General features: G+C 46.0%; 2 protein-coding genes and 1 long non-coding RNA gene across 8 annotated transcripts; all 3 read left to right on the top strand.

The window, feature by feature from the left end:
- Positions 1-59,987: 59,987 nt before the first annotated feature.
- On the top strand, positions 59,988-60,803 carry LOC102935481 (vomeronasal type-1 receptor A14). Its single transcript, XM_007067150.3, has one exon. The coding sequence runs from the start codon at positions 59,988-59,990 to the stop codon at positions 60,801-60,803; it is 816 nt and encodes a 271-aa protein (XP_007067212.2).
- A 15,100-nt stretch (positions 60,804-75,903) lies between these two features.
- DDRGK1 (DDRGK domain containing 1) lies at positions 75,904-125,193 on the top strand. 6 transcript variants are annotated; one of them, XM_043544914.1, is made up of 11 exons: positions 76,028-76,164; positions 77,202-77,322; positions 86,420-86,575; positions 89,193-89,228; positions 100,004-100,110; positions 102,327-102,428; positions 112,423-112,545; positions 115,232-115,270; positions 119,684-119,740; positions 121,094-121,142; positions 123,330-125,193. In XM_043544914.1, exons 3-11 carry the CDS (start codon positions 86,497-86,499, stop codon positions 123,500-123,502), a joined length of 765 nt encoding a protein of 254 aa, XP_043400849.1. In that variant the 5' UTR covers positions 76,028-76,164; positions 77,202-77,322; positions 86,420-86,496; the 3' UTR covers positions 123,503-125,193. The 6 variants fall into 6 exon arrangements, 5 of the variants coding, with proteins under 5 accessions (XP_037754276.1, XP_043400848.1, XP_043400847.1 ...); XR_006290276.1 differs by lacking the exons at positions 77,202-77,322; positions 89,193-89,228 and having other exon boundaries at positions 75,976-76,164; positions 123,330-123,554; positions 124,926-125,193; XM_043544912.1 differs by lacking the exon at positions 77,202-77,322 and having other exon boundaries at positions 75,986-76,164.
- A 12,281-nt stretch (positions 125,194-137,474) lies between these two features.
- On the top strand, positions 137,475-143,420 carry LOC114021161. The gene is made up of 3 exons (XR_006290275.1): positions 137,475-137,809; positions 139,223-139,390; positions 142,669-143,420. It is a non-coding gene; the product is annotated as an uncharacterized LOC114021161 (long non-coding RNA).
- The last annotated feature ends 251 nt before the right edge of the window (positions 143,421-143,671 follow it).

Genomic DNA, 143,671 nt, shown 5'->3' with positions numbered 1-143,671 from the left:
ATTGGGCTGGCCGCTGGAGCAGCACGCAGCTGCGTAGGGCACCAGGAAATTTGGGGCAATTTGGTGCCCCAAATTTCCTGGTGCCCTACGCAGCTGCGTAGTTTGCATGTGGGTAAGGACAGCCCTGTGTATTACCTCCATTCAGCTTAATCATGTTAACTCTGGATCCTAATAATGGACTTTTTTTTCAATGTCAGCTTCAACTGCTTCACTACCAAGCATGTTTGCAGCAGCATCCAGCTGCGATGACACTGCGGGTGGTATTTAGGATAATGGGCGGAGCCTGAGTACCAGCCCTTTTCTTCCCCCAGCCTGACCCTAATAATATACCTCTCAATTTCATATTGCTGCGTGTTCCCCTTGTACCTAGCATGGAGGCTGTAGCTTTAACAGCGCTAGGAGCCATTCTGCACAATAACACTTGCATGCTAAATGCACAATGTGGGGTGATGATATGGGGACTGAGCTTTCTAGTTAGAGAAGGCACCTTGCCATCCTGAGCCACTGCGGCGCTGAGCCAAGCTTGTGACATGATCAGCGGATATCACAAAGCCGACAGTTACGGTGCATGCATTAGCCCCAGATATGCCTCCATCCCAAACGTGCCGGCTGTCCTGTCGCTGCTCATTGCTGCCCAAGGGTGCTGCCAGATCAGCTGGATGCCGAAGTTAAAGAAAACTTTTGAGCCCCTGAGCAGTGTCTGCAGCCACTCCAGCTCCTCCTGTTAACTGCTGCAAGCAAAGCCGGGTTAGGAAGGTGCCAGGATGGGAGACTGCTAAGGAGACGGGGGGCTGCAGGCAACGGTGCTGGTGGCTCCGTAGGGGTTGCTCTTCCCTCTGATTTCATAATGAAGCAATGCCCTGGCATGGTGCTGCAAAGCCGCATGCTGTCGGAGGCCTTGCCTTTTGTATGAGATGTAAAAGCAGAGGTCCCGAGCGCTTCGTGATCAAAGATCCTTTTTTTATTTTTTTGCAAGCATATTAGCCCTTTCTGCTCCCCACGCTTTGTCGGAGGTCATCTCAGTCTGCTTACTTAAAATCCTCCCTTCGCTTTCATTTCATAAAGCATTCTGTATTTCTTACAGTCAGTTGTTCTCTAGTTTGCTGTGCATTGTCGTGACCCACCCCAGAGGTGGGCGCATTCTGGCAGGGGTGAAGTTAGTTCTGTACGCCTATCATTGGTAAAGTGCTTTGGATGCTTTTAAGATCCAGGTACTTTGGAAGCGTAAGTCATTGTGTAAGGGCGGGCAGCCTGGAGCTGGCCAGCCCTCTATGATTAACCCTGCCTGCCACACCTGGAATGGGGTGTGGGGTTTAATTAGGAGAACCAGCTGAGTATGGAGAAGCTGATTATGCTATAAAGAGCAGCAGGGAGAAACAAGTGGTGGGAAGTTGGAGTGAGAGACTTCAGCAGAGATGCACCAAGGCAGAGAATGGGTGCTGGGAGTGGGTAGGCTTCAGCAGGGAACCATGAGGAACCAGGTAGGAATTTAGAATGACCACAGAGACTGCTAGGAGTTCAGCAAGGGAACCTGAGTCTTCAGAGAAAAGATTGCAAGCAGAAAAGGCCTGGGAGACCCCCAAAGGAAAGACTGGGTGTATGGACTCTCTGAAGAGGTGAGAAATGGGTGGGGGGAGTTGATTTTTGTTATGTTAATAAATCCAGCCCCTAGGAGGCTGAAGCAGAGAAGAGTTTGTTTTGGGAGTCTGATTTGAGAGAACCCTGAAAAGGGGGGAAACTGAGGCAGGGCAGCTGCAGTGTAGCCTCAGGACATAAAGCCATGTTTGGGAGGCAGCTGGCCCATGGACACATTGTTGTTACAAAGATCACCTGTCACTTCATAGCTCCTTATTCTGCTGTCTTTCTGTGTGTGTTTTTAACTATGGTACCCTAAGATCTGAAACACTCATGTGTTACGGCTTGTAGGAGGGAATGCTTTCTTGTATCCTCCTGGGTTTGCATTTCCCTTAGTCTGAACTCCTTCAGAGTGCAGTAAGGTAATGAAGCAGATCATATCCTGCGGATTGGGAATGACAGACTGGAGCAGCTGACCTGAAACCAAAATATTTATTGGCCACAGGTTAAGCAAGCAAACAAACAACCCCACAAGCCCGCTGATGTTGGATATATTGTGTCTTGCACAAATGAAAGTGTGTACCCCTGAATTATAGAAATGCTTATGTCATTACAAGAGTGGTTCTCTTGCAGCAAAAATAGCTGTGACCCCTTCAGAGGACCTGAGCTCATCCCCTCGTGTGCCAAGGAGAGGACTTGCCAGGCTGCCTAATTGTCGTGTTAAAGGGAATTCTTAACAAGGAAGGTTTCAGAGTAGCAGCCATGTTAGTCTGTATCCACAAAAAGAAAAGGAGGACTTCTGGCACCTTAGAGACTAACCAATTTATTTGAGCATAAGCTTTCGTGAGCTACAGCTCACTTCATCGGATGCATTCAGTGGAAAATACAGTGGGGAGATTTATATACACAGAACATGAAACAATGGGTGTTACCATACACACTGTAATGAGAGTGATCAGGTAAGGTGAGCTATTACCAGCAGGAGAGCAGGGAGGGGATGTGGGGGGGAACTTTTTGTAGTGATAATCAAGGTGGGCCATTTCCAGCAGTTGACAAGAACATCTGAGGAACAGCCGTTCTTGTCAACTACCACTGAAGGCCTCCTTGTGCAGGGGAGCTGCTCCAGCCACCAGAGGCTGCAGGCAGCGGAGGGAGCAGGCAGAGAGCAGGAGCACAGGTTTCTGTGGGGCTATGACTAGTCCAATCAGCCCCACGGAGATGGTCTCACAAACTCTCTGCTCCTGCCTGCTCCCTGTGCTGCATCATCTGTTCTTTGTCTTTCAGCGTCTTTGGAGCAGGGACTGTCTTCCTTGATATGTCTGTACAGCACCTAGCACATTGCGGGCTTTGCCACAACATGGATAACGATGGTATGCTGAAAGCCAGGGAAATGCGCACACACAAAGTAATTTGGTTGGCCAGTTGTTTTTTGGTAAGTTAAGAATTGCAGCATCAGCACTGATTACCTGTCAGTCTAGTACGATCTCCTGTCTTTGAGCCTGGCCCATTCTTGATAGTGCAACACCCAGCTGTCCTAAACCATGACCCCATATGTGCGGATACCATGGTTAGCAATGAGGACAGAACCTGGGATCTTCAGGGGCAAAAACACAGGCCTCCACTCCTTGAGCTCAAGGAGAATTCCTTGAACCATGGGTAAGCAGCAGGCTGTTGCATCACGGGGCCAGCCACTAGAGGGCAACATGATTACACATACTATGCCAGCGTATTTCACACACCGTACATGCACCTCTCTGTATGAGACTTTGCAATCCATTGCCCTCCACTACCATGCACCCCAGATCATGTGCGGTAATCCTCTGCCCCGCTAAAGATCCCAGCTTCCCAGCATCCTCTTTCTCCACTCTTGCACAGACAACCCTTTCCCAGACTACCCTCTCCCAGCACAAACTACTCTGCCAAGTGCCCACAACTTCAGTAAAGGGGTGGGGGCAGAGTTCAGGTTGCGGTGGGCGGTCTGTGGGGTTACGTATGTGTGGTCATAGAATCCTAGAATATCAGGGTTGGAAGGGACCTCAGGAGGTCATCTAGTCCAACCCCTTGCTCAAAGCAGGACCAATCCCCAATCAAATCATCCCAGCCAAGGCTTTGTCAAGCCTGACCTTAAAAACTTCCAAGGAAGGAGATTCTACCACCTCCCTAGGTAACGCATTCCAGTGTTTCACCACCCTCCTAGTGAAAAAGTTTTTCCTTTTCTGTCATGCTAAGGCAGATGGAGGAGCAGAGGATATGTACTGCTGGGTGCATTATCTTTTCATTTCCTTGCCTTTGTGTCAGGTATGTTGTGTGTGTGTGTGTGTGTGTGTGTGTGTGTGTGGCAACCCTTAAGGCCTCACTGCAAAGGTGTTTTTGTGCATTAGTGGTTGGGTGTTCCATTTTTCTTGTCACTAGGCAGGTGCCCTGTGATCTGATGCTCTCAGAAGCTTTCCACTCCGAAGCATGATGTTAATGGCCCGGTAGCACCACTGTGATGAATCACAATGCTCATCTGAGCACGCAGGACTATTATCTGGTGGTTAATGGAGTTGAGCCACCATGCTCTGTATGAGTGGAGACAGCTTTAATAACATGTTTCTAATTCTGTTCCTCTGCCTTATCAAATGCAATCTGTCCAGGAGGGGCCACCTAGGAGGCTGGCAGGGCTGATAAAGGCACCCCTGCTGAGTTCATTACCCATCTGTCCACCTACAGCATTGTCATGTGAGTGTGATGGGGAGAGAGACTGAGGCTGTTCTCAGCTCTTAACCGATTTAAATGTCAGATTGAAGTGTGATTAAATCAACCCACTGGAGGTGAAGAGAGAAATGGTTCACCGGCTTCTCTTTGGTTCGTAATCTGTGTGTGTGTGTCTTTAAATATGATGCAGTGTTCAGAGGGGAACTTCAGGGCTCTCTCCTCACACAAGCAACCCCTCACTGGCAGCTGAGCTGGGACCTTTAGTGTCTGCTTCACAGGAATGGAATTATGCCAGGCTAAGCTGCAGCCTGTTTCATAGGCTTAGTCTAAGCTAGAAAAGGTTTGCTGGTCTTTTTTGTTCACAGTGTACATTCAGACCAGTTAGGTAAAACATAAAATACTCTACTTCTTAGAATCCAGAATCTTAACACAGAAGAACTAAAAACAGAGAGAGACAAAGCAGGCTGCTCCCTAAGGCAGCAAGTTATAACTCCCACTACCTTGCTCTGGGCTGGCTCTTTGCAGACTGACTGTTGAAGACACAGCATGCATACTTGCCTAGCCTGCAAGCAGAACTAGGAAACCCCCTTGGCTTAAAGTGATAGCTTGTAATTTTTAATACACCACACTTTATACCAGCAAACCCTCCTAATAGAGACACATCGTATACCAGCAAAAAAAAAAAGTGCTTCTGCCAATTTAACTTGTGCCAGATGGTTCTCCGGGTAGCCAGGACTGTGAGTCACTTTGTTACCCCTGCCTCCAGTGTGAGGGAGTCCTATCTGTGGTAGCTGAGTGTCAGTACCTTGCTACCAGCAGCCTTTCAGGCACTCTCCTCTGGGCTATGCCAGCCCTGACTTTGACTTGCAAGTTAACAATTGGTGAGCCCCAGTCCCTGAGCCCCTTTGAATCGTTCCCCTGCAATATCCAGCCCCTGACACTGGCTACTCAGAGAAATACCAGATCCTCTGAACCCATAGATGCAGCGTACCCTGGTTTACTGGTTTAACCTTAAATCCTTGCTCCTGTATCACACGCACGACTTGTGAGCACTTATGATAAAACAAAAGGAGGTTTTATTTTAGAAGGGATTGAGGTTCCACTAGAAACAGAAGAGGGTGATGGAAACAAATGGTTGCAATATAAAACACGAACCAGGACCTACACTTACCTGCACATCTACCACTGTGATATATGCTATCATGTGCCAGCAATGCCCCTCTGCCATGTACGTTGGTCAAACCGGACAGTCTCTATGTAAAAGAATAAATGGACACAAAACATAACATTCAAAAACAGATAGGAGAACACTTCAACCACTCTGGCCACTCAGTAAAAGACTTAAGGGTGGCAATTCTGCAACAGAAAAGCTTCAAAAACAGACTCCAATGAGAAACTGCTGAGCTTGAATTAATATGCAAACTAGATACCATTAACTTGGGTTTGAATAGAGACTGGGAGTGGCTGGGTCATTACACGTATTGAATCTATTTCCCCATGTTCAGTATCCTCACACCTTCTTGTCAACTGTCTAAATGGGCCATCTTGATTATCACTACAAAAGTTTTTTTTTTCTCCTGCTGATAATAGCTCATCTTAATTAATTAGCCTCTTTCAGTTTGTATGGTAACTTCCACTTTGTGTGTGTGTGTGTGTGTGTGTATGTGTGTGTGTATATATATATATATATATATATATATAAAAATCTCTCCAAGCAATTGTTCCAGGCTCTCTGCAAACTCAGGTCAACCTTCTGCTATTGGGTACACTCTGTTCCCGTTTTCAGGGTTCTCCTTGGCACCATAACAGCTATGACCTTTTTTTTTTTTTTTATTTTTGCTTTATATGAAAGCTGATATTCTGAAGAACAAGTCTGCAACTTGAGAGAAGTGCCAATGCATCATCCCACTGTGTACCAGTACAATCTGAACCCTGCTCAGCTGCCTACCTCCCTGTCATGGGGGTGTCTGACTTGATTAGTTCATATTTGTCAGGCATTACTATACATTATTAATAACTGCAGCCAGCTCCCTCAGCATGTAGTCTCATCAGCACTGACGAGCTAAACAGGGCCAGGACTGGTTACTATTTGGATGATGAGTCTTCACAAAAGCCAGGCTCTGCAGGAAGTGATGCTGGTGATTTAGGAGCTCATGACCTTTCATCCAAGTCAGAATGGAGCCAACCTCCCACCCTGCTGTCAAGGGATACCGGGCTACTGGTGATGCTATCTTTTGAATGAACCATTCATCTGATTGCCAGACCCCCCCTGTGATCACTTCAGATGATGCGCTGTATGCATGTAACGCTGATGCCCCTGAGTGGGTCTATAGCCACTGGAATCGAACCTGGGACCTCTGGATCTCAGTGCATGAGCCCTGTGACACATTGTACCTCAGAATGGCAACCTATAACACCCGTATACATCCATATATGGTTGTGATATGTCATTCAAAGCATGCCATATAAGGTATCATATGAAAGGTCATTTATACCTCTTTGGACAGAACAGGTTTCAGTGGATATCATTAGTGTGTATAAAGTTATGAGATTTTATCATTAGTGTGTATAAAGTTATGAGATTTTTGCTGTATAGCTGTTACTGAAATATGTAAGTGTGCTAGTGACATACAAAGGACCCCCGCCCAGGAGGGTGCTCCATGACCATTAATCAGCAGCGGAGTTGTAATCAAGCCATTTACAATTCAGTGACAGTTGCCCAAGTCTGCACAATGGGAGTTTACTCCATCACTGTGGCTCAGCAAAGTTCAGCGGGACACGTCTGGACAAGTGTCTCCCAGGCCCATGGATAGAAAGTATAAAATAAGGGACAGTTGCAGCATGCCTTTGCCTTTCTCCTCCCCCACCTACACTGGAAGCAACTGGAATGCTGAGAAGACGAAGGGCACCTGAGGTGACTGGCCCAGGCTTAAGGGGAAGCCTGTGGGTTGAGAACTGTAACATCCACTGGGGTGAGGAAAGTGCTGCTCTAAATACTGCCCAATGTAATAAGGTTTGAGATTTAGATTGGGTGGTTTTTTTATTTTATTTGGTAACTTCCTCTAATCTTTTATGCCTGCCGCTTATTATCACTTAAAATCTAGCTTTCTGTAGCTAATAAATCTAGTTTTATACTTTACCTAAAACAGTGTGGTGTGCTTGGGGAAACCTCTCCTCAGGTACAAAAGCTGCTGCCTGCCCTCTCCATGTTGGTTAACTAGTCAAGGTCACGCACCCCCATGCCAGGGAGTAGGCAGCTGAGCAGGGTTCGGATTGTACTGGTGCACAGTGGGATGGTGCATTGGCACTTCTCTCAAGTTGCAGACTGGTTCTTCAGAATATCAGCTTTCATATAAAGCAAAAAAAAAAAAGGCCGTAGCTGTTATGGTGCCAAGGAGAACCCTGAAAATGGGAACAGCATGTACCCAATAGCAGAAGGTTGACCTGAGTTTGCAGAGAGCCTGGAACAATTGCTTGGAGAAGTGTGAGCTGCCCCTTTCATCTCAGTGAGGGACGGGGCGGATTGGGTCATAAACTTAAGCTGGTCGGGCATTTGACCAGGGCAGGAAGGTACAGCTCAGGAGTGCAAGGCTGGGGAGCTGGGGGAAATTGGCTGAAGCCTCTCTATTGATAGTTCCTGAGTGGCTGGGAGAAGCATTCGCGTAACTCAGCTGAGTGTGTCCCTGACTGTGGATGTCTGTGTAAGTGCAGGACCTGCCAGAGGTTTGCAGCTTGTTACAGTGTGAGAGGGAGCCCAGGCTGGTGGGACAGAGGGCTCAGGGGTGCCTCAGTTCTAGGTTACACCCCAAGGACCCTGTCACAAGCCTTACTAGCTGAGCTAAAAGACCCAGTCTCTCAGCCAAGGCTGTAGTAGGCTTGTCAGTCTCTAGGTGGCGGGGACAGAGCATCACACACGTAGGCATGGCTTATGTCCACAAGCAGGTGCGTTTTTCCAGGTGTCCTGAGCAAATTTCAGTTTAGGTAATTTTGCAATCTGTCCACCTAATTTTCCCTTGCATGTTTAACCACCTCCTGTATGCTCCACTGCCTATCCTCAGCTGTTACTGTGTGTTGCTGTTCCACACCAGAGATGGCTGCACTGCAGGGCTCGGAGAGAAGTGTTGTCTGTATAGCTTGGCAGATCGCTTTGGGGAGCAAGGCGTGTGATATTTACATGAGATCATTGCTCCTCTCTGCTGGTGAACATCACATTTCTCACAGCCCTGGCTTGGGGGAGGCCTGACAGCTCGCCTGGCTGAAATATTGGCGAAATGTGAAGTGGGGGTTTAAGCACCGCATTGAAACATGCTGCAAAAAATCCTTCATAGGGGGAGAGTTTCTAAAAACTGCTTTAAAAATTAATCTAAATACGTCTCTCATCCAAGTGAGCCAGAGTCGTGGTGGCAGGTCTGGAGGCCTCCATCACCGGCTGTCCAGCTATCCTGGCTGTCGCAGCAGTGTGCTGTGATATAAAGGGATGTTACTGAGCAGAGCGATGAACGAAGCCAGCCCCGTGTTGCTCTTTGGTACAAGGGCCAGGCGCTGGGGTGCCCGTGAGCGACTGGTCATGTGCAGCTATCCCAGGAGCTTTGGGGGCAGTGGTGGCTGGCCCGGGTCATAGCTCTCAAGCTCAAGGAATGAAAGGGCTTGAAAGGTCTGAGCACAAAATGCCTGGGGACACTGAGAAGTTCCCGTTTGTGGGGAAGGTTTGACTTCTACCCTGGGGGTGTGGAAAGAAGAGACCTGGTCTGGGGTTGAGAATCTTGGGGTCGAAGGCTGAGCAGGACACTAGGTAGTATTAGAAGCTTCATTGATTTCTTATCTCCTTTTGGGCAATAGGGCAAATCCTCCCTCAGGGCAGCTGTTCCGTACAGCAACAGACCCTGAGTGCATTTCACTGGGGCGAGGCGGCGGGAGAGTGCAGAATTGGATCGGGGTGACCCAAGTACTGGATCCCAGGGCAGAAGTTCCACAGCCACTGAGCTGTGCTGTGTTGCATCCCTGTCTTGAGTGTGGGACTTGGGGAATAGGTCAGGGGAGAAGCTGGGACATCATCCCCCACTGAGCACTCCCCTCCCTGCACCCTCGAATAGGCACTAGAGCCGGAGAGGCTACGGCAGCCTGGAGGGCACCTCAGCTACCTTGCGGTGTGGGGATGAGGAGCCCTGACCCATGTGAGCATCCTCAGCATGATTCCTGCTGGCTCAGTGTGGGCACCAGACCAGGATCTTACCCAATAAAAGCTTTAGTTGTCTCGGTATTTTGCTGCCGGTTCTGCCCCTGTGGTTGAGCCCCTCCTGGACTACATGGGACATAATGGAGAGGAAGGATAGGCCTATGCTGAGGGTGTCAGCTGAAGAACATAAGAACGGCCATACTGGATCAGACCAATGGTCCATCTAGCCCAGTTTTCTGACTTCCCACAGCGGCCAGTGCCAGGTGCTTCAGAGGGAACGACCAGAACAAAGCAATTTCAAATGATCCATCCCCTGTCATCCAGTCCCAGCTTCTGGCAGTCAGAGGTTCAGGGACACCCAGAACAAGGGGTTGCATCCCTGACCATCTTGGCTAGTAGCTATTGACAGACCTATTCTCCATGAACTTAGGATTTGGGAGTCCCTGCTCTGCCACAGACTGCCTGTGTGACTTTGGGTTAGTCTCTCCGTGCTGCTGTAAACCAGGGACTGTAGCACTACCATGAGTAGGCCTTCGTATGTCTTCACTTAGCTCCACCCAGGTGGGAGCAGCCATGTTGGAAAGCACAACACAGGCTACTAGGTCCTCACTGGTCCTGAGCTCCCCTGTCTCTGTTACTAGGGCTTCTGGGGCACATCTCATGGGTCTTTGTGGGACAGTAAGCTGAGCTGCTCTGTGATTCTTTCCCACTGAATTGTGGGAGAAGGTGTCAGTTCTCCAGGGCGCCAAGAAGGACAATCGGCACTTGAGTAGTTTAACCTGGGTCCCCACTGCAAAGTGTCTAGATTACCAGCCTATAGGTTACCAGTACCACCTGGGCTTCAGCCTATACCCTACCTAGCCTGGGTTGAAACCACCTCCATACACAGGTGAGAGGATATTGTGTGTGGATGAGAAGGGGGTTTGGGGTAAAACCCATGTTTACTCAAGACGCACACACAGATACTACAATAATGATGGCCATCTAAAGACCTGACTCATTCTATTCTAGTTATGGGACACTGAATTGGGTCCTCACGCCAAGCTCTGGTCAAACCTGGTGCAAAATTTCACATTCAAGCTGGCCCCGCAATAAAGTCGAACTTCCAAGTTTGACGCTGGGTATCTCCTTTTCAGAGACTGTAGGTGTTTCACTGGCAGGCTTGCTAGATGCTGCTTTGCGAATTTACTCTGAATTTCTACTCCAAGGAAAACATATTGTGGTAGATAATGTACTCGGTGACATGCCAGATGTCAAAACAACCCAGGATAGTGTTGCTGAAAGCCTCCACTGCTACGAAAGGCAAGTACAGGGATCACTGTTCACTTATTCGCAATCAAAGTTTGGTGGCACACCATTGTAATTGAAAGGCTTGTGAGCATTCAAAATACAGGGGGGGTGAAAGATCTCCCCTGACGTTTTGGGGTACTGTTTAACGGGAGAGGACTCCCCATTCCTGTCTGCTTTCTCCTTGAAGGTTCTGTTTTAAACAAGGTGATGTGGAGCGTTGTCATGAGCCCTGCCTACCTTCGTGAGAGCCTGGAATGGTAGCTTGGGAAGTCACTCCTTTCACCAATGCTGTGTGATGTAAAAGATGCCAGGTGGACAGTTGTGGTAGCAGAAGATTATCTGTATCAGACCATTGTGTCTGAGCACCTCACAATCTTTAATGTATTTCTCCTCGCAGCACCTCTGGGAGGGAGGGAAATGGTATTATCCCCATTACACAGATGGGGAAACTGAGGCACAGATCAACTGAAGTTTTGTCTTCACTAAACAGAAAAAAGGGTGTTCTTAATTTGCGTTAGCTAACTGTGGTTTTACCTTGGTGTGCTAACTGGTGCAAAAACAACAAACTGCCTTGTCATCACTGAAGTTTAACCTCAAGGCGGGTTTTTTTGGTTTATTTTTTGGATTTTTTTTTTTAAGTGAAGACAAGGGCTTATCTACACCTCGAAATTTACCAAATTAGCTATGCTGGAATAATTTCCCATGTAAATTCTTAGTGGAATGGCGGGGGTGTTATACCGAAATAACTATTGTGGAATTTTGTTTGCAGCGTCACTGTAGCCGTGTTGGTCCCAGGACATGAGAGACAAGGTGGGTGAGGGATATCTTTTATTGGACCAACTTCTGATTGGACGGGACAAGCTTTCAAGCTCCACAGAGCTCTTCTTGAGGTCTGGGAAATGGAACCAGAGGGTCACAATACAAGGAGGGACTGGTTGTTATGCATAAGGGGTTAACACATGTTGCAAGAAACCACTTAAAATGAAATGGGCAATTAACACCTCTTCAGTCATAAGTAGGGTTGCCAGGCACTGCTGACTGGGCCATTAAAAGTCCAGTTGGCAGCGCAGCGGGGTAAGGCAGCCTCCCTGCCTGCCCTGGCTTCGCACGGCTCCCGGAAGCAGCTGGCATGTCCGGCCCCTTGGCATAGGAGCAGCCTCGGAGGCTCAAAGCACTGACCCCACCCCAAGCGCCGGCTCCGCAGTTCCCATTTGCCGGGAACCACGGACATTGGGAGATGCAGGCGGGGTCCCTGCAAGTGCAGGCAGCGCAAAGAGCGCCCCCGGTCCCTCCATCTAGGAGCCGGACAGGCCGTCTGCTTCCAGGAGTCGCACAGAGCAAGGGCAGGCAGGGAGCCTGCCTTAGCCTCGCTGTGCTGCCACTGGGAGCTGCCTGAGGTAATCACTGCCCAGCTGGAGCCCAAACCCCCTCCTGCATCCCAAACCCCAGCCCTGAGCCCCCTCCCACACCCCAAACCTCTCGTCCCTGGCCCCACTCCAGAGCCTGCATCCCCAGCCGCAGCCTGCACCCTATTGTAATTCAAGCTAGATAATCAAAGCTACATGTCTACACTGCTGCAATTGCACCTCTGACTGCAGTGTAGACGTGATTCACAATGGGGGCGGGGAATGAAATTCTAAACCAGTATCCCATTCAGGAGCTTTAGGAGCTCTAGGCATCATTGTTCAGCACAACATCACTTAGCACAAAAGGACACTAATGTTCTTGCCACCCGAGTAGGGTAGGCTACTATCGTTCTCCCCATTTTGTGGATGGGAAAATTAGCACTGAGAGATTAGGTGACTTGCCCAACAGACCATCTGTGTCAGCCAGGATTAACTCTGGCATTACTGGCTTCCCCTCCTGAGCTCAGACCTCACCTCTCTAGCATGGAGCTTGCTCTCTGCTGCAAGATTTTTAGATGTTAAGGCCAAAAGGGATCATTAGGATCATTGAGTCTGACCTAACATAGGCTAGAGAACTCCACCCAGACTGACTTGTATAAAATCCCACCAGGGCTATCCAAGAGCATTCCAAGCAGCATTAGCGTTTGCAGTCCCAGGTGCATGAGAACTGCCAAACAGAGAGCACCAAGGGGCAGTAATCATCCCTGTACTATTAGCTCGGCTCTAGCTCTCTTCTAGTGGCTGAAAGGGAATTGTATTCCATGTAATATATGCTCAAATCCAACGTGAATGTTGCCCACCTATATTATTAACCAACTTTTAATTTATATAGCGTAATGTATAGGAAACCACGTTAAAATTATAAGCTATCACTTTAAATTCTCTGGGATTTTTCCTGGCCCTGTTTACAGGCTAAGGCGCTTTGTAGGGAAGCGTGCAATCTGGGTCTAGCAGCAGTCAGACTGTGAAGAGCCAGTCTCGAGTAAGGTGAGGTGAGCTGTGCCCCTTTGCCTTAGGGAGCAGCCTGCTTTGTCTCACTCTGGTTTTGGTAATTGTGTGGATTTTAAGAAATAAAGAAGTGTTCCGCTGCAACCTTCCAGAAACCTAAAACCAGGAGACTGGACTAGATCTACTGAGATCCCTTCCAGTCCTATAACTCTCTGAAATTTGGTTCCTTTAACAAGCCTGGCTATTAACAAATCAAACAGCAGCACAAATGCACATCTTCTAAGGGGCTTTGTTCTCCTACTTCCTGAGTCCCTTTGTACCAAGTGGTGCTACCTTCTTTCTGAGGAAAAGGAAATAAAACACATGTGATTTAAAAAATACAAACAACCTTAGCAGTCTCTTCGGCCTTTCTAAACTGAAATGCTTTGTTGGTACAGCTATACCAGCTTATTCCAGTTCCCCGAGCGAAATAAGCTATCCCAGCAAAAGGACTTGCTCATCATTTGACACTATAATATTACTATTTGTATGTCTGTAGCACCTATGGGCCTGGTGCAAGAGCAGGGCCCCTGTATAGACACAGAAGAAAAACACAGTCCATGCCTCAGAGTTGACAATCTAATACAGCAGCACTTTGGATCTCCAGCTTGGCTGAGGCCTCTTGGCGCTGTACAAAGAGGGTGAAATCCTGTTGCCAATGAAATCAGTAGTTCCCTCTAATTTCACTATGGTCGGGATTTCACCCCTGTATCTTGCAAGAGGATGGTTGATTCTTCCTCAGGGTTCTTCAGATTTGGCTTGTTCCCTTTGGTGTGGGTACAGTGATTCCCCCACGTGATGCCTCTTCTGGATCATTGGAGGGAGTGGACCGACGATTCATCCCATGGGTCCAGGACTCCTGTGTGACCAGCAAGTGTCTCCGGTGGCACCTCGGTACGTGTTGTTTCCCGAAAAGCACCTCAGGAGATCTCGGCGGGTCAGTTTCACTTTTGACGCTCGCTGGGACCCATATCCATTGCAAGAGCCTTGAATTCTCCACCACACACCGAGGCCCTTGGCAGGGTGGTCATGGTGAGACATCCTGCCTTGCCTTGGCTTCCATGAGCCTCGTTGACATCCTGCCTTGCCTTGGCTTCCATGGTTCTCCTCTTATCTCTCTGGCTGTTCTTTCAGCATCTCTTCTTCTTCCCCACTTTGGAGCCTCTTGGGGTCTTGCCCCCATATTTGTGTGGGCCAGCAGTCAGACAGCATCCGTTGGCGGGGTTAATTCAGAGGGAAGCACGCCACCTCCTAAGTCATCAGCACTGCCTGCCCGCAGCAGCTGACTTCCCTTGGGAGTCTCCTACTCCAGTCTTGACGAGGTTTGCTCCTCTTTAGCTGTGTAAGATCACAGGCAGGGTAGCGCAGCTAGGGACTGTGAGTGTGGGGGTGGGGGAATTGGTGCAGCAGGGCAGGGAGTTGAGGGGGCCTGACTGGGAAATAAACAGCTCTCTTCCCCTCTGCTGCTCTGACTTTTAAAACCTCTTCTGTGCGTAGCCTTCAGCACGTGTCACTCTTCGCCCACAGAGCCCCAAAGATAAAAGCAAGTCGTCCAGATCATATTGAAAAGCCATTTCTCTGCTTTCAGAGACTGATAAATTAAAAGCTCCTTGGCCTCGGAGTGCAAGGGAGTTTCCCCCCACAATAGCTCAGATCACATTAAAGCATTGACAAGCAGCCACTTTGTGCTTCACTTAAAAATTAGCCAGGAGCAAAAATGTTACTTAGGGTGGAGGAGGAAACTGCCTTTAATTGGAACTTGCTCCATGCTGAACTGCTGTTGACAATTAGTTTTCAATTAGCAGTTCTCTAGGTTTGGGTTCAGCTCTAAAAGACAGTCTGTGAAGCGAAAATCAAAACTTTTGGCCTATCTCGGAGACATTCAACTGGATTCAATTTTCCCATTATTGAATTTAAAAATAACAGTGCTTTGTTTTTCACTAGCATTCTTCCCACTAGGACTGTGAAGCTTTTCACAACCCTCAGCCAATGTAAGCCTCACAAATACCTCTTTGAGATAGGTAAAGAATATAGATAAACATTCGGATTACTTAACCTGCACCGGTAGTGAACCCACTTCTGAGGTAGAAAGTGCGGCTTTTCAACCACTCACAGCAACACTGCACAACTGTTTAGGATAGGAAGTGAAGGAATGACTGAAACTGCAGGAGGAACGTAATGAGGCCAAATCTGTGTGGACTCAGGCCATGTCTACACTACAGCGGCTGCAGCATCACCATTATGGCATTGCTGCTGTAGTGCTATAAGTTTCCACCACCCCCCCCCCGCCCCCACTTGACAGAAGGGTTTTTTCTGTCGATGTAGGTAACCCACCTCTCCAAGAGGCAGTAGCTAGGTCGGTGAAAGAGTCTTTCCATCAACCTTGCTGATTCCACAGTGCGGGTTAGGATAGAGTTTCCATTGGTCCTTCAATCTCCATCCAGGTAGATTTTTGAAATACGAACAAATGTCCCTGATTTTTTCCTTGCTCGTCCTTTTTCCAGTGTTGATTTTTGTAGAACGGCAATTCCCGACGTGCCCTAATAGCGACGTGCATGTTTACTGGTTTGCCACCCCTACGTCTGTGCCGCCTTCAGAGCTGGGCGGCTGGAGGGGGTGGCAGCTGCTGGTTGGCCACCCAGCTCTGAAGGCAGCGCCGCTGCCAGGAGCAGCGCAGAAGTAAGGGTGGCCTGGTGTTGACTACTGAGTTGCAGAAAGGGATCCCGCTGGTACAAGGCAAAATACGTGCCTGAAGTTGGAATCAACCACTGCTGAGAAAGATACGTTCTACAGAGAAATATGCATGAGCACAGCAGGAAGAAGCGCAGTAGGAAAGGACTGACTGCAAGTGAAAAGGTCCATTTAAATTTGATATACATTTATTTTTGAGGCCATTACACTTGTTGTTCATAAATATTAGATATTCAGAGTAGAAAGAATCTGTCCCCTCTCCAACTCTCCCTCCCGCCGGCAGTGTCCTCTACTTGGGAACGTGATATATGGTAACCCTAGGTTAGGTCAACCTGTGTCACATGGGGATGAAATTTTTTAGAGCCCTGAGTGACATAACTAGGTTGACATAAGTTTTAGGTGGAGACAAGACCTCAGTTATACATTAATCATAATATTATAAGATTGGAAGGGACCTTGAGAGGTCTTCTAGTCTAGTCCCCTGCACTCATGGCAAGACTAAATATTATCGAGACCATCCCTGACAGGTATTTGTCTAACCTGCTCTTAAAAAATCTCCAATGATGGAGATTCCACAACCTCCCTAGGTAATTTATTCCAGTTCTTAACTACCATGACAGTTAGGAAGTTTTTTCCTAATGTCCAACCTAAGCCACCCTTGTTCTTGTCCTATCCTCAGAGGTTAAAGAGAACAATTTTTTCCCCTCTTCCTTGTAGCAATCTTTTATGTACTTGAAAACTTATGTCCCCTCTGTCTTCTCTTCTTCAGACTAAACAAACCCAATTTTTTCAGACTTCCCCCATAGGTCATGTTTTCTAGACCTTTAATCATTTTTGTTGTTCTTCTCTGGACTCTCCAGTTCATCCACATCTTTCCTGAAATGTGATGCCCAGAACTGGACACAATACTCCAGTTAAGGCCTAATCAGTGGGGAGTAGAGAGGAAGAATTACTTCTCATGTCTTGCTTACAACACTGCTGCTAATACATCCCAGAATGATGTTCACTTTTTTTTTTTTTTTTTTTTTTTTTTTGCAACAGTGTTACACTGTTGGGTCATATTTAGCTTGTGATCCACTATGTCCCCTAGATCCCTTTCCGCAGTACTCCTTCCTAGGCAGTCATTTCCCATTGTGTATATGTGCAACTGATTGTTACTTCCTAAATGAAGTACTGTGCATTTATTCTTCTTGAATTTCATTCTATTTACTTCAGACCATTTCTCCAATTTGTCCAAAACATTTGGAATTATAATCCTATCCTCCAGAGCACTTGCAACCCCTCATAGCTTGGTATCATCCACAAACTTTATAAGTGTACTCTGTGTGCCATTATCTAAATCATTGATGAAGATATTGAATGGAACTGGATCCAGACCTGATCCCCGCAGGACCCCACTTGATATGTCCTTCAGCTTGACTGAACCACTGATAACTACTCTCTGGGAATGGTTTTCCAACCACTTATGCACCCACCTTATAGTAGCTCCATCTAGGTTGTATTTCCCTAGTTTGTTTATGAGACGGTCATGTGAGACAGTATCAAAAGCCTTACTAAAGTCAAGATATACCACATCTACCTCTTCCTCCTCTCATCCGCAAGGCTTGTTAGCCTGTCAAAGAAAGCTATTAGGTTGGTTTGACACAATTTGTTCTTGACAAATCCATGCTGACTGTTACTAATCACCGTATTATCTTCTAAGTTTTTGAAAATTGATTGCTTAATTATTTGCTCCATTATCTTTCTGGGTACTGAAATTAAGATCACTGGTCTGTAATTTCCTGGGATGTCCTTATTCCCCTTTTTATAGATGGGCACTGTATTTGCCCTTTTCCAGTGCTCTGGGATCTCTCCCATCTTCCATGACTTTTCAAAGATAATCACTCATGGCTCAGATATTTCCTTAGTCAGCTCCTTGAGTATTCTAGGATGTATTGTGAATGTAATTGTCTAATCTAAATATTAGAGTGGGGATTTGTCCAGGACTCTGTGATTAGCACTTTCATCTCTTGTAGAAAGGAGAACGCAATTTTTTTAAAGAGTCGTTGATCTCTCTGTGCCTCAATTTCCCCATCTCTATGTAACCCATGCCTGCTGGATGTGGTGCTCTGTCCCCCTCTAGTGGCACCTAGACCAGCTAGAGATTAATGAGTCTGCTACATCCTTAACTAAGAGCCACATGGCTTTTAGCTCATGCAGTAGAGACTCACACACTAAGCTTCAGAAGTCCCAGGTTCGAGGCCGCCCACCGATGACTGAGGTCTGTTGATGTTGCATATACATTTTGGAAACTAATAATTACCTACTTCACATGGTTTTGTGAGGCTTAAATAATATATGGAAATCTCTTTGGCAGGCAGATAGGTGGAAGATGATATAGAAGAGCACAAAATTGTTGTCCTTCACTACAATGTTAATGCTACAGGAGCACAGTTTGAGGGGTTACCACTAGCCAGGCAGTGGCTGATAAGGCTTTTCACATAAGGTAAGTCACTGTAGCACCATTAACTTCAAAGGAGTGATGCCGATGGAGCTGGGCCTGTAACCTTCCTGTTGAAGGAGATCCAAGCAGCCACTGGCTTCCTTTTGAAATCTCGCTCACATTTATTATCAAAGAGAAATGGAAGCAAAGCCCAATTTCTTGGCTGAATCCCCCGTTCAGAGACGCTGATTGGTGAGATGTAGCTGAGCCTTTCTTAATCTCATCTGCAGCACCGAGAGGGAACAGACCAGTTCTTTCGCAGCCGGCAGAGGCCTTTCATAAAACAAGCGGGAGCTTCTCTTTCATCAGGCTAGATCTGACTGCTGAAAGCGAAAGCCGTTTAAGAAGACAGTTTGCCTCCAATCTTTCCTCCTTTCCTGTCCCCCATCAACTCACCCACACAATACAAGCAGGTGCCTATTTTTAGTTTATAACTGTGTGAGCCAACAGCACCCCTCTTGCAACGCAATGGACTTCAGCGGAGATGAATTTGGCCCCGGCGCGACAACGCATGTCCCGTGCCGAGACCAAAGCTGTGCGGCTGAGCGGTGCCGGTGCAAGCTGTCGGTGTAGCACAGGGCTCGAGCGATAACCGGATTATTGCAGATCAAGTTATCAGGCAGGGACAGTCAGACCCACTGGCTTTTTGCTTAAAGTGTTTTTTCTTCTCTCCACCATCCCAGCCTGCTGCCAGCCCTCACCCGCATCACTGCTGGTAATCCTGATGGAAGTGAGTGGACTTGGCCCAGTGGCAGGCTTTCCTCTGTCCAGCGTGTCAGCTCTGGTTTCTGCAGCGTCAAGGACTGTCAGACTCGGGCTCAATTTACTGCAGGGCTCAAAGGTCAGAAACTCTTGCCGTAGGGGCCACCTGAGATGATGCTTCCTCCCAAGGAAGGCTTGTGGAGAAGGGGGCAGGATTCCTACACATCCCTCCCTCTACTGCCAGAGGGACCCCTATAGCCACAGAGCTGGGGGCCAGATTTGCCCTTCTGTGGACAGGACACTTGGACTGGGACTCAGGAGACCTGCGTTCCTTTCCCAGTGTTGCCAATAACCTTCTGTGTGCTCAGGACCCAAGCCCTGATCCAAACTTTTGCACTTTAGACTCCTCTCTATATTGGCAATGGCCCAAACCGGCAGCCCTCAGTCGCAACATTCCCACACTTTGATAGGCGTTCAACCCCAAATCCGTACTCTTCTGCCTATGTTATCTCGAGTTTTCAGGAAAAAACAATGTGGTGCATGAAACGACCCCCAGACAGGGGGTAGTACTTTGGCAGTAATAGAATCATGTATTTATGTGCCGCACCTTTTATCCAGAATACTGTGAGGATGGGAATGCTTTGTGTAACCCACACACCTTCTGGGTGTGGTGTTCAGGCCCATCTAGTGGCACCAAGACCACTGAGGGAGAGGGAGGTAAAATGAGTCGGCTCTACAGCGTTAGCTAACAGCCAGTTGGCTTTTAGCTCCCGTGGTAGAGGCTCCTGCACTAAGCTCCACAGATCCCGGATTCGATCCCGCCCGCCGACAACCAGGGTCTGTTGGCGTTCCACTTGCACTTATAAAATACCTTTCATTCAAGCTCCCCTGAGCACCTTGCATGTATTAGTAAAGCTGGCTTCCAAAAACCCCTTACCAGATCGGAAATATCACCACCACCTTCTTTAGAGATGGGGGGGGGGGCGGAAACGGAGGCAGAAAGCTTAAGGTCACATGGCTGAGTGTTGGAGGTAGAAAGAGAATGAGGGAGTGGTCGGGGGAGGGGGCGGGCATAGTCTGTGATCAAGTAACTAAAGACACATCATAATGCATATGCGCCGGGGGGCAAAGGCAGGTTGCAATTTGTGCAGGAAATGGCCCATCTTGATTATCATACACATTGTGAAGAGATTGGTCACTTTGGATGGGCTATTACCAGCAGGAGAGTGAGTTTGTGTGTGGGGGCGCGGAGGGTGAGATAACCTGGATTTGTGCTGGAAATGGCCCAACTTGATGATCACTTTAGATAAGCTATTACCAGCAGGAGAGTGGGGTGGGAGGAGGTATTGTTTCATGGTCTCTGTGTATATAATGTCTTCTGCAGCTTCCACAGTATGCATCCGATGAAGTGAGCTGTAGCTCACGAAAGCTTATGCTCAAATAAATTGGTTAGTCTCTAAGCTGCCACAAGTCCTCCTTTTCTTTTTGCGAATACAGACTAACACGGCTGTTACTCTGAAACCAATCTTAATTCTGGCATTTTGAATGCTTGACTCTGTAACCTTAAAGGGTTTGGCAGGTTTTGAATGTCATTTTCTAATTAAAAAACCAGAAAACTGAAATTCCATTAAGTAGAACCATATTGACGCGCCCCCACCGCCCCATGGATCGTTACCAGGGTTCAGACCTATAGCTCCACAGCACAGACCTCTGCCACTTAAGCTAACAGAATAACTGGTAGCAACAGCAGGCTGTTAACATCTGCGTGGAGCAGGGAAACAGATACGCACTTTACCAGTGGGTCTCTCAGATATTTGCTGGCAGCAGGGGAATGCTGAGACTCGGGTGTTCTCCTGGGTCCCTTCCAGATTCTGGAGGGACTGTGCTGTAGTGGGTGGCAGGCCCTTTCCCCCCAGCTTGTGACAATCCCATTCTCCTCCCCTTTCCAGTCACTACCCCCTGTGTTCTCTATTCCTGTCCAACCTCTGGAGCCTGCATCACTTCCCCTCTCCCCACCTTGCTCCTATTCTCTGGCTGTCCTCATCTCCCCACTTCCTCCCACCTCTACACTTCCTCCCACCTCTCTCCTCCATGGGCAGCTGGAGCACTTATGGCACAGGAGAGACATGGAACTGCTCTAAGTTGTGATGCCCAGTTCCACACCAGCCCCCGCAGCAACCAGGAGAAGCAATTGCATGGAAAGTCCTCGTCCACTCCTTGCAGCCTTGAGGTGGAGCATGCTCAGTGCAGATAGAATCTTCAGCGACTTAAGCTTCTAAACTCTGACAAGTCTCTCCTGAGCATGTGTGAACTGTGATTTTTTTTTTTCCTCCCCAGAGGCTCACACCTTGGCAAAACTGGGGAGAATTTTCACAGAAAAACCAAAAGGCACCTCCCTGACACTGGGGGCATGAGCTTCTCAATGAAATCATAGAGATGTAAGAGCTTCTCCGTGAAATATTGTCGGAAATTTTTTTCCGTGGGCGAAACAGTATATTTTCCCCTAATCTTGATCTCAGGAAAAAGCTGAATCTTAAAACTTAAAACTTAAAAAAAAGAAAAAAAAATCACTGGGGCAGATTGCATGGAAAATTTTAGATCAAACAGGTAAAATCTGGCAAAGTTGATAAGCAGCTAAAACCAGGGTCTTCTAAGGGAAAGCATTGGGCACCCTTAACTATGGGCATTGATACCAGCTCTGCCTATCGGTATGGTAGAACGTAGGAGCCCTCATCAAGGATAAGACGAGAAACACAAAAGCCTCCAAATGCTCACAGTCTAGCGTCAGGCAGGAAGCCAGCGTGGGATGAACCAGATAAATGGGACGGGGGAGGGAGAGAGGGGTGTTGCAAGGTGGTGTCAGATTGCTACATGCCACCTTGCCACTGTGCCTTCAGCTTAGCAGCGATGCCTCTCGAGTAGTTCAGTCTCTAACCCATCCACTTGGGCTCTTTGCTGATACTGCCACCAAAGATACAAATCAGGGTGGTGGTTTTTGCAACATGGACATTAGTCTAATGTAAAATGGGCCAAGACCCATTTCATATAAGCAGAGGCAATGCATCAGGGGGTATACGGGGTCACATGTCCCTCCCCCCCACCCCAGATTTGGTGCTTAGTTTGTGCTGAGCATGCTCTGCCCTCACTCAGTCCCTCCTCCCCCCACTGTCGGCCGGCACGGGTCGTCTCTGCACATCAGCCACAGAATAGGCATCTGATGCGGAGAGCTGCTGATCCTTGATGGCTCTGGGCTTAATCCAAGACTGTGACCTAAAGGCCAAAGGCCCCGTATGCCATTAGCTTGAGCCAACCAGCTTCCCAGTGCTGCAGAGTTGTTCCCACTTTGTCAATGATTCAAGGATGGGAAGGAACCTATCATTTTGGCAACTTTCACTTGTGTCTGTGAGGCCACAGGGCAGAAAGGGGATTTTCCATAGGGGGGGAAGGGATTTTTTTTTTTTTTTGGTATTGATTGTGGCTCCCTCCAACCATTGTGGGAGCCCAAGGGGAAACATGTCGTTAGCTTTCCTCCACCTGAACCTTTTGAAGTTTGTCTAAAAGGCAGCTGCAGTTGGACTAAGCCTATTGGATTTGGAGCAGGATACATGGAAAACCTACGGCCTGGGTTATACTGGAAGTCAAACTAGAAGATCAAAGGGGCATTCCGGCCTATGAATTTAGTCCAGAGCCTCTGCTACTCACGGCTAATGAGTCAGAGCATGTGACTTGGAATCAGGTCTCCTGGGGCCTGATTCCAGACCTTCCCACTGTCCCAGGTTTCACAGGACTGTTTGGTTTTGGACTGTCCCCCAGAACCCTCTGTACCAGCTGAAGTGACCATCTCCCTCCTTCGGGACTACCCAGCTGGAAGCAGTTTGCCCAGGGTCCCCTGTTTGATGGAGCCCCCAAACTGAGTGGTGGTGTGATCTGGCGCACAGGGTCGCAGTGCCACTCGGATTTGTCCGGCCCTGCTCCCCCGTCTCCAAACCTATGTGGCGCTGCATCCTGCGCCAGCCAAGTGAAATGGTGGGAGGTACGTGACTCTCCTTTGTCCCACACCTCACACGGGTGCGAGCAATTACGCAAAGAGGCGGTCGAATGCGATTGGATCAGAGCGGTAGCACTGGCATCCACGTTGCAGTGGTGTAAATGATTGCACAAGGTGCAGGGTAAAGCAGAGCCTGGCTCCCGGTTTCTGTCCCAACCAGCGCCACTGACTTGCGTGTGACATTGAGACAATTGCTCAGCCTCTCTGTGCCTCAGTTTCCTCAAAAGGGCTAAGGCTTAACTAGCTCGCAGGTGTTGCATGGCTTAATTAATACCTGCAAAGCCCTGGCATGAAACGTGCTTTAAGATCAAAGAGGAATGATCTGGTTGGCTTTGATCTACTTCGTGCTTTGACCACAGATGTGAAATGTGGCTGGGTGCTTCTGAAACTGAAATTCCTGCCCGTGACCTTGAGAGCCTCGCTGAGTGCTCTGCCTTTTAGGCGCTAACCTGCTTTCCCCGCACCACCCCCCCCCCCCGCCCCCAGTAAGTAGGCTTGATTGGATGCAGCTGTCATGGACCCTCTCGCTTTCCTGAGAGTTTTCAGTGCAGGTGATGCTTTTCTCCAACCGGAAAAAAATAAATCTGATTTGGATTTAGTTTCAATCTCCTGACACAATGGAAGGTGGGAATGAGACGACTGCTAGTTTAAGGGCCTTTGAGAGAGTTATTTATAGCCAAAGAGCACAGTGTAGGTGAGAGACACACATTTGGGAAACTAGGGCCCTGATCCTGCAAAAACCTAGACAGACGCTAATGTAACCGTTGTGCCTACTAGGGAGATCTCTCTTTAAGAGACCCATTGGAGAGAGGTAGGAGTGAGTTGTGTCTGGGTCACTGTTGCTAGGCAGATTTAGCACTCCACATCCCGAAGCTTCTGGAATTGGGTGTGGTAGTTTTGGGTCTGCTCCACTAGGTTCCCTGTGGCTGGGGTCCGACCCCATGAGGGTCAGCAGTCAGGGCAGCTGCTTTGCAGAAGGCCATGTGCTCTGTGTGGGCTGGGAGACGCTGAGCCCAGGAGCGGGAAGCAGGCTGGTGTCCCTAACGCTGAAGCATTTTGCAGTGATACTGTTAACCCTGTAGCCAGGAAACCTGGGCAATGCTAATTATAGCCAGGGGAAATCGGGAGAGGAAAATAACTTCTTCTGATTTAATTGTATGCTTTGAATGAGGTTTTGATTTTACCCAAACTGTTCAAGTTACATTGTCTCAGCTAGTCTGAGTCACCGACTCTTCTTTAACTGCAGTAATGGGGAACGAGTCATTTCTAGTTTGCTAGTCTCGGTTTTGTATTTTCTTGTAACAGGGTTTTCTTTAAATCGGTACACAGAACGGAGTGGTGGGTTAATCAGTTCACTGGCTGGCTGGCAGTGATTTCGGCACAGGAAGAGTCTGTCTGGATTCCAGCTGAAGAGCCCTACAAGCAAGGGGAGGTTGGGGGTTTTTAGGCACTGGAGGAGGGCAGTGAAGTGAACTCTAGCCCACCCAAAGGTTACACTAACTTTCACTTATGTGACTAGTTCTCTTGAAGTCAATGGCTCTCTCGTGTGTGTAAAGTGAAGCATATGCCTAAGTGTTTGCACAATCATAGCTTCAAAGACAACTATATTTCACTGTACCTAAATCTCACACCTACACACAAATCTCGTACCTATATATCGTAGGCAGAGCCCTGCGTGTCTCACACATGTGAAGTAACTAGAAATAAAACCCAAAAGAACATAAAAAACGACATACAATGAAAAACTGACCCCACAGCAGCGGCTCCTGTCCCACGGAGGTGGGCCTGGCTCCCTACTCCAGGTGTTGTGGTCACAGCACCACTCACTCAAATTTGCCCCTGCCACCTCTCCGTCATCAAGATGGCGGGGCAGCTGGGTCAGACCCAAGAGGCACTGTGACCCTGTGTGCTAGGTCGCAATGCCCGGAGCAGGGAGCCAGTCCCAGTCCTGTGGGACCGGAGCTGCCATTGTGGGGTGAGTGTGGGGCAGGCTCGCTCTGCAACAACTCCCCCCGGACCTCCACCAGGGGCAGGACCCAATCCTCCCCTCTCAGAGCCTCCCCTCTCCTCTGGGAGCAGGACCTGATTTCCCCATGTCCATAGGGCCTCCCACCCCTGGGGTCAGGACCTGATCCTCCCACGCAGGGCCTCCCACCCCGCAGGGGAGGGGGGGTTAGTGGAAGGAGTTGGGGATCAGCAGTATTGCCAAGTGCAAATGTTCAAAACTCATGAGTCAGGCTCATCAAAAATCATCAGATTATGTAAAAATGATAGTTTTGGGGTTCTTTTTATTTGCCTTCTGCTTTTGAGCCTTCAGGGTGCACTGGGGTCACATTTTTGAAGCTTTCTGCACAGCCACAAGGGCTAGAAACTTTTTTTTTCTCTTCAAGAATGAAGGGTGAAAGCATCCCATCTCCACTTGCCTCCAGGAGCCGGGGCTTTAAGGAAAACAAGAATTATCATGAGACTCATGACAAAGTCATGAAAGTTGTCAACACTGGGAGGGGGAGTATGTAAGAATGGATAAAGGGGGGATTCCTGGCACTAAACTGGGGATCTGGGATGCTGGGGCTCAATGGTAGAGGGGAAATACTTAACAAGTGTTTCAATACCATGGAATAATGCCTAATAAAATGATGCAGTATAGATAAACTGGGACTTCGACATTGGTTTTTATTGATATTTGAGGTATTGAATGAATGCAAATGTACTAAAAAGATATAAAACAAACTTTTAATGGATAATAACAAGAAATCCCTGAAAAACAAAACAAAAAATTATTTAAAAAAATTAAAGAATTTCACGGGTGCAATCCTCATAGCCGAGCCTGCAGCCGCCTCCATCAATGGTCTTACTGGCATTATTTAACTTGCTGGAGCTGCCCAAGTGCTAGGCACTTTCCAAACACAAAGGAAAGCACAGTGCCCACCTGGCCCAGGGTTAAGGGCTTGTCTGCCCTGTGTGTTTGTACCACGGGATAACGAACACCTGTGAGCTCTCCTTCTGCAAAAACACAGTGATAACAAGGTACTTTACTGCGAGCAGGCTAGGCAAGGTTAACCACAGGAGGAGGGAGATACCATGGACCTTGCCTAGCTACTTTGTGGTAAAAACTACCGGTGCCGTGTCTCCAGCAGGATTTTATAGTGAGATAACTACCCTGCGTTTGTTATCTTGCTGTATAAAACCACCTTTATAAGCAGTGAAGAGAGAACCTAAAAAAGATAAAGCCAGACAGAAAGCAAGTGCGAAAGGGATCTATCATGCAAGCGAATGGATCCGTGTGCTTGCTGTAAGTGTGGCTGTTTCTAATTTGGCTTGGTTAGAAGTTTTTCAGAAACTCAGAAGCATAAGCAGGGCATAGCTTGGTCCAGTGCTTGAATGAGGGACCTTCCAGGACAACCTAGACGGTGCAGGGCAGATCAATTTATATGTAACTAGAGAGTATGTCTCTGTGATTGTGTGGGGAAGGGCTTTGCAGGTGAATCTGGACCGGCATCATGTCCACCAGTTAAACACCCCACGGCAGCTTCCCAAGTAGAGGTGCTGGGTGAGATGTGAAAGGAAAGAGAGGTAGCTGGGGTTTGATTCGGACTTCAGCTCAGTGTCTGAAGTTGAGCTGGCCAGAAGCTTTACACTGAAAACACACTTTGGTTGAAAACAGCATATTTTCTAACCTAATCCTTTGGTGCAAAGTCATTCCTTTGGGGCTTAAAGATTTTGTTTGTTTGTTTTTTCAATCAGAATGTGACGTTTTTAACCCAAAACATTTTGCTTCTTGATTTTCAAAAACCAACCGTTTTGTATCAGTTTGTCCTAGGGAGAAAAAAAAAAGTGGGAATTTAAATAAAATCACTCAAAATTTTCCAAGAAAAACAATTAATATTTTTTGACCAGCTCTAGTCTGAAGTAGCCCTGTACATGCTATTCATTCCAACTGTCTTGGTGACAGGACAAGGAATCCATGCAATAGTAGATCCTCTGGTACCACTTCTACCCTCCCCATGGGCTTCCCCATCAATGCCCGTCTGTTCATTGCATGCTTCCTGTGCGTGGAGCTGGGTTCTGTGCCATGCAGGGATGCAGGACTCTTGCATACCACTCCCGTTATAAAAAGGTCTGCAGCCACAGAACTGGGTGTTGGATTTGCCTCTCTAGAAGCCAGCAGACCTGGGTTTTAACCCCAGCTCTCCCACTGACCTCGATTTCCCCATCTGCGGAATGGAGATAATGACACTTGCCCTCTTTTGTGAAGCATTTTGAGCTCTGTGGATGAAAAGCTTCATCTCAAGGGCTCAGTACGGTTATTACTTCAAAAACCCTGCCATGTTTAAATAGCAGAGCCCACGTGCATAGTAATGAGAGGAAACTGCCCTAGCAAATAGTCCCAGCTCTTAGTTGATGATAAGAGTAAGATGCTGTTCTTTGCTAGCCACCATATGAAACCCAGACAAAGGGGAACTGTACAGATATAAGTGCTCATGAAAACTGCTCCTTAAATGAGTTCTGGTAGCAAAGGGCATAGTAGCCTGCAGCCCACAATGTCTCCCAAGGATGTTAATCTTCTCATTACAGTCTGATTCAAACTCTCTAACTTTTTTATTGTTTTATTATTTTGGTCCCTAAAGGTCAATCGGAATTGCTGCCAGTTTGGTGGGCAATTTATTTTATGGGCTACAATAACATTTAAATGGACCATAAAGACAAAACAAGAGGCTCAGTGTCTGAACATGTCTGGAGGCCATTTGTGTCTTTGGTAAGAAAGGCTTTGCTGTTCCAGCCCCCTCCAGTCTCCTCACTTTAATATGTTATCAGCCAGCCTAGCAGGAGATAAAGTGCAGCTTTGTCTTTGAAGTGTTTGAGGGGGCTGGGGGGGGGATGATGGTTGGTTGGTTTGCTGCCCTCTGGAAAGGAATTACTTTGTTCAGTCAGCCTTCGAGAATGTGCCATTAAGCTTACATACGGTTAGAAATGTTAATACTTAATATTGACCTTGCTATTCCTTGTACTTTTCATTTCTCACTGTACTACAGGTGCAGGGAGTTCTGGGGGTCAGAGCGGGGGTCTGGGCATTAGCACTGCCGCGGGCTATTCCCAGTGGTGCCAGGTTTGGAGACTCACCGTCGAGTAGTACCTTGCTCTGTGAATAAAGCCATCCGACGCGGTGGAGCCATTTGTGGACTAAAGTGTTACTCTCCAGGAGTAAGGGCGACAGAATCTGGCCTCGAACCTTAATTTACCCGTTGTGAAATTGGCGTTGTCTTGATCCACCCCACAGTGGTGGTGCAAGGCGGAGGTAGCACTAGTAATGAGCTTTATTATTGCTGCGGATTGATAGTGATTGCACTGAAGGCACCATTCAAGGAGTGCTCTAGCGATTAGCGCAGGGGTTCTCAAACTCTTTTTTGCTGGCCTCCCCTTTGAAACTATTTCAGGCTGTGATGACCCCCCCCGCCCCTTCTATGCCAACCTTATTTCTCCGCTGCTGGTGGTGGTGGTGCTGTCTTCAGCTCTGGGCACCCAGCCAGCAGCCACCACTCTCCAGCCAGCCCGCTCTGAAGGCAGCGCAGAAGTGAGGGTGGCAATACCACATCCCCCCCCTTGCAATCCCCTTTTGGGGACCCCCATTTGCAAAACGCTGGATTAGAGTGTTATCCTGGGACTTTGGCTATGTGGATTCATTTCTCTGCCCCTGGGTGACCTTGGGTAAGTCACTTAAGCCCAGATCCTCAAAGGTATCTAGGTGCCCAACTCCCAGGGATCTGGGACTTAGCTTCTCTGTGCTTCGCTGGGGGCTGCCGGCACGCCCCAGGCTCACAGGGTATTGTGCAGTCAAGAGTGGCACTGCGGGCCGTGTTAGTTCCCGACACAGACAGGAGCCTGTGTGCTGCTTTTTGCACTTTGGGCATCATTTTAAAACGGCCACACAGCAAAACCAATCCCAGGGGAACTCGCTCAGGGGGACTTCCCCACCCATCCCCCATCAATAACTGCCCTGTCGGGCCCCACCCTCTTCAGTCACGTGGGCAGAAAATGGCCCTGCAGCAGGTGGGGAAAGTCAGCAGTCCTGGACCATTCTGAGCCAAGCGCAGAAGCTTGTTCTACAGCTGAGGGCACCTCACACAGAAGGCTCCGCGGCCCAGGTGCTGAATTTCAGCTTTCCCCGGTGGTGCTTCACCCCCACCTCTTCCCCCCCGCCACTCCTCCCTCTCCCCCAAAGCTCCGCCCCACCCCTTCCTGCCCCCACTCTGCCCTTGCCCCCGAGCACGCCTTGCCCTCGCTCCGCCTTCCTGCTCCCCGCTCTTCCCTGTCCCCCCAGTGCCTCCTGCCCACCGCCGAACAGCTGATCAGTAGCTGGTGGGAAGAGCGGGAGGAGCTGATTGGAGGGGTCCACCAATCAGCTGATTGGCGGGTGCCTGCTGATGGGTGCTGAGCACCCACTATTTATTTCTGTGGGTGCTTCAGCCCCGGAGCACCCACAGAGTCGGCGCCTAGGCTTGCAGCACACCCCTCTCTGTTAACTCCAGCACCTCTGCTGAGCGCTGACTGCAGCTGCAGGGCAATGAATGCTTGGGTAACCCAGGCTAATGGTTTGTTTCCCTCTAGTGACTAGACCACACAGAGAGATTTCCAGACTCCTGGGCCTGGTCCTTTAGCTCAAACAAAATTCATGCTCTTAGGTCCCACATTCAGTCCCAGCAGCTGATCCATCCAGGAGTGTAATTATGTAACCCACTGCTTAGTGTGTGCCATGCACCCTCTATGACCCACAAAAGGTCTGTAGAGAGCTAGCCTTTCAGCTCGGGAGGCCACTGGATTAATATCCCTTGGATTGCCCAAGATGGCGGCTGCTATAATTACATATGTGAAGTGCTCTGAGATTGTTGCTATTTACACAGTGTCGTAAGTGTGTGTGGTGTCTATAGGCTAAAAATGTGTCTGATCTATGCTAGATCAGACAAGTGAGGGCAAATAAGGAAAGGGGGCTGTGGGAGGAGAAGCGTCCAGTGGAGGGCAACAAAAATGATTAGGGGACTAGAACACATGACTTATGAGGAGAGGCTGAGGGAACTGGGATTGTTTAGTCTGCAGAAGAGAAGACTGAGGGGGGATTTGATAGCTGCTTTCAACTACCTGAAAGGGGGTTCCAAAGAGGATGGATCTAGACTGTTCTCAGTGGTAGCAGATGACAGAATGAGGAGTAATGGTCTCCAGTTGCAGTGGAGGAGGTTTAGGTTGGATATTAGGAAAAACTTTTTCACTTGGAGGGTGGTGAAGCACTGGAATGCGTTACCTAGGGAGGTGGTGGGATCTCCTTCCTTTGAGGTTTTTAAGGTCAGGCTTGACAAAGCCCTGGCTGGGATAATTTAGTTGGGGATTGGTCCTGCTTTGAGCAGGGGGTTAGACTAGATGACCTCCTGAGGTCCCTTCCAACCCTGATATTCTATGATTACAAGGGTGTAAGATCATGAGATGTGTTTAATGTACAAATGCATCCAGTTATCTCCTATCAGGATATTTTCATTATGATCAATATAATATTGGTTACCTTTGTTTAACATTCTAGGGTTGGTATCCAGAATGAGTGGGTGAAGGTGACAGGGATAAGAAGCTTGCAAAGCCAAATGTAAGTATTAGAACTGGTCCACAGTTACAATTAAATATTGTTCTCTTTGGAGCCAGGACAGCTCCATGGTTAAAGGAGCTGTGAGGTGTGGGGTCTGTTCCTGGCCTGGCCATTAACTCACTGTGTGGTTTGCACGTTGATTGACTCAATTTGTGCATCTGCAAGAATATTGCAGTTCCTCTGTACAAAGTCAGGCCAGGGCTGCTCCTGTATCTCTGAGATTTCTGCTGCCCTGACTTTGCTGCCAGTAAAAGTTTGTTTTTAATGTGCCTTAAGCTCGAGATAATGGCAAACAACGGAGCAAAAGTTCTAGCACCAGTCAATGAGCTCTAATCTGTCAACCTGTGGGCGGACTAGACAATTTAATGATGGCTGCTAATGCATCACTACACAACAGCGAAGGTTGTTTCATCAGATCCGTGTTAGGCTCCCTGATTTTAAGGAACTGAGACCCAGAATTTGCTCTGAGCTGAAACTAACGCTGCTCACGTCATGGTTTCCTTTACAGGACACGTTTGTGTGTGTGGGCACTCGGCCATTGACTGACAGTGACAGTGTTTATTCAAGCATCCTTCACCCAGGAGCACAGGGCACTAGGCAAACTCTCTTTTTGTTCAAACAGTAGCAACGGGTGTTGTTTTTACAGCACCCAAAAGTGGACAACATATAGCCCACGCCGGGGTCTGCCTCCCACTTTAGTGGCTAGCCTGCATAAGAGGGCTGAGTCTGTTAACTGCTTCCCCGCAACAAGTTTAGTCCTTTAGCTCAAAGGATAAAGGCTGGTGCTCAGGTTTCAGCCCTGTTGTTGGCCCAAAAGCGTAAGTTACTTAGGCGTTTTACTGAAATAAATAGAAATACCTGGTCCCTGCTTCCCAGAGCTGCCAATCTCCCCTAAGATGTGATGAGTGAGGGTAATAAATGGGAGGGGAGGTTTTGATGGTGAGGCAGGTTTTCCACCTCTTTTGGACACTTCCCAGGAGCAGTGGCCAAGCTTTGGGCATGGCAGGAGGACTGGGAGATACACTATGGTCACCCCCAGCCTCGTGCCAGGGCTTTACCCCCACACTGTTGGGCCACCTTTTCCCTCATTCTGAAAGATGTTCTGACTTAGATCAGATATGGAGAGAGCCAGTCCAAATTGCCACCTGTCTCTCCCCTCTGGGGTAACCCCTGAAACCCAAACCTGTGGTACCTGCTATTGCCTTCCTCCAGTCTCAATGGCCTCCTCCCCCTTTCCTCTAAGGCCAGGTCTACAGACCTATATCAGTATTACTACCTTGGCTCAGGGGTGCGAAAAATCCACACCCCTGGGAGACGTCGTTACCTTCGCTGTAAGCATTACAGCGGGACGGCGCTGTAGCCGAAGACAACAAGCCTTAAAAGTCCAGCTTAGCCAGCCAGGACAGATCTAACCTTGGAGCACTTTGCTCGGTCCAGCATGGCAAATTAAAAACAAGTTCCAACAAACAGGGACCTTTAACCCCATTTCAGAGACTGTCAGACTAGTCTAAGTAGGTTGCAGAGCTTCTAGACAAGGGATTGTCTCTTACTATGGATACCTACAATGCCTGGCACAGGCTCCTGATCTCAGTTGGGGCCTATAGGTGCTACTGGGGTACAAATAATAATTACTACACCCACTCCCCCAACAAGCTTCAGTCTCAAAAATCAAAGGACGCTAACAACTGTATCCACCTCTCCAGGGGAGCCAGACCTCTGCCAAGCTTCTGACTTAGAATTTGCATTTTACAAGGGCAAATCTCCCTGCTCTGTGCAAGTAACAGGCCTAAATAGGTCACCCTGTTCTCCACTTGCTTTTAGAGCTGTGGCTGTTCAAGTCACTTCACTTCAGCAGCAGCAGCTTCTCATCAGGATGCCATCGCGACTGGCCTTCCGTGAAGCTTTCCCTGATCTTCCTTCTTCCATGGGCGATCTTCTGATCAGAAAAGCTCTTGGGAGAGAAATCAAAGAAGGCAGATGAATTCTGTCTTATTGAAGTGTGGAATGATTTGGATTCAGGTCAGACCGCGTTCTCTATCACACACCCAGCCCCAGAGTGTGAGCTGGGATGGCTTGTGTTCTGAATAGGGGCCAGAGACAGGTTGGAAAATGACAACTTGTTTTATTCAGAGGGAGAGATTAGTTTGACTGGGAGAAAACTGGAGACGCTCTAATCAAGATGAGGGCACCACTCAGATATATTGCTATAAAATAATGCTCAGCTTCTCCTTGACTGGGCTGTTAAAGTGACCTCATGGAATGGGAAACTGAGGCAGGCCACAGCAGAGCCACACTCAGCTGCAAGGAGGGTGCTCAGGAGGTGAGAAGGCCTTTTAAAGGCTTGTGTAATTTAGGTTTGGGCCAGGCAGCTCCAATTAGGTTGAAAGTTTGGAGCCTCATTAATCTGGCAGGTTGAGTTGCATGCAATGATTTTGCAGAGACAAAGGATTGTTAAATTGTATCCCAGGTTGAAATGAGCAATGAGCAAATCAGCGATTTGGTCCGGGCTAACACCCAAAAGTTTGCATGCTGACTCGACCCATCTGAGCCTCTGGTGTCTGCAGATCTCTCTTAAATAACATTTAGTGCAGCATTTCTGCTTGCAATCCCAGCCAGAAACAAGCAGCACAGAAAAGCATACAGTCGCATTCAATCCCTGCAGAAGGCCCATCCAGAGATGTGCTTGCTTTTGTCATGGGCAAATTCCAGACTTCTTTGCACCTCTCAGGTAAGGCTCTAATGTACTGGCTTTTTGTAAGTGATGTTGCCATCTAGTGGCCAGCCTACAGAGAGGCTGGGGCATTTATAGTTTTCCTTTTGTGCAATAGCAATCAGCCATTGACCTCAATGGAGCTGTATCTACGCACGCTGATTGAGGAGCTGACCCTTAGAGCTGAAGGATTTAGGTTCCAAGCCTCGCTCTGTGGGTGAAAAGAACAGGAGTACTTGTGGCATCTTAGAGGGTAACAAATTTATGAGAGCATAAGCTTTTATGGGCTACAGCCCACTTCATCGATGCATAGAATGGAACATATAGTAAGAAGATATATATATATATACACATACAGAGAACATGAAAAGGTGGAATAAGAGGCTAATTAATTAAGATGAGCAATTATCAGCAGGAGAAAAAAAACCTTTGTAGTGATAATCAAGATGGCCCATTTAGACAGTTGACAAGAAGGTGGGAGGATACTTAACATGGGGAAATAGATTCAATACGTGTAATGACCCAGCCACTCCCAGTCTCTATTCACACCCAAGTTAATGGTATCTAGTTTGCATATTAATTCAAGCTCAGCAGTTTCTCGTTGGTGTCTGTTTTTGAAGCTTTTCTGTTGCAAAATTGCCACCTTTAAATCTGTTACTGAGTGGCCGGAGAGGTTGAAGTGTTCTCCTACCGGTTTTTGAGTGTTATGATTCCTGATGTCAGATTTGTGTCCATTTATTCTTTTGCATAGAGACTGGTCAAACCGGAGAATGTACGTGGCAGAGGGGCATTGCTGGCATTGTGTGGGAGACTTTTTTTTTCTGTTGGTTGCAGCGCAAATGCTTTGATGATCAGTTTGACCCTAAACATGTGAGCTAGACTGGTAGGTAAGGCAAAGGATTCTCTGACCCACTTCAGAGCACTGGTCCATATGTAAGTATGGTGTTACCAGCAGGGAACCAGTATGTAGAATTGATTAAGAGACCTGGAAGGTTTTGACAAAAGGGAAGGAGCTGAGATTTCCATTGGTGGACACCTCTTACCTGACCTCAGATACGCTGATGACAATGATGCTCCTTTGCTACAACCACCAATGAAATGCAATGAAATGAAATGCAACAAATGCAATGCAAATGAAATGCAACTAAAAAATAGTGAGTGAGGAAATGGACTATCCGTGACCATGGCAAAAATGAACCACATGCATGTTGACACAGAAGACAAAGACAGGATGCAAGCAGACTCCATGATTAACAGGCAAGTTGTAGATGAATTCAATTATCTGAGATCATACATATCCACCCAAGGAGGCTCTTCCACAGAAATTGGAAGAAGACTAGGGATGGCTCGATCAGCCATAGACTCCCTTAGGAAAGTCTGGGAAAACTGTGGCATCTCAAAATGTACAAAAGTTCAACTGGTACAAGGCTCATTATTTTTCCACAGTGACGTATGGATGCGACGTGTGGGAAATCCATGCTGCTGATAAGAAAATGGAAGCCTTTGAGACGTGGTGCTGGTGAGGACTCTTGCATATCTCCTGACGGAAAATAAGATGAATACCTACGTGTGATGGGGTGAGCTCCCCACACTAGCCCTGCAAGAGCTGAGTTGGGCCAGGTCGGCCCAATCAGCTAATTAGGCTGCAAACTGGGGAGCTTTAGGCTGGAGGCAACTGGTTGGAGAGAGACTTACCTCTGCAGGAACAGACAGGGCCTATAAAGCCAGGTAGTGGGCTACAGACTGGAGTGTTGCTGAGAAAGGGCAGTCATACCCTGGGAGGAGTGTTTTGGGGCTGCTTGGAAAGGCTGCAGGAAGGCAGGCAGCAGTTACTCCTTGGGAAGAGGGTTCTTGGAGCTGGTACGAACCAGAGAGTACAAAGCAGTCCAGGAAAGGAGCAGTGAGGGCAGAGAGAGGAAGCCCAGAGCTGCTGAGCTGAGGGTCCATGGACTAGAATCCAGAGTAGAGCGCAGGCCCGGGTTCCCCTACCAGACACTGAGGGAGTAGCACCAGGGCAGCAAATGGGCAGACTGCCTAGGACAGTTGATGGACTGAACCCTGGAAGGGGGAACACTGAGTGACCTAGCCAGAGGTCTAAGTCACAAAAAGGATGCTGTGGCTCCTGGAGAAAGAGGAGCTGCAGACCAGAGTCAGAGCGATGGCATGCAAACAGTGGATGGGGGCATTAGTCTTGAAAACTTTTATCCCAAAGTGACCAGGAGGAGGCCCCAGCGCAGTGGTGAGTGGAGCACCCACGACACTACGTTAGAAATATTTTTGGAGAAGCAGACCCTGCTGTTGGAAATCAACAGGCATAAACTCATGTACTTTGGTCACATCAGGCATGGAGATGGAAATAACCTTGAGAAAGTGAACATGGCAGAAATGGTGGTGGGTCATTGTAGCAGGGGACAAGCAGCAAGGAGACGGATAGATGGTGTGCAGCAGATCACTGGGAGGTCAGCTGAGGAATGCTGGAAGCTAGCAATGGATGGAGAAGGGTTCTGAAAACTATGCTATGATGTCACCAAAATTCAGACATGAATAAATGGACTTTACTTACTTACTTGGCTCAAAGGCCCAGGATGGAGATGTTGCAGTGAAATGATCTGCCCTTAATCTTTTCTGTGCTCTACAGTGTGACCCTGTCTTGTGTTGGCCATTTGACATAATGAAACATTTTGATTACTTTCTAAAATTCTGAGATTTTGGCTTCTCGTCCTGATTTGGGACAAAAACCAAATTTCAGAAATCTCGGGATCATAGAATATCAGGGTTGGAAGGGACCTCAGGAGGACATCTCGTTCAACCCCCTGCTCAAAGCAGGACCAATCCCCAATTTTTGCCCCAGATCCCTAAATGGCCCCCTCAAGGATTGAGCTCACAACCCTGGGTTTAGCAGGCTAATGCTCAAACCACTGAGCTATCCCTCCCCACAGGATGGAAATTCTGTTTTTTGGTGAGCCGAAATTGAAACCTTCAAGTCAATATATCGCTGGTGTAAGGTGCCAGACAGGACAAGTGCATCTCAGGCAACGACGGGGCAAACTCTGGCCACATCCCAGCCTGCCTTATCCTAACCTGGATGGATAAGCCACTGAGGGAAGTTCAGTCCCCCGGGCTCCCTCAGTCCTTGGACTCTCTACTGAGATTACCAGCGAGCAAAGGGGACTAATGAGTATCGGCTGTGCTGAACCTCTCTCTTCTTCCTAACTGAAGGCACCTCTGCTGGAAGGTGCTCTGTCTTCTTGTGATTAAACAATTCCGAAAGTGCACAGCACCACCTGACTGTATCTACCTCATTTGTAGTGGGCTGGGTGTGGGAGGATCCATTTTAAAAGCCCATTTTCAGAGCGGCTGGCATGGTCACTGTTCCCTGAAATTGACATCTGAGGTATGTCTACATCGCAATTTAAGCCCAGGGTTAATCGTACACAAGTAAGCAGATCCTGGGCTTGTTAACCTAGGCTTGAGTGTCTACACTTATTTGTAACCCCAGGTTAAGAATTGTTGAACTTTAGATCCCAACTTGGGGCTCCAGTGGCTACACTGTGTTATGCAGGCCTGAGTCCAACCACCGATATCCCAGTCTTCCCAATGCCTTTCCAAAATGAGGCCGCTCTAGCTCTTTATTTGTGGTGCCATGTGGGAAAACTTGGCTGTCCACCGAACTTGACTGTCCAGAGGACAAAGAAAGCCACAAACTAATTCCCACAGCATCCTAATTAGGCAGGTGTTGTTATCCCTTCTGTAAAATGGAGACACTGAAGCACATAGTCCACTAGATTCAATTTGCAGGGCACTTTTTAAGACGTTCACGGGTGATGAATGTTTACAGGTGCTGGAAGGGAAAACTGGCAGGCAGAGGAACAAGAGGCAGAAAAAGATCTTGGATGTGGTATCCTGGGTGGATCAAAAACTATTTATCCCCAGCGGGATTAGCAGACAGCTGTAGAATGGGCTACCATGGTTGCAAATCTCCAGGAATGGAGATGCCACATAAGAAGAAATCTCCCAGTCCTACAATCAGTCCACTAGATGTTGCTGCCCCTGGACCCCTCAGGCTGGATTTTTAAAGGTATGTAGGTGCCTAAAGATGCAGACAGGCACCTAGTGGGATTTTGCAAAGCATCTCTGTTTCCCATCTGTAAAATGGGGTAATAACCCTTTCTTTCCTTCACTCTCTCTTGTCTGTTACAACCATAAGCTCCGTGTTTGTTTGTGTGATGTTTGTACAGCATCTAGCACATTTGTGGGCCCCTGATCGTAATTGGAGTTTATAGGTACTACTGCAAAAAATATAATAATAGTTAATCCTAAGTATACTGCAACTTTAATACTGGAAAAAGAAAAGGAGTACTTGTGGCACCTTAGAGACTAACCAGTTTATTTGAGCATGAGCTTTCGTGAGCTACAGCTATGCGTCCGATGAAGTGAGCTGTAGCTCACGAAAGCTCATGCTCAAATAAACTGGTTAGTCTCTAAGGTGCCACAAGTACTCCTTTTCTTTTTACGAATACAGACTAACACGGCTGTTACTCTGAAACCTTTAATACTGGAAATGGCCATAAGATGGCAGCAGATTCAAAGCTTGGGAATTCATAGAATATCAGGATTGGAAGGGACCTCAGGAGGTCATCTAGTCCAACCCCCTGCTCAAAGCAGGACCAATCCCCAATTTTTGCCCCAGATCCCTAAACGGTCCCCTCAAAGATTGAACTCACAACCCTGGGTTTAGCAGGCCAATGCTCAAACCACTGAGCTATTCCTCCCCACAATTGGGGGCCTCCATACTGTGCACAGATGGAGGAAGAGCTTGTCGCCATGTCTCTGGGGTAAGTTGCAGCACACCCTCCAGTGAGGCACTGTAACTGCCCCGTGCAGGCCCTGCTAGCTCAAACTAACACGTACCGAGTTTAAGTTAACATAGTTACGTGAATGCAAGTGAAGAACTTTTTCGTGTGGGCTAGCAGGGTCTGCAGAGGGCAGTTACAACCCAACACTTTGGAGCATGCTGCAATTCACACCCCTATCGTCCATGTTGACAAGCCCTAAGCTGCATGTGGCTGCTGAGATTCATTAAGGACAGAGGTCCTCACTGACATCAGCTGGGGTTGTAGGTGCTCCGCATTTCTGAATATCAGGCCCCAAGACCACCTCCCGCCCTCCCTGCCCCCAACCACCACCACCCATCTTTCTACTGCCCCAACCTGTAAAGCTACTTTTCTGCTATCGGAATCACAGCAGTAAAAATCAAGTGTGACTCTGAAAAGCGATTGCATAAAAATGGGGCCTTCGTAGCTCTAGTGATCCGCTCTGGTTGTGCAGTGATAGTCCGAGTTGCTGTCGTTGATACAGGCGGCAGCTATGGGAAGATCATGGACTATCCACACCTAGGAGGGCAGAGAATAGCGTTGCAATTGTGGTTTCGCTTTAGGGCCCAATCCTGGAAAGTGCTGAGCACTTCGGAGAGGTGCTGAGCTTCCCCCACTTAGGCGTTGAGGTCGCTCAGCCTTTTGCAAGAGTGAGTGGTAGAGAGGTGGTGTGGCCTAGTGAATAGCGCTCTGGACTGGGACTCAGGCTATATGGGATTCTGGTTCCAGCTCTGCCACTAGCCTTCTGGATGACCCTGAGTAAGTGGTGATGCTGCTCTGTGCCTCAGTTTCCCCCTCTGTAAAATGGGGATAATGATACTAATTTCCTTTGTAAAGTGCTTTGACATCTGCTGAGGAAAAGCACTGTGTAAGAGCTAGGTATTATCAATCCTTTTTATTAGCATGGCTCCAATGACCTGCCCTCCACTATACCATGTCATGCCTGAGTCTAACCTCCAGTAGGACTGGGGATAAGTGGTCGGGGAAAATAATTTCCATGGCACATTTCAGAGGCTACACAAATACATAGTAACAGACCATCTCTTCCCCCCCCCCCCCGCAAAAAAAAAAAGTTTTAGTCTAAATAGTCAAGACAGACAAAGGCTAGGAGGGGAAACAGAGAGGGATAGAGAGATGGCGCGACTTGCCCAGGTTCATATTGCAGGGGCAGGGGAAGAGAATCCAGCTGTCCTGGGTTCCAGTTCAATGGCCTGTCCACTGGACCAGACTTCTTCCTGTGTCTTCATCGTGCTGTCTGATTAGCCCTATCTCCCTTTATTAAAATAGATTTTGGCCTCAACTACAATCCACCTTTTCAAAGTAATTCTCCCACCATTGGTCTTGCACTGGGGGATGGGGTGTGTGAACCCACACAGGCTAGCAGGGGGTTAAGGAGCAGCTGTGGTCACAGGGGGCCACCCAGAGGCAGAGATTCAAAAGGCATGGCACCATAGGCATTGACTTCCCTGCTTTCCCCTAGGTGCTCGACCCCCAACCCCGGTGAGCCTCCGGCCCCACCCCGACTCCACCCCTGCCCTGCCTCTTCCTGCCCATGCCCCGCCCCCATTCCAACCCCTTCCCCAAAGTCCCTGCCCCAACTCCGCCCCCTCCCTGCCCCTATTCCAACTCCTTCCACAAATCCCCACCCCGGCCCCACCTCTTCCCCTGCGTGTGCCGTGTTCCTGCTCCTCCCTCTCCCTCCCAGCGTGTCACCAAACAGATGTTTGGTGGTGGCCGGGGGGGAGCGCTGGGAGGTAGGCAAAGGAGTGGGGACGCGGCGTGCTCGGGATGGGAGGAGGAGGAGGAAGAAGTGGGGTGGAGGGTGAGGGGAGCTTGGCTGCCATTGGGTGCAGAGCACCCACTAATTTTTCCCCATGGGTGCTCCAGGCCCGGAGCACCCACGGAGTCGGCGCCTATGCATGGCACAGATCAGTCAGTGCAAGAGAGTCGACTAGCACTGGTAGCTCCTGCAAGAATCCAGTGGGAGTCCCGCTCCGCCTTGATGCAGACCCCAACTCGGAGCCGCACGCCACTGCAGATGACTCATGAGCAGGGAAGGGAATCTCCTGACCCCTTCCAGGGGGATTCATTGCAGCGTATCACACAGTCACTCAGTGCCCGCTTGTCTGCTGGCTGGGAGCATCCGGGTAGGGAGCTACAGCAGCAGAGCATTTTAAGTGCGTCACCCTTCCCCAGAAGAGAGCAGCGAGATGTCCTCTAGGCAGGCTAGAGTGGCTGCAGAGGAGCGGCCAATCAAGAGGGGCTGCTAGAGCAACCAATAAGGGGCCAGAAGGGCCAGATAAAAAGCAAGCAGCAGAGCAGAGTCTTCAGTTGCTGTAAAAAGAAAAGGAGGACTTGTGGCACCTTAGAGACTAACCAATTTATTTGCTCATAAGCTTTCGTGAGCTACAGCTAACTTCATCGGACTCGTCCGATGAAGTGAGCTGTAGCTCACGAAAGCTTGCGCTCAAATAAATTGGTTAGTCTCTAAGGTGCCACAAGTCCTCCTTTTCTTTTTGTGGATACAGACTAACAGGGCCGCTACTCTGAAACCGTTCAGCTGCTGTGTGGAGCTCGACCAGAGAGGATCGGGTGCCTGGGTGGCTGATGAGCAGCAGGACCGCGGACAGCTCACTGTAGAGAGCTCATCAGACAGAACTGAACCCAGAGAAGGCTGCCAAAGACCAGGTGCCTGGCTGGCTGGGTAGAATAGCAGCAGGACCATGAAAAGGTCAGGGCATGTAGGCTGAGCCCAGGGGACTGAGCACAGAATCTGGCCAGACCAGATGAGGGTACCAAGATGGGCCCTGCTGGTCTGGTTGCAGACTGAGCCCAGGGAGGGCTGTTGAAAAGGATACCACCTGTGGGTACCAAGATGGGCCCTGGCTGCGTGGTTGAAGAAGACAGTGCCTCTGGGAAGAAGCCTAAGAGCTACGGCCCCATACCAGAACCGTGATATGAACTCAAGACTGTATACCCCAGATGCAGGGACAGCGTATGCGGCTTGGCTGGATGGGTAAGTCACTGAAGACCTGCCGAGAGAACCATCGTCCGCGGGGCGCTCACGAGAGGCAAGTGCCACCCCATTGAAAGAACTAAAACCAAAAGCAGGCTCACACCCAACCAACCAGGGGGGCTGCCTGCAAGAAGTGGGAGCCACCCCATGAAAAATACTGTGATTGCAGGCATATTAGCCAAAGAAAGGGGGTCCTCATAAGAGACAAGTGCCGACCCCCTTACACAAGCAAATAAAAGGGAAAACACCCATCTAAAAGTCTAAAACTTAATCTGTTAGGGCACGGTCTTTAAGATGTTTTTCCTCACCAATTACTCTTAGTCCAGCATGGCTGACTGTCTGTCAATCAGAACCTCTCACAGAATTATCAGAGGCCTGTTTCCCTTGTCTTCTGAGGTGAAAGATAATTTAGGGGTTCATTGCCCCTCTCTGGATAGTCCAGTACACTTTTGAAAAGCATCTCTCAAAGTTTGACTCTGTTTCAAGAAGCAGGAAAGCTTCCTGGGAGCACAGCCTCCCTCTAACATTGATAGTTGAGTCATTACCTCCTCCCAGAGTTAGCTTGATGGCTTTGCTTCCCTTTTATGTAAACATACCTTCATTGGCTATGCCTGATGACGAGGTTGATTAGACAAGCAGTCTCCATGGGTCACAACTGAGAATACCAAATTCAGGACAAACTGCTGAGAAATAGGGCAGATACACCCCAAAACTGGTGGTTATTCTCCCATAAAATATACCAGACTAGCAACAAAAGTAAACTTCTGTTTCACCACACTGGCTAACAAGAAGACAGAAAAGCAGTCTCCTTAGGGATTCCAGTCCTTGTATCACCACCAAAAGCAGTAGACTTAATGATAAGTGGTTATTTAAAACCAATTTCATCAAACAAAGGGCTCTTCTGATCCCAAAGGAGCAGCCGCGTACCCAGGTCAATATATAACTTAGATCTTACCCAATAATTATGCTGTTGCCAATCCTTTAGTATCTAATATCTAAAGGTTTATTTATAAAAAGAAAGAAAGGTGAGATTTAAAATTGGTTAAAGGGATCAAATACAAACAATAAATGCCAGGTTCTTGGATTAGAGTTGTAGCAGTGATGGAATAAACTCTGGGCTTGTTAAGTCTCTGGTTTCTTCCAAATCGTTGCAAGGTCTTCAGTCCCTTGGTTAGAATGCTCCCATTAGTACAAGTTCATAGTGCAGAGGTTTGAGCAGGAAAGACGCCAAATGAAGATGTTTCCAGGGACTTTTATAGCTTCTGCCAAGTGAAGGGAAACCTATTGTTCTAGTTTGTGGAAAATTACAGGTAACAGGATGGTGTTTGGAATCACATGGGCAAGTCACATGTCCATGCCTGCTTTGCTTAGTCATAGTAGAGGCCATTACCCATACCCTAGTTAGAACATTCACATGAAAGTCCATCAGGTGTGGATGGGCATCTTCCATTGTGGTCCATTGTGAGTTAAGTGTACCCTGATGGGCCATTCAGCTGGAATAGTCCTTTTTGATGCGCTGGCTAACTACCTTGTGGGTGTTACCACATGAGCAAACACATTTGAAAGACAGGTACATAGATAATATTCATAATTTCAGATACCAAAATGATACATGCATACAAATAGGATAATCAGATTAAGTATATCATAACTTTTCCATTTACACCTTACTTGACACACTTTGTACAAGATTTGTTGTGATTATATAACAGTGGTAGCAACAATGATCTACATGGTCATATTTTAATCCGATACTGTCACACACGCAAATACACAATCCTTTATGATCCACACATGCTGACTCTCCAACCACCTTGTGAGCTTTGAAATATTGTGAGGCTAATGATAAAGTTGTATGAGAATTGGCAACAATGGGATTGGGCCCTTTGGACTTTCCCAGTCCATGTACTGACCATGTGTATGCAGAGCATGGATGCACTGTTGACACTAAAGCCAGGCAGACTTGCCTAAAGCACTGAGAACCACGGTGGTCTCTTTTTAAAAAAAAAAGTCTGCCTTTATTCTTAGAAGTTTATTTTTATCGACATCATCCACAGGATTCCCACCTGAACTTACTAGATATTTTTAATAGGCCAGTAGAAACTTTCTCCCTTTAAACAATTTTTCTATTAAAAAATAACTTTTCAAACAAAACAAAACATTGCACTGCAAATTTTCAGTTTGGTTGAAATTTTGGATGAAAAACAACCCACATTGGGAACTTTCTGTCCTTTCCCTCCCCTGCATTATATTTCCCCACCACCTCCACCCCTTTTTCAGAGGAAAGAAAAGTTTGTGGGAAAGGGAGGGAAAAAACAAAAAAAAGTTGTTTTCATTTGAATGAAAAGTCAAAAAAATCACCAAAAAACCTTGAACGAAATGAAAATGTTCAGATTTTATTTTTGGCAGCTGTGGCAGTTGGACCAAGCAATCCACCATCTCTTCAGTCTGTCTCCTACAACCAATGAATTGTTGCTTCCAAAGTAGCTGTCCTGTAAAGATGGTAGTTAGTTGAAGTACCTTTGATATCCCAATGATCTAGGACTCTTGATACAGCATAGATACGTGCCTTACTGCAGCTGTACACCAAACAGGTGTAATTCATAAAGTCAAAAAAGCTGAGAACTTAAAAATTGGATGGCAGCAGACCATAAATCCCAGCGATAAGAACATAAGGCCATACTGGGTCAGACCAAGATCCATCTAACACAGTATCCTGTCTTCTGACAGTGGCCAATGCCAGGTGCCCCAGAGGGAATGAAGAGAACAGGTCATCATCAAGTGATCCATCCCCTGTCGCCCATTCCCTGCTTCTGGCAAACAGAGGCCAGGGACACCATCCCTGCCCATCCTGACTAATAGCCATTGATGGACCAATTCTCCATGAACTTATCTAGTTCTTTTTTGAACCTTGTTATAGTCTTGGTCTTCACAACATCTTCTGGCAAGGAGTTCCACAGGTTGACTGTGCGTTGTGTGAAAAAATACCTCCTTTTGTTTGTTTTAAACCTGCTGCCTATTAATTTCATCTGGTGACCCCTACTTTTCCTGTTATGAGAAGGAGTAAATAATACGTCCTTATTTACGTTCTCTACATCAGTCATGATTTTATAGATCTCTGTCATATCCCCCCCTTAGTTGTCTCTTTTCCAAGATGAAGAGTCCCAGTCTTATTAATCTCTCCTTATATGGAAGCTGTTCCATACCCCAATCATTTTTGTTGCCCTTCTCTGAACTTTTTCCAATTCTAATGTATCTTTTTTTGAGATGGGGGACCACATCTTCACACAGTATTCAAGATGTGGGCATACCATGGATTTATATAGAGGCAATATGATATTTTGTGTCTTATTATCTATCCCTTTCTTAATGATTCCCAATATTTTGTTTGTTTTTTTTTGACTGCCGCTCCACATTGAGTGGATATTTTCAGAGAACTCTCCACAATGACTCCAAGATCTCTTTCTTGAGTGGTAACAGCTAATTTAGACCCCATCATTTTCTATGTATAGTTGGGATTAAAATGTTTTCCAATGTGCACTACTCTCCATTTATCAACATTGAATTTCATCTGCCATTTTGTTGCCCAGTCACCCAGTTTTGTAAGATCCTTTTGTAGCTCATCGCAGTCTGCCTGGGACTTAACTATCTTGAGTAGTTTTGTATCATCTGCAAATTTTGCCACCTCACTGTTTACCCCTTTTTCCAGATCATTTATGAATGTGATGAATACCCTTTGTTTCCTAGTTTTTAACCAGTTACCAGTCCATGAGAGGACCTTCCCTCTTATCCCATGACAGCTTACTTTGCTTAAGAGCCTTTGGTGAGGGACCTTTTCAAAGGCTTTCTGAAAATTTAAGTACCCTATATCCACTGGATCCCCCCGTCCACATGCGTGTTGACCCCTTCAAAGAATTGTAGTAGATTGGTGAGGCATGATTTCCCTTTACTAAAACCATGTTGACTCTTCCCCAACAAATCATGTTAATTTGTTTGTTTGACAATTCTGTTCTTTACTATAGTTTCAACCAGTTTGCCCACTTCTGAAGTCAGGCTTACCAGCCTGTAAGTGTCAGGATCACCTTTGGAGCCCTTTTTAAAAATTGGCATCAGATTAGCTATTCTCCACTCATTTGGTACAGAAGCTGATTTAAATGACAGGTTACAAACTACAGTTAGTAGTTCTGCAAATTCACATTTCAGTTCCTTCAGAACTCTTGGGTGAATACCATCTGGTCCTGGTGGCTTATTGCTGTTTAGTTTATCAGTTTATTCCAAAACCTCCTCTAATGACACCTCAATCTGGGACAGTTCCTCAGATTTGTCACATGAAAAGAATGGCTCAGGTTTGGGAATTTCTCCCTCACATCCTCAGCCATGAAGACTGACACAAAGAATTCATTTAGTTTCTCTGCAATGGCCTTATCGTCCTTGAGTGTTCCTTTAGCATCTCGATTGTCCAGTGGCCCCACTGATTGTTTTGCAGGCTTTCCTATTTGTGATGTATTTAAAAAAAATTTGCTATTACTTTTTGAGTCTTTGGCTAGCCGTTCGTCAAATTCTTTTTTGGCCTTCCTAATTATATTATTACTCTTCATTTGCCAGAGTTTATGCTCCTTTCTATTTTCCTCACTAGGATTTAACTTCCACTTTTTAAAGGATGCCTTTTTGTCTCACTGATTCTTTTACTTGCTTGTTTAGCCACGGTGGCACTTTTTTGGTTCTCTTTGGGGTATACATTTAAGTTGAGCCTCTGTTATGGTGTCTTTAAAAAGTTTCCATGCAGCTTGCAGGGATTTCACTTTTGGCACTGTACCTTTTAATTTCTGTTTAACTACCAACTCATTTTGTATAAAGAAAAGGAGTACTTGTGGCACCTTAGAGACTAACCAATTTATTTGAGCATAAGCTTTCGTGAGCTACAGCTCACTTCACCCTTTCTGAAATTAATTGCTACAGTGCTGGGCTGCTGTGGTGTTTTCCCTGCCACGGGGATGTTAAATTTAATTATATTATGGTCTCTATTACCAAATGGTCCAGCTATATTCACCTCGTGGACCAGATCCTGTGCACCACTTAGGACTAAATCAAGAATTGTCTCTCCTCTTGTGGGTTCCAGGACTAGTTGCTCCAAGAAGCAGTCATTTAAGGTGTCAAGAAACTTTATCTCTGCATCTCGTCCTGCGGTGACATGTATCCAGTCAATATGGGGATAGTTGAAATCCCCCTTTATTATTGAATTTTTTTATTTTTATAGCCTCTCTAATCTCCCTGAGCATTTTACAGGCCATAAGACTTTATTGAATGAACTGGTGTTTGAACTTGAACAGATCTTTTAGAAAATCATCCACTCTTGATTCAAAGATTTCTAGTAATGGAGAATCCACCACCATCCTTGGTCAATATTCCCCTGGTTAATTACCTTCTCTATTAAAAACGTGCACTTTATTGCTAGTCTGAATTTATCTAGCTTCAGCTTCTGGCCATTTCTCTTCCCCATGTAGGTACCTAGACTGTGGTCAAGTCACCTCTTCAACCTTCTCTTTGTTAAACTAAACACCTAGAACTCTTTGAGCATTTCACTATAATGCATGGTTTCCAATCCTTTAATCATTCCTGTGGCTCTTCTCTGAACCCTCTCCAATTTATCAACATGCTTCTTGAATTGGGGACACCAGAACTGGGCACAATATTGCAGCAGCGGTTGCATCAGTGCCAAATCCAGAGGTAAAATAACTTCCCTATTCCAACTCAAGATTCCCCTTTTTATGCACCACAGGATCGCATCAGCCATTTTGGGCACCACAGATGATTATCCACCATAACAGTTGATTATCCACCATAACTCCCAAGTCTTTTTCAGAGTTGCTACTTCACAGGATAGAGTCCCCCATCCTATAAATACGTCCTACATTCTTTGTTTCTAGATACATCACTTTACATTTGGCTGTATGAAAATGCATATTGTTTACTTGTGCCCAGTTTATCAAGCGATCCAAATTGCTCTGTATCAGTGATCAGTATCTGTCCCCTTCATTATTTACCTCTCCTCCAATCTCCGTGTCCTCTCCTAACTTTATCAGTGACGATTTTATGTTTTCTTCTAGACATTGGTAAAGCCGTGAAATAGCATAGGGCCAGGATCCTGCTACAAACACCTGCTCAGAGATGATTCCCCATTTACAGTTACATTTTGAGACCTGTCAGTTGGCCAGTTTTTAATCCATTAAATATGTGCCATGTTAATTTTATGTCATTCTAGTTTTTTAATCAAAATGTCCAGAGTTACTACTCAGATGAGACACAACAAGAGTCATAAGTAGACAAGGGCATGGAATGAAAACAGATATTTCTGAAAATTCCTGGGGAAAAAAAGTGCCATGAACTTGTTGTTGTTTGTTCTGTTGTTTCAGAGCTTGTTTGTATTAGCTGTTATATTACCTCTGCAGGATGTGGCCCTCCAGCTATCCTCTCCCCTCCCACCTCACATACACATACCTCAGCCAGTATTTGTCCCTATATAAGCAGAAGGACAGACACATGTTGAACTGCTTTGCTGAACTGGGACTGAAATGAAGTGTAATCTGAGACTCCAAGGGCAAGTTACAACTATCAACACCACAGGGATGTTATGATGTAAACAAGCTGGGCCAATGGCCTCGACTGGCTGTGGGATTTATATCGGCCCAGATGTCTGGAAGTGAAGTTCGCGTGCAGTGGTATGATGCCTAGATGGGTACCTGCTTGGTGTATTACTCTGACGCTTAGTGACACAGGCATGGGAATAATCAGGGGACGTGATGCAGCTGACTAAATAAATTTGAATGACAAGAATGAAAATTGTTTTCTAAATGAACCTTTAGACAGTCCTAACGTATTAATGGAGTTTGGTTTGAGATTCCTTCAGGGCAAAGAACACACACTGAGGCATGTTCCCTGTAGTAGGCCAGTCTGTCCCCTTTCAGCGAGTAGTAGAGTTTGGGGCCAGCTGCCCCTGTTCCATGTCATGGCCCCTTTAAGGAAACAGGTGCGTAAGAGAGCAGCAAACAAGCTGGGAACGGGGCAGGTGCTAATCAGGGAGCTCTCTCCTGAACAGGATGAAGCCCAGCTTTTTGCTGACTTCTGGGGAGAGGAGAGAAGTTCCATGCAGTGGGCCTGCAACCTGCATACTGGTAGGTCAGGAAGCCTGCTTGAGTCAGTGCATGGCCCCATGAAGGAGGGTGTGGAATCCCTGCATCGGGGGAAGGAGTTGTGGGACCAGGGCAGGAGAAGACCTATGAAAAAGATTCTCCCGAGAGGCCTGGGGCTGTAAGGGGACTGGCAGAGCTTCCTCGCTCAGTGAAGGGAAAACCAGGAACCCAAAGCCCCATATGGAGGATGAAACTGGAAACCCCGAGCAGGAAGGGTTTGGGCCTGAAAGGCCAGCAGAGACTGTATTTTACAGAGACTCAATACACTGAACCCCAGGAAAGGCACATTACTTAAAGTACTCTAGGTTGCCAACAAACTATTGGGGAAATTAGGAGGGCACTGTGGGCGAGGCGCCGTGAGGGGGGTATGCCATGGGATGAGATGCTTCCACTCTCCCTTCCCATCAGTGTCTCCCTCAGGAATTGTTTGTACCCAGATGTCTTATGGAAGGTGTCATGGTTCAAAACAATCCTAAATCAATACCACTGAAAAGAGCTGTTCCACAGTGCCATGTTGGTTGAACAGGGACTGTGTGGCTGGATTCCTGGTTTTCCAATTATTAAAAGGGATATTTAGGGCTGACATCAAACATGATAAAATTTAGAAGAATGAAATAAAAGATTCAGCTGTTTGGATCTGAATTCAGTTTTTCCTCTCACTTTGATTAAAATAGCTGATTTTCTTATCCATAGGCCCAAATTCTGTATTGTTTATGCAGGTAGAATTCCCATTAACTTCATCTGACGTCTTTTGTCTGTAAGCAGGGTCTGAATGAACTCTCTCCTGACAGCTAGCTGGGGAGGGGGAGAGACTTCAGGAGCAAACTGTATTTACATGAACACACCTACTCTGCCTAGATGTCTAGCAGACAGGAGCTGTGTTGCTCAAAGTGGTCACCTTTGGCTGGTGTTGGTTACAGATCACGTTAGTACTGAATGCAGGGATAGTGAAATGTTATCAGTTCTGGTGTCTTTATTCTCTGAGTAAGGGGGAGCAGAACTGTGCTTAATTAACCTGTCCCAAATGGGGGGTCACCCTCAGCTGAAAGGACCTCGTTAAACCAGGGGCTCAAATGCCAGACCCCTGTGAAAGTAGAGAGAGGTGGGGACAGGTATCCCAGGTAAGAGGTGTGGATTCTCTTTAAGGATCCCCAGTCTGGTTTAACCTATTTCTCCCCACTGTTCAAAGATAGAGCTAAATAGGCTGCATTACGTGCATTCTATTATTATTAAGTACTCAATGAGAGCTGAAATCACTTGTGGTGGGGCAGTGTTTCTGCCCAGCCTGCTGAAAGCTAAAAATCACTGAGACTGACCTGCAGAGGTCACGGCAGAAAGGCAGGTGGCAGCATAAGGTGACTTGATGGGTGGCTGGTGGGAGAAAGTGGCAAGCAGTTGCCAGCAGGAGCAGCTGGTGAAAGTGGTGAGCAGTGGCTGGTGGGGCAGGCCAGGTGACGAGGAACTGCGGCTGGCAGGGCACGCAAGGTGCCGTCTTCCCCAGGTGAGAGGTGAACTCACAAAGATACACCTCTGAACCCTGGGTCCTCACTGACCAAGGACAACCACTGTGAGTGGGGTGTGGTGAGGGAGCAGAGGGGGCACAGAAAAGGAACTTTTGGTTATAGAACTCAAGAACATAAGGCAGAAGACTCTGCCCCTCACACTCTGGAGTGGGTGTCCTGCTCACAGTTTTATGTTTATGAACCCTGCTTGTAGCATTTCCCCTAATTAATGTTGGATGACTTCTCTCCTTTCATTAAAAGTTTATTTTCTACGCTCAGACTCTGAGCTTGCAAATGGAGAAGTATTGCCTCTCAGAGGTGCCCAGGGGTGGTGTGTAATTCTCCCAGGTTACTGGGTGGGGGCTTGAGCTGGTTCTGTGTTATATTGTTGAAAAAGAACCCCTAGATATTGAATCCAGCCCTGGTTGCTGCTGGCTTCACCTGGCAGAAGGGTTACATTTCTTATTAAGTGAGGATCATCAGGGTGCATAATATAGCTTACCTAGCACATGGTAGCTCTTATAATGTCGATTACATTATTTCAAAAATATATCATTAAGTTGTAGTCATCTTTACTATCATATGCGTGTTCCTGGGGATATTCTTCTGGCTCACAGAAGAATTTTGACCTTCATTTGTTAAATAGTGATTTTTCTATAACTGGTGATCAGCTTATCCAATAACTTCTGCCAAAACCCATCAAATGTTGATAAATTAGGCAGATCTTTGTTAAACAGTGTTTTTATAAAGTGGAAGTCACTGGAATTAGTACATCCACTGCTTTGCATTTGGTATGCAGCAAGGGTGAAATCCTGGCCCAATGGAAGTCAATGACAAAACTCCCACTGATGTCCCTAGAGCCAGGATTTCACTCCAAATGTTTTTTTGAGCATCTCTGATTCTAGAATCAATCTTTTCTAGAGGAACAAGTTGCTCTTTCAGGTGCTGCTTTGCTCTTGGTCCAGTGACGCATGATACACTTTCTGGCTACCTACAAGATGACGACAGCCTTTTTCTTTCAATCTGTCCGCTCTTGCATTATTACCTTGCTACACTCAAGGCAGTTGCAAACCTCCAGCACTGACTCTTGCTGTCCTGTCATCTGACCACAGAAGTTCTAGGTCAATCTCTATGCCTACAGTTCACGACAGAAGGTTTCTATTTCAGATACTCTTAGTAGTTGCTTCTATTGATTATATCATCTGTTGCTAATCTAGGATACCCATGTTTTAAAAATATATGGTACTTTTGATATGGCTTAACTCCCATTAAGTCTGAGATGCTATTACACATATGCTGAGAAAAGATTATCCCCGCTCATGTTAGTCTATGTGAAATATTCTTGATAATTTTTAGTATCAGAGTTCTCCAAGGATTGACAGTCTCCGAGGATCCTCTCCTTTGAAATATTTAGTCTCTGCTATGGTGGTTCATGTTCTTCTGGCTGGCCCCATATGCTTTTATTAAGCACATTTTGTTAATTATAATCATTTTTAAAAATTCAGCACCACACGCTAATTAATGTCACATTTCCCAGCAGATCTTGACAAGATGGGAAGCACCTGCAGAGGTGGTGTGTGAATGTGTGTATTAAGTGGTGACTGGAGAGCCAGGGAATTGGGGCTCCTGTGGCTGTCTCAGGAATCTAATTAAAACAAATCCCAAAGCACTGAATTTTGAGGAGATACAAAAACTCTATATCTAGAAACAGGAGTAGGAAAAAGCCACCATCCATAACTTATTCAAACTCTTTCTAAAACATCCTTGGCCACAATTATGTATTAATTCTATGTTAGTGGCACATAGGCACCGCAATCAAAGATCAGGCCCCCATTGTACTAGGTGCTGTTCACGCATGTAACAAAGGCGACAGCTCCTGCCCCGGAAAGCTCATAATCTAAGTGACAGACAAGATGCATCAGGAAGCTAAAACAGTCAAATACGGAGGGAAAGAGTGGGAGGATAAGGCAAATGAACAGAGCTAAGCAGAAAGTTGTGTTCATAATAATTCTTTAAAAAAAAACTTTATGAAAAGGGAGTTACTGGATTCCCCAATTCACGCTGGATTCTGTCTCCTTTATTCCACAGCTTCTCAAGCCAGGCGAAATGAATAGGTATCAGGAGTTATAATGCCCCTCTCTTTCTTTATGGGCTATAGGGAAAGGGATCTCCTGTGGGAGGGAGTTCTTGAACCTTTTCTCGGTTGTAATATGGGGTCATGGAGTGGGGAACATTGAAACTCACTGCTCGAGATAAGCTCTTGAGATCAGGGATTGTCTTTACCTTTGTGTCTTGAACAAGAGCAAAGCACAGTGTCAGCGCTAAAGAAATAAGTGTCTGGCGTTTTAGTCACACAACTGCTGTTAAAGTGAGGGAGAACTGCAGAATTGAAGCTGGGCATTGCTCAGGAAATGGATGGAAAGCAGTCAGAGCCCTGGGGCTGATTGTCTACTGTAGCAATAGCTCTAAAATGGTGCAGATTCTGAGCTGTTAACTTCCTCAGCACAGAAAAGTGCAGCCCTGGGGCATTAAGGGCGAAGATGGCTTAGCCTCTGGGGCCTTAATTTATGGAAGACTCCTTGAATCACCATAGTGTGTTCAGCACCATGGAGATGGCCACTGCTGCCATGATCCACCCAACCTCAACACTAGGCTTGCCACAGGGCAGTATTGGGCTGTTCACATCAGCCCTGTGTTGGGGGAATTCTCTCCCAGGCCATTGTGGCTCCTTTGCAGCGTGGCCTCGTCAGCTGGGCCCTACTAGGGCCGGGAGAAGTTGGTGGAAAATTGTTCACAGCATTTTGTTTTTAGAGGTTTGCCACATTGTTTCAGGCACCCATGGGGGGAAAAAAATTCACATAAAAATTCATACTTTTCTGCAGCTTAGCTGGCAAAATCCACTTTCAGTTGGAAATATCAGGTGTTGTTTACTTCCTACCTTGGCTTATACTGAGAAGTCATGGAAGGATAAATCAACACACACATCTGTCGTGTAGTATCTAGCCAGAAGCACACAGCAAATGGAGACAGCAATGGAAACAGCCAGGGAGTCGCATCTCACTTCCAGAGCTGGCATAGGGCTCTGTAATGGGTCTCACACCCTCAAAGCCCACCCCACACTGTGGTCCAGCCAGGCCAGAGGGTAAGTCATGTTCAACAACATGTCAGCTAACAAGAATTAAACCTTATTGGGAGTAGGATGGATTTATTCTTGATGCCTGACATGTGGCCAAACTCCTTCCATGAGTAAGGCTGGCTTGTGTCAGTCAGGACAGGTAGAGTGGGTCCTCAGTCCTTCCCTATCTCATGTGGGTCACTGCAGTAAGTGACATCATGGGGAACAAAGCCGAGAGGAACAAAGCTATTGTGCTTTTTTGTATAATTTTATTTTCCTACAACTGCCAGCGCACACGTGATTCCAGTCCTGCTGGAAGGGGTACTCTGGGCACTCTGCAATGACTAACACAGTGGCCACATAGATGCCAGTGTTGACAAACCGTACTATACGCTTCCTATCCAAATGCAATGGCCGCCTGACTGCAGAAGACAGGCCGGTAACCGACAAACAAAACCCTCTCTGCCAGGGAAATCCTTTCCCCTTCACTTAGAACAGAGGAAGACTGAGTGCAGTGAGGGAGGGAAACAATGTGAGGAGAAGAGGTGGTTGAAACGTTTCCCTCAAAATGTTTGTTTGGTGGGGGAAAAAGAAGATATTTTTGACAAATGACTTTTTGATAAAATGGAAAATTTCACATACAAAAATTTGCTGTAAGCTAACCCTGAAAGTATTTTGGTTTTTGACAACTGAAAATGTTGGGGGTTCAGTTTTTTCCAACAAAAACCTGAAACCTTTGGGAGAAGCTTCTCAGTTAAAATGGGAAGGGGGTGGATGGCTTCGTTGAAATATTTCATGGGGAAAAAAATATTCTCCTGGCCAGCTGAACTTGAGGTTCTGTCTTGCAAATGGAATGTACCACACTGGCCTTGTAGGGGGGCAGTGGCCCTGCTCCTGAAAAAGGTAGGCTGATTGGGTGTGGCTGCAGCTGTGGCCGCTTCACCAATCAGGCCACAGCTGGCCCTGATAAAAGGGCTCAGGGTGGAGCGGGGTCAGATCTCTCTCTCTCTCTGGAGTGAGAAGGACCTAGCTGTCTGAAGGAGCCAGGGTATCGGAGGCTGAGCAGGGCTGGGGAAGGGCAAAGGAGCTGGGGAGCTCCAGCCTGGCAACTCCCCAGGCTGAGGCCTTGGTTAAGGGCTAAGAAGGTACTGGGGCTGCAGAGGGGCAGCCTGGGGATAGGCAGAGGCAGCTGGTCCGACCCCCTTGCGGTTGACGAGTGGCCATTACGGACTGCAGTTTGCCCTAGTGAGCAGGGGCTAGATGATGACTGGCAGTAGCCCCTGAGGCAAGGTGGGGCTAGAGGGTTGGAGGTTCCCCAGGGAGGGGAGACTGCTGGGGCAGAACCCCAAGGAAAGGGGCACCGGGTTCTGGGAGGGACCCGGGGCCTGAGGCAGGTGAGACACCAGCCAGCAGAGGGCACTCCAGACGCTGGGGAGCTAATTTCCAAGACGACCAGCAGGAGGCATCATGCCAGTGAGTCCGTCATGTCGCTACAGGCCTGAAACCAGCTTACGTTTAGCCCTGACTCAGGCAAAGCTTCCACGAAGTACAGTAGGAGTTTGCTTTAGTAAGGTCTACAGCTGTGTGAAAAACCAATTTTCTGGGTCAGTGGCTGAATCGAAGGAGTCCAAAAAATTTCATTTCAGGTCAAACTCAATGTTTCATTTGACCCAAAACCTTGTTTCATTTTTGAAGGTTTTTTAATCTTTTTTAAAAATGAATAAATTTAAGTAGCATTCAAAATGAAAAGCCAAATGTTTTGTTTCAAAAATGTCAATAAAAAAGACCATTTTTTCCCCAATTGAAACAATCTGGCAAATTCATCACAAATTATTGAAGTGTCTTGGTCAACCCACATCTGTATTGTTTGTCCAAAAAAAAAAAAAAAAAAGCTTTGGCAGCAAAATGTTGCCTGGTTGTACAATGTCTAGTAGCTCTTTACAAAAAGGATTTAGGAGCAACCTAAATACTCCCACTATTGTTATCTGAATGCCAGATACAAAAGTGAGACTCACCTCTTTCCGATGGAGTTTGGAGCAGGGAGAAGTCAGAACATTGTGGGATATTTACTCCTTTCTCGTCTTCACTGCCACGGCAGCTGGTTAGTGTGGGAAGGCTTGCGTCTTGCACTAGGTCGAGGTTCCTCAAATGGATGGTGGTTCCTCTTTGGTGCTAGCTGGGGTTCTGCCTCTCTCTCCATATTTACCCATCTACTTACCTATGGTATCCATCACTGTATTATCTTGGTGCTTGTAGCTAAGAGATGTGGCCACCCTTGGAGATTCATGGTGAGGGACGGCCAGACACCGCCGGGTGGGCGGAACCAGGAAGGCCATGCTCACCACGCCGGAAGATGAGGGGTGGGACAGGAACAAGAGGTATAAAAGGCAGGCCCTGTAGCTCAGTTGAGCACCAGCTGCCAAAGGAGAGGGATGCAGTCTCCCCACTGCTGATGTAGGAGCCCACAGGAGGCTTCAGTTACCCAGAGGACTCACCTGAGCTACCAGAGCAGCCAGACCCGACCAATGCTGAGGAGCTGCTGGGGTTGCCACTGGCGGTGTACCCTGAGGAGACACCAGACACTCACCGCACCGAGGTACCAAACCTGGGGAGAGTAGGAAGTAGCCCAGGGAAACTAGACAGCAGTCTGATACAAGGTCAGCGTGTTGCGGGCAGATCCCCACTGTTAGGGCCCTGGGCTGGGACGCTGTAGAGTCGGGTGGGCCTCTGTCTCCCAAACTCTGCCACCCCACCCCTGGGGAGGCAGCCTCCCCACTTCGGCCAGGAGGCCGGTGTGAGTCTACCGTCCACTGAGCTACGACGCTAGACTGTGTTGGGTCCCCACCCCTTGCCCGAACCCCCTAGACTGTGTTGGACGTCCACCCCTGCCTGAAGGCCAGGCTCCTAGACTCTTACTTGCTCTACCCTGCTTGAGGGCTGGAGCTCTAGACTGCTGGGTGCCCTGCCTTGCCTAAGGGCCTGGGCCCCTGAACTGTTCACTGTTCTACCCGCCTGTGGGTTTGAGCCCTAGAAACAGCTACTATCCCCCTTGCACAGACTGCTGTTCCAGGTGCATGACAGCAAAGAAGCGTGGCCACCCTCAGAGACTGACAGTGAGTGACGGCCACGCACACCTACCTACCTACAGTACTAATCGGGCAAATTCCTCAGGCATCAAAGTTCATGCTACTTTGATGCTTGAGCCAACTGTAATGAGGGTGGAGCTGGCTACTAAGATCCATCCTGACGCAGGGAAGAAAGGTAAGCAGCAGGATACGGACCCTGGACTTCAGGAAAGCAGACTTTGACTCCCTCAGGGAACAGATGGCCAGGATCCCCTGGGGGACTAACATGAAGGGGAAGGGAGTCCAGGAGAGCTGGCTGTATTTCAAGGAATCCCTGTTGAGGTTACAGGGACAAACCATCCCGATGAGTCGAAAGAATAGTAAATATGGCAGGCGACCAGCTTGGCTTAATGGTGAAATCCTAGCGGATCTTAAACATAAAAAAGAAGCTTACAAGGAGTGGAAGGTTGGACATATGACCAGGGAAGAGTATAAAAATATTGCTCGGGCATGTAGGAAAGATATCAGGAGGGCCAAATCGCACCTGGAGCTGCAGCTAGCAAGAGATGTCAAGAGTAACAAGAAGGGTTTCTTCAGGTATGTTGGCAACAAGAAGAAAGCCAAGGAAAGTGTGGGCCCCTTACTGAATGAGGGAGGCAACCTAGTGACAGAGGATGTGGAAAAAGCTAATGTACTCAATGCTTTTTTTGCCTCTGTTTTCACTAACAAGGTCAGCTCCCAGACTGCTGTGCTGGGCATCACAAAATGGGGAAGAGATGGCCAGCCCTCTGTAGAGATAGAGGTGGTTAGGGACTATTTAGAAAAGCTGGACGTGCACAAGTCCATGGGGCCGGACGAATTGCATCCGAGAGTGCTGAAGGAATTGGCGGCTGTGATTGCAGAGCCCTTGGCCATTATCTTTGAAAACTCGTGGCGAACGGGGGAAGTCCCGGATGACTGGAAAAAGGCTAATGTAGTGCCCATCTTTAAAAAAGGGAAGAAGGAGGATCCTGGGAACTACAGGCCAGTCAGCCTCACCTCAGTCCCTGGAAAAATCATGGAGCAGGTCCTCAAAGAATCAATCCTGAAGCACTTAGAGGAGAGGAAAGTGATCAGGAACAGTCAGCATGGATTCACCAAGGGAAGGTCATGCCTGACTAATCTAATCGCCTTCTATGATGAGATTACTGGTTCTGTGGATGAAGGGAAAGCAGTGGATGTATTGTTTCTTGACTTTAGCAAAGCTTTTGACACGGTCTCCCACAGCATTCTTGTCAGCAAGTTAAGGACGTATGGGCTGGATGAATGCACTATAAGGTGGGTAGAAAGCTGGCTAGATTGTCGGGCACAACGGGTAGTGATCAATGGCTCCATGTCTAGTTGGCAGCCGGTGTCAAGTGGAGTGCCCCAGGGGTCGGTCCTGGGGCCCGTTTTGTTCAATATCTTCATAAATGATCTGGAGGATGGTGTGGATTGCACTCTGAGCAAATTTGCGGATGATACTAAACTGGGAGGAGTGGTAGATACGCTGGAGGGGAGGGATAGGATACAGAAGGACCTAGACAAATTGGAGGATTGGGCCAAAAGAAATCTGATGAGGTTCAATAAGGATAAGTGCAGGGTCCTGCACTTAGGATGGAAGAATCCAATGCACCGCTACAGACTAGGGACCGAATGGCTAGGCAGCAGTTCTGCGGAAAAGGACCTAGGGGTGACAGTGGACGAGAAGCTGGATATGAGTCAGCAGTGTGCCCTTGTTGCCAAGAAGGCCAATGGCATTTTGGGATGTATAAGTAGGGGCATAGCGAGCAGATCGAGGGACGTGATCGTTCCCCTCTATTCGACACTGGTGAGGCCTCATCTGGAGTACTGTGTCCAGTTTTGGGCCCCACACTACAAGAAGGATGTGGATAAATTGGAAAGAGTCCAGCGAAGGGCAACAAAAATGATTAGGGGTCTAGAGCACATGACTTATGAGGAGAGGCTGAGGGAGCTGGGATTGTTTAGTCTGCAGAAGAGAAGAATGAGGGGGGATTTGATAGCTGCTTTCAACTACCTGAAAGGGGGTTCCAAAGAGGATGGCTCTAGACTGTTCTCAATGGTAGCAGATGACAGAACGAGGAGTAATGGTCTCAAGTTGCAATGGGGGAGGTTTAGATTGGATATTAGGAAGAACTTTTTCACTAAGAGGGTGGTGAAACACTGGAATGCGTTACCTAGGGAGGTGGTAGAATCTCCTTCCTTAGAGGTTTTTAAGGTCAGGCTTGACAAAGCCCTGGCTGGGATGATTTAACTGGGACTTGGTCCTGCTTTGAGCAGGGGGTTGGACTAGATGACCTTCTGGGGTCCCTTCCAACCCTGATATTCTATGATTCTATGATTCTATGATCCCAAAAGGGACTGGCAGGAGGAGGGACAGTGGCCTATGTCACCTCCAGGCACTTCCCCAGCAGGTCACCCCGCAGCATAATTCCACATTGTGTCTGGAAGCTCTGGGGCCCCTTGTGCTCTCTCACCCCACCCCCCCACCAGCCAGTGCAGCTGTTGTTATTATTTATTGTATTACAGGAGCACCTAAAGGCTCCAACCAAGATTGGGGCCCCATTGTGCTAGGTGCTGTACACAGTGAGAGAGTCCCTTCCCCAAGGAGCTCACAATCTACGTAGAGAAGGGAAGCCAAGGGGATAACTGTGCCACAGAGACAGGGGAAGTGACTTGCGAAAGATCACAAGGTAGGCCAGTGGCCAAGCAGGGAGTAGAACCCCAGTCTCCTGGCTTCTAGTCCTGTGCCCAAACCACTGGACCATACCACCTCTGTTCCACTGGACCCACGTGGTCAGGACTTCCCAGGAGAGGGGTGGCCCCTGGAGTCCCTCTATAAGTGGAGTCTGCAAGTGCAGAGGGGGCTCATGCTGGCTCCTGAGTGCCCGTTCTGCAGGGCTGGGAATGGGCGTGAAAGCGTTTTTCCCCCATCTGCTCTGACACCTCTGGATCTCTGGGGAGTATCCCTTTTGCACTCTATAGCCTTCATAAAGGCCAGGCAAGCATAATGTAACCCTTAATTAACATTGGACCACATCTTAAAGGCAAGCCTGCCTCCTCTCTCTCACACAAACACCCATCCCTGTGCAGCTTCCCGTATAATTCTGCTTAACCTTTCGTTCATGATCGCCTCCCCTAGGTAACCAGTCACAGCCGGTCTCTTAGCTGGGCACATAATGCAGGTTTCGCTCAGGCACAGTGTGAGCAATTTGGCTGTTTGTATCCCATCGCTCCTTGAAGTAGCCTTTTCATCCGAAAGCCTCTCTCATTACACAGGCAGGACTTTTTATCATGGCACATTTTCTATTAGTCATTGCTTAATCTATATTGCACCTGCCCTTTCTTAGCAGAATAAGATAACGGCCGGTAACACAAACAACAGAGTAATCACGCCCCTGAGCCTTTCATGAGAGGGACTATAAAACCGCTCGTCCATCACCTGGGATTGCGGGGGGAGGGGAAACAGGCCTGCTGAAAAAATAGAGGCTTGGTAGGATTGCTGTATTGTGAACACACTGCAGAGGGCAAGAGGCAGAGGTAATATGTTAAAGCAGCCTAGACAAGAAGGGGGAAGGAAACAGGAGGAAGTTAAGAAACAAGCTGGGAAACTCAAAGCAAACTCTTCTCTCCATTGGTATCATTAGGATGTGTAACCCTACGTACGTTGCGTCCATCCTCATTTATCTAGCGGCATTTATCGGCATGATCGGCAACCTCATCGTTGTCTTTGCCTTCGTCAGTAATGCTGTCCGGCACAGAGCCCTTCTACCCTTGGACAGAATCATTGTCAACATGGCCCTGGTGAACCTCTTACTCTGCTGCTATCAAGTAATCCCTGGGCTCATCTTCTTTGTCAGCGCCAAGGCTTTCGGAAAGCTGAGCTGCAGGATCCTACTCTACACTTACCACACGCTGAGGCTGATTAGCATCTGGTCAGTGGAGAATTTAAGCATCCTTCACCTGATCAAGATCCGAAGACCTAACCACCGCTGGTCAAAATTCATCTACAGGCACCAGGGGCAGTATGTAAATAGCGTCCTTGTGGGATGTTGGATCTTTACCATCGTTTTCCATATCCCTTACCTTCAACATGACGGAACGGCGGAGAAGAAGAGTAACAAGACCATAGAGTATCTGGCAATTACAACGTGCTTAAGCTACACAGGGACTTTCATCATGAAGTTCACCACCTACGCGTCGGTCAGTTTGGACCTCATCTTCATCGTCCTTGTGATTGTCTTAAATGGCTTCACCATCGACCTGCTCTGCAAGCACCGGAGAAAAGTCAGGGCCACTTGGACCACTGACAGCAGCTGGAACAAGCACACGGCCCAAGCCACAAAAATCTTGCTCTCGTTGCTGTCCATCTATGTGGTTTGCTGGATCTCTAATGATATGGTCTGGATTGCCATCATTTCTGGGTTGTTCAAAAGCGATTTTGAAAACAGCGTCCTCAGCGGTGTCTATGGAATTCTGTCCTCCATTTATTACTCTGCCAGCTCTTACGTTGTGGTGTTTGGCTACAGAAAGGTCAGAGAATACCTGGCTGAAGCTTGCTGGTGCCTGAAATGTGAAAGGCCCACAGTCATTCAGAGCATGGAGCTGTAGCCTGGATGTGGTATGAACCAGCTGCTGGCTCCTTCATCCTCCAGAACATAAACACAGTTCTGCAACCATGGCTTTCTTTGGACCTTTACAATAGCCCTCAGACCAGCCTTTTGAAAACCTGCCTTGGATATTGCTTGAAATTCAGAAGGTTCCCATTTGCTTTCCCCGCCCCCGACCTTTATAGCAATATTCATACTGAAGCAGTGTCAAGCAGGATGGGGAACTATTCAGACAGCAGGCCTATTAGGCACTACACAATGGATACAGCAAGGAGATCTGCTGCAGAAAACACCCAGCAGAAAGCGTATTTCAAAAGGCAAGCGGCAGGTAAACATTTGCCTTCAGTCAGCTGAAAGCAAATGGAAATACTCCAATCTTTACCAACCCACGGTGGCACCGATTTTAAACAAAAGACTGAGCACACACATGACCCTGAGCGTTCAGGTGTTTGATGTTCATTATCTTTTACAGCTGCAAAGGTGGCAGGGGAAGAAAGTCCTGTTTTTTTTTAAAACATTGTCACTGTCACCGAAGCAGTCTCTTTTCTGCAATACATCATTGAAACAACAAATGCTCGCTGATGTTCCAAGCAGTCTCCGTGTACATGTTCAGCAAATGAAATAATTAAGGAAACTGGGAAAATTAACTGAAGAATTCTCTTCTAAACAGGTTCTTATACTGTGCTCATCAATGTAGTATCTTGAGCACCTTCTAGTGCCGTATTAAGCAACATGACTAACATCTGTTATGTGTTCGTTCTTTCATCCTCTCCCCAGGTGGAGAAGCGTGTGCCGTGGAGTTTCTTGTTTTGGTAGGGGTTTCTTTTTGGATGGGTGGAGAGTTTTGGGGGGTAGATTTGAAGTGGGAGTTGTTTTTATAAGTATACCTGTTGCTCTGTATTTATGTTAGAGAAGGCAGATGAAAGCAATACACCTTGCACTTGCTGGTGAAGTCTACGATGGCCCTTAGTTTCTGGGGGAGTTTGTTCCATGGTCTCAGATTGGCCCCCAGGAAAGCTGTGTCTCCTGCACAGACAAGCTTTACTTTTATTGTACAGAGCTTCATTGTGTCAGAGTAGTGGAGCGGTCAAACACGGTCTTCATCCTGGAGCTTTAGGATGCGTCTATACTACAGTTACACACCCATGGCTGGCCCGTGTCAGCTGACTCGGGCTTGTGCGGTCTAGATGTTCAGGCTGAGGCTGGAGCCCAAGCTCTGGGAACCTCCACCATCATGGGATCCCAGAGCCCTGGCTCCACTCCGAGCCCAAACATCTACACCATAGTTTTACGGATGCCGCAGCACGAGTCCCATTAGCCCAAGTCAGTGACATGGGCCAGTGCGGATGTTTAATTGTAGTGTAGACATACCCAGGGTGCAGGACATGAAGCACTTTGAAGATAAGCGAACCTGGTATCAGATGATGCTTTACACTTGAGAAAGCTAATGTGCAAACAAGTACCATTTTTTTATTTCCCGAAAGAGTATAAAATGTGAAATGGCATCAAGTGTATTTTGTGCTTTTTTTCATTCCATGCTCACTACATATGGACCAGAACCTGAAATCCAAACCCTCACTCCCCTTCGCGCTCCAGCTCTAATCCTGGCCCTGACGTTTTATATCTGAGATGGATCCCAAATTGGACGGGGCCTGTTTTCTTTATGCATTTAGTCATGGTCCAAAATGGCTAAAATCTCGTGAGAAGAGGGGAATGTGTGGGGTTTTCTTCATTCAAATCCTTTCTAAAGACACCCTTCTCCCATGGTGTACCCAAGAAGAGAGTCAATATACAATCACAAAATAAAAATCCACAGCTGAGTGATATTCTCACCTCTGAGATTTGTGGTGCATCCTGTCTGCTCAGTGTCTGTCTAGATTATGTGAGACTGCCCAAGTATTTTTGTCTGAACAATTGTTGTCTCTTCATAAATAATCAAATCATAATGATAATCAACTGATCACTCAAGATTTCTGCCCATTTGAGGCCAGACTCGAGAACAGCTCACAAGAGCTCAGCACCATCAAATCCAAACCTGACTTGTAACCCCATTTGGTTCTCAAACCCCAAACTTGCCCTACACCTCAATCTGGATAAAGTTCTGGATTCAAATTCTGCTGCCCCAAGACCTCTCTCCCATTCTAACCCAGTGGAGCAAAGTGCCCAAAATTAAGCTAGTTGGTGGTTAACAATCTGTTGGTACCCATGTAAATATATGCTCACAGTAGTCATTCGTTGCATACAGTCACAGTCTAGCCTTTGAACAGATATGGTTCTGTCCACATGCCAATGTGCTTATTTCTGTGGATGACAGTGGCTTGTCCTGGGTGAACTACATGCATAATCTAAATTCACCCCTGTGCAGAAGGCTAGTCTGAGCCCACTTAAGCCCTCATGCCACACAAGGAATCTTTTACAAAAGGTCAGGGGGAGGATCCTCTTTTGGAGAGTTAAACCATCTTTAGGACATCTTTCTGCAGTGGGAGCTTGCCCTAACCCAATCCAGGGTCCAGCCCCATATGTTGCTTCCTTTCAACGGCTTGATTCTGGCCTGCAGATTCAAGACAGCATCAGCATTCTCTCCTCCTGCTATACAATTTCATCTCCACCAATCTTCTCATCTAGGTCAGCCACTCCTCTCTTTAAGGGCCAGCATCTTAGAGTGAATAGAAGTTCTGAGTGCCTTGATCGCTGCTAGAAGCTCTTTTAGGTCAGCGTTTGTAGATGGAAGGATTTTTTCCCTTGTTTTGGAGGCCTGGGCTCCATGTTTTCTCCAGTAGGAAGTGGAGACAGAACTTCCAGAACTGTCAGGTGGACAGAATAGCTCTTGACTTGGATTGTTTGGTCACTGGATTCTTGTGGGATGATTTTTGAGGATCACATGCTGACACTGGCAGCCCAAGTAGAGGCGAATTCGGCAGCTGCCCCTCAATGATGGAGGCTCAAACTGCCACCCCCAGCAGTGCCCCCTAGTGGCCTTGTTCTTATGTTTTAAGGACTTGATCCACCACTGAAAATGTATAGTAAACGTCACAGTCACCTGGTTTAAATATTCCACATGCTGTAGGAATCTCTCCTAGAAGATGGCTTGAGAAGATTGCCTGTTGCTGGTGAAAGATACCAGATTGACAGCATTGGAAATGGAAGGAGGGCAGTTATGCTCGGGGACAGAATATCCCACATCTCCCTACTACAGGGTGCTAACGCTGTCCTTAGAAGCATCAAGTGCTGGCCTCTGCCAGATAGGATATTGGGCTAGATCAGGGGTTGTCAAACTTCATTGTTCCACAACCCCCTTCTGACAACAAAAATTACTACACGACTCTAGGAGTGGGGGACTGAAGCCTGAGTCCTTCCCCAAGCCCTGCTGCCCCAGGTTGGGGGGCCAAAGCCGAATCCCCAGGGCGTCAGCCCCAGGCAGGAGGCCTATAACCTGAAGCCCTCGGACTTCGGCCCTGAGCAGTGGGGCTTGGCCCTCAGCCCCAGATCCCAGGAAGGCTAACGCCAGCCCTAGCAACTCCATTAAAACAGGGTCCCAACCCACTTTGGGGTCCCGACCCACAGTTTGAGAACCGCTGGGCTAGGTGGATCTTGGGTCTGAGCCAGTCTGGCAACTCCTATGTTCCTCTCGTTTTCCACAGATCAAGTAACACACAGACAGCTGCTGTGTAAACTTCCGCACAGCGCTGGGTTCCTGTGCTTCACTTTAGGAGCAAGGAGGCGATTCCAACTCACTGGCCAATTCAGTCCTGGCCTTCTCTGCTGAGACACAGAATCATAGAATATCAGGGTTGGAAGGGACCTCAGGAGGTCATCTAGTCCAACCCCCTGCTCAAAGCAGGACCAATCCCCAACTAAATCATCCCAGCCAGGGCTTTGTCAAGCCTGACCTTAAAAATCTCAAAGGAAGGAGATTCCACCACCTCCCTAGGTAACGCATTCCAGTGTTTCACCACCCTCCAAGTGAAAAAGTTTTTCCTAATATCCAACCTAAACCTCCCCCACTGCAACTTGAGACCATTACTCCTCGTTCTGTCATCTGCTACCACTGAGAACAGTCTAGATCCATCCTCTTTGGAAAACCCCTTTCAGGTAGTTGAAAGCAGCTATCAAATCCCCCCCTCATTCTTCTCTTCCGCAGACTAAACAATCCCAGTTCCCTCAGCCTCTCCTCATAAGTCATGTGTTCCAGTCCCCTAATCATTTTTGTTGCCCTCCGCTGGACTCTCTCCAATTTTTCCACATCCTTCTTGTAGTGTGGGGCCCAAAACTGGACACAGTACTCCAGATGAGGCCTCACCAATGTCAAATAGAGGGGAATGATCACGTCCCTCGATCTGCTGGCAATGCCCCTACTTATACATCCCAAAATGCCATTGGCCTTCTTGGCAACAAGGGCACACTGTTGACTCATATCCACTGTTGACATCTAACAAAGGTGCTGGGTAACGAGTTGGCAACACCGTGTTCTAATTCCAGGTCCTGCTAGAGGTCAACCCCCTCCAGCTTTTCATTATTTTTACCATCTTTTAACCAAAAAACCACAAGAGCAAAACTTCCCCCCATTCCCCTCTTAAAACCAAAATAATGGGTTTGGCTCACATCCTGCCCAATGAAACCTGCCTTCCTGCTCTCAGATCTATCTGCAGGCCCTGGGCCATGCAAGTTGAAATGCAAACACACCTCGTGGGTAATGCAGTTTGCTTAGCTGTTGGTAAGTTTAGCCTTCTCGGTGGCAACAGCAGCAGGCAATGAGGCGTTCTCTAGAAACTGACTGTTCGTTTTCTAAAGCCAGGCTTATCTGTGGATGCAGCTCTGAGTCCAGCTTGATCTGTCCATAACATTTTTCATGCTCTTTGCTGACAGTCATGTAGAACCCATCTTGTTAACAGGAAAATACCTGGAAGTTGTCCCTATGTTCAGATCAGAAGCTAGATAAGCACACACAAACCTGGGTGGCTTTTCCATTCATGATGAGGAACACACTCTTTCTTTCTCCCACACTCTGATGTCTGAGCTAAAGCCGGTGCCACAATCCAAATCTCCGCCTCACCCCTAACTTCTGGGGGTCAGAGAAAGTGGGGCCCAGATACAAAGCACACCTGGCTTTGATCCGACAAAGATCATACTTGTGTTTACCCCTTACACAGATTGCAGCTCGGGTTGGCATACCTGCTGTGATGGTTTTCTGGGTACCCATCCAGGATGGCGTCACCTTGTTACTCCCTGCCTCCAGCATGAGGGGAGTCCTTCTTGTGGTAGCTGGGTCCGCTCCCTGGTGCTGCCAGCCTTTCAGGCACTCAAGCACTCTCCTCAGGGCTATGCCAGCCCTAACTTTGCCTTGCAGGTTAGCAATAGATGCATCCCAGTCCCTGTGTCTCTTTGAATCGTTCCCCTTTGATATCGAATCCCTGACACTGGCTAATCACAGAAATTCCAGATCCTCTACCCCCAAAGGTGCAGTGTGCCCTAGTTTATGAGCTTCACGTTCAACCACCGCTCCTGTAACCCACACAGCACTTGTAATAAAACAAAAGAAGGTTTCTTTAAGCATAAGGATTTAACTAGCAATTTGGGAGTGGTGGAAACAAATGGTTACAAGACAAAACAAAATCATAAAATGTGAACCTGAGTCTACACTCATTAACAGTTACCTCCTATCTAATAAAGTAGCTTCCCGCCCACAAAAATTCCATCTATTGCAGAGCTTGCTGATTTCCCAAGAACCAAGATCCAGAGGTTCATGGAAAGCTCCCTCCCCTGCCAGGGGTTTTCCCGAGGCCAGGTCTACACTACAGACCTATATCGGTATAACCAGGTTACTCAGGGATGTGAGAAATCCACACCCCTGAGCAATGTAGTTATATCAGCCTAACCCCCCATGTAGACAGCGCTATGTCGACAGGAGAGCTTCTCCCACCAACATAGCTACTGCCTCTCAGGGAGGTGGATTAACAATGTCGATGGGAGAAGCTCTCCTGATGGTGTAGTTGTCTCTTCACTGAAGTATCATTGGTGCCACTGTAGCACTGTACACGAAGACAAGCCCTCAGTGAATGGATCCAGAGCACTCTCCCATACACTCTGTTATACAAAAAAAGAGTCTTTTGTCTCTATTCAAAGCCAGGGCAATCGCCCACCTGCTATCATGTTCCTTATACCAAGTGGTTGTGATCAGTTGTCTTTGATGCATAGAAACTTGTCTTTGATGGTTTTCCATTGACTGTTCTGGGATCTGGGACAGGCAGACAATAGAACCTTGCGCTACCTCGCCATTTGACTAGGGAGACGGCTCAAACAGGTCATCACCGAGATGCATTCTCGCTGATGATGAATTTTTACTCCAAGTCCAAGCATACTTTCACTATCCACACATTCCTTAAATATTATCCATACCTATCTCTTTCAATAATTGAGTCTTGACAAGTTACAAGCTTTCCGTAGGTACCGTACATGTTACTGTTTATGGATCAATACCCTTCACGTCATGGGTATGGTGTTGTGAGTTTGTCAGGTCTGAGGTGAGATGTTTGCAAAGAATGGGGACCCTTTGCCAAGTGGACTCTGCCACACCCACCCTAGCTTTAATTGAACTAGTGCAGCTAAAAATAGCAGTAAAGATGGGCAATGCTCGTACGTACCCACGGTCCCAGGGGGCTTGTACAGCCCATGCCACTGCATCTTCACTGTTGTTTTTAGCTGTACTAACTAGATTAAAGCTAGTGTGAGTATGCCAACCCAGGTGGTAATGATCTCTCTAGTTGCAGTGTAGACATGGCCTCTGAGAGACTATGCAGCAGCCCATCCAAACCAATACATTCCTATGGATCTGATTCTCTGCGCACTTTCAGTAGGGGAACACAACCAGTTCCAATGGAATTATTCCTGATTTCCATTGGTGTGAGTGGAAAATCAGGCCCATCTGTGTCTTAGCTGCTTCTTGCATGTGTTGTCTGACTCAGACAGCACTACCCTGGTTTATTTCAAATGTAGATGATTGTGCCAAGAACGAGATAACACCTTTAATTAAAAAGGTTTTAATGGAAGCGAGTGGGTGGGCAGGTGAAATTAAAAAGGGGTTGAAAGTGACAAGGCTCTTGACTGATGCTTTCTAAAATGGGTACAACTCACAGTTTGAAAAGATAAAGGAAGCTCATTACCGTGTTGTATAAACAGCTCGGAAGGCCTTACTGCTATCAAAGCACTGCAGAGAAAACATATTAAAACAATAAAAGAACCTATAGCCTGCTAATAAGCTTACCAGAGCTCACCCCCTGACTCCAGCAAAGTCTTTGGCCACTCTCCCAGAGGTTTTCCTGTCATCACAAGTTCATCACAGCTTCAGCTCAGAACAAGTAGCCTCAGTCTTATGGGCCAGGCCTAAGGATCTGGACCCCCTCAGTCCAGAGGTCCTTCCTTTGCTGGATCAGGAAGATGGCCCTGAGACGGTTTAAGTCCTTTCTTTCTTTGTTGGTCCCTGGAGGATCCAGTTTGAACCAGTACATGCAAATCTCTCTCCAGGAGGTGGTACCTCTGGGAGTGTTACAACCTTAGTGAATTTGCCTAACATCCCCCACTGTTCTTACATGCAATCCCTGGCCCACAATGATGCACAAACTCAATTCAGTCAGGTTTGTCCAGGATATTGCAGGAAATTGCCCTCTCTGTCACACTCTTCATTCCCCGATACTAGCTGTTCTGTTCCCCTCCTCTTGCAGGTGCTTCCTTGGTACTTGGTCTCTTTATCAATCCCTATTGCTTGGTTCCCTTCTCTTGTGCTTCCCTTGACATACTGCCCAGATATTTGATCCTCATCTCCCACTGTTCCCTTAGTCCCTTCTCCCAAGCATTCCTCTTGCTCTAGTTACTGGCAGCTCTTATTGCTATTCTTCCTCTTCTCACTTATAGATTAAAAGGGACCTTTATGATCATCAAGTCTGATGTGCTGCACATCAGGCCATAGAACCTCACCCAGGAATTCCTGCATCAAGACCATAACTTGTGGTTGAACTAGAACATATATTTTATCTGGTCATCATCAATAGTTGTCAAAGAACTTTACAAAGGAAGTCAGTATAATTTTACAGATGGGGAAACTGAGGCATGGTGCTGCAGTGACTTACACAAGGTTGTCAGCATGCACAGAGCCAGGAATAGAACCCAGGTCTCCAGTCCAGTGCCATATCCCTAGACCATACTACCTCCTCTAGGTCACATTGTCTTGATTTAAAGACATAGAGTGATGGAGAACCTACCAAGTCCCTTGCTAATCTGTTCAAAGGATTAGTTGTCCTCACCTTTTGCACCTTATTTCCAGTCTGAACTTGTCTAGCTTCAGCTTCCAGCAAGGGCAGCTTGTTCTGCCATTGTAAGACCTTCTTTCTCCCTGATGGCTGGGAGTAATGGAACTTCAGACAGTGGCATTTCAAAAGGTTCCTGGTTCACGCTTCTCTTTGGAATTTTCTTAGCGGGGTAAGAATTAATGCCTCTATTCAGAGACAAGTGGTGTGAGATGTGCAGTGACTAGAAGTCACTAGTTAGAATCTCAGTTTTATGTCTCCAACAAAAAGTGGCACCTCCAGCTGACCTATGTGCCCTACCCCGCTCGGGCACTGGCGAAAGGGCCACCTGTCAAATCACTAAAACCTCCTACTGCAGCCCCTGGGATTTTTCTCAGACATATCTCATCCAAGTATTGACCCCTACTGAACTTGCTTAATGGGAAGTAGCATAGAATGGGGGAAAATCAGGATGATTAAGGGCTTCAGGGGTTATGAGCGAGCAGAGGCTAGGAAGGTTTGGCTTGCATTTGTTAGAAGGCAGTGGGGGCTAAGAAATGAGGCAATTGCAGTGTGGTGACCATTCAGTGGAGTTTAAAGAAAGTGGATGCCAAAAACGTGCTCTGAAGGTACCAGATGCAAAACCTAGAGAGTATGCATGAAAACCAAGAAAACACAGGTTGGTGCAGGAGCTCAGGAGAACTTACTCTACAAAGAGAGTAATTCGTGTAGGGAGAATAAGAGCACTCTGGGCCAGATATTCAAAGGGATTTAGGCACCCAAAGATGCAGATAGGTGCCTCGCAGGATTTGCTAAAATGCCTGAGCAGATTAGACACCTAACTCCAATGGAATTTGAAAATCCCACAGGCATCTATCGGCTTCGTTAGGCACTTAAATAACTATGTAGATGTGGCCCTGTGCGCTTATACAGCAATTTCTGCCTGTGGATCTCCTCCTCAGAGGCCCAGTCCTGGGCATTTCCTGGAAGGTGCTGAAGGCCCTCAACGTCTATTGACTGTACAATTATGTAGGGGGTACTCTAGCTCTTCTAGGATAGTGCACCTCTGGAAGTCAACAGAGTTTTTTAGAAAGACAAACACTTGGAGGGAAGAAACATGACCAGGTACAAGTGCTAGGGAGGCAGGTGGACAGCACCGGAGAGGCTGCATGTCCTCCTTTCACCCTGAAATACCACTTGTTACATTCAGGGACACTGACTAGACTCTGATTGCTGTGTGATCAATAAGCTATGGTGTTTGTTTTGCAGTTAGATGGAGATGCACTAAGTTGCAAATTGTCAGAGATGGAGTATTGTATATTTACAACATTGATGGTGGGGGGAGTCATGCTCCAACAGAGCCACAAGGGGACTGAAGGTAACTATGGTATTAAAAGGATTATGAGAGTGAATCCTCCCCCACCACCCCAAAAATTCACCAGCACCCTTCATCCCCCATTAAAATCCTCACAAAGCTCCACCAGCAACCACAAAACACACGTGGTTCCTTGCTGCGAGCTCAACCCCCACCTCCTTTGAAACGTAGTTGGTTAGAAACCACGGCTCGTTTGGGGGGTTCCAAAGTGTGAAGAGGTTGAGCACCACTGGAATACAGTCCAACAGATCTTCAAATATCAGGAGACTTGCATCGTGTTTCCAGATAGGAAGAGATGTGCTAGCCAAACTGAACGGAGGCATCCAATGCACCTTTATTTATCTTGTGTAAATCTTATCTCCTCTTTTCCAGTTGTGTTAATGTGGAACAAGAGTGACACCTAGTGGTACGACTAGAAGTTCATGAGTATATAACCTAGACAGGATCTGATCCTGGGAATGAATACACACCTGTGTAGTCCCTCCCTGTGCACATGAGTAATTTTATTAATTTCACTGAAGGCTGCAGAGACTGTTCCGGTGGATGCAAATTGCTCATGTGGGTACAGCTTGCAGGGTCAGGCCCAAAATCTGGGCTATCCAAAGATATTTGTTCTGTTTTCTAATGGTAAAAGCGAATTTGACAGTGGTGTGTGCTACCGTACTGTGCCTTCATTGCACAGTACAGTCTAAATGGCCAGAGGAAAGTAAAAATGATAAGTAATAGGTAACTACAGGATCATAAAAATAATACAAAGTTCCATAAATCTCCTGCCAAACTAAAATTTCTACTTCGATAAAATAATGAGGTAGGTACAAAAATATGTGGAGGCCCTAGTATATCTCTCCTATTTAATGTTTAGTATTTTATATCCGGAGCAAACCTAACTGACTGAAAATATTTGATTGATGTAGACACCAGGAAAGGAGGGCATTCATGAGGGGGATTCGAGCGGTTACAGGATGACATTCAGGAAGGGAACGGTTATGGTGAATAAAAAGGAAAACATTCTGACAGAGAAATCTTACTCGTGGAATATTCTCCTAAGGAACGTGGCAGAAGCCGCATTGCATTTGACTCCTTCACATACCGCACAGTCAGCCTGTGGAACTCATTGCCAGGGGATGTTGTGAAGGCCAAAAGTATAACTGGGTTCAAAAAAGAATTAGAGACGTTCATGGAGGATTGGTCCATTAATGGCTATTAGCCAAGATGGTCTGGGATCCAACCCCATGTTCTGAGTGTCCTTAGCCTCTGACTGCCAGAAGCTGGGAGCGGACGACGAGATGGATCACTTGATAATTGCCCTGTTCTGTTCTGTTCCCTCCGAAGCATCTGGCATTGGCTACGGTCAGAAAACAAGATACTGAACTAGACTGACCATTGGTCTGACCCAGTGTGGCCGTTCTAATTTAATTTAAACCTAATTTAAAATTAGGTTGGTTAAGCATTAGCAAATATACTGCAGGGAAGCATCCTACATGGGTAAGGCCTTCCAAGGACGCCCCTCACACGCTCTTCCATAAGGTGGACATGTAGGAGCCGGACATGCCAGCCACTTCCAGGAACCGCCTGAGGTAAGCACCACCTGGCTGGAGACCGCACCCCATACCCCCTCCCACATCCCAATCCCCTACCCCAGCTGTGAGCCCTCTCCCCCCACCCAAACTCCCTCCCAGAGCCTGCACCCCAACCCCCAGCCCCGAGCCCCCTCCTGCACCCCAAACTCCTCATCCCCAGGCCAGCAACGTAGCGAGCAGGGCAGCAGGGCTGTGGCCGCTCCCCCACCGAGCAGAGGTGGCGCCTTTTAACTCTTTGGCGCCTTTTAAATTGTTACTCACCCGGCGGCGCTCCGGGTCTTCGGCAGCACTTCGGCGGCGGGTCCTGCACTCGCTCCAGTCTTCGGCAGCATTGCGGTGGCGGCGGGGAGTGAAGGACCTGACACTGAAGTGCTGCTGAAGACAGTACTAGCGGGTGGGCGCCTTTTTTTAATCTCCGCTCCCCCTGTTTTCTCCACCTGGCTGCGCCACTGCCCCAGGCCCAGCCCAGAGCCCACAAATGCAGCCGGAGCCCATGCCCCCTCCCGCACCCCAACCCCTGCCCAAGCCTTAAGCCCCCTCCTGCACCCCAAACTTCTCGTCCCCGGCCCCACACCATGCCCCACACACCCAGCCAGAGCCCTCACCCCCTCCCGCACCCCAATCCCATGCCCTAGCCCGGGGAAAGTGAGTGAGGGTGGGGGAGAGCGAGCAATGGAAGGAGGGGGAATGGAGTGAGCTGGGGTGGGGCTTCAGAGAAGGGGCAGGCCAGGGACGGGGCCTCGGGGCAGGGTAGGGGTGTTCAGTTTTGCGTGATTAGAAAGTTGGCAACCCATTTTAGCGTTTGGACTTTACGAAATACTTGTAGGTTGCTGCATGCATTAATATCACTTTTTATATCTGTATCCTACATCATAAGGTAATAGTATTTGCTCTGTAACTACAGAAGTGTTTGCTATGAAACTGGAAAAGCTCAGAGTCAGGAGAGAGACCTTACCAAGTGTGACATATTAGTTTATCACAAGAGGTGGTGTCATCTGCCCAATAAAAAGAAGACCTATAAACATCAGACAAGCCATTGTGGGACATCAGAGAACAAAAGACTTTGTTGATGGCTCCCCCCTCACCCATGAAGAGGAGTCATTCATGAACACTTATCCCAGCAGTTTGAACTCTAGAGGAAGGGACTAAAAATGCCTGACCAGAAGGAACTTTATGCTCCTTGAACTCTGTGGGACAAAGATATCTAAGCATAAGCAAGAGATTCCCCAGCTGGTTAGCCTGGGTTAGCCCTAAAGGACACGTAGAGCTTGCTAACTATAGAAACTTCTATTAGGTTTTGGAATGTAAAACTGTAATTCATTTGTGTGTACGTTTACCTGCTTTAACCTTAAAAATATCTCTTACTTCTCTTTCTTAGCCAATAAATCTTTGGCTAGTTTACTATAGGATTGGCTAGAAGCATTGTCTTTGGTTTGAGATCTACGGTGCAATTGACCTGGGGGTAAGTGACTGATCCTTTGGGACTGGGAGTAACCTGAATATTATACTTGCCTACTGTATTTTCCACTCCATGCATCTGATGAAGTGGGTTTTAGCCCACAAAAGCTTATGTCCAAATACATTTGTTAATCTCTAAGGTGCCACAAGGCCTCCTTGTTGTTTTTGCTGAATATTATTGTAATTTTTGGTATAAGGGACCATCCACCAGAAAGGCAAGATAGATTGGCGTACCCAAGGGGCTGGTCTGTGACCGCATGCTAAGGCTGCCATCATGCCTAAGGCGTTCACACTCGATGCTGGGTTGGTGAAATCAAAGTAGAGCTTGGCCCAACCAATTTGGGGTTTGTGCCCTGCTGCTTCGTGGTCTGCCCTGAGATTGGGACACAGGCTCGTGAGCCACCCCGGACAGGAGCCAGGCCGAGAACGGACGAACTCTCCCACTAGTGACAAAGGAGGAAGGGATCTTCCCTGCGGAGGGGGGGATCCCCACCAGGAGCAGGGCTTTGGGGAAAGCCATCGTGCCAAACCAACCTGATCTCCTTCTTTGAGAAAGTAACAGATTTTTTAGACAAAGAATACGCAGTGGATCTAATTTACCTAGATTTTAGTAAGGCATTTGATACCGTGCCACATGGGGAATTATTAAATTGGATAAGATGGGGATCAATAGGAAAATTGAAAGGTGGATAAGGAATTGGTTAAAGGGGAGACTACAACGGGTCCTACTGAAAGGTGAACTGTCAGGCTGGAGGGAGGTTACCAGTGGAGTTCCTCAAAGATCGGTTTGGGGACCAATCTTATTTAATCTTTTTATTACTGACCTTGGCACAAAAAGTGGGAGTGTGCTAATAAAGTTTGCGGATGATACAAAGCTGGGAGGTATTGCCAATTAGAGAAGGACAGGGATACCCTACAGGAGGATCTGGATGACCTTGTAAACTGGAGTAATAGGAATAGGATGAAATTTAATAGTGAGAAGTGTAAGGTCATGCATTTAGGGATTAATAACAAGAATTTTAGTTATAAGCTAGGGACGCATCAATTAGAAGTAACGGAGGAGGAAAAGGACCTTGGAGTATTGGTTGATCCTAGGATGACTATGAGCCACCAATGTGATATGGCTGTGAAAAAAGCTAATGCGGTCTTGGGATGCATCAGGAGAGGTATTTCCAGTAGGGATAAGGAAGTTTTAGTACCATTATACACAGCACTGGTGAGACCTCACCTGGAATACTGTGTGCAGTTCTGGTCTCCCATGTTTAAGAAGGATGAATTCAAACTGGAACAGGTACAGAGAAGGGCTACTAGGATGATCCGAGGAATGGAAAACTTGTCTTATGAAAGGAGACTCAGGGAGCTTGGCTTGTTTAGCCTAACTAAAAGAAGGCTGAAGGGAGATATGATTGCTCTCTATAAATATATCAGAGGGATAAATACCAGAGAGGGAGAGGAATTATTTAAGCTCAGTACCAATGTGGACACAAGAACAAATGGATATAAACTGGCCACTAGGAAATTTAGACTAGAAATTAGACGAAGGTTTTTAACCATCAGAGGAGTGAAGTTTTGGAATAGCCTTCCAAGGGAAGCAGTGGGGGCAAAAGATCTATCTGGCTTTAAGATTAAACTCAATAAGTTTATGGAGGAGATGGTATGATGGGATAACATGGTTTTGGTAATTAAATATTCATAAATAGGCCCGATGGGCTATTAGATGGGGTGAGATCCGAGTTACCCAGGAAAGAATTTTCTGTAGTATCTGGCTGATGAATCTTGCCCGTATGCTCAGGGTTCAGCTGATCGCCATATTCGGGGTCGGGAAGGAATTTTCCTCCAGGGCAGATTGGAAGAGGCCCTGGAGGTTTTTCGCCTTCCTCTGTAGCATGGGGCACAGGCCACTTGCTGGAGGATTCTCTGCTCCTTGAAGTCTTTAAACTACGATTTGAGGACTTCAGTAGCTCAGACGTAGGTGAGAGGTTTTTTTGCAGGAGTGGGTGAGTGAGATTCTGTGGCCTGCGTTGTGCAGAAGGTCGGACTAGATGATCATAATGGTCCCTTCTGACCTTAGTATCTATGAATCTATGAAAGCCGCTGCTGAAGGCGGGTAGGGAACCAGCCGTGGGTACCCCCCCCCCCCGCCCCGGGAAGAGGGAGAACCTCCAGCACCCCCTTCACAGCGGGTGTCCAGGCCATCCTCTGCCAGGGCCCCCCACCCACCAGGCATGGGGCCCTCCAGGCTGTGGTGCCCCTGCTAGCGCCCCTGATGCTGCTGGGGCCCACCGCTGCCCTGGACAGCTGCCCCCCAACGCTGTCATTGAGGAGGGCGCCATTACAGGCAGCACCTTAGCCACCCCCTGCCCTGCCACGCCACTGGAACAGGCACCGAAGAGGCCACCCCCATCAGGGGCCCTCCCCTCACTTCCGGGATCGGAGGCGGAACGTACCAAGCGGCCCTCGCCCGCCCCCCGTGAGCTGAGTCGCTGTGGAACCGCCCTCAGCGGCGTTCGGGAAGGAGGCGCGTGGGCTGAGGGGGCGGGGTCAGGCCGCTGACGCTAGTGGGGGGGCGGTCACGTGGGAAGATGGACCCGGTGCTGTACTTGTTGGCCGCGGCGCTGCTGGCCGCCCTCATCGTCTTTGCCTCCCGGTTTCGGGGCCAGGTGCAGGCAGGTAAGAGGGCGGGGCCAAGAGTTCTCCCCTCGGTCCGCCCCTCGTGGGTGGGCCTGTCCTCACCTCGGTCCGGCCCTCAGCCGGGAGGGGCTGGGAGCCCCGCACCCCGGCTGCGTCCTCCGGGGGCCCCGCCACATGCAAGGGGGCAGCCAGGCCTCTGGGGGGAACAGGGGCCCGTGGGGGCGGCCCCCCATGTGGGCAGACGGGGGGTAGCCTGGCCCCTGGGGAGAGGGAACAGGGACCCGTGGGGGGTGGGGCCCGGCCCCCTCCCCCCGCGGGCAGACGGGGGGCAGCCTAGCCCCTGGGGAGAGGGAACAGGGACCCGTGGGGGAGGATGGGGGGCAGCTGAGTCCCTGGGGGGGGACAGAGGCCCATGGGAGGGGGAACCCAGGGGCGACAGAGGCTGGGGTTACTAGGGGGGCAGTTAGGGCAGGCCAGTGGTCAGGACCCCATGAGGACGATGTAATGTGGCGTTTCCACAGCCTACTGTTCTGTGACACTGTTGTGGGGGTGGGTTGCATGGCACCTGGTTTATATCAACCATGGTGATCAGTGAAATGTGACTTTTTCTTTTTCATTTTGTGGGGACAACATTCGTGCTTTGCTTCTTCACTCTCCATTTCATTGGTGTCGTTGGTATTGCAATAGCAGCTGCAGGCCGTGCTCCGGAATCAGGGCCCTGTTGCGCTAGGTGCTGTACACACGCACAGAATGAAGCCAGTTCCTGCCTCGAAGAGATTATAGTCAGAGTATCTGCTGACTGTTTTCTGCAAGAATATGCAAAGAAAAAAAAATCCTGGCTGGTCTTCTGCTATCAGGCTGGATGTATTGATTGAAATTGACTCTTGAGGGCATTTCTGCTGCCTCCTCTGTTAGGAACACAGCATTTCCCATGGCAGACACATTTACTGATCAGTTTCTTCAAATATCCTGCATGCATCCCATGAAGTGAGCTGTAGCTCGCGAAAGCTTATGCTCAAATAAATTTGTTAGTCTCTAAGGTGCCACAAGTACTCTTTTTCTTTTTGCGGATTCAGACTAACACGACTGCTACTCTGAAACCTTCAAATATCCTGCTTCAGCTGTTGATCATACTGGATGCCCCAGATCCTGAAGAAAGCAGAATCTGTTTCCTCAGTGATGCACTTGGCCCAAATGGTGAAATGCTCTTTGTGGGTTATATGTGGAGTAGGGCGATTCCTCAGACTGTGTTAGAAAGCAGTTCCCACCCCAGGTCCTCCCCTAGGAGATCCTGAAGGACAGAGTTCAAAGCCTTAAGTCTGCTCTACATTAGAAAATTAGGTTGATCAAGCTGACTCAATCAGGGATGTGAAAAATCTTCCTCTGAGTGGTGTAGTAAAATCAACCATTGTAAACAGCATCAAGTGGACTGAATTCTTCCATCGTCCTAGCGACTGCCTCTCAGGGATGGGGATTACCTACGCCGATGGGAGAAACGCTCCTGTCAGCATAGGTAGTGTCTACACTGAAGCGCTGTAGTTGCACGGCTGTGCCGCTGTAGCATTTTGAGTGTAGACAGACCCTTAGGGTTTAACTTCACACACACACACACACACACACAGCCCAGATTGGCCCCTGCTTTTGACCTTGTCTCTAGGAGGAAGTTTGCACAAAAATTTCCCACTGTTGCTACCACCAGGTCAGCTTGATTGGTGGTAGCATCAGGGAAGATGAGATGCTGGTAGCTAGCAGTGCTTTAGGCACCATGCTGTGCAGCCCTGCCCTGAGAAGGGTTTGGTGAGACAGCACCTTAAAATGGTGTTGGCTGCCTGTGGTTGCAATAGTGTAGAACTTCTGCTGCAATTTCCTTGCATCCCAAATGTCATAAGTGAAAGCCTAATGGAGCCATAAACTGTCCAGATCAGTGCATTTTAAAAGCGAAGGGAGAGGCTTCTTAGCTATGAAGACCCGAGTTGAGGTCTACACTAGAGACTTTTGCCGGCATAGTAATGTTAGTCAGGGCGTGTAAGTGACATTTTTCTGTCAACAAAAGCACTAGTGTAGAGGCAATTACACCAGCATAAAAGTGGTTTGGCCAGTATAGCTTATGTCACTTGCTAAACTAGTATAAGCTATTCCAGCAAAAGCACTTTTTTGCCAGCATAAACTGTATCTACAACAGAAGGGTTTGCTGGTATAGCCATACCTTTTCTAATGTAGACCTGGCCTTAGTGTTTCTTCTACAGCAGCTCGGGACCTTGCTGATACCTAAGGCAGAGCAGGCAGCTGCCTTGTCCCTACCTTAGATATTAACACATCGGTAACTCTCTTGCTGGAGAAATGCCACTTCCTGAACTCAGGACTATCAAGCTAGGGTGAAGCAAGAACTGTGTTTTGTCTTGTGGGGGGTTTTTTTGGGTGGGAGGGAGAGAGGGGGGGACAATTTTCTTCTGCAACCAACCTACGTTGAAGCTCATGCATCTATTTATTAATGATCTGGGATCCCAAATAGCCTTTTTTTTAAAAGGCGTTTTGTTTCAAATCAGTTTATATTCAGAATGTTTTAATTGTGTTGAAGCTTTTTTTAATGGCATTTTGTGACACCACCTGACTTGTCTTTGTCCTCAAACAGAAATGGTGTATTATTTAATGATTTATATTGACTTCTGTAGCCTGAAAGCACTTTACAGAATTGCAAACCTTGGGCTTGATCCTGGCCTCCGTGCACACCAAGAAGTTGTTTTCAAAACCACTGGGACTCCCTTGCAATCGATGATGGCAGTATGTGATCTGCCATGGGGGTCATTTCACTGCACTCTCTTCTTGAGTGGAAGGCAGCAGCTGTTACAATTATGTTAAGAATTCTACATCCTGCTGTGAAAGGTGCTTTATGCCAGGCGTCTTCAGCATGGGGGCTTGCAAATAGGTTTAGGGGATTGTGATAACCTCACAAAGGGAATTCTGGATGTCTGAATAGAGGTCCCAAAACTTCTCTGATGTGATGACAGGTCACAGTAAGGAAGTGGCTGAGAACTGCTGTTTTAGAGTGTGTAATGAGCACAGGTGCTTAGTGTCACAGTTTCAGGGTAACTACATCTATATTTCTTTCTTTGTGGATGCACTTCATGCACTTAAAGGTTTCCAGCTCCCAGCCATCGCCTCTCATGGATGGAGACCTGTGCCTCGCTTCCTTGTGACTAGGGGTTTTAACGCTGCACAGCTCCCTGATCTACACTGTACTAACCCCAGCAAACCAATCTCCCATCACCTCTGCTTTGCTTTCTCTCCGAGGTATTGCCAGCAGTCACAAGTTACCACACAGCTCTTTCTAAGCAAGCAGATTTATTCGTAAGTAAGGCTAAGGTTTAGTCATGGGCATTTTAGTAAAAGTCATGGACAGGTCACGGGCAATAAACAAAAATTCACGGCCCTGTGACCTGTCCATAACTGTATTATATACCTGTGACTAAATCTTTGGTGTTCTGGGGTGCTCCGGGGTGCCTGCTGGTACTTGGGGTGGGGGCTCCGGGGCGCCTGCTGGTGCTTGGGGGGCAGGGGGAGTGATACGGGACCACCGCTGCTGGCAGGAAATGACCCCACCAGCCCTGGACCACCGCGCTGCTGCTGGCATGGGGCGGCTCAGAACTGTCGCTGTTACGGGGGTGGGGGGCGGTGCGGCTGGCCCTGGGGCTGCCCAAGCTGCTTGGGCAACCCTGGAGTCAACCACACCTGCCAGCTGCAGAAGTCACGGAATCCGTGACCTCCGTGACAGACTTGCAGCCTTATTCATAAGGGAAAAACATTGCAGTGAATGTATATAAAAACTATAAAAGAACCTATATACATGCTAAAAAGGTCACTCCCACCCCACACCCCCACGCCAACATAGGTGTCAGTCCTTCAAATCCCACAAGTGGGTTTTCCCTGTGGTTACGAGTTCTCATCAGTCTTTAGATCAGGAACCAGATTGAAGGCCCTGAGTCAATTTAAGATCAGGCTGTTTATCTAGATGTTCGGGGTTTTTTTTTTTTTTCTTCATGTTGGTCTCTGAAGAATCCAGTTTAAAGCAGAATATGTACACTTTCCCAGGAGGTGGTACCTCTCTGGAGGTGTTATAACCTGTATGATTTGCCTACTCATCCCTTTCTGTTTTCACTTCCCGCAAGAGCTGCGATAACCCTTCTCCCATGGAATGTGTGCAGTTCCTAGTCCACACTGATCCATGCCCTTAATGCAATGCAGTCTCCCAAATATATTGCAGAAAGCTGCCCATCTGTCACAGTCAGGGCCTTGACTTTAACAACAAGCATCTGAAGAAGTGGGTTTTTTTACTCATGAAAGCTTATGCCTAAATAAATCTGTTAGTCTTTAAGGTGCGACTGGACTCCTTGTTGTTTTTGTGGGCACAGACTAACACGGCTACCCCCTGATACTTGACCTTGACTTTGTGTCTCCTTGGAAGGGCACAGGTTTATCCTGCTGGGATACTAGTGCAGTCCTACTGAGAGTAAAGAATGCTACCTATTTATGAAAACCAGAAATTACCCTATATCATTTGCTAGTGTTTGGAAAATTAAAGCTTGGGAGTGGGCAACCAAAGATCCCTTCTGGGCTAAATCATTCTATCCATCGGAGATGGCGGACAGCAAGAAGCGTCCTGCGGGTTGGCACGATTTTTTTTAAAAGGCATGAAAATTATGGGATATGGATGGCATTATAGGATGAGGACAGTTGCATGATGGGAACTTGTCTCCTAGCTCCCAGAGTTCCCTGCGTGACTCATTTCTACCCCATAACACATTGGGCAAGTCTCCCAAAAGGCTTTGCACTGGAGAATGGCTTATGGCACACTGGGATACCTGTCTATCCATGATGCACTACACCTGGCATCAACACAGACACTCCTGGTGAGAACGCACAGTGCCAGCACAAGGAGCCAAGTATGCGCATGAATGAGCTGTCTACTAACTGTGGCAGTTCTATGCCAATGTAACTGGTGTTAGATGATTTGTTGTGCAGACGTGGCCTTGTTCTGTATGCCAAGACTGCTATGCAGTGTCATACACCACATTGGTAAAACTACGTGTTCAACGTATGTATGGCTTTTTTTTAATGGTACGCCTGCAGCCATGCTAATTTGTGCTACCAGTTCCTTGGATGTCACAAACTGAGTTAGTTTGTGGATAGGAGAGAGAGGGTCTTGCAGGAAGTGCTGGCTTATTTGAAATGTATTTGTAAGGCAGTTGCTATAGTAGTCCTTATCGCTATGCAAATGTATAAATAAATGCAGCAGGTGGTGCTCTTTCTTCTGAGTCAGTACAAAGCTAGTGACCCAGGATAGCATTAGGGCAATGTTGCAAACCTGTCATGAAAATCTGCCAGCTCAGGCACAATGTTGACTTGCCGACTTACCGTGCTATTAAAGATGATGATGTTATATGAGGAGAGAACATATTTTACATGCTGATCAAAAAAATAAAAATTCTTTGCTGTGGGGCAAGTGAAATTGTGTAAAGTTGTGTTAGGGAGCACGCTTGGAGGTACCTTATTTGAGGTGAGATGGAAAACTGCCGCTCTAAGCGTTTTGGGACATGAAAGAACCCATGGCGCTCTGGGAATGGGTACCAGGGGATGAATCACTTGATGGTTACCTCTTCTGTTCATTCCCTTTGTGGCACCTGCATTGGCCACTGTCGGAAGACAGGAGACTGGGCTAGATGGACTTTGGTCTTACCCAGTGTGGCCGTTCATATGTTCTATAACGTTACAACCCCAATGCCTTTGCTAAATTCCAGTTTGGAAACCTGTTCTGCTTTCCTAGATCCACCTGCACTTTCTGTGGGTGGTTTGTATTCTTCTTTTCTCTTTTAGCTTTGTATAGTGTTGCTTTGCGTGTTGTTTGCTGTGGAGCCAGGTAAAGTGATCAGTATATAAACACTTCTGTTTTTAAATGGCTTTAGGCCCTCTTAGGATTTCTTGTTTTGCCCCATTCCTCTGGTGGTTTTCAGAAATCCAAAATGAAGCTAATCTTGCAGCCCACACATAAGAAAATCAAATTTCCTGCTGATCCGAGGTGTCTGCTGGATGTAGAAACACTGAGTCATAAAATTGGAGCTATTGAAAACTTGGATAAAATTAAACATGCACTTCCAAGGTATCTCAGTTTTCCTGTTCCGCTTTTTTGTTTGTTTGTTTTTGGTGTTGTCCTTTAACTGGGGGGATGGGGGGGTTGTCATGCTTATTATATTTTGCTTAGGGTTTATAGTGTGCTCTGTTCTGAACAAAGCTGGGATTGATAAGGCCCCATCTGGCCATCTAAATAGACAAGCAATACAAGTCAGTGACTCTGTGCATGCAGTAGCCATGAGAAGCATGAGTTTTCTCTTTTTGTTTTATTTTAATATACTAAATACTGCTGTCTTTGCTGGATTAACACTGATCGATTTGGGGACTAACTGTCTTCTGGGGTGATTTGAGTCAAGGTGATGCAGTCACTGGGTTCACACATTTGTCCTTGTGAGGGCTGAGAGACAGGTTTGAAATGAACACACACTTTATAAATAGATTTATTTCTCATGAAATGTATAACGGTGTCTGTTTCTCAGGAATTGTATTCTGGGTATTTTTTTTATTACACAAAATAAATGAGCACTAGAATTTCTCAACTGATACGCTATGCGGGGATGTCTTTAAAATTTGATAGGCATGTTGAATCCTTTTAGATTAAAGGATACCAAGCCTTGAAGGGTGGGATTTTTTTTTTAAGAGGCTAAGAAATACTATATATATATTTTGTATAGTGCCTCCATACGTACTGTATCCCAAAACACTTCTCAGAGTTTTTAATAATAATTACAAAGTGCCATAATAAATTATATTTGTAATATTCAGTATCTCATTGAATTATTTTATCCTCTCAGAAGCATGCTAGGCGCTTCACAGAAGATGAGACACATTCCCTGCCCTAACGAGTTTACTCTCAAAATTTTAGACCTGATACAATAAGTGAGGCTGCCAAACAGAAGGAGATGGACGGGGTGAGGAGGATGAGGGTTACTGCCTGAGCATATGGCAGTGACTTCCTCAAGGATGTCGTAGTAAATATTATTCTCCTATGGTGGGCACCACAATAGAAGTGAGTTTCTAGCAAAGGGTTTCACAGAGGAGAGGGTAGTGACATGGCAGAGCAGTGTGTGGAGGGCACTCTGAGCTCAATCCTGCAAGCTGCTGGGCACACTGGTCCCAAGCCAACCAAGAACTTAAGCACATACTTAAGCATGTGAGTAGTCCCCTCACATGCTTAAAGTTAAGACTTCAGTGAGACTATTTGCACATTAAAGTGAACCATGTTCTTAAAAAGAAAAGGAGGACTTGTGGCACCTTAGAGACTAACAAATTTATTTGAGTATAAGCTTTCGTGAGCTACAGCTCACTTCATCGGATGCATTCAGTGGAAAATACAGTGGGGAGATTTATATACAGAGAGAACATGAAACAATGAGTGTTACCATACACACTGTAACAAGAGAGTGATCACTTAAGGTGAGCTATTACCAGCAGGAGAGCCGGGGGGGGGGGGGGGGGGGCGGCGGAACGGGACCTTTTGTAGTGATAATCAAGGTGGGCCATTTCTAGCAGTTGACAAGAACATCTGAAGAACAGCGTGGGGGGGGGGGGGAATAAACATGGGGAAATAGTTTTACTTGTGTAATGACACCTCCACTCCCAGTCTTTATTCCAGCCGAAGTTTATTTTATCCAGTTTGCAAATTAATTCCAATTCAGCAGTCTCTCATTGGAGTCTGTTTTTGAAGTTTTTTTGTTGAAGAATTGCAACTTTTAGGTCTGTAATCGAGTGACCAGAGAGATTGAAGTGTTCTCCGACTGGTTTTTGTTATAATTCTTGACGTCTGATTTGTGTCCATTTATTCTTTTACGTAGAGACTGTCCAGTTTGGCCCATGTACGTGGCAGAGGGGCATTGCTGGCACATATCACATTGATAGATGTGCAGGCGAACGAGCCTCTGATAGTGTGGCTGATGTGATTAGGCCCTATGATGGTGTCCCCTGAATAGATATGTGGACACAGTTGGCAACGGGCTTTGTTGCAAGGATAGGTTCCTGGGTTAGTGGTTCTGTTGTGTGGTGTGTGGTTGCTGGTGAGTATTTGCTTCAGGTTGGGGAGCTGTCTGTAAGCAAGGACTGGCCTGTCTCCCAAGATCTGTGAGAGTGATGGGTCGTCCTTCAGGATAGGTTGTAGATCCTTGATGATGCGTTGGAGAGGTTTTAGTTGGGGGCTGAAGGTGACGGCTAGTGGCGTTCTGTTATTTTCTTTGTTGGGCCTGTCCTGTAGTAGGTGACTTCTGGGTACTCTTCTGGCTCTGTCAATCTGTTTCTTCACTTCAGCAGGTGGGTATTGTAGTTGTAAGAATGCTTGATAGCGATCTTGTAGGTGTTTGTCTCTGTCTGAGGGTTTGGAGCAAATGCGGTTGTATCGTAGAGCTTGGCTGTAGACAATGGATCGTGTGGTGTGGTCTGGATGAAAGCTGGAGGTATGTAGGTAGGAATAGCGGTCTTAATATTGTTCTTAAGTGCTTTGCTGGTTCAGGTCCGGAGTGCTCCATGCCTCTCGGGATCGAGCCCACCACACGTAGTTGGCAGCATGCAGAAAGACATGGACACGCTCAGGGGACAAGTGGATGAAGCAGGTCGTGAAGGGTGGCATCTCTGGAGCAGCAGAGGGGATGGGATGAAACGTGTGACTGGATGAGTAGGTAGGGGTGGAATTATGTAGGTGACACAAGTATAAATATGATGCTGTGGATGCTTGACAAATCAGCCAATAGTCAGAGGACAGGAAGGTTGTGGGGGAATTGGAGAAAGCTGCATCACTCTGTTACATACTCTTCATCCATGATATGTAACCTTTATGAGTAGGTAGGTGGACTCAAGCATGGTTGTATGTATCCTTGAAACATGATATAGGTAGTTGTACCTCTTGCTAATCGTGATTCACCAGCACCCACTTCCGTATTTGTATATTCTGAGGATAACTGCGCTGAAGTCAGCATGGGAAGATGAGGAAATGCTGCATGCACAGATTGTTGACAAATAAGGACTACAGATCACAAATTTTCCAAGTGCAGCAATAAGTGAAAAATACACACGCGTTCGCACGTTTGAACAGGCCAGATGACGTCAGGTCTGAATAGCTGAAGTGCAAAAAAACAAAAAGATCTGAATCATCTGAAAGGAAGAAAAACACTTTTGGGTCCCACGTTCTGCTAACTCAGAAAGGACAGAACTGATTCTCTTACCAGATGCGAGGAGAAAAGAATCACTTATTGAGCTGAAAAACGGAAATTCAGCACAAAGGGTCCTTCCCGCCCCCCCGGAAAGTTCCAAGAGCTATGCGCCCATGATAGAATAACAGAGCCTTCTCATCTAGAGCTAGTTCATGGTCACAACAGTATTTGAAGTGCCTGTCCATAGACACTACGTATGCCACCTTCCACTCTATTAACAGCAGTGCCTAGAGGCCACACTAAACCAATGATTTGTGCTGCTGAGGCTATTGTTTTATGCTCCTCCTTCCCCCCAAGGAGACTGTCTCTGCCCCTAGGAGACTAGAGTCTAAATAAACAAGACAGATAAGAATCATCCCTGTTTTACTGGTGGGGAGCTGAGAGCCAGAAGGCCAGGTTTTTAAAGACACTTAGGGCCCCGATCCGCCAAGGTATTCTGACTTCTAACTTGCATTGATTTCATTTGATTTCAATGGCCCTTTGGTGCCTCAATACCTAAAGGCGCAGAGAGGTGTCTAGTGGGATCAGTGGGAGTTAGGAGCCTTGGGTGCTTTTGAAAATCCCAGTAGGCACCCAAGTGCCTTTCAAAATCTAACCCAGAGAGTTTAAGGATGGGGTTTTCCAAATCCTCAGTGCTTGCCTACCTCCTGCATAGATTAATCATGTTGATTCAGATATAATTTGCCTATTGTTTCTGCTCCTTTTCTCCCTACCTCTGCCTTATTGTCAGATCCTTGGGCTATCCTTCTTGAATGTCAGGGAAGAGCCAGCATGTAGTCAGTGCTACCATACAGAAACATGATCATCATTGGGGTGGGGAGGGAATGACATTCTCTCTATGTGAAATATACTCGATCTAAACATTGCAAACCATCCCAACTGCTAGTGTATCTCTAACTGCCGGTCAGCTAGCTCCTTTCACTCTTGCGATGGGATGGCTGCAACAGCTCAATATTAAATCTCTGATTTAAAATGTTCCCTTTTTCCAGCTGACGAGGAACACCAGCGAAATGTGGCAGCCGCAGTGGCCAGGCCTCGGCCTCACACCGATGAGCGGGGAGAAGGGATGCCCAGACGCCGAAGGAACATGGGCAGCAGGATGCTGGCCCAGAGGAGAGCGCAACAGGCAGAAGATGGAATGGAAGGTAACTTCTGATTCAGCTCTGCTTTTAAAAACGGATTGGGCTAGCAGATGAGCTTGGTTTGGGTTAGGAACGAGGTAAGTGTTCCCAGAATGTCCCATCTAGCTGCACTGACTGGAGACTGCATAGCCCGAAGTTGACCTGACTTAATGTCCTAATAATCTGAAGGTAAATTTACACACGACTTCCTCCAGTATGTTAGATCTCATATCACTAGAGGTAATTTGCCCATCACTGAAATGCAGCCGCTTCTGTGATGGATTGTGGCAGCCGTTCTGTGCCAGCGACACTGTTTCTAGGATGAAGAATACTGTTTTTTTTTTTCCCCCAGTTTGAAACTACAAGGGGAAATTAGGAGGAAGGCAGAACGTAGGTAACCAGGTTAGAATGTGGCCCCTTCACCAGGCTAACAGCTCAATCCTATGAAAAGTGCCAGGGGATCATAGGGTACAAACAGAATTGGTACCTTGGCGTTTATACCCTGCCTCAGCAGCACAAATCATTGGTTTAGTGCTGTCTTAGAGGAAAGAACACCACATACTAAACCACCAGCTCCACTTCCTGCAGCATCTGGGTTTTCCTTAGTGGGCTCCTGTCCAAATACTGATCAGAGCAGACCCTGCTTAGTTTGAGATTGTATCAGATTGGAACACTGTGTGGTGTAGTTGTACGTCAGCGTGGACAGCGTCCCATAATTTTGTTTTGCATCTTGAGTTAGTAACCACATTATCTTAGTGTGGTTATGGTCAGGAAAGTGCCTATAAGTAACAGCATTTACAGGGAATAAAGAGGTATTTGCTGACTTTTCTAGCCAAACTACCTGTTTGTCACTCCACACCCATTAGCTCTGCAGAGCCAGTATAGCTGTGGGTGAATGAGTAGGCTTGCAACATCAACAGCATTGTTCACTGAGTTACGAACCAAAAGGACACTGCTGGTGTTAAGCAAGCTTGACTCTCAGATCCTAGGTTGAGTTTGGAGGGCTCCTATCCAAGTGCTGGTCAGAGCAGACCCTGCTTTGCTTGAGATTGCAGCACTGGCTGATACAGTATCGTGGGGGGGGAAGGGAATCTTGTCATTGATAAACAGAACATGATTGATCAGCAGTCAGTAAGACATAATAAACATGGCACGGCGTGATACTTTGTCTTGGAGAAAATCACACTTTACCAGCTTTTATTTTCCTACTGTTTTTAGTAGATGTTTGCATTTGCTTTGGCAGGTAAATGTGCCATCGAAGCTAATTATGTTTAGCCATATCACACATGGGAGATTGACAGGGCCTGAACTTTGCTGTTTCTTTGGATGCGCTGGCACACTTGAAAGACACTGAAATCTAAAAGTCTTTTGATGTCTGAGGCCTGGGCCACTCAGACTTTCTCCTGAGGAGCCAAATGTGAAGCTATCAAAGCACAGCTGCTTACGTTAGTTTGCACTTCAGCAGTGGAAGAATAAATGTCATCAGCCCATATAAATTCTTTTGTGGCTCAGTGCACACAAAGGCAAGTGACTTAGCCCTTATATAAAGTTGTCTTTAAATTGACATCTGTTTACTTGTTTCTTTAGTCTATATCAAATTAAGACAACTCCTTTTTTACCTTGGTGTCCCTTTTCTCACTTCTATCTTGTGCTGCTGGTACACTCTCGAGTACATGAGCACAGTGCTAATGCCTCGTGGAGAGAGCACGGGCACCGAAAATCGTACAGTGACTGGACTTGCAACCACTTTTTGTGGACTTGCTGCTCTCTTCTGCGGGCTGCCTTTAGATCAGTTGCAGGCTGTAATTCAGGCATCCATGATTTCAGTTGGTGTGTGCTTAAAATAACCTGCTCCTCTGTCTGTTTTCTGTTTTGGACTTGTATTATGGATCAGATGCTCTGGTCCGGCTGAGCTGAGCTTTGTGCACAGAGCACCTTCTCAGTCCCCTGGTCCTGGGGCTGGTTCTGTGCTGGCCTGGTTCCAGACACAGACTTAAAGCAGACCTAAAACTAATCTACACCAGCTGCCAAAGTTCCCTTTCTCCCTAAGTACTCCCTTATGTTGAGAGCTGAGAACGCTTTGACATAGGAGTCGCTGCAGTCACCAGAGGATCCCCCTATGCCGGGCGATCTTCTGGGGGAATATCTGCTTTGTCCTAGGAGACTGGTACGAAGCAACCCTAGCAGACCTGAGATTTGGGCCTTGTGTAATCTTTGTTCAGACCCTGGGTGTAGGTGGTGGAGATTTTTTTCCATCTTACAATTAAAGTTCCTTGCTAGAATAAGACCCCTTCAAGGGAGGAAGGGTGACCCTGTACTTTTGCTGACTCTACTGCGTTAAAGATTAATTCAGAAGGTACCTTTGTGATCATCTGGTGTGATCTCCCATCTAACACAAGCTATGGAACTTCCCTGAAATAACTCCTGTTTGAGCTAGAGAATTCTATTATTGTTATTATTATTATTTATTATTATTATTTTTAAAGATAATCTTGATTTAAAAATCGCCAGTGGCGGAGAGTCCACCATGACCCTTGGTAAATCCTTCCAATGATTGATTACCGTCACTGTTAAAAACGTGCACCTTATTTCCAGGGTAGCTTCACCAGCCATTGGATTTTGTTATATCTTTCTCTTCTAGATGGGAAGAGCTCATTATCTAATATCTGTTCATCAGGTAGGTACTTATAGACTGTAATCAAGTCTCCCCATAACCTTCTGTTTGTTAAGCTAAAGAGATTGAGCTCTCTGGAGTCTCACTGTAAGGCATGTTTTCTAATAATTTAATTATTCTTGTGGCTCTTCTCTGAACCTTCTCCAATTTACCGTATGCTGCTAGGAACAGGATTCTTGTTCATAGCATCTAGTTGTCATTGCTTGATTCTTGTGTCCAGCCTGTTGAATTTGTATTTTAATCTCTATAGGTGCTTATAACAAGCTATCGAAATAAATTAGATGAAGGCTTAATTTTATTTACTGAACCAGATATCTAGATATTGAGGGTGTGTGGGGGAGGAATAGTTAATAGAAAGAGAGATGGAAAATGATTATTTGGGGGCGTAAAATACCCATCCTTAGCAAGTAGAACTAAATCAAGTTGAAATCTTTTTGTGGCTGCTTCTTCCTGCAGTTGGGGTGGGGCAAGACATCTGAATAACTTGCAGATTGGCACAGAAAACAGGGCTGAAACACCTAACGCCAACGGTTTCCCCACAGACCCCTTGACCCCTGGTGTGTAGGCAGGCTCCTTATTCAAGGGTTCTGTGTGGGCTGTGGCAGGTCATGCAGGCAGGCCTGTTAGCCAAGTGTCCCATGCGGGCTTCACCTGCTGAGTAAAATTGTCAGTGATTAGCTGACTATTTAAAGAAGGTCATCTCTTCTGAGACTAACCGGGTCTATTAATAACCTGCTCGGATCAAAATGGTGGGACAGACTTCTGACAGAGTGATTCTCAAAATGAGTAAACCCAGTGAGCTATTTTCTAACCTCCTTATTTCTAAATTGGCTTAGAAAAATAGGCTTGGACTGGCAGGTGTTGATCATCCAGACCACGGCAATGGTGGTGCTGCTGCTATTAATGCTAGTTGCATAGATCTGCATGGTGCTGGACAAACAGATGACAAAGCTTGTGCTCTAGGGGGCTTTCAGTCCAAGTTAGGCATAACACAGCAAGATGGGCAACTGTTGGGGACCTTCCGGGGGCTGGCATGACAACGCTGAAGATAATGAATAAATGTATTGTTAGGTACTGAATGCTCCATGTTTGTGTTTAAAATATTGATAAGTTGGGGGCGGGTTAGAGTAGAGAGGAAGGATGACCCAGTGGTTAGGGCACTAGCTTAGGGCTTGGGAGACCTGGGTTCAGTTCCATGCTCCACCACAGACCTTCTGTGTGAATTTGGGCCGGACACTGAGCCTTTCTGTGCCTCAGAACAAGGGAGGAATTTCAAGTAAGAATGTGTGTTTGCAAGGCTCAGGGTTTGCATGTGAGAGTGAGTTTGCATGGCTCAGGAACGGCATTAGCTGAAACCAGCTTTGAAATCTCTTTAGTTGGTTCAGGTGGAGGTGGCCTTTGTTGGCTCTGACTTTCACTGATTCACCAAAGGTTTGAGCTCATATCTCTGGTGGAGCCTGTTCGTTTTTAGAGTTTAATGGTTCTGCTGAAAGCTTTTATTCAGACATCAGATTGAGTGGCAGCCCTGTATTTAAGCTGGGTATGCAAGCCCAGAGTAGTGGCTTGTTGCCACTAAAATGCTAATAAATTTGTTAGTCTCTAAGGTGCCACAAATACTCCTTTTCTTTTAGCAGTGAAGTAGTTAACTTTCTGGGTGCTTTAATTTTCTTTGGCAAGTTCAGAAAAGAATCTAGCCTCCTATGGGTTTACTCAGATCTTCTGAGGCCTTGATTCCGAGTAAAATGACCCAGATCCCCCAAGAATGCGCACAAAACCATACAGCGCCTTGCACAATGGGGCTGGGCCCTCTGAGTGTTACGGCAATAAGATAATTCTTATTGTTTATGCCACAGGACCCTCTGTTTATCTGGAGAATAATGGCTGCTGTTTGTTAATTGTAAGACAGTCACCTCAAATGAGATCAGAGCCCCATTTTGCTAGATGCTCTACAAAGTATAATGAAAGACGCTCCCTTCCCCAAAGAGATGATAATCTAAACAGACAAGCCAGATAAGCGTGGGAAGGAAAACCGGCACAGAGAGGTGAAATGACTTTTCCAGGGTTCATAGCAGGCCAGTGGCAGAGGTCTCCTGATTCTCACTGCAGTGCCCTAGCCCCCAAACCATGGAAAACATCAGCATTTTGGGAGCTATGGGTTCATCTCTCTGTGCTACTGTTTGTGTGTCTGCAGACTCGGGAAGACAAAACTCAGTTTGCATTGGGTCACATCTGGAAGATTATCCTTGTGCCCCTCTACCTGTAATCAAATCAGCATAAACCAGTAGAGCCCCCAGAGAAATGCTGGCACAGCAAGGTGTGCCACTGAGCACCAGGACAATCTAGCTTTTAAAATATAAGGTGGTAAAAATCCCAAATTAAACATAGCCGATTAAAACGTAATAGTTGACATTCAGTTCCTTTACTTACCTCCTGAGACCTGGTGCTCAGCATGGTATGCTTCCCCCAGAAAGTATCAAATGCCTAAAGCTTGCTGTCAAGTATCAGGGGGTAGTCGTGTTAGTCTGAATCCACAAAAACAACAGGGAGTCCAGTGGCACCTTAAAGACTAACAGATTTATTTGGGCATAAGCTTTCGTGGGTAAAAAACCCACTTCTTCAGCTTGCTGGACGATTTAGCTGCTTAGTTGTCAACTGCTCCCGGAAGCACATAGAAACTGCAACGTGGGCCCTTACAGGGCTTTTTCTGTTTGTTTTGTTTTTAAATCAGTTTGCTTTTTAAAATGCACAGGACTGATTTGTGTAGCACAGCCTTGCCCAAACTTTTCTGGCCACTGAACACTTTTTACCCTATTACGGAACACTTATAATATTATTTTGGTTTTCAAATAAAAAATGGCGTTATTTATTCTCAAATGTATTTTATTTTATAAAACAAAGCAAAAATACAAATTTAAAATAACTTGAACTCTCAATTTCTAACTGGAAAGCGCGTATAAAGTAGTACAAAAATCAAGTGCAAGAGTCAAAATTAAAAACAGTGTCCTACTTTAGAAAAACTGTTTTTATAGATACACAAACACCAAACAAATTAGATTTTTTCTGGGAAAATCTATTTTTATAAACAGAAATACTGATTTGGATTTAATGGGATTGGTGTTTCTGCTTTTTTCTATCACAAATTCACTTAATATTAGGAATAATGCTGGAAAGTTGAATCCTCATGTCAGGCGCAGCATCAAGTCTATTCCTATATTTGATTTTTGTTGCAGTATAATACGAAAATCTCGTCTCACACAAATAAGTTGTAGCAAAAGGAAGGAGCACTCGAACTGCACATTTAGCCACATTAGGGTACTCTTCTATTTAGGTTTCAGAGTAACAGCCGTGTTAGTCTGTATTCGCAAAAAGAAAAGGAGTACTTGTGGCACCTTAGAGACTAACCAATTTATTTGAGCATGAGTTTTCGTGAGCTGCATCCGATGAAGTGAGCTGTAGCTCACGAAAGCTCATGCTCAAATAAATTGGTTAGTCTCTAAGGTGCCACAAGTACTCCTTTTCTTCTATTTAGGCTGCTCCAAAAATTATTCAGCAGAAGAGCCTTAAACTTTTGTTTCCAATCAGAATCGGAAATTAAGTCAATTAGGCTTTCATAATCGTGTGCAGTAAAGCCGACTGGTTTGACTGTAATTACAAACGGATTTCAAACCCAAGCATTATCGTCAGTAGTTGTAGGAAAATATTCTAATAAAGAGGCTTGCAAGTCACAAAAGTGCTGTAAAATGGTACTGGAAACTTCTTCATGGACTGTAGAATTTATTTGAGTCAGAAATTCATGTAGTGTAGGGAAGCAGTCGAAGTTATTCTGTTCTACAGAAGATGCCCAGAATTCCAGTTTCTTTTTTAATGACACAATTTTATCCATTGTAGTAAAAATGGTCACATTCTTTCCTTGCAGCGATAGATTAATGTCATTTAATTTTGCAAAAATGTCTGCAAGATACGCAAGTCTCATTAGTCACGAGGAATTTGTCAGTCGTTAAATTTTTGTCCTGAATTATCTGAAGTGAAGAATACCAGTAGTTCACTACGAAGCTCAAAAAGCCTCACAAGCACTTTTCCTCTGGATAGCCACCTCACTTCCATATGTAAAAGAAGCGTTTTGTGCTGACTACCCATTTCCTCGTACAAAATTTTAAATAACCTGGATTGAAGTGGTTGAGATTTGACAAAATTGATAATTTGTATTGCTTTATCGAGCATAATTTTCAGATATGCTGGTATTTTTTTTTAACGGCAAGTGCTTGTATGTGTAGAACACAATGGCTCTTAGTGCTTTCTGGTGCCACACTTACGATTCGCGTTACAGCTCCCTTCATCTTCCCGATCATTGCCCGAGCACTGTCAGTACATACATCATTACATTTTCCCCAACTAATTTCATGCTTTCTGATAAAATTGTTGATGGCAGTTGACTATTTCTTCTCCAGTCGCGTAGCTTTGCAGAGATTCACATAAGAGCAGCTCCTCTTCAATAACATTATTAAATCTATATCGGACAAACACGAGTAGCACAGCAAGTCCTGAAACGTCAGTGGACTCATCTAGCTGCAATGAATACTCGTGGCAAATTTTCAGTCGGCAAACTAGCTCTTTTTCTATGTCATCAGCAAGATCTTTAATATGGCGTGCAACAATATTGTTTGGCAACTGTACAGCATCAATTTTTTTGCTCGCTCAACATGCACATTACAATATCTTTCGCGCAAGGCTTGATAAGCGTTTCTCCAATACTGTGAGCTTCTCCAGCAAGCGCTAAACGGTAACTGACTCGATAAGATGCCTCTGTTGCACTTTCGTTGTCTGTTTTAGCAATTTTAATTATCCAAAGTTTACAATTTCCAAGTGAGTCATGCTGCCTCTTGAAAAATCTTATATCTTTGTCTTTGTATTCAGCATGCTTGGTTTCCAAATGCCTACAAAGTTTAGCAGGAGCTAAGGAACTGTTCGCTAGTATTTTGTTGCACACAACGCACTGCACATCAGAAACGTCTTTATTTCCAACACACGTAAAACTGAAAGACAAATAACTTTCATCATGCCTTCGTTTCGGTCTTTTAACACCTCCTGCTGCTTGTTATTTATATACTTCGGTGGAAATTCTTTCACCTTGGATAACTCACTACTACTAACAGATTTTGCGGCAACAAAAGACTGCGATTGTTCATCCTCACTTTGAAGCGTCACAATATTTTGCTCGTTTATTTCGGCCACAGTTGGAGTACCAGAAGAACTTGCTTTTTGTTTCAAAGTTCCTTCTTTTAGTCACAAATCCATGGTGATTAGGTTTAGTGACAATATTTAGAAATACTGCTTTTTGTCAAATTTTGTCACAAATATTTATATTGTTTCGAGTGAAGCTAGTTTAGTTGTGCTTATCGCGCACACAGTAAAGACCCACCGGTTTGAACGTATTGAGTGAATGTTATATTCAGCATGGCGTAAAGAGAATGGTGTGTGCATACTGCTGCAGTTCGCAGCCTTGAGCGGAAGGGGTGCGACGTCACTAACTGAAATGTGTCTGAAAGGGGTAGACGTCAACATGCTTGCGTGCCGCGTTCTCTTTACGCCATGATATTCAATACGAGATCTGTCAATAACCGGAAAAAGAGTTTTGTTAAATTATAGTCATTCAAAACTTTTTGTAAACTACGCTTCAAATATGCCAAATTTAAAATTGAAAAATAATTTAAAGACACTTGTTTTTAATTAAGATTCTTTCACGGAACACCTATTCGCATCATGCGGAACACAGTTTGGGAAACGCTGGTGTAGCATTTAAACCTGCAGCTGTTCATAATTTTGACATCTGAAACAGTGCCTACGTAAATTCACCTTGAATAATTCTATGTTTTGAATATATTTTAAATCCTATTGGTTTTTTTGAAATGCTCATTAAATAGTGGATCCTATGTACACCTTTTTGGGACGACTGAATTTATTCTAAGGTAGTAAATTGGGAAGTTGTGCGCTGTTTTACTTGAAGGTCAACCTGCCGTGAATCACTGACCATTTTTAAATCAAGGATTGGATGTTTTTCTAAAAGATCTGTGCTAGGAATTATTTTGGGGCAGTTCTCTGGCCTGTGTAATGCAGGAAGTCAGACTAGATGACCATTGACAATGATCCCTTCTGGCCTAGAAATCTATCAGTCTGCCTGACTACTAACTAATAAATACTTCTCACTTATTCGCAAGAGTGCCATGCATCCACAGATACCTAACTACATTGTTCTATAAACGTTAATGATGCCTCACAAACTCCTGTGAGGCAGGAACTGTTAGAGCTCTATTAATGGATGTAGTCATTGGACTGCGCTTCTAGTTTAAGCAAAATAAAACACCGTAAAACCTCTTCAGTGCACAATTAAACTTTGTGCTGTGCTTTCCATGACTACCATAGTCTTCATTAGAGAAGCACCTGTAAATAGTATACGTTTTGACCTGCATTTGTTGTCAGGCTGCATTTTTATAGCAATCTAGATTTCCTTTACATCAGTAAACAACGTGATGTGGTTTAGCACTGGCCATCTTTGTCCTTGAGACATTTCAAGCCCAGACATGAGTGAAGGAGGTAAGTGTGTGTGGTTTCTCAGTTATGCCATATGCGCTTGTTCAGAAAAGAAATTTCAAGTGGTTCGACTCTTTCTCAAAGGAGCCTATACCCTTTACGTACTGCACTTGGCTGTCATCAGCGTAGGCTGGTTTTGTGGCTGCAGATTAATAGGCCAGCATCTTGTTTGAGTCCTAAAATGGATCACTGATAAATCTTTTCTCTTAAAAATAAAATAAAAAAAGCGGCTTGCATGACTGTCATGTTAGTCATCTTATTGCCCATGCTTTTCCATATGGTGGATTGATTTGTCCCCGTCAGTGGCCATGTGTAACAAAGATTCCTGTGTAATCGGGGTTGGATGGATTTCTGAAGCCAATATCTTAGTTGCTTCATGTGTTCATTATCATTTGTACTGCAGTTGTTTCTGGGACCCCAGTCATGGATCAGGGTCCCATTGTGCTCGGCACTACAGATACATAACAAAAATATGCCCCTTCCCCCCCCCCCCCCCCCCCCCCCCCCCGACCTGAAGAACTGATAGTCTGTCAGTGGTTCTCAAACTTTTGTACTGGTGACCCCTTTCACATAGTAAGCCTATGAGTGCGACGACCCCCCCCCCCCCTTATAAATTATCATAAAATATCAGGGTTGGAAGGGACCCCCTGCTCAAAGCAGGACCAATCCCCAACTAAATCAAAATTAAAAACACTTTAAAATATATTTAACGTCATTATAAATGCTGGAGGCAAAGCGGGGTTTGGGGTGGAGGCTGACAGCTCGTGCCCCCTGAGGGGTCCCGACCCCCAGTTTGAGAACCCCTGGTCTTAGTAGTCAGAACTGAAGCTGTGGGGCTGGATTCTGCTTCAGGATTCACCAGTATAAAACCGTTTACTTCAGTGGACTTACCACTTACATTAGTGGAACAGAGCAGAATTTGGTCCCTGATCTACAAATCCAGAGCCCAACAGCAAAAAACGGTTGTTAGAGGAATACAAAGAAGTGCTGATGAGTCGCTCACTAAGTGCATCTGAATGCTGATGAATGTATTACTAAAAGGTTATTTGAAAAGGGGGCATATCTACAGTGTGTGTAGATTAAATGCAAAACAAAAAAAGAAAACCCCACAACCCCAAACCAGAAACGATGGAGAAACAGTCTTAAAATTTTGCCTGTACATCTGGGGAAGCTCAAAAACGCGTGGTTCCTACATCAGAATTAACCTCCGTCCCCCTTGCACACACACACCTTTATCATCTGTTGCTGTACATGCCTGAATAGGTGCAGCGTGATTAAGCTGTAGTGCTGTGGTGGTAATAGCTGTGTGTGAAATCTCAAACGCGATGCTGCATTGAACATCTATTCTACCACTTTAATGAAGGCTGTAACTCAGCAAAGTACTTCAGCATGTACTTAAGTCCTATTAAGCACATAGATGGGCACGGTGTTAACTTGAAGCACTTTGCTGAATCATGGGGCCCAACAAAAATGTCTAAAGAGAGATCTGCATTTCTAGCAACTGCACATTCAAGGAAATGTGCTGCTGTCTTGAGGAAGTGGGTCTTGTGGGATCCCATCAGACACTTCATACTGGGGGGAGGAAGATGTTAATGGTCAGAGGTCAGGGACTTATTTTTGTCAGTCCCCGACAAGTGTTTAAACAGCATCTTCTCTGTCATAATCACTAAACTACTAACATTAACATAGAAAGCATACTCACAATTAACAATTTTTTATATACTTTACCTCAATACTACTATCCCTCTAGACTCCAAATGAGAATTTCAATTAGACTTCTTAACCAGGATAAAAATTTACTCTCTTGCTAGACTGAGAGCCAAACACGGGTACAAATATCCCATATGCAGACAAGCCCTGAGGAGCCAGTAAGACATTTAGATCTGACGACACTATGCAAGCCTTTTAGGACAGGGACTGTGTTTTCTTATTTGCTTCTGGAAAGCACCAGCCATGCATGTGGTGACTCCTAGAGAATTGTGAATCAGAAGGGTGTAATTCCATCCAGGGCGTCTGATGATGCGTTGCTGACTTTGATATTGCCACGTGATCCAGAGTCAAATTATTTTCACACTTGGCAGCAGCTTCTGAAATGTTACTATGTAAAATGTGAGTGGGCCTTGTGCTTTCTGTGCATGTGTGGGGGAGGGAGGGGGAACCCTTCTGAACATCTGGCTAGTACGATTTCACTCTTACTGAAACCTGGGCTGAGAAGTCTGCCTCGCGTTTATTTCCTTCCAGAGCGAGTGAACAGTGGTATAGTTCGAGAACAATTTACAGAAAACAAATTTAGTAGAGAAGGTATCTACTTTCAGTAGTCTGTCTGTAGAAGTATGTGTTTCAGTTTGTGAAACGGGCTGTGTCTAACATGCCTCGGGATACACCTTCAAAACCTAATCCTATCAAAGAAGAAGGGTACCCGATCCCTCAGCCACCCAAACGTCCCCTCTGGCAAATGCCTGAGTAAATCTGGGCCTTGCCTCATGCCCTAAAGGTCAGCAGACTTCGGCTCTGTCAGACCAGGAAGTAAATTCCATGGGGGGAAAGGGTCCCTTATTGAAAACACACTGCAGTCAAAACCCTTCACATTTCAGTGTAGTGACTGTCGTATCGCCAGTTCCAAGCATTCAAAAATCTTGAGTTGGGCTCCAAAAGTTATGATTATATATCAAATCCCATGGGCTTTATTTATTTATTTATTTATTTTATTTTATTTTATTTTAAGATGGAAGTGTTCTGGTTTCTGAGCCATCAGGATGCACTTGAGTTATGTTTGGGGGGTGGGTTTTCCCCCACAACCATGTAGGCTAGAAACTTTTTTAAATGAAAACTAAGATGACTCTGATAACTTGGGCTTTGTTTAAAAATTATATATATATATATATATAAATATTTAAGCAAATACTGAAAGACTGGAAACAAAATTACAAGACTTGAGAACACTCTATCTCAAGCAGCCCAGCTGAACTCAGAGTTTTGTAGATCAAAGTCAACACCTTGAATAATCGCATCAGGGATGTGCATAATACTTCAGATATAAGTAGGGTCATGAGGTCCCTCTCACAAGGATTTTGCCGTCCAGGACTCCAGTCCTGCAGTTGATTTATGCCATGTAGAGTCCCAATGAATCTCTCCTTGAGCATAGGGGTCAGTCTACTCTGCTGGTGTTGCAAGATTGGGGCCCAAGTTAGGCAGGTGAATGAGTAATAAGACCAAACATGTGGCATGTGAAGAAACAAGGGGACAGAATATATGCTGGGGAGGGAGAATGCTCTTAGAATCATAGAATATCAGGGTTGGAAGGGACCTCAGGAGGTCATCTAGTCCAACCCCCTGCTCAAAGCAGGACCAATCCACAGGTTTTTGCCCCAGATCCCTAAATGGCCCCCTCAAGGATTGAACTTACAACCGTGGGTTTAGCAGGCCAATGCTCAAACCACTGAGCTATCCCTCCCCCCCCAGTCTTCCGAAGACTGCTGCTCATTGATCGCTTGATCAGCATATGTTTAGGTGTGCAAAAATGCATACACATTTGCACGTTAAATTATCATGTTCCACAATTTGCAGAAATTGGACTTGCAAATGGGCAGTTTTGTTGTAGCAAGCCATTTGTTTGTGCAGGTCTGTGACTGTGCATGCAGGCTATTAAAGATCAAGCCCCTTATATGCATTATATTCCTTGGAGGGTTTTATATTTTTTCTTTAAAGGGCAGACATGGGGGATGGTAGACAGCATCACAGTGTAGATTACTGATGGATAGAAAACCTCTAAATGCCATCTTTAAAATTGACATAATTGTTGCACTAGGCTTGAAGGTAACAGAAAAACAAAATCCCTACAGCTGGATGTTAAATTGTAAAAGTAGGTGTGTGTGATACGTGACTTTGTTCATATGTAATGAAAATTACGTTTAACGGGTGGAAAGCAGGAAATGTTGATGATAAACAGCCCTTCTTCAAAGGATCCAGTAAAGTTTACCTCTGACTTCACCATACATGTGCCTGCCTTGTAAATCTATTCTGTGGTTTGGCAGCCTCTTGTGAATGTCGTTTTTTCCCCCCTTTTTATTGGATCTTGTCAGAGATTTGGCTGTCTTCTCATCTGCAGCTCATCTCTCTTCAGAAGCAGGGAATCCAATTTCCTGAGAGCTGTAAAATGTTCTTTTCCCCTTTCTAATGCAATGTTGCAGAGGAAGATGATGGAGACGAGGCTGCAGAATTTCAATTGTCTGGGAAGATCGGAGCAAAGAAACAGAGGAAACTAGAAGAGAAACAAGCCAGAAAAGCCCAGAGAGAGGTGAGTGTTTCCTGCCATGTCTAAAGCACAAAGCAAATGGCCGGTGATAGCTGACCTAGAGGAGGCAGGAGTTGTTCTTTGGTCACAACAGCTGGGAGGTTTATCGGGGGGGAACCCGCTTTGTCTCAGAAACACCCCCTCCCCCCCCACACACACACACAAATCTGGAAGAGCAGCTGACAGTTGTGATTGTGTAACACCAACAGACCATGGTTGTCAGTGGGTGGTATCGAACTGGGGACCTCTGGAGCTTAGTGCATCAGCCTCCACCGCATGAGCTAAAAGCTGCTGTAGTAATGTCTGTGCATTGCTCCATGCTCACCTGTAGGGGGAGGTTCCCCTTCCTACTCCAAACACTGTGCCGGTTCTCCATGCACAGCCTTGTCCACTTGTTCCTTGGGGACTGAATGAGAATTTGGTAACATAGGCAAGCTGTGTCCTTGCAAAGCCCGTTGAAGTGTGTGGGAGCTGAGAATTCAGTCCTTAGGCCAGAATTCAGCAGAGAGCAAACAAAAAGCCTAGAAACCAGACATCTCTTTGCTATGAACATTCATCCGTTTCCTAAATTCTAGCTCTGCATATTAAATTACCAGTTGAATACTCTGGATTTTTCAGTTACACTTAACTGCTGCAAGTCCAGGGGTAACTAATCAGCAACAGCAAACCCTCCTAAAGCCCATTAGTATATGACTCAAGTTTTTATACGTTAATTTCTTTTTCCTGTTCTACTTTACTGGCCTGCAATCTCCGTAACCTGGAGTATGGTTTGCAAAAGCTTGATGTAATTGCAACAGACTTTTGCATAACAGAGAAGATGCTCGCCACAGCACAGAGTGAACAAAGTAATAATAAGAGCGTTAAACAAGTCTGTTGGGCTGAAATTGACCTCTGCACAGGGTCAACACAAAGCCACTCAAATCCCACATAAGCCCTGCTTTAAGAAATAAAGTGGTGCCTAGATCTTACACACGGGGATTAAATTTACCTCGGTTGACTGTGGTGATAAGTGCTATAGGTAGCATATATCATAACAAATACTACGTGATTATATATAGTCTTCCATTACGATCCTCTCTTCACTTGTGCATAACTTTAACCATTTTTGGTTTTTACTTTCCAAGCTTGATCTTTTATGAAAAGTTTGAGCAAAATCAATTAAGTTACTTTGGAGTTAGATCACTGGTTTTCAACCTGTGGTCCACAGACCCCCAGGGATCCGCAGACTAAGATTTCCAAAGGTGGTCTGCACCTCTGTTTGAAAATTTTTAGGGGTCCACAAATGAAAAAAGATTGAAAACCACTGAGTTAAATAAAGGGTGTGGGAGGGCAGAGGAGAGATCCTTTGTTCCATTTTCAAACAAGCTGATTTTCTCTTTTTTTTTTTTGCCACACACTTAACTCAAAACCCCTGACAGTTAAAGCTGAAACGTTCCAGGTGGCACATTCTCAGTGAGGATGAGTCTCCTGGCTGTTTAATTTAAAAAACACAAATTAGATCAAGTATTTTCTGGAATGGGGAGAAAGGGGAAATAATAAAGAAATCAATATAAAGATATTTTAAGCAATAGTCTAAATCATCCATTATGAATTATTTTTTTCTCCTTGGAACAATTTGTGTGTATTGGTGGCTGGTTATTTTCGGGGGAGGGAATGGCGGTGGATCTTGTGTTTTAAGTTAAATTTAATCTTCCTAATAGTAAGATTTCCATTCTTTGTCTAGGAGAGCAATTTTTCCATTTTTAACTGTAAAATAATTTAAATGTGCTTTCATTGTATGAATCGCGTCTTTAAAGGATGCCATTCAGATTAATAAGAACAAAATTCAAGATACCTTATAAAGCATAAAAATTTTACATTTGCAAAGCTTTTTTTTAGATTTAAAGTGAAGGGAAAAGTCAGTGGTTTTACAGTATTCAATAGCAAAGGTACAGAAACAAGCTAATACATGCATTCAGTGGAGGTGAAAACTTCAACAAGGAAACTGATATTTTAAATCTCCATAGGGATAATTTATAAACTGAGTGGAAATACTAAAATTTGAAACGAACGGAAAACCCTGATGATTATGACAAACGAGAATAGCTTCTCTTTTTAAAAATATCAGTTGTGTATTTCTGGACACAGAAGTCCAGGAAACTGATGAGAGATAACTGATGCTCGTAAATTATGAAACCAAAGATTGAGAGAGAATAATGTATTGCCTTTTTTTTTTTTAGGCTGAAGAAGCAGAGCGTGAGGAACGGAAAAAACTCGAGTCAAAGAGAGAGGAGGAAAGGCGGAAAGAAGAGGAGAGAATACGCCTTGAAGAAGAAAGACAGGTGGGACTTGACTGAGTTTGCAGTTGGAAATTCTAAAGCAAATTTTGCCCTTTGTTACATCTTTAGTACAAAGAGGGCTGTATGCAACCTTGAACTGAGCTGAAACCCCTACTAGTGTTAGGTACTCTCAGACAAGCCTGTGACTTTCGTTGGGTTATTATTTGTATTATGATAGTGCCTAGAGGTCCCAATCAAGATCAGGGCCCTGTTGTGTTAAATGCACGACAGACACAGTCCTTACTCTCACAAGCTTACTATCGAAGTAGACAAGACAGACAAAGGGGAAGTGACTAAGCCCCGAGGTCACACCGCCGGTCAGTGGCTAAAATTCTCATCTTCTGATTCCCAGTCCAGATGGCTGTCCACTACTCCACACCGGTTCCTTTTGTGTGATAACTTTGCCATTAAAGAGTTGTTTGGTCCAATTGCTGTGATAGTGAATGCTGACTTAGACAGCCGCCCAAGGGACCAACAGGAAACTGCTTAGACATGAGGGAGTATACTTAATGAAAGATGTTCTATGAAATTATAATGGGAACTTTGGTGAGGTACTCCAGATTGGTCTCTTAGGGGAGGGGGCTGGTTATCAGAAAGGCTTCTTAGCCCAGCGTTCACTATAACTTTAAATCCTTGTCGTGTAAGGAGTGACATATTCACCAAAGCTGGCGTACTAGACTGCAGCAGTGCCTCCTGGGGCATTGCAGTGTGAATACTTTATTTTGGAAATCTTTAAAAATGAATATTAGTGTGTGTAGCAAAAGAGATTAGAAAAAGCAGATAGTGGGCATACATCAAAGCCTCTGTTAAAGTATCCCTTCAGCTAGGAGGCTGGAAGGCAGGCAGTTCTTCCAAGGCTTCTCTGAGCAGAAAGGACCACTCTGGTGACAGCTAGTGGCTAAAAACAAGCTTCATATTCTCTTGGGCACTTGAGCAAGCTATACAGAGGCTTTAGGGCATGCATCTGGGGTGAGTCACTGTTAGATGTCATGCAGCATCATGCATTGCATTCGCACCTACCAAAGGGGCGAGAATACCCTCTGAGTTAATCAGCTGGCATACAGGAACGAGGATGCTGATTTGTGTCTGCCTGCTTGCAGTAAGCCGGTTTATTTTAGTTGCTCAAAATCGGGATTGTGTATGTTGATATCAGAAAAGATGAGTCACTTTGCCTTTTAACATGCTGGGTTGAATGCACAGAACATTGAGTGTAGGAAGTCTTTTAAAAGAGTGTTCATTTCCTTATGTAAAGTTTAGGAAAACAAACAGAGGACTCCTAAAATGCTATCATTTTTCTGCAGAAACACGTTTCCGCTCTGGTTATCCATTGACAAATTCCTTCCTCGCTTCTGAGCTACTCTAATGTGCCAGTACATCAGTGGAACGCTTCTGGGCTGTTAGTTTTTTATGAATGATGAGAGCATCAGCCAGAATTATTGTAGCAGGGATTAAGAAAGCAAAAAACCAAGTGTTTTGGAAGGGGTTATAAACCCTTGTATTTTTCAGGGAATAATTTCACAACCTCTAACTCCTGGGGTTTAGGAAGAAACATTCTCAGTGAGCAGGATATCCAATAACCACCCACTCCACAGTTTCTTGCACCTTCCTTGGAAACAGGTGATATTGGTCATTTGAGAGAGATAGTCCAGTGTCACTGGTCTGAGTCAAACAAAACCTTCTGATTTCAAAATCTGTCAACAAACGCAACCACCACAGCAGGTGGATTTCTTGCCAGGACTGCAGTTTGCCCGGTACGTGCAAGCTGTCTGAGAACAAGCTTCCTTCGTGAGGGCAGGGCAGACGTGGTGGCAAAGGGTATATTGAAAAGTGATGTTTTTCTGTGGCTTCCTTCGCTCCCAGTGGCAATGACTTTAACTGGTATTAGCATTAAAGCTGCTTAATAGAGTCCAGCCAGTGCTGAGGAGCTGAGTGGTAGGTATGTGTGGAACTTTACACAATGATCTCTTCATAGAGACTTTGCCACATTAAAAGGAAAAGACCAAAGCAGTCTTTGCAAAATTCTACTCACCCAAAGTGAATTATTTTATTATGGTTGAGTGAATCAGATACCATTATTATTCTTTTTTTCATTGTCATTGTTCATGGTTAAGTGAGAGGGAAAATATTTTTGTGTCTGGGCTGGTGTGTTTTTTGTGGCAGTTTTGCAAGGCTTGGGGGAAAGAAGATGAATAAAGACTCTCAGGCTCCTGAAAATCCCAGCCTAATCAGAACTACTATGGTTTTAGTTGTGTATTATTTAGAACAGTATCTTAATGGATCCTTTCAGTGCTTTCCTTCAATAGTCTTGTAACTTTAATGAGGACAACAGGTCTACCCACTAGGCTGGTGCGTCAAGGGTATTCTATCGCCTTATGGAACTCTCACACAGTTTTTAAGCAAATGAATTCCATTTCATATGAAAGAGTACAGTAGCCAAATAACCACCAAGTGCTCCGGACTCCTCCACAAAGCAAGCTGCTCTGGCCATATGTAGCCCATGAGTTGAGTTGGACATCTGTTATAATAACTTCTCTTCCCATTTGACTCTTCTCTGAATCTTTAACAGGAAGTGGGGCTATTCTAGCACCCCGCCTTTTTACCCAAGAGCTAGATTTGTTCATCAAAAGCTCCTGCTCCAGTCGGGACAGAGTAGCGTTTACAGGGAGGATCACAGTAACAGGAATTTAACCTGTTAGTATAGGAGAGTGTTAGACGCTGGCTGGCTTCCTCACCAGCCTGAGGAATTATCACCCACACCAAGCTAGTCTTCAGTTCTTGGTTCTATGCTCCACTTATTGTCCAAATGGCCAGAGACTCTCAAAAAGCAAACAAAACTCCCAGCTGGGTCTGTCTACCTAGCTGTGATGCCTAGGGCTTACCACCTGGAGTCTTCCTCCCTCAGGGACTGCTGCGGAAGTCTGTCCCTTCCTGCAGTCCCCCCTCAAGGGAGCCGCTTGCTAGCTTTTATAGTCACCGTCTCCCTTCACAGCAGAGTCTGATAATTGACCAAGCCAGGCTGGCCCTTAAAGGGGCGATTCTGCCCCTTTTACAGAGAGAATAAAAGGGGTTAAAAATTGGGTGACTGTATACCTAAGTGCACATGTTGTACTAACAGAGAGCGGTGTTCCATGCACAACACTGTAGCTTTCAGGTCCTTTTACAGACTTGGCCTATGACATCAAAGGTCAAAATATTAACCTGTTTGACCCCTTTATCTTTCGCAAGGGCCAAGGAGAGATGATGCTGTTTGCAGACTGCCTAAGCTAGAATGTGCCATTCGTACTTTCCTTTTATTTAAAAAAAGGAGGAAAAAACCCTTAAACTATTGCTTACCAGAAACTTAATGTCTGGAACCAATTCTTGTGGGCAGCACACACACTGTTCCGAGCCGCCTACATCAATTAGAAAATGGAAGGGCCAAATTACTAAAGGTTTATGCAACCAGAGATTGATTAGTCATGAATTAAAAAAGGGAGAGAGGTCAGTTACGGAGCTTTGTATCTCCAGCTCTACATTCTGTTTGAGGCGGGTGCTCTTGGTAGTGACGCTTCTGTTGCAGAATCATAATCCCACAAAGCAGTGAATTCAGAATTAAAAGTTTAGCTAGAAATTGTACTGAGTCTTCCTGATGTTCTGATCCTTGCAGGAGTAACTGGATGGATTTGAGGCAATTCAAAGTATCTCAGCCATCTGCCCCTGGGGTTTTTGTGCTTTTCTTCTCATCAATTTCAGGGAAGATGTTTAGGAGCAGTGATGAAGGCAAGGAGCAGAGTCATGGATGTGAAAGGGCGGGGGTGGGTATTTTGTACATAGTGTTAATTCTAACATATGAACCCACTGTTTTTTCACATGGACACTGTCCATTCTGTAGGAGCACCATGATTTATTCATGCAAGAAAAGTTATTTCAAGACTACTATTCTCCAAAGTAATTAACAAATGAGCAGTAAAACTCAGTGAGCTAGCTGAGTTACCCTTCGAATTTCTTCCTTTTGTGCGTGTCTTGTAGAGAGCTACCAAAAGAAATTTCCTTTCCATAAGAGTTGACATTCACTTCCTGTAGGGGATGCTGTTCTTTTGGCCTGCCTAGAGAAATTAGTTGCACCCGAAACGAACAGCTAGATTCTCTCCAGTGATCCAGACAGTTTGATGGCCCAGGAAAGTTTGCCAAAAGTTAAGGTGATTCCTGATTGGGTTACTGTAGTTGCAATTTACAAAATTCAATAACTGGATTTACTTGGTTATAGACGTCCTTCAAAGTATTCACTTATAATCTCATCTTGTCTATTAACCCACTACTCTGAGTGGTTTGAGACAGGCACTTTAATAAAAATTGAGAATCTTAAAGACAAGTGAAATCCCAGAATCACTCTGGTTTACCTTTTATAGGCGGATGGATAAATGCCGTCCATTCCTTCTGGGTAACTTTTCACAGCATTGCATAAAGCTTAGCTGTAAACGGAAACTGCTCTTTAATAGGAGTCATGGGCACTAAAATCTCAAACTCTGAGAAAATGAGCTCACTGGTGCTATTTTAAATGTAATTATATATATAAATAAAATGTGGTTGCCCCTTGGCTGCAGTGTTGCAAACTAGAGAATATATTTTTAAATTTTATAAGTTTCCTTTCCAGTGTTCTGGTGACCTGATTGGCTGCGTCTGTGAAGAAGCTCCTTTATGATTGGTATTGGCTTTAGCGGTGCCTTACCCTGGGGATTTCCCTTTTGCTCTTGGAGTTTTTTGGTGGTGAAATGGTTTACCGACCGACACCTTATCAATGAGAACGAACTTCCTCTGATGTTGCAAAACAGCACCCTTCGTGAGCAATCTGCAAAGCTTTTGTGTAAAGAGCTTGCGTTTCTGTGCACAGGGATTTTGTAGGCTTCGTTCCCTACAGCACCAGCAAATCTACAGTAGTTTGAAAAATTGCATACAGCGTGTGTGATTGAGACAGACGTAACTTCATGCCTGTCCTGTAATGAAATATTGTATTGGAACGGGATGTGTTGCCTGAAAGCAAATTGCCTTTGAAACGCGGCTTGCTGTAATATAAAAAGAACCAAGGTTTGCCCCTCTTCCATTGACCTGGTTTTAATTGTGTATTTAAAAAAATGCACCACTGCAGGATTGGGGTGTTTAGAATCAGTGCTGTAACTAAAAAACCATGCCCATATTGCACAGACAAGGCTTTGGTCAAAATATCTGGATGCCTAAAGTTAGGCTTCTAATGTCATAGTTCAGGGCCTAAATAAAAATGGCCAGATTTTTTTCCCAAGTTGCAGCTGCTCCCACTGACTCACTGGGGTTTTTGGGCGCTCAGTGCTTCTGAAAATTGGGCCATTTAGATTTAGTCTCCTAACTTGATATTGAAGACCCTAATTTTAAGCACCTAGCTTTGAAAATTTCGGCCTGTATTTTTAGCCTGTGTAGTGCTGCTAGTGATATCTGCAACCCACTTAAATGTTGCCCTTATGCTTTATTTTGTCAGTATAAACTTTAATTTTAAAAAAGTGCAGCCTTCTTGTACAATTGTGGTGAGAGGATGTGTTAAATTCACATGCATCTACGGCGTTCCCTTGGATGCTCACAAGCTGAGGCTGCAGTGCAGTTTCAGTTTGTGGCTATTTTCAAACATTCATAAATTTCTGAAAATTTCCCATGCTTAATGTTGGCAGGAAGGTAAAGTTATTTAGAAAGTTTGAACAAAATTCCTTTTGAGCAGTTCCGATTATTAGAGTTGGGAGAGAGGTTTTTAAAAGATTGATGATGTGCATAAGCAGTGAAAATGTGAAATACAGAGGAACTCGGTTTGGGTTTCAAAAATATTTCTGGGTTTGAAAAATATTGTTTGACTCCTAATGTGTGCTCCCTGTTGAACCCCTTCCATCTCCTTGCAAATCCTGTACCATCAGGATGATAGACTAGATGATAATTAATAATACCTAGTTCTTTTCAGCCATAGATCTCCATGCTTTACAAAAGAGATCAGTACCATTATCCCTATTTTGCAATTGCGGAAACTGAGGCAGGGAGAGAGAGAAATGACTTGTCTGAGATCTCTTAGCAGGCCAGTGGCAGAGCCAGGAATTGAATCCAGGTCTTCCAAATCCCAGTCCAGTACTCTGCCCGATCGGCCATGTTGCCTTGTGGCTTCATTTCAACTTAAATGGTTTGCTGAAGAAGGGCTTAAGGGGGAGAGCTCTGGTTTGAAGTCTGCATTACTGGATGATGTCCCTCTTGCTGCCTCACTACCCAGTTACCATCATCATCAAACTAATCCTCTTGGGGCCAGGATCCTCCCGGCACGTAGAGCATGGGGTGGGGTGATTTATATAGCACCGCAGAACTGTGCAGCGCTTCACAAGCCTGTAAGAGGAGAGAGGTCAGATTCTGTTCTCCCTTGTTGGTTACAAATCCAGGTGGACCCACTGACTTCAGGGGAGTTCATTCTCTGAGGGAGTGTGAATTTATACCAGGGTCTGAGAGACTTACTTAGAGGGCGGAGAGGATTGAAAAACTTCATAAGAAGGATAGGAATTGATCAGAAGAAATACTTTACACTTGTAGAGAGCCCAAACATGGTGTCATGTTGAGGTGGGAGAGGAGTAAGATGCGACTGCTTCACAGCAAAAAAAAAACAAAAAAAAAAAACCACCACCAATGTAAGCAGCAGCAGTTACCAAATTTCCTTAGTGCTGGGGTTTCCCCACTCCCCACCCATCCTTTAAGGGAGGTGGCCTGTCTATTCTCTCTCCTGCACGTTCCCTGCAGCTTCACTTGAGAGCAATAGATCTGAGATCAGGCCGAAATAAACGACATAACCGTACTTTGCTTTTTTTCCCAGAGGTTTAATTTCGCTTTCCTCCCACACGCTCCCCGAAACGTTTTCACTGGTTGCCCTCGTGTTTCCTAAATCCTTGGGAGTGAGGCAGGCAGCACCATAAATGGCTACTAAACCAAGTAGTTAAGGACTGATCTTAGAGCTATTTCATAACGTGGACCACTTCCACGGGTGGATAGATTCTCCTGTGGACACCTCCCTGTCTAGTCCTGAGTCCACGCTTTCCACACAGCAGCTGTAGTGCTTGGTGATATGAAAGAAGGCTACAAAGACAGTAGTAAGAGAGCCAGGTGAAAATACATGTGTGTTAATGTAATAGACAAACCTGCTTTACTATGTTTTTTTCCCCACATGTTCCATCTCTGCTGTTTATTGCCTCTCTCAGTGAATTTATTAGTATACAAGCTCCTCTTTTTCTCTCTTTACAGTTTGGGTCTGTCCTCAGGTTTGATCATGGCTGAATTTACACCAAAGAAATGCATGAAGCAGCTGACCAGAGAGTTGCTGGGGTTTTTTTATGTTCAGATTAGTTGTTCAACAAAGCCTCTGGAAATCCTGAGTGTCCTGCTAATAAAACTAAAAAGCATTCAAGCTTGAAGGCTGGCAGATGCTTCATTGTTCTTACTGAAGGCGCTGCTCAGACCCCCTGGAAATGCTCTGCTGATCACAATATGAGAGCTGTAGGTCTGAGAAGTAAGTGTAGGTCAGCTTGTAATGAGTGACCAAAGAAAAAAGATGTGAGACCAAGAATGGCACGCTTTGTCAATCTCCTCGCACTGATGTGTTTCCTACAGTGTGCTGGATGTGGAAATACTGACACTAACATTGTGGCAGGTTTTAGTCCTACTGAAGTCAAAGGCACAGCTCTTTAGACTTGTGAGAGAGAGACTGGGTTGGTTGGTCTGCTTGTCAGCCTCTTTTAAAAACAGGAAAATGATGTCTGACTGTTGTAAATGGGCCAGTTGTCTTCTGATTTTTGCAGAACAACCACCTGGAAATTTTGAAGGACTCAACTCTTATCACTTCCCTTCGAAAGTGTTGTCAGGTTTTTTGTGCTTCAAAATTCTACATAGCATTTGAGTTACAGAGATGTGATAGGGACAGAGTTGTGAAGGACTTTGATGTGTCTCAGTGATTCTAGATCAAATTGGCTCAGTTTACAAGTGAAGAAGGGCTCTGAGAGCCAGGCTGTGTTCTTTCAGGCTCATGTGCTGCTAATAATAAAGATTCTGCAGCTGGATCTTAGTTAATAACCTTTCTGGTGAAGCAGGACCCAGAAAATAATCCTACTCCCTCTCAAAAGCTGTGTTAAATCTGCAGGAATAAAAAGCAACAAAACTTCCCCATTTGACTCTGAATGCACAAAAGGATCAGATGTGGTAAGAAATGAGGTGCTTTTTTTCAGTCACTTTTTCACCATAATTACTCTTTAGGGCCACAGTCCCACAAGTTTCAGAGGGGCCGCCGTGTTGGTCTGTATCAGCAAAAACAACGAGGCGTCCTTGTGGCACCTTAGAGACTAATACATTTATTTGGGTATAAGCTTTCGTGGGCTAGAACCCACTTCATCAGATGCATGAAGTGGAAAATACAGGAGGCAGGTATAAATACACACCCCTGAAAAGATGGGAGTTGCCTTACCAAGTGGGGGGCCAGTGCTAACGAGGCCAATTCAATCAGGGTGGATGCGGCCCACGAGTGACTCAGCCTGGGAGTGCTGAGGTGTATAATAATTTTTTGGCTGTGTCTACTACAGGGCAGATATATCCATGCTGTGTTCTAAGGGCCCAATCCTGTCTCTTGTAGGGTCTGGCTCTGAACAGTGTCCCTTAATACATGTGTTCATGGATTATATTTCATGATAGGACCTGTTTTGTTTTGTTTTTTCTGTGTACGTTTTATTGATGCAATGGTTCGATTTCCCTCCGTTTTAAGGAAGCAACTGCTATATAATACCAGTGTCAAAGAAATGCTGCATCGTTATTTCAGTGTGGAATGGAGGGAACAGCTCACCATTAGAAACAGGCATAGCAGAATTTTGCTTCAACAGTAGTTTACTGTGGTGGTGGTATTATTTCCTCCTGAGAACACTAAGGAAAAATGCACAGAAAGCAGCAAACTAAGCACGTGCTTGGGGTGGCAGATTTCAAGGGACGGTATTCCGGCCACCCTTTTCGCTTGGTCAGTTGCACTCTCAGAGCTTGGGGTGGCAAAAAGCCTAGAGCAAGCCCTGTCTCTGAGCACGAAACCCCTGCAATCCCATCCTGGCTGTGCCCCTGATTTTGCTAGGCAGCCTAGAACAAGTCACTTAACATGTGTGCTTCTGTTTTCCTCCCTTGTTCGATGGTTGTAATGCCCCCAGCATAGGGCGGTTAGGAGATTTAATTACCGATTGTACCCAGCTTTGAAGATTTAAAATGCTTTATAAGGCACAGTTAGTATTAGTGACTACAAATGTTTGAAAGGCACCAGAATGCGCAGCTTTTAGCTAACTAGAGTGAACCGCTCACTGAAGAACTTTTTTTCTCTCCTTATGGCCACCTCTTATGTTCTGATCATAAACTAGGCAGTTAATGCAGCTCCATGTATCTTTTACATATAACCAGTTGAGTGGTCTGCCATCAAAAAAACTATTTTTTTGAAACCTTGTAATAGGCCTGATTCTTCTTTCTCACTTGTTTGCCACCAGTGTAACTCCACTGACTTCAGTAGTTACTCCTGTTTTACACGGGTATAAGTGAGAGCAGAATCCGGGTCAGTAACTGAAAATGGATAGGTTGCATTAATGTATGGTTTGGGGGCAGGGACTTCCTGTAGCTTGCACTGCAGAAGAAATGTGTTCATGCAAATTGAGGAAGCAGTTTGCTATATAAAAGTGTCTCTCTCCCCTTCATCAGATCTTTTCCGAGCCAGCCCAGGAAGGGCTGAACTGACTGAGACAATTACTGTATTAAAAGAAGGGCAGAGGCAGAGCTGCTTGTGAAATTAATGATGCAATCAAGGGAGAGACTGAAAGTTTCAGTTTTCAGAAAGTCCTTCTGTTCCTGGCCTGTCCCAGCGAACCCGATTGGCACCCAAATGATAAAGTAAGCAGGGTCTCCATTAAACTAAACCTGGTTTGGGGAGGAATGACTTGAGCACTTCATTTTTCTGCAGGAAGAGGAACAAAAGAAAGCAAAAGAAGAAGAAGAGCAGAGGGAGCATGAAGAGTACCTCAAGCTGAAGGAGAGTTTTGTAGTTGAAGAGGAGGGTGTTGAAGAAGCAATGACCGAGGAAGAGGTATGTTGTGCTGTCACTGCAGCCAGAACTTCTGACTTCCCACCCAGCTTCCTGAGACTGAATAGATTCAGCTGTTTAAATTGTCCTGATTACATTTTATCCCCTTATTGTTGTAAAAATCAAAAAACCCATCCAAACCATTCTGAACTGAGTCCTGGGTGAGTTACTTGGGTGGTGTGTGCTGAGTGCATGCAAGGAATTTTTTTTTTGCCTTTAAATGACAGATCTGGTATATAGTATATGTGAACCTAGAGCATTTACTGGAGAACATTAGAATGTTTTGTACCAACCTTTAGATTTAGAGAGAAATGCGAAGGGGCAAATTCAGCTCACGTGGAAAGGAGTGCAAACCCCCAATGGGGTTCCACCTGCTTACAGCATGACTGAATTAGCCTAGGAGTTCTGTAATCCAAATGCCTTCCTAGGGTTAGAAACCCTGCGGTACAAGTGAAGAAAGGGCTGCTAGAAGGGCAGATAACAGTGGAAGAGCGAAGGCAGGGTTTGATTCCAAAATAGCTGCCAAGTATATTTTAAATCCAGCTTCAATATCTAAGGGGTTTAATTATCACTAAATCAGGGGAATGAAACTGAACTAAAGCTGATTTTAAAAGTAATTTATTAAATGAAGCATTACAGTGCCCATATCTCTGGTATTTCTGGTTGCGTGTTGTTAGAACTGTACACTCTGCGATGGAAGCGACTTGCTAATTCCTTACCCTCTGCATAGGACTGCGGCACTCTATTGTGGCTGCATACAAGCATGTCTTTTGGATGCTGCTGATAAAATGTGGTATTTCACATCATGGTACATGAATTTTTTTTTTTTAATGCTGCCACTGTGGAAGGCAAGATTCTCAAGACGAGATTCATAACCCATTAGAGGCTAAATGCTTTGCTTTGTTTTAATTTTAAGTGCTGTGAAATAATGAAGGGAATGGAGACCTCGTGCTCCAAATGTTTGCAGCTGAATGCATTTGATTTTAGCATAACATTTTTTTAAGTGTCAAAAATTCTTACACTGCTGCGACCCCAGTTTGTTCAGTAAGGTGGCATCGGTGTAAATCAGATTGGTAGTGGTGATTCCACCCGCCCCCCGTCCAGCCACCCACTCTAAACCAAATCATCATGGCTCTAAATTAGGACCAATGTAAGTCATGCTACGTTAGTGATGGTGGAATAGATCTTCAGAGGTACAAAGGGCAGTTTGGTGCCAAGCTCCTACTGAAAGTTAGTTTGACTAGGGTGGCTAACTTCTATCAGTTCCTTTATAAATCTACCCTTACTGTGCCATTGGCATTTCTGAACGTTTGCGTAGCAGTGTCTTACAGCAGCAAAATGTGGCTAAAACAGACTTTTTCCATCTGTTTCAGTTACATGCAGCGTTAAGCCGCTGTGCCAGCTATACCACAGGTGCTCTTGGGAGATCAGTCACAGCTAAGACAAAATTGTCACATGATCAGCTCCCTTTAAACAGGAGTATATAACGTGGTCACATTAATTTGTTTGGGGGGAGGCAAAGGAATCTGGGGTGTATAAGATCCTAGACCAGGATGGTTATTGTATGTAAATGGGAGCAGAAAGGGGCTTTACTTGCTTAAGATGGGGGTTGGGGCCTTGTTCTCAACTTAATGTTTTTTTTAATAAAGTACATATTTCAAATGGCTGTTAAACAAAGACATTCCAAGATACGCAGTTATACAGGGCTGCTGTCAGCGCTAACATGGCTGGAAGGCTGTCGGCTTTCTGCCTTGTGCTTTATGAGGCATCCAGTATCCTGCTACAGTCTAGGGTGACCAGACAGCAAGTGTGAAAAATCGGGATCGGGGGGCGGGGGCGGGCAATAGGAGCCTATATAAGAAAAAGACCCCAAAATCGGGACTGTCCCTATAAAATCGGGACATCTGGTCACCCTACGGCAGTCACATGCTCTCAGTGGTTATTGGTTACTCGTCAATTATTGGTTACCAGCATCCTCAAGCTTGAGTGTCTAGAATTAGGCACCTAAATCTGTAGCTGGGCAACTAATATAAATGACTTAATTTCCAGAGACTCTGAGCACCTGCATCTTCCATTCACTTGAATGCAAATTTGGGTTGCGCAGCGCCTTCGATGATCAGGCAGCTTTTGTTTAGATGCCTAACAATGGATTTGGATGCCTAATTTTGGGCATCCAAGTTTAAAAGAAATTGGCTCCACTTTCTCTTGTGCGATGATGACTCCAGGCTAAATTCTGCCCTTGGATGCATCTGAGCGGCCTCCCATTGATATCACTCCACGCTCCGCCCTTCCCACATGCAGAGGGCACGGTTTGGTCCTCCATATTGGTAACTGACTAGAAGGTGTAGAAAGTAACTTGGTCTAAACGTGAATGCAACACACTACCTCTGGCATAGACCTAAAGAAGATAGAAATTGGATATTTCCGCTCTAGTTGGACCGGTATAAAATATATACTTAATTTAAATACGGACACCTTGAGCCTTGTTTTGATTTTGGATAAATCCATGCAAATTCGTAGATATTAACTCCAGATTTACACTGGTGCAACAAATGAGAATCTGTCCCTCATACAGCGCCTTATACGATTAAGTCTATTTTATAACCCTTGTTTTTCCATCAATTTGCAGACACATTTGATTTGATTTCTATTCATTTGAATTAATAACTGTTTTCCTTACTGTATCCAGTCCCATAGCTTTCTAACGGAATTTATCAACTACATTAAGGTAAGCTACCATTCCGCTTTCTTTATATCCAGTGTGTGTTCCTTTTATTTATTATTTTTATTATGAAAACCGTTTATTGGCAGAGAACTTTATAAAGAAGGGAACCCTTTTGTTAATATCTAGGTGGATATTTAATAAAACAAGTATTCAAGCATTACATGGACCTGAACTACAATGTATGTTTTGCTCTTGCAGCTCACAAATGTGTGAATAGTTGCTGGCGTAGTTCCTCCTCCTTTTATCTCGTGGCCATATTTTGGCACTTATATGTCTATGGCTGTTGTACCCCAGTCACTGAAGTCAACACTTGCCCTCAGGAGTTGAATTGGTACCTTGGATACTTAAAGTAAAACCTTGGAAATGTTTGCATAGAATTTTACTCTCCTGTTTGCTTTGGGATAGTGTTCTAGATATTCCAGTTCAAGCAGATCACTTTAGGAACATGTTATTTCCTTTTCGAAGTTATCAATAACTGAGCATTTCATTCCACCTTTAAAAGACCCTCATAGTGTAATCTGGTCTTGGCAGCAATGACGGCTGTCTGCCCTGCAGTTGGAGGGGTAATTGGAGCACAAGTACACGCACCACAGTAGCATTGATCTAGGTAGCTCAAAGACCAGGAGCAATGAAGTCACAGCAGCAGGGGCTAGCTGCCGAGTAAGTACCCAGCACGGGCTTGTACAGCTCACTGCTCTTTGCGCTCGTGCTCGCTAGATCAGAGCGAGCTCGGGTGCCGAATTGCACCTCTGACTGCAGTGTAGACACACCCATAGTCCTTGTAGTAAAATTTCTGAGTCTTGACTAGAAAAGTTACTATATTTTTTAAAAAAAATTTACCTAGCCAGTTTCTTGGTGCCCAGTCCTGTGAGGTGGTGGTTGCCCTCAACTCACATAGAGGTCAGTGGTAGTGTAGGACACTCCATGCCATACAAGATTCGGCCCTGAGTTTGCGAATGTTGAAGGCACAGTAATGATTATTATTTTTTATTTAATTCACTGGTTCCATTGCAGTTTAGTTCCCCTCCCCCCACCGCTGAATGAGAGTGAGGATTGCTGAATTTGTGTGGTATCTGTTGTACCACGTGCATTTTTTGATCCTCTTGAAACACAAGCACAATAAAGGTCACATAAACCTCTCACTTGATTTCCTCTCTAACTTCTCTACCCTTGAGATGCGTGGCCGTGTCTTAACCTTTAGAGAGGTGTTGTTGTAGAAAAGATCACTCATCAGGGTGTCTTAGGCTTCCTTTTAATAGCCTTGGGGAGCTTCATTTTTAAAGTTTGGGGTATTTGTGGTGGTTCGCACTCTCCAGTTAAAACAGAAGCCTCAACTTACATTTTGACTGCCATATACATTGTCTGTCTGAAACTGGAGAAGCAATAACAGTGTGTGACTCTGAGACCTGAAAGCTAAGACAGCTTGATTCATGTGAAACCATAAGCTCAGCAAGTGGGACATAAGCGTATGCAAAAGGCCCTGCTTCAGAAAAACATCCCAATTCAGGAAGGCACTTCAGCACATACGTTGCTGAGTAGGGATGGATGGCAGAATTGGGAGCATTATTTTCTTTAACATTTTTAACTTTCTCTCTAGCTTGAAAATATACTTGGTTTAGAGAAGACAAAGGCAGCATACAATCCCTCCTAGCTGGATATGTTGTTGCTTTTTCAGAAGGAATGACTTCTCTGCTGAAACAGTGCTAATCCGGCAGCATCAGTCTGAAAGCATCTGTCACGTGGTCTTAAAGAGCAGCCGATGCCTCAAAAAAAAAAAGAATTGTAATTTAACCTTTCTGTTGAGGAAGCTGTTCTGACTGTGTCAGTTTTTGAGTGGAGGCAGCTTGCTTCCTATTTTATTCCTAGGTACATTTTACATGAAATGTAGACTCTCTTTGGTTTGTTTTTTGGGGTTGGAATTTTCTGATTAAGACTGGATTTACAAAGGACCCAAAGGGAGTGAGGCACCCAGGTCCCACTGAAATTAGATGGAGATTGAGTGCCTCATTCCCTCAGGCTCCTTTGAAAATCCCTTGGTTATTAAATTCATCTGCAGCTCCTAAAGTCTCAGGCCTCTGTGATCTTGCGTGTGTGTGTGTGAACTCTGTGCCAAAAGCGTTTCCATTCCCCAGCAACTGATTGTGTCGTTACAAACTGGGGGCTCTGGCTTTTGAAAGAGATGCAGTGGAGCAACAGAAAAGCCGCTGGGTTTGGACATGGTGCCAGAGCTGTGTAGGCCACTTCACAAAAAGGATGACTCTGTGGGCCCAATCGGTACTTTACAAATTAATTGGCGGTTGTTTGAAAGCTGCAGGGAGGCTCGGGATCGTGGGAAGTAGTCCCGCCGGAGAAGGATGAGTGGGCAAAGTGCTGGTGAGGCAGCCCAAAATGCAAAAAGAAACATACAGATGCACCTCAGACTGTGCCTCAGCCCATTAAATCATTTCCACTTGGACTCCTCATTTCAAACCTCTGAGCAGCTTCAGGTGGATGCCAGTTTGTTTTTAAAAAGAACCTGTTGCAAAAATACCAAAAGGGGCTGGGGGTTAAATCCCAAGTGCACGTAGACGCTCTCTCGGAAGTAAGGTCAAAATCCTGCTCCCCTTATTCACATGAATCCTCCCCTTGATTACAGTGGGATTCATTGTGTAAATAACCAGAGCAGGACTTGACCCTAAATTACAGTTTCTGGCCCCAGTTCAGCAAAGTACTTAAGCACATGCCGGCCTATTGAAATTAATGGAACTTCAGCGTGTGTTTTTGGAAGTTAAGCAGATGCTTAAGTGCTCTGCCATGAATCAGGCCTCAAGCTTCGGTGACTGTATTTCTGCAAAAGAGAGCCTTGATTTCCTAGAATACCAGCCATGATAAGCGATTCACCTGGAAAGCTTCCAGTAAACTCTTTCAGTAGTTCGGGGATGACTGTTTTTAAGGGAAGATTTAAATCCTCTCTTCTCATTTCATAAAGGGGTGGGAGTGAGTTTGTTTTTTGGGGGTTTTTTTGGTTGGTTTTTTTTTTTTTTTTTTTGCCCCCTATCCTTTAAAATGAAGATGTGATGATCCATAGCAGTTCCCAGCTCTGAGAACTGAATTCCATGGACTGGTTTCAGTTCTGTATCTTCAGTCCATGGTAGTCAGTTCTCTAGCTTGGCTGTGTCTAACTTCACAACTAGTAAGTCTGTGTGTTTTTTTGTTTTTGTTTGTTTGTTTTTTTCCCTTAATGAGAGAGGGCATGACTGTGTACAACCTCTTTATTTCCCAGATGTCCATTCAGGTTAGAGTTGCTGTGTCCTTAAATCAGTCAAAACATAAACGTTCTCATTCTGAAACGGTTCTGTCCAATTTGAACGTAATACTTGCATCTGGAATTGTAAAGCTCCCCAAGATATTGCCGTCCCACCATACTGGAAGGAACAGTGGCCTGGAACTAAAAGAGAATAATACTTAGCACCTCTATAGCCCTTTATATTTAGAGCTCCTCACAAGCATTAATGCATCTTTACAGTGCATTTAGATAAATGAGATATTAACCCATTTTACTGATGGGGAAACCACAGCATGGAGTGGTTGAGTTCCCGTTTCACCAGGGCATTGTACGACTCCAGTCTTCTTCTGTGTAAGTCCCTCTGGTTACATCAGTGTAAGACTAGAGTAAAGCAGTGGTGAATCAGATACTAAATGACTTGGCTAAAGTCACCCAGGGAATCCATGCCAAAGCCAATTAGAAAATTCAAGAGTTCTTTGCTCCCAGTTCTGTTCTTAGTCCATATCACACTGCTCCTCTGACAGAGCGCTAGGAGTACATCTCTAACTATGAGAAACTAGATAAGGGATTAACTTGCTAAAGAAGCTCATTAAGGCAACAACATTTGTGTTAGAGGGGGGAAAAAAGCAGACAAACCACCCAAGAGCTTAATACACCAGGAGGTCTGGCCCAGTTCTCCTTTTATTTATTTTTTTTTTTTTAAAAAAAACGTAATTTGCAACATCCCAAACTGAAGTGCAAAGGAATAGCTTTGTGCAAACTGAAAGCTTACCTTAATCCTGGCGGGGAGAGATACAGGTTGCAGGAAGAACAGTCAGGCCCTTTTATGAATAGCTGCACGTCAATAGTCCAAAATGTTTCTGCTTATCTTGCCTCTCTAAAATACGAGATTGGTCAGAACAGATCTCTAGAAACACATGCAGTGCTTCATCCGCAGGTGGAAAAGAGCCTCTAATTTCTCTTAAGCAAAACTGATTTAAATAAATGATTCAACTCACTTGTTTCCCAAGCAGGAGAGTTTGCTAGGAATTGTGAACTTGAATTCTAGTTTTTCTCCCACAAGAGGCATCCTGCGTATTTCTGTGGCCAAACAGATAAAAATCTAGTCCCCATTCTCATCAGCTGCTTATAACTCTTCTTTGTTTCCGTAGAATGCAAAGGTGGTTCTTCTGGAAGACCTGGCTTCCCATTTGGGGTTAAGAACCCAGGTAAGCATTACAAGCCAGACCTAATACACCAATACTAATAATGGGAGTGTTGGTAAATTGGGTAATTTCCATGTGAATCTTGGTGGTCCTACTGAAAATACTTGGGTTTCGACTGAAGTTCAACAGAAGGGCCACCCTAAAAGAATTCGTTGGGAAGAGCCATCCAGCCAATAACTTCATCAGCCAATGAGTCCTTGCCATGAAGGAGCATGCTCACAATGTCTTGTACCCCAGCACTTCTTGTTGGCCGCTGGAGCTGTAATCCCAGCCTTTCCTTGTATCCAGCACACGCTTGCGTGCTCTCTCCTGATTTACCAGTTTGGGTTATTCGGGGCTACAGAGTCACCTAAAATATAGCTACGAGCATGGTCATTGTTGGATAGGGTGGAAGCTGCCCAGACGAGTGGGGAAAATTGCCACATTAGCCATACTGTTTCATGTACAGTAAGAGAACAGATGTTTAATTTTTTTGTCCCTAGACTTTCCTCCCACACTGCCCCCTTCCCCAATTTATAGCCTGCTAAATTATTTTTAAATGGTTAAATGTTTTTAGGATGTGTTTTCTTATTAAAAACAAGCAACCTCACCCCTGCAAAAACTATAAAGAACCTTCCAAGAGAAATCTTGACCTTACATTGTACCTTTTGGCCTCTGTCCTCCGTTTCTCTTTCCTCTCCCCCCACTCCCCTCCCGGTCTACAGTTCTCTCTTCCTGTTCTGCCTTAGCTCTGTCTGCAGTTTGGGGCGGGGCCATGTATTTGATTTGATTCTGACACGCCTAGCGCGTCAGCTGCTCTATAAATAATCAAAGCCCATCTGGTCACATTGAGTCCTAGTGTAACCTTGGAGTTATCCCACGGATAAATTCGGCATGTTACCTTTTGGGCCAGTGGAGAACACAACAGACTTTAAGCAGAACAAATACATTTTCATTACTGTATTTGGGCCAGATCCTCAGCTGGTGTACATTGGCATAGTTGCATGGTCTGGCCCTTTTGTTTCTGTACACACACACCCTTCTTTGTCAATGCTCAAGAGGTGTCTATGCAATCCCCGTCCATTAAATATGTAAATCATACCTCTCACATTCAGATAAGTTTGCAAGAACAGCCTCTTGTGGGGAGGGAGCTATTTGCATACACCGGATTACAGAGGCTGACCGCATCCTGGCTAAAACAAAACCTTGTCCCGATAACAGGCTTATCGCTTGCATTTGTGTAGAAATGCTGATATGCATGTTTCACCTAAATATTCTGCATTCGAGAATAAGACATGAAGCACAATCTCTCTGATACGTCTGGAAATGTGAGATCTCTCTCCTTTTAACTGGTTCTTTTTCCCACCCCTCCAACAGGATGCAATTGGTAGAGTACAAGACCTGATGGCAGATGGCACTCTAACAGGTGACAGTGGAAACGTTACGGGTTTCTGTTGAGTTGGTTAGTGTGTGAATAGATGATGCAGAAAATGCATCGAACCCCTCAGCCAAGTAGTAGGAAAATGCTTCTATTTAGTTTATCCTGTAATCACCAAGGACTCCTACTTGACTTGATCAGTAGATATGTTAATTACCCTAATTTCAGCTTTGAAACTTGGGTGGTTTAAAATGGACTGCCATCCTGGAGAGGTGCTCTAGCATTTTTGTACCTGTTGGTTGTGGCGGTACAGAATCAAAGTAACGCACCTTCGCCCACGGAAGCACTTGAGCTGCATACAGGCATTGCTAGGCTGCACAGGTATGAATTTCACTCTCTCTGAGAGCTACGTTATTTTTGCAATGAGAAAAGTCTCATTGTGGGGGTTTTCGGGTAGTTTGCAAACCTGTTTTTAGAAAACATAACACCTAGAGCCTAGAAAAGGGACTGTCCCAGGGCACTAGACCTTGGGGTGCATACAGGCTATCCCAGTGCTCTTCTTACAGCTCTGGAGGCCTTTAAAACTGGGAGTAGCAGTTATGGATCACATGCCTGCTCTTAGTCGTGTGCCCTACAGGAAATTGCATATGTGGCTTCCTGCCTCTTGGGCAGGGGAAGCAGACAGGAGAGATGGGGGTCAGGGAAGGACGTGGGTGGGGGCTTTCCACACCTGTCAGTAGGAGGTGAAGAGGGAAACGGCAGCAGAGAGCAGGAGCTGGCTTGGGGAAAGCCTCCCCAGGGGGGCTGGGAAGTGGTGGAGACAAGGACTAGACAAAACGGTTAGGGTTGCTTTGACTCTTTTTTTGTTTCTAAGTTAAGAAAGAAAAACCCGAAGCGCCAAATAACCAAAACAAACCAAAAAAAGCCCTGGAACTGTGCATCTGTTTAGATTAGGATTTCCCTTTCCTCAGCTGGTAGAGGAGCCTACGCACTCGACTGAGACGCTGCCAGCCTGAAATCTAATCCACTTGTAAAAATTAAGTTCAAATAGCTTCTAATTCTACAAGTGTCCATTAGGAATTCGGCCAGTGTTTGGCCTCAATCCATATGTTTAAGTTGGTGCCCCCTGAATAGATACAGTCATGGTAATAGCAAGTGTTGTTCATTCCAGTCATCATTTGACGGGTAGGGAAAGGTACTGCCTACGTTCAAGGGAGCTAAATTATCTGAAGGACTGTAGAGGGTTTGCTAAAGGAGGCTCGATAACACAGGGGTTAGAGCACTTGCCTTGTAGTGCTGGCAACTTGGGCTACAGTTGTTAATGTGTTACTGTCTTATTACAGGTTTCAGAGTAGCCGCCGTGTTAGTCTGTATTCGCAAAAAGAAAAGGAGGACTTGTGGCACCTTAGAGACTAACCAATTTATCTGAGCATAAGCTTTCCGATGAAGTGAGCTGTAGCTCGCAAAAGCTTATGCTCAAATAAATTTGTTAGTCTCTAAGGTGCCACAAGTCCTCCTTTTCTTTTTGTCTTATTACAATAAATGCTAGCAGTACACTCCTTTGATTTTATTATATGTGTTGTTCTACTGCCCCTCAGCCCAAGAGAGACTATTTTCTTGCAAGCCCCGGTGATAGGCCAGGACACCGATGTGCTAGGCGCTGTACAAACAGAGAACAAAATGATGATCCCTGCCACAAAGAGTTAACAATCAAAGTATAAAACAAGACAACAGGTAGATACAGGCAGATAAGGGGTACAGGGAAAAAAGGAGACAGTATTGATCAGATTGACAGGCTGTGGTCTCCGCACACCAGCAGCCTAAGTTCTTTGTAGGCATTGCAGCAAAGGAGTGTTTTAAGGAGGGTAATGAAGTAGACTGGAGTCCCATTGCACTAGGCACTATACAAATACCACGGAAGAAACACTCCCTGCCCCCAAACTCTAGCAATTTAAATGGACGAGACAGACCAACTATGAGGGGAAGGCACAGAAGTGTGTTTCCCAAGGTCACCAGCAGGCCAATGGCAGAGTTAGGAATAGAAGAACCCAAGTCTCCTTGTTCCTAGGCCAGTGCCCCTGTCTGCTGGACCACAGCACCTTGCTAAATCTGGAATTTAGTTTGTGCTCTGTAAATGTAGTCCCTGAATTAACTAAAGGTGTGGGGTCATTAATGTCTATTGGGGAAATGTAGTTAGCTTTGAAGTATTGACTCCAGGTCACGTTTGTCTTCTAGGTGTGATTGATGACCGAGGAAAGTTCATCTATATCACTCCAGAGGAGATGACAGCAGTGGCTCAGTTTATCAAACAGAGAGGACGAGTCTCCATTGCAGAACTGGCCCAAGCAAGCAATTCCCTCATCAACCTCCAACCTGAGAGCAGAGCTGTCACTCAGAGCACGGCATGATAATTCATTTCACAGTGTGGGAAGATACTGCAGTAGAGTAAATTAATAACACGCAGGTCATTAAAAGTATCCCTGTCTATTCATAACCGTGAAAAAGAGATGTGGTGGTTACTTTTAAACATGAACTGCAAGACATTATCCAATGGTTTGCTTCTCAATTAGAGTAGATAATCAGAATAAAATGGAGCCACATCCTCCTCCCCCCGCCCCTCCCAGAAGACACTAAAAAAGAATCCAGGGCTAAACTACACTCTCTTGTGCATCTGTGGCTCCATGATTTCAGTGACTTCCCTGTGCACGCATTAGAGGGTGGAATTTAGCCCCAAGTGCACATAAAAGCACAGCCAAAATTTTCAGTTTACTCTGAAAGCTCAGAGCCCTGTGTTGCTGTGAGATGGACGAGCATGCTGGGTAATTGTATGCGCCCTACCAATCAGACCATTTTGCTTCCAAATCCCGCGTCCATGTCACATTACAGTTGCTTTTGAAGCTGCAGTTGGTGTTACCCAGGCCAGCTATGCAGCTGTACTGTGTTATACTCCTAGTTTTAAGGTCGTCTTCTGGGCGTGCTGGCTACAGGCTGAAACAGTAGATCTATGCAGATGACATTTGCAGATTTGACTGTATTATCTAGAATTGTTGTAGAAGATAAAAAGAAAACTATATTAGATGTTTCTCTCTGTTCTGGTTGTAATGATAACTCTTTATATAGTACTTCACAGGTTCAAAGAACTTCAAACATTCTCTCGCTTAAAAGCGTTTGCCAAGGAAATTCCTCTGTTTTCTTGTTTATGTAATGCCAAAAGTGTGGCAAGCAGCCAAAGTGCACTCTTGTTGTGTCTGCAGCCAGAAAGAGAGAGAAACACAGAGCACAATGAACATCCCCAGCTTACTGTACAGATCAGTCCTAATTATGGTCACCCTTGTGTACCCTGTTATATCCTGACATGCCTTCCATGCGAATGCACATGCCAAGTCAGTGAGACTGCACGTTTCAGACATGTAACTACTAAAAGGTGTGGGTGTTCTGGATTGTTTTAAAAAATAACAACACAAGGGGGAGACTAACTAACTTCTAGGACTTTCGAAGTGCAATTGCTACAACCAAGAGAATATTTCTAAGAGACTGTTGTGCCGTTGTAGCTTTAAATGTTTGATTGGGAGGCGGGGGGATTTATTGCCTATATGAGAATAATTTGCTATATAGTCAGATGGGTGCTTTGCTAATTATCTTTCTGCTATAAATACATTGTACTTGTGATTCTGACATACAGCACTTAGGCACTGGGTTTTGTCCTTACAAAACTTCTTTTTACATGAAAAGTCCAGGTAGAACTGAGCTGAATGGAAATCTTGCTGTTCTGATTCACTGTAAATGTGATGATGTAGCAATAATACGCAAACGAAATGTTTCTGTTAACAGCGTCATTCCTGCTAAACCTACCCGCTATGGGAGGCAACGTTCAGCTGTAACGCTGCCTCCTGTACCTGATGTGAATGCTGACACGTTTCACCACTCCGCAGAGGCAATCAGTCACCACCAGATACGTTGGCTGATTTAAGGCTTTTCAAAGTGTCTGCATTATTCAGAGCTGGGTTGGGGTTTATGCTGCTGCTATCTCTTTTTTGTTTTGTCCTGTCCTGATATGGACTGTTTTCCTAGTAAAATAAATACAGTGGGGAGAATTGCAGACTTTTGAGCGCATGTGAGGAGTTGTTGTTTTTTTAAACAACTTGTGAGTTGATTTTTAAAGTTTAGAGAGTAAGTAACAGAGATCAGGTCAGATTTTAATACAGCAAAGTAACGCCGTTGAATCCAGTAGCGCGTTGAAGTGTACATGCAGTTACTCAGGACGTAACAAATCAAAATCATGTCCATTGTTCAGTGCAAGCTTCCTTCTGCAGCTCCCCCTGCGTAACTTGTCTCATGGAAAGAGGCCTGTCTTTCTTGCATTGAATGACTTTGGAGCCAGTTAGTGGTTTTGTGAGGTGCACCAACTTCAAAAACCTTCACAAATATTACATAATGAATCTCTTAGATCACTCATATGTTTGGAATTGTAGTTTCCTTGCACATCTTTACCCAGAGGGAAATGCGCTAGAGGAGTGTGTTTCGGCGGCTGAGAAAGCCATGTCAGTGTGGCACTTCTAGCACACCACGGTCAGCAGGAGCAAACGTCTAAGATCATGTCTATTCAAATGCTAAAATTTCTTCCGAGAAGAGCAGATCTAAGAGCCGAGAGGTTATTTGTTTAGGATGAAATGCATTGCACCACGGAGAGTCCAGGCAAGGTTCTCTGTGCCAGTTAACCCTCTCTTTAACCTCTTAATGGGGGGCTTAAATGGTGCCTGGCCTTGCTGCTTGAACTTTGCTCTTCACTGTTGTTTCCTAACAGATTGAACAAGCGTGTGGTTGGTCCGAGTATTGTGTTCTCGGCTGTGATGCATGCCACAGGGCCAGGAGCTTCAAACACCTCTGAGGAGCCATTTTTTCAGAGCCACTAAATTCATTGCAGTGGCTTTGTTCCAGAGATAGTTTTCACTACTTCCCTACCAGTATTATGGCACTTGCATGGCCAGTGGATATCATTGCCACTGACTGCAGACAAGGATGTATACAGAGCATAAACAAGTTTGGCCCTGAAGTAATGAAGGAGTTTAAAAGTCTATCTGTTATAAATTATACGTATTTGATCTAACACCACCCCGGTTACAGCCTTGCTCAGACTAGGATATGACTGCCTATATACCCTTTACAAGTGGGTTTAGTTTTGGATTGTAGCATAATTAGCTTTGTCAGCTGAAATAGGTGTGTTGATGACCTACTGACCTAGTTTGCAGGGCTGCCAATCTTAGCCAAGACCTGGGGTGAGTCTGTGCAGTCTCTCCACTGAGGCCGTGCCTGGGGTCCAAGTTCGGTCCTGCGCTCCACAGACTACTTACAGAGCGAGAGCAAAAAAACAAAAATGTTCTGTGCCCAGAACACCCCACCCCAGAGAGATTTAGGAGGAAAGAGGGTCTTGGGGATGAGGTGCTGGACTATGACTCAGGAGGCCTGGGTTCGATTCCTAGCTCCCAGACTTCTTGGGTGCCTCTTTCATCTGTGTGCCTCAGTTTTCCCCCATCCATAGGCTATTTTGGCTCTTTGGGAGCTTGTTTAGAGATTGGGAGGCAATCCTGGCTGGTTTGGTACTAAGGAGCTCTAGAGGAGTCTCTCATTCATAATTTCCCCTCTCCAGGGAGAGGGGGAGGCCCTCGGTCAGGGATTCTGGTGGCTCCATCCAGAGGGGACGAAGGGGTGTCTGGGGATGGTGGAAGCCTGGGGTAGCTGAGGGGCTGTGAGGAGTGCCCAGGAACCCTGCTACAGCTGCACTCCTGTTACCTCCCATTTAAATAAAACTGTGATGGAAATTCACAGGTAAGAATCTTTGTTACCATGGAGTGGAGGCTGAAGGCTCCCAGCAGTGGCCGGCATGCCTTGTGCCCTTTAAACTCTTGTATACTAAATTAGCAACCCTGGAAAACCAGGAAATCAATCAAGGTGACACTTCCCACACAAACTTGCATGTAGCTGTAACTCTGCTCCTGATGCAATGCCAAAGACGAACTGTGAACATCGCAGTAGCTCACTCCCCCTAATAAAAACTGCCATTTTCTCTGTCTCCACTGCAATTCTAGGCCAGGATTTCCGTTCAGTATTCCAAGGGACATGCCATGCACCACCGTTACTTTGGGGGTACTTAACGCTGGCTGGCAGTGATTACTCTGAATACAAATGTTTAAGGAAGGGGTAAGGTTCTGGGGTCTCTCGATCTTTTCCCTCAAGCATCCCTCCGAAAGGGGCAGAGTTAAGGTTGCATGGCTGGATTGTGTGGGAAGTGTCACCTTAACTGCATTTCCTGATTTTGCAGCGTTTGAGTTCTGAGGATTCAATTCTCACCGTCTGGAAGGTGCTCAAGTCACAGGGGGTGCACCACATTACCAAAGTCTGTCATGTCTGAGTCATAAATACTGTACAGCTCTTCAGGGCAGTGCCTTTCTCTTCTCTTTCTCTTCGGGTTTGTGTGGCGCCTGGCAACAATGGGACCCCAAGCCTGATGGGATCTTGGCAGTGCTCCCGTAATAATGACCAGTGTCACCTGCTGGACTGGCATTGGCTGGTGAAAGATACAAGGCTTGGCCGGTAATGGGTAGCGTGTGATACCAGCCTGCCATGAGGTGCGCGAGGTCTGGCTGGGGTAGGGCTGGCAGGGCTGTTTTTGTGGAAGGAAGTGGGAAGGATTTGGAATGGGGAATGGAGTGAGAGGGACTCATCCCCCTTCCCCCCCCCCCCCACCCCTTTCTCTCTATCTTTCTTCCACTAAATCCACTCCCCACTTCTCCCCAAATCATTCATTTCCTCCCTCTCTAGGCTCTCCCTGTTTTCCCCCCACCCCCGAGCTATTTTCCCTCCTTTTTCTTCTCCATTCTATAATACAAAGGGGGGAAAGAGATGGAGGGAGAGAGCATCTCTAAATGGGGGAGAGGCGACCCCCACCCCAGCAATACCCCATGTATTTTGCATGAATTAGAATACAAGGTGATGGTGTGGGGGCTTCCAGCATCTCCCCCTTGGTGTGGGTGGGGATCCCAATGGTTTGTGGCGTACATGACCACTCATCACCACTGGTCAGAGCCCCTGTGCCATCAATAAACTGCCTTATCTCCATTGTATGCAAAGATTCCAGATCTACTGTTCTTGGGCCCATTTTACAGGTGGAGAATCTGAGGCACAAAGGTTTGTCAGAGCGAAGTCCATAACAGAGATAGGAACAAGTGCCTGGTATCCTTGCCCGTCCTTTCATCTAATCCTGCCTCCCTGGGAATTCTCCCTCCTAATATCCTTGAGCCGGCCCTACTCCTTCCTGGACATTGCCCTAATTCCACAGGGTAATCTGGGTTTCCCCTTGTCCTCCAACGCAGTTTGGAGGATGGTCAGTGAGCCCAGAAATAAGGTGAAGGGTGGGAATGTGCATGCCCCAGTGTGGGCCTGAGTAGTGTCGGCCAGCACAGGTACTTCTACACTGAAAGGAAAGGTGCGGGGGGGGGGGGGGGGGACTGGCAGCAAGTCTCAGAGACGGGTCAACTGACTTGAGCTCACACTGCATGGCTAAAAATCGCAGTCCGGATGTTCCTGCTTGGGCTGAGCCCAGACCCCGACCCCCACTGGCTTTCAGAGCCTAGGCTCCAGCCCGAGTGGGAACATCTACAGTGCCACTGTTAGCCCCATAGCTAGGGTTAGCACTTGGCCAGCATTTGACCAGCCTGGCTGGGGTTTTTTTTTATGGATTTGCCAGTTGCCAGAAAAATAATTTAATCTGCCAGGTTTGGGGGCTATCGAATGTTAAAAGTTTCAGTGTCCAGCTAAAGAAGCTGCAGTGTTCCCACTTCCGCAGCGTCAGCGCTAACCGATCAAAACTGGTGAAAATACGGCAGCTGTCTGCCCGCCAACACACAAGCGTGCCGTGTGTGAGAGAGAGAGAGGGTTTGAGTCACTATAAGTGGCTGTTGAAGGGGGTGTTGCAGTTGCCTTGGGGTTGGGGGTGTGGTGGGGGTTGCGGGAGGTGCTGGTTTTTTTGCATTTCAAAGGTGGTAACCCTACGCATTGCACCAGCTCGAGTCAGTTGACCCAGGCTCTGAGACACGCTGCCAGGGGTGGTATTTGGTACAGTGTAGACATACCCCAGGAGGCCTGGCCGCACGGCTGTGCACGTAGCTAGCCCGCACTCCTAGCCCTGTTACCCTCATCCGCCCTCTTGGTTTGTGACGCCCCCATGTGGCATCTCGACTCAAACAAGACGGTAAGCTCTTGGGGGCCAGGACCGTCTTTTGCCATGTGTCTGTACAGCCCCTAGCACACGGTGGTCTCCAGCCTGGCTGGGCCACTGCTGTGGGATAATTAATAAGGAGCAGGCAGGGGCCAGGCCCGCGGGACTGGCTGGTAACAGTCGCTATAAGGACTGGGGCAGCGGGGTAGCCTCTGATTGGTGTTAGCAGGCCCAGAGGGGCGGTGCTAAAGCCACGGCAGCCTCTGCCATTGGTGGGCGGAAGGGGCGGGGCCTGCTGCGGAAGGGAGTGACACAGACGGTTGGGGGCAGAATGTAGCCAGCCTTGCTTTGTAAACCGGCCAGGGACCGGCTCCCCCGGCGGCGGGTGGCAATGGAGGGGGGTTCGTCGGCCGTCAGCGACGACTTGGGACTGTTGGCCAGGGGCCACCTGCCAGCCCGCTCCGTCCATGAGCAGCTGTGGCAGCTGTCGATGGCCACGCAGCAGAGCCTGGCCGCAGCCGTGTGTCAGTGCCTGGGCATGGCAGGCGTGTGCATCGCCATCTCCAACCTGGCCTGGATCACGCTGGAGACCGACATGTCCTTTCATCAGCTGAGGTCAGAGTACTGGGCCGTCACCTATGTCTTTGGGGTGCCGGTCCGCCTCCAGTCCCGGCAGTGGCTGAATGAAACTCAGTACGCAGGTGAGGCGGCCCTAGGGAGGCGGGATCGGGGTGCACAGGTGGGAAGAGGGATAAGGGGTCGGGGGTTTAAAGGGTAAGAGTAGGCAACCCTGGGGAGAAGGAAAAAAGAGAGGCCTGGTGGCTGGGAGGGGGAGGGGTCTGGCACGGAGGATCATACGCCGGGCCGGGGGGCGGGGGAGAGACACCCTATTTGGTGATCCCAGGAGTAGGCTGGATTTCACAGTTGGGAGGGGGAGGGGCAGTGGGGGAGCTTGCCTGCCTCCAGTGAGTTGTTCGGGGGTGCAGAGGGGTGAACCGTCGTCTTTGAGAGGGGGAAGGGTGGTCTGGGCAGGGCTCTCTTGGGTGAGTTTGTTCAGGGGTGGTCTCTGTCCTTTCAGCTGGTCCTTTCCAGAAGGTGCAGGGTACTTGAACTCTTGTGAGATGGCTGCCCTGTTATTGGGGTAGAGTGTTTGCCAGACTGGATCCATCCCATGGGGTGCCCAATGCATCAGGAGAATAAGTAACAGCCAATATGGATTTGCCAAGAACGGACCATGCCACACCAATCTCATTTCTTTCCTTGACAGGGTACCTGGCCTACAGGGGAAAGGGACTGTAGTAAGGCTTTTGATACAACCCAACATTTTCATAAGCAAAGTAGGGAAATAGGCTCTAGATGAAATTACTATAAGTTGGGTGCACAACTGGTTAAAAGACCATATTCAGAATATGAATGGTTTACTGTGAAACTGAGAGGGCACATCACGTAGGGGTCTGTGGCGGGCCGACAACTCACCAGCACGGCGCCTCCTGCTGGTTTGTCCAGGGAATTAGCTCTTTCCAGCCCTGGAGCGCCCTTTGCCGGCTGATGTCTCGCCTGCCGCTGGCCCCCATGTCCCTCCCGGTGCCCTTTACCCAGGGGTTCTGCCCACCGCAGCAACCTCCAATCTGGGTCTCCCACTCAGGGGAACCCCCAACCCCCATCCCCACCTCCCCTCAGTGGCTACTGCCAGTCACCATCTAGCCCCTGCTCACTGGGGCAGACTGCAGTCTGTCAAGACCGCTCATCATTGGCAAGGGTTTGGACCTGCTGCCTCTGCCTATCGTGAGCTGCCCCTCTGCAGCCCCAATACCCTTTGTGAGCCCTTAACTCAGCCTGCAGCCTGGGGCTTTGCTAGGCTGGAGCTCCCTAGCTCCCTCTGCCCTTCCCTGGCATTGCTCCACCCTAGGTACCCTCCTCAGCTTCCCAGGCAGCCAGGTCCTTTCCTCTAGAGCCAGAGAGAGACTGTCTGAGTCCTTCTGGCCTGCTGCCCTCTTACAAGGGCCAGCTGGGCCCTGATTGCCCTGGCTACAGCTGTGGCTGCTTTCCCCATCAGCCCAGCTTTTCTCTGCCACAGTCCATTCCAGGGCTGCTTTACCCCCTTCGGGGCCGGAGCGGGGTGACCACCCTGCTACAGGGTCCTATGGGAGCCTGTCCAGGGTCCAGTACTCGTCAATATTTTCACAAACAACTTGGATGGTAGAGTGGAGAATATGGTCATAAAAACTGCAGATGACCCCACGCTGGCAAGCAGTTTGGAGGACAGGATTAGAATTCAGAATGATCTTGGTAAATTGGAGAATTGGTCTGAAATCAGTAAGATGAAATTCAATAAAAACAAATGCAATATGCTACACTTAGGAAGGAAAAAGCAAATGCACAAATACAAAGTGGGGAATAAGTATCTTGGAAGCAGCATTGCAGAAAAGTATCTGAGTGCTTACGGTGGATCACAAATTGAATATGAGCCAACAGTGTATTGCTGTTGTGAAGAAGGCAAATGTCATTCTGGGATATATTAACAGGACCGTGTATGTAAGATAGGGGAGGTAATTGTTCTGCTCTATCCTGCACTGGTGAGGCCTCATCTGGAGGACTGAACAAATTGGTGAGATTTCAGAGCAGAGCAACAAAAATAAGAGATTTCGAAGCCTATGAGGAATGACTGAAAGAACGGGGCAGGTTTAGTTTAGTGTACGGAAGAGAAGGTGTCGCGGAAGATGAAAACAGTCTTCAAATATGTGAAAGGTAGTTTAAAAAAAGGACTGTGATCAACTGTTCTCCATGTCCACTGAGGGTAGGACCATAAGCAATTGACTTAGTTTGCAGAAAGGGATATTTAGGTTAGATATTAGGAAAAACTTTCAACTATTAGGATCAGTAAGCACTGGAACAGGATGCTGCTGACTGTGGATCTGAAATCCTGGTGACTGGAGGTTTTTAAGAACAGGTTAGACAAACACTTGTCGGGGATGGTCTTGATATAGTTAATCTTCCCTCAGCAGGATTAAATACTCTATTCTGTGCTGAAAAGGCCTCAAATGCCCATTATCTTTGAAAACTCTTGGCGATTGGGGGAGGTCCTAGGCAATTGGAAAAAGGCAAATATAGTACTCATCTTTAAAAAAGGAAAGGAGGAGAATCCGGGGAACTACAGACCAGTCAGCCTCACCTCTGTCCCTGAAAAAATCATGGTGCAGGTCCTCAAGGAATCCATTTTGAAGCACTTGGAGGAGAGGAAGGTGATCAGGAACAGTCAACATGGATTCACCAAGGGCAAGTCATGCAAGATCAACCTGATTGCCTTCTATGATGAGATAACAGGTTCTGTGGATATGGGGAAAGCAGTGGACGTGATATACCTTGACTTTAGCAAAGCTTTTTGTAACACTGACAGACCCCAGTCATCATCGGGAGGGATCAAACCTGGGACCTCTGTAGCTTAGTGCATGAGCCTCAAGCCATATAGCTATTAGCTAAGACTGTAGAGCACACTCATTAATCATTCTCTCTCTATGTGGTCTTGGTGCCATTAGATGGGACAGAGCACCACACCCAGGAGGTATATGGGTTACTTTTTGATACGGTCTCCCACAGTATTCTTGCCAGCAAGTTAAAGAAGTATGGATTGGATGAACGGACTATAAGGTGGATAGAAAGCTAGCTAGATCGTTGGGCTCAATGGGTAGTGATCAATGGCTCGATGTCTAGCTGGCAGCCTGTATCAAGCAGAGTGCCCCAGGGGTCGGTCCTGGGGCCGGTTTTGTTCAACATCTTCATTAATGATCTGGATGATGGGATGGATTGCACCCTCAGGAAGTTTGCGGATAACACTAAGCTGGGGGGAGAGGTAGATACGCTGGAGGGTAGGGATAGGGTCCAGAGTGACCTAGATAAATTGGAGGATTGGGCCAAAAGAAATCTGATGAGGTTCAACAAGGACAAGTGCAGAGTCCTGCACTAAGGACAGAAGAATCCCATGCACTGCTACAGGCTGGGGACCAACTGGCTAAGCAGCAGTTCTGCAGAAAAGGACCTGGGGATTACAGTGGACGAGAAGCTGGATGAGAGTCAACAGTGTGCCCATGTTGCCAAGAAGGCTAACAGCATATTGGGCTGCATTAGCAGGAGTGTTGCCAGCCGATTGAGGAAAGTGATTATTCCCATCTATTCGGCACTGGTGAGGCTATATCTGGAGTACTGCATCCAGTTTTGGGCCCCCCACTACAGAAAGGATGTGGACAAATTGGAGAGAGTTCAGTGGAGGGCAATGAAAATTATTAGGGGGCTAGGATACATGATTTTATGAGGAGAGGGAACTGGGTTTATTTAGTCTTCAGAAAAGAAGAGTGAGGGGGGATTTAATAGCAGCCTTCAACTACCTGAAGGGGGGTTCCAAAGAGGATGGAGCTTGGCTGTTCTCAGTGGTGGCAGATGACAGAACAAGGAGCAATGGTCTCAAGTTACAGTGGAGGAGGTCTAGGTTGGATATTAGGAAAAACTATTTCACTAGGAGGGTGGTGAAGCACTGGAATGGGTTACCTAGGGAGGTGGTAGAATCTGTATCCTTAGAGGTTTTTAAGGCCCTGCTTGACACAGCCCTGGCTGGGATGATTTAGTTGGGGTTGATCCTGCTTTGAGGTTGGGGTTGTTAGTTTAGTTGGGGTTGATCCTGCTAGATGACCTCCTGAGGTCTCTTCCAACCCTAATCTTCTGTGAGTCTATGAATGGAGTACTGTGAGCAGTTCTGCACACCACATTTCAGGAAAGATATGGAGAAATTGGAGAAAGTCTCAAGGAAAACAACAAAAAGGATGAACGGTCTAGAAAACATGACCTATGAGGAAAGATTGAAAAAATTGGGATTGTTTAGTCTGGAGAAGAGAAGGCTGAGGAGGGACATACCCAGTTTTCCAGAGAGTTTTCTAGTAAGGTCAGGAAGCTGAATGTGCAATTTATTAAATGGGACTTTAGTTTGTCACCAGGAAGATTTTTTTTTTTTTTAAACAAAATACTCACCCATGTTGTTAATGACTGCACCAGTAGGCTGTGAGGCCTCTGCTGAGACAATGAAGGCCTCTTTGTCACATTGGCATGCTTTTCTAGACTGATCCTAGACAAGATATAAAGATGACAGACAACCAAAGCATAGACTGGTTAAAAATAATTTCTATAGAAAGTCTCCACAGCAACACTATTTGTGGCTGATGTACCTACTGAGACCCAAAAGTTCCTTCCAATGTCTATTGTGTCTAGTCCCATGTAGAGAAACATACCTGGAAAGTAGCCATGAATATTAAACATCTGCTGGCCGCACTAAATGGCTAGCCAATATTCAGGGTTCTGAGGGTTGTTTCTGTAGGAGGAGAAATTGATAATAGATAATTTATTTGATGCAGACCTGTTTATTTACAAAGAATGTGCAGCAAAGTTGTGTTTCAATGAACGCAGCAGGAATCAAACACAGGAGCCTGTTTCTTTGCTCACAATTCCAAGCTCCTCTCAAGCCAGCACTTAGCCCAAAAGCTATCTCAGCTTTTTGTCAGGGTCAAGCTGAAGAAACTGGAGAAATGGTCTGAAGTAATTAGGATGAAATTCAATAAGGACAAATGCAAAGTACTCCACATAGGAAGGAACAATCAGTTCCACCATACAAAGTGGAAAATGACTGCCTAGGAAGGGGTACTCTGGAAAGGGATCTGGGGGTCATAGTGGATCACAAGCTAAATACGAGTCAACAGTGTAACACTGTTGCAAAAAAAGCAAACATAATTCTGGGATGTATTAGCAGGAGGATTGTAAGCAAGACACGAGAAGTAATTCTGCTCTACACCGTGCTGATTAGGTTTCAGCTGGAGTATTGTGCTATGTTTCAGGAAAGATGTGGGCAAATTGGAGAAAGTCCAGCGAAGAGAAACAAAAATTATTAAAGGTCTAGAAAACGTGACCTGTGAGGGAAGATTTAAAAAATTGGGTTTGTTTAGTCTGGAGAAGAGAAGACGGAGGGGGGACATGTCAAGGCTGATTTCCCCACTCTAGCACTTTGAGTGCAGAAGATGGGGGCCCGCAAGGATTTTAAAAATTAATGCTGGCCACTCCAGGCTTATATTAAACTCCCAAGGTTACAGCTTTTCTCTGACCTTGGATAGGTAGATGCTGCCACCACCCAAGTGCAAAAAAACCTCTTTTAGAAACCAAGAAGGCGCACTTGGGAATTCCTTCCTGTGGGGTACCCTCAAGCCCTTTCATCCCCCCTCCAGGGAACAGCTGAGAGAGAAAAACAAAGGAAATCAGCTGTTGCCACCAGCTAATTAAACATGTGCACAAACCTCTTAGGACACACAAATCCAATCCTGTTCTTAAAAAAGGTTAAATTTTTATTAAAAACAAAAATAAAGGAAATACATCTAAAAACTCAGACTATTGCTAGATTTTAAAAAGAACCCCTTACAAGGATTAAGCGTCAAAAAAACTTTCTTGAGGTCCAGCTTAAAGGTTACAAGCAAAACAAAAGCACCTGGGGTTAGCACAGAGGAGTCCACAAGCCATAAAGAAATAAAAGAGATAAACCTAATTGCATCTTTCTAGACATTTTCTGATCTACTTACATATCTGGGCTTTCAAATGAGTAGTTTCTCAAACGAGTGCCCCACCCCCCTGTGAGAGTGGGAAAAGACAGGCCAGAGAGGCTGCGCAAAGTGGCAGCCAATCAGGGAGGGTCTGTTAGAGAGCCAATCAGGGTTGGGCAAGAGGTGGCCTATCAGGGCCGGGCTCAGTCCTATATAAAAGCTGCCCTTGAGAGGAGCAGGTAGTCTCTCCCAGATCTCCAGCAGGGAAGGTCAGTCTCCTGAGCAAGGAGACCAGCACCTAGGACAGCGCAGTGTTGGGCAAGAGGTGGCCTATCAGGGCCGGGCTCAGTCCTATATAAAAGCTGCCCTTGAGAGGAGCAGGTAGTCTCTCCCAGATCTCCAGCAGGGAAGGTCAGTCTCCTGAGCAAGGAGACCAGCACCTAGGACAGCGCAGTGTTGGGCAGACTCAGGGGAGCATAGGAAAGCTCCAGCTTGTTACCTGCCAGGCTGCAGGCCCTGACCAGAAGGGCCTAGAGGGTGCAAAGGGGTCAGAGGGGAAGTGACCCAGGGAGAGCAGACAGAAGAGGGGAGAGAAGGAAGGCAGGGAAGCTGTTGCTAGAGGGTCCCTGGGTTGGGACCCAGAGTAGTGGGCCGGCCTGGGTCCCCTTCCCCCTTATCTTGCACATGGCTGTGGGAAGTGGCCATAACGGATGGCACCAGACCCCTAAGGGAAGGGTTTAGACTTTGGGGTGTGGTTGGCCACTGCAGCAGGGGTGAACCAGGAGACTTCTGTTAGTCTTCCCGCTCCCCAGAAGGGGGTGAGCATGGACTAAGGGGCACTGCTGGAGCGGAGCCGAGCGGAGCAACGCGGGTCCAGACACCAACAGAGGACGAGAGACTGATGGGACACCACCGGTGGAGGGTGCTCCACATGGACTGAGCTAATTCCCGGAGTCACCAGCGGGAGGTGCTACGGTGGTGAATCCCAACCCCGTCACAGTATGATCTGATGATTTTTCATACCTGGCTCAAAGCTTCTTACAGCATTGCTGCTCTGTCTCTCCGGAGAACAACAGACAGACAAAAGGGGAGTCTTGTTTCAATTTTAAAAAGTTCTAGCCTTCCCATTGGCTCTTTTGGCCAGGTGCCTACTCACTTCCTTTTACCTATGCATGCAGTCAGACTTTTTAACCCTTTACAGGTAAAACAAGTAGAGAACAGCTACTAAAAGGGATTTTGTAGCTAACTGGCTGGCTGGGTGTCCATAAAAGGTAGATACCCCCAGCCCCTTCATTTATCATAGAACATAACAGTTTTCAAGTGCATAAAAGGTTGTTACAAGGAGGAGGGAGAAAAATTATTTTTCTTAACCTCTGAGGATAGGACAAGAAACAATGGGCTTAAATTGCAGCAAGGGCAGTTTAGGTTGGACATTAGGAAAAACTTCCTAACTGTCAGGGTGGTTAAGCACTGGAATAAATTGCCTAGGGAGGTTGTGGAATCTCCATCATTGGAGATTTTTAAGAGCAGGTTAGACAAACACCTGTCAGGGATGGTCTAGATAATACTTAGTCCTGCCTTGAGTGCGGGGGACTGGATTAGAAGACCTCTTGAGTCCCTTCCAGTCCTTTGGTTCAGTGCTTCCGTGTGTGTGGTGTGTTCCTTATTGTCTTCTCTGTGCCTCTGTCTCTGTGGTGAATATCTCACAGTCACACAGCTCCGCCAATCAATGCCCAAGCCCCTGTGTGTGTTATATCAGCCCCTGCATGTCTAAAATTACCAAGTACATTTTCTCTTCTGTCTTCATAAAACAGGATCTGAATGCAAGTTTTCAGAGATGAAATCAGGACCCACTGTCTTGTAACAGTGGCTCTGACATTTTATCCCCCCTACGTGGAGCACAGGCCAAGCTCATGTTAATGTCTAGCAAGGTGTGTTGGATCACTTAAGAATGAAAACTAGGGCAGTTGTTTCAAATGTGCTACAAACCTATAGGCGTATCCTCTTTGATACGATACTCACCCACTTGTTCTCTAACAGAACAACTCTTTTATATCTTTTCTTGAATCCATATTGACTCTCTCTGAGTGCTGCTCTCAAATTTACAAAATCTGGTGGCCTTTTGGCTGGTCTCTATGGATACAAGTTGCAATGGATCATCTCCCATTCTCCCCAGAGAGTCCAGGGGTTTGTAACTTTATATTTCTATCCTTTTTTTTTTTTTTTAAAGGTCTGTTAAGCCCCCTTTGAAGTCTTTCCATTGGCTTTAGATCAATGGAAATCTGTAGTGCGTATCCCAGGCTCTAGGGTCCCCAGCCATAAATCATAAACCCCAACGCAACTGAACTATTCACAGAGCCCCAAATTTGCCTTGCCACCACAAATCTGATTTCCCATTGACTTCTTGGCATTGCCACCGGCCAGTTGGGTGACCTTAGGCAAACAACATTGTTGCTCCCTGCCTCACTTTCCTCATTTGTAAAATGGGATGATGGTTACCCCCTTTGTAAAGTACTTTAAGGTCTGCTGCTGAGAAGCGCTATAAAAGAGCTAGGCATTATTTATTATTCAATGGGACTTAAGCATGTACTTAGGTCTTTTGCTAAAGAAGGATGGACTTGAGAACATGCTTTAAGTTCTTTGCTGAATCAGGGCCTTGGTGAGTTGTTAACCATGTAGCCTTAGTGGGCTAGAGAGTTGAAAATGCCAGAGCCAGTTTGAATAACTTGGGTGACCAGGCGTTCCATTCTGGCTTTCTTATTCCCTCTGCTCACCAGGCTGAACAGGGGTAGCACCCATGCTTATGACATCTGCTTAGATGGGATGCAACAGGAGGACTTTCACCCCCAGTCCAGAGAAGGAAGAATGGGAAGGATATTCTTTCTAGCCTGGAGGGATTCTGAAGATAGAAGTGTCAGGACTCAACTCTCTCTTGTTCATATTATTATTTGTATCATGATAGTGCAGAGAGGCCAGAACCCCATTGTACTGTACATATATAAAAAAAGAGAGAGTCTCTGCCCTGAAGGGCTTACAATCTAAATACAAGGCAAGAGACGGATACAACTCAGAGAGATAATGAGTTCGTCACTGAATGTTCTAGGTGCATCCTGCCGCAGATCTACACGCTCAATATATGGTGCCGTCAGCCTGAATCTACAGGCTATAGAAGTCCATTAGTTTCAACAATGTTGATGGCCAATGGCTGCACAGCATGTGGAAAGGGCCCGGGATACAGGAAGAGTTCTCTTGACTCTTTCCAGGCACTGTTGTCTTGTACTTATTCATTCAATTTAATTTCATGTTGTCCTGTATTCATTCTGCTTTTCTTGTTTTGATTGAAGAAATTGTTCTCCTGTCTACGGATCAATGGGTCTTCACAGATTTGATGATGGGTTCTTGTTTCCTGAGTGTGTCGGCTGGCTTCATTGCTTTCTTCCTGGACTTCATAGAGATAAAGAAGCTAGGAGTGGCACGTCTAATCATTGCAACAATCCTACATATTTTGTCAGGTAACTTTGTTAGTTGAACAGATTTTTTGTAACCTACATTAAAGAGGTACTTTCAACTTAATTTAAACCACCAAATGTGCTGTCTTAAAGTATATTGGGTTTTTGTAAAACTTAATATGAATACAAGAGTTTTCCTGTTTGATTTTTTTACAAAATGTTCCTTCATTTTGAATACATGTAAGTTTTCCTCAGCAGGCTTGAAATCCTAAACAGCAGCAGCATTGGGCTACTGCAGGAGAACCAGAAGGTGAAGGCAACTAGATTCAAAAGCGAAATTTACCAGCCTGGTAACACACACAGGTTGCTCACTCCTGGGCCAGTTGGGTTGTGCTAGTTCCACTCTTGTTTTGGAATGCTGCTTCTAACGGATTTCTATAAAAACATTCATATTAAAAAGTCGTCGTCCCGGGGAATCAAATGCCATAAGTAAACAGCCAGCATGAAAAGCAACTAGCTGAGCACAATGGTCCCTGATGGCCTTAAAATCGATGCATCTATAAATCAGCCATTGTTCACTTCCAGTTTTAATAGCTTATGATGATGTTTTTGTTTTGACCATGCCCTTTTAAGAAAACTGCTCTTAAGCAGAAACTGATCGCAGAATGTAGCCCTGCAACAGAAAGAAAAGAATCCTCTTGTCGCCCATGTAATTGGCACAGTATCACGGCAGGAGCTAACACAGTTGTAGAGAGACGCCTGGTACTGCGAAATCTGGAGTGTAAATAGAGGTGTGTTTTATAGAAGGCTGTGTCTCATTTCTTCAAACACCCCTAGGCAAGATGGGCTCCAGGTCATTGCAAGTAGATGAGAGAGTTCTATTAAATTAAAGCTTCCATCGATATCCTGTTAGATTCTTTAGTCGGGGGAAAAAGGGATGGTTTTGTGGTGAAGGTACTTGTTTGAGACTCAGGTGGTTGAGGTTCAGTTCCCAGGATTATTGTACAAATTTAGGCAAGTCACATAATTGCCCTTTGCTCTTCCCTACCTCACAGCAGTATTCTGAGGATAAACTCATTAAAGTTTGTGACCAGAGCTGATTTAAAGAAAAAATAGAATTTCTGACCTGCAGTATGAAATGTTTTGTTTCAGGTCAGGCTGACGTAATCCTCTGTGGTTGCCCCATTGGAGTTCCAGGTTCCTCACGCCCCCATTTTCCCTGATTGGCCCTGCTCTCTGGCCTGAGGACATCTCTTATGATGCATCATGGTCTCTACCTGTGGATGAGCCACTACCATGTATCATGGTACTCTTACAATGCACTGGGGGTCTCAGTGACAGCCAGAGATCTCGGTGCATCATGGGAAATGTAGTCCAGGCCAGGAGCTGGGCCCATAGGGGAGAATGGAGGCATTAGGGACTCAAAACTCCAACACTCATGAGGCACCATAGTGGCTCAGGCAGACCCAGCAATTGGGACCAACACAGCTACAACACCTCATGCAGAAATTAATGTTGACTCAACCAGAAGTGAAACGTTTCATTTTGACTTTCCCTGACAGACATTTTTAGTGCAATCGATCATTTCCAGCAGAAAATTTCAATTTGGATGAAACCCTATTGTCCAAATTTTTTCTATCAAACCTGCATGTGAGGCACTCTGACACTATATCAATGGGGATCATATAAGTACCTAGACAGACAGCGATGGACACAGTTTGGTTGATGAAATAGCCACATTTGTGTTTATTATTATTTATTATTTTATTATTAATAACAATAATAATAAATCATAGCAATGTTCTTGGGATGGTTACCTACAGAATATTTTTAAACTGGGCACCTGGAAAGCACATCCTTACATTACAGATGGCCATTGCATCAACAGCTTGCTGTCCTGTGGGCCTCATGTTGATACATGTGCCATCCACAGCACCCAGAACAAAGAGGAAGTGGGCAGTTTTGTAGACTCCCCTGAAGCTGCATTTCTGGGTCACGCTCTTGGTGAAGAAATTGATCTCGGATACAGTCTTTTCATAGGAGAGCTACTAGGCAGTGCCCCATGGCAGGGGAAGTGGCAGCCTGGCTGACCCCCGTTGTCTGGTCAATGACTCACTGAAAGGACCCAGGAGCTGTGGTCACCTTCAGCACAACACACAGGGCCCTAGTTCTGCCTGTTAATAGCTATGAGGGTGCAGGTCAGGGTTTGTTCTCTTTGTCTGTCTCTCCCACCTGTCTGTCAGAGGACTGGGTGGGGCATAACATTCTTTGCATAAAGAAGTATATGTGCCGAACTGATCAAGGTGCCTAACTCATAAATACCTTTTGAAAATCCCCTCTGCCCCCAGGTCTCAAAGACTAGATCTCTTTGTGCTGGTATTGCTCACATAAAGGGGCTACAAGGTAAAAGCCAGGAGCTGCGTTCATCTTGTCCTCTAGCATGTTTGTGCCTAATGGCTTCAGAGTGAAAATCTTGCCAGGCATTGTAAAATGTGCTAGCAAAGTGACCAGGCTCATCATGCTCTTATCCTAACCTGAAACTGGGGTAACGGGGGAGGCTCACGTCTGCAAACAGAAACAAACTGATCATACGCTTCCAGCTCCCAAATCCTCTCAGTCCTGCAGGTCCCTCGCCCCCTACAGGGTCCAGCCCAATTAAGCCTCTTCCAAAAAGGAGGAAAGCTCTATCCTCTTCAAATGGAGGATTATCACAATCCTAGCCCAGCCCCGCTCTCTGTTGAATTGGAGAATGGAGAGGCTACATAACCAAACAATCCTTAACCACCCATACACTCCCTGATCTGCACTGTAGCTTGGGCTATTCCACATGTGCTGCTCTGGAGGACAGAGCTGAATGAGAAGCAGGCAGTGTGATGTTGCTTTGGGAGTTGGCACTCGGAGCCTTCAGCTACCTGAAGGGGACGTTCCAAAGAGGATGGAGCTCGGCTGTTCTCAGTGGTGGCAGATGACAGAACGAGGAGTAATGGTCTCAAGTTGCAGTGGGGGAGGTCTAGGTTGGATATTAGGAAATGCTATTTCACTCGGAGGATGGTGAAGCACTGGAATGGGTTCCCTAGGGAGGTGGTGGAATCTCCTTCCTTAAGTTTTTAAGGCCCGGCTTGACAGAGCCTTGGCTGGGATGATTTAGTTGGTGTTGGCCCTGCTTTGAGCAGGGGGTGGGACCAGATGACCTCCTGAGGTCTCTTCCAACCCTGGTCTTCTGTGAGTCTAACTCATGAGGGAGGGAGGCTGGTGAACTAGCAGCACCGCGACAGGTATCCTCAGTTGCAAATCACTGCCATAAAGTCACTGTTTTTCTTTTCTTTGCTCTCTCTTCACAGCCATCCTTTGTGCATTAGTTCTGGGGTTTTGTACTTGGATCTTTACAATCATCCAGAAACCTAGCATCAAAAATTTGTTAAATAAGCACCACTATGCAACGTCCCTGGGAGAAAGTTTCTACTTAACCATCGCAGCCTTTATTTTAGAAAGCCTCGCGTCCATATTTAGCATCTGGTCAGCGATGGTCTATGGAAAAGATTCACATCCTTCTGAGATTGTTGGGGAGATCGAAAGCAACAGGTTTTGTCCAGGTGCTGTGCAGCCAGTGTAGCTCTCTTGAAGTCAATGAACAAGACCGATTTATAGTGCCCGAGGAACTTGCCCAGTGTTTCTAGAATTCTGTTGCAATGCTGTTAACAACATACATAACTTTGTAATTGGATAAGCTGCATACTTAAATATATATGGCCATTTCCATAAACTCTTTTCAAAATATAGAGAAGAAGAACTGAAGCCAGTGACTCGGCCAAAGTTTTCAATGTGTTCCTGCTTAGAACCTTGGACATTTTGTACCTTCGGGGATTTGTTTGGAAAGAAAAATTTCGATAGATCTGACCCCTATGGTGCCACTTTTTAATAATGCTGACTCTGTTGTCTCCCTCTAGGTTTATTTGGTACAGTGTTATGGGGCTTAAAAGTGTGTTTGTACAGTAAAATGGTATGTATTCTTTGAGTCAGGGTGATGAATATATGACATGAATCTTATTATTCAATGTACAAACATGGGATTCCCGTGCATAAACCTATTAAAAGTTAGTCATTTTGTCTATTACTGTTGGTGGTTCTGCATTTCAGAGTTATTCTTTGTTCATGTAACTTTAAAACTCAGCCCACGCAGTTGTACAAGGTGGGCCATACCTGCTCACATTTTTAATATGGAGGTACAATTCTGAGCAGGAGGTGCTCCAACTTGATTTAAGCAGCCGGGCAACGCTGCATCCGGACCTGGGACCTCTGTAGGCTGCATGTTTACATGTACAGATCGCATCCTGTCAGAAGATG

The sequence above is a fragment of the Chelonia mydas genome, chromosome 4 (genome assembly GCF_015237465.2).
Source record: "Chelonia mydas isolate rCheMyd1 chromosome 4, rCheMyd1.pri.v2, whole genome shotgun sequence".
NCBI classification, from domain to species: Eukaryota; Metazoa; Chordata; order Testudines; family Cheloniidae; genus Chelonia; species Chelonia mydas.
The sequence above is the reverse complement of the archived record's forward strand: the minus strand, read 5'-3'. Positions and strand labels throughout refer to the sequence as shown.

Coding starts and splice junctions, on each gene's coding strand:
- LOC102935481 (XM_007067150.3), top strand. CDS start 59,988: ATGGCCCTGGTGAACCTCTTACTCTGCTGCTATCAAGTAATCCCTGGG.
- DDRGK1 (XM_043544912.1), top strand. CDS start 76,077: ATGGACCCGGTGCTGTACTTGTTGGCCGCGGCGCTGCTGGCCGCCCTC. Junction 76,165..86,419: donor TCGGGGCCAGGTGCAGGCAG/GTAAGAGGGCGG, acceptor CCCTTTTTCCAG/CTGACGAGGAACACCAGCGA. Junction 115,271..119,683: donor AATTTATCAACTACATTAAG/GTAAGCTACCAT, acceptor TTGTTTCCGTAG/AATGCAAAGGTGGTTCTTCT.